Source organism: Protomyctophum bolini (assembly GCF_963924005.1).
Source record: "Protomyctophum bolini genome assembly, chromosome: 12".
NCBI classification, from domain to species: Eukaryota; Metazoa; Chordata; class Actinopteri; order Myctophiformes; family Myctophidae; genus Protomyctophum; species Protomyctophum bolini.
In genome coordinates, this window is record NC_137873.1 from 20962149 (window position 1) to 21106327 (window position 144179).

Sequence of the window (144179 nt, forward strand, 5' to 3'; positions counted from 1 at the left end):
CCCACCTGATTAGCCAGACACACAAGCAACAGCACCAATCATTGTTGGTTGACTGCTGTAGCATGTTAATGCTGTCGGACAGAAACCACTTATCCCCATATTCTTTCTTTTTGTTTTGTCGTACATTAATGCCCTACTTGATCAGCATAACACAAAAGCATTCACACTACGTTTTGAGCTTGTAGATCTGCTACTTATGCTATTCTTTTATTTAAATCCTGAAAAGTAACTGTTTTGTACATATGAGGTTTCCTACCGACAGATGGTGTGTTACATGCAACGTTTTTCTGCATCTTTCTTTTTCTTTTTTGTCAAATCATAATTTTTTTATTGGGAAATCACAGACAGAAAAGACTTACAAACTCCTCCACCAGTACAATTAATAATCAGAAAAGTGCCTTCTGTCATTAATTATTACATGCTGGCACACTTGTAACAGGAAAAAAAATTGAAATACAACTTACAACTAGCTTATTCTTATGAAGTATACGTTGGACATTTGTGGCATCCACCGTCCGCTAACACACAAGGCCATTTGTTTTCGGGCAGAGATCTTGTCAAAAAAACTCTCCGTGCCCGCGCCCCTATCAATTTAGTTTTGGGGGGGCAGCGGTGTTTGAGAACCACTGTTCTCTCATTCCAGCTTCTTTAACTGTACTGTACTCCTCTAATCCTCCGTTGACCAAATCCTGTATTTCGGTTTTCATACAGGACGTTGAACTTGGTGAGCATCTGGTTGGCGCTGTTGCAGGTCTTGGTGACATAGCCTAAATAGGCCATGAGCCCTACGTCGTTGCACTGATCATAGAAATCGGTCTTGAAGTTCTGAGTGCTGAGGACGGGCAGCCTGTGGCACAGGGCATTGGCCTCTCGCATGATCTCGTGATTGAACGGCACCTCTTCCGCTTGCACCGCCTTGACGTATTCCAGGATGATCTGCACGCGGCTGTGGAGCATCTTGATGGCGCTGTGCTGGGCCAGGAGGTGTTCGGCCACCGTAGAGTTTTCCGCCGTACCGGGGGCCGTGCGAGCCACGTGGTCGACGCCGATCCTCTCGGCCTCCTCCGTGGCGAGTGTGTAGGTGAGCTCGGCAAACAGCATTGTGGCCTCGCCGTTGATGATATCAATCACGGACTCGTATATGCTGACGGGGAGATCTGACTGCTTGATTGTCGGGTTGAGCTTGAGGAGGAGAGGGCTCTCGATGATCTCGGACACCTGCTTGTGAACGTGGATGTCCGCCTGTCCGGGTGGGCCCCCGGTGGTGTACCAGCCCAGGAACTCCATTTCTTTGAAAACCTGCTTGAACTGTTCCTCCTTGGTGAAGTAGTACGCCTTGTCAATGGTCAGCCGGTCGTCCTCAGCCTGGGCGAGCAGCTCGAAGGAGTTCATCACCTCGATGCTTCTGCCCTCCTGCTTCCCGATGAGCGCTCCGATCACCTGCACGGGACGCCCTCCCTCTTGTGAGCGGACACGTATCCAGTGGTCCGATATGTTGAGGATGACGAGGGGGTGCAGGGCCACGGACACGCTCCCAGCGACCCCCGAAGCCATGACGCTTGCTACTCCGTCGACCTGCATCTCTTCGGCATGGTACATCGCCATCTTGACGGGTCTATCGGAAAATCTGAGGAATGCTATTCGGTATTATGGATATTTATATATATATATTTACATAAGCCAGTTCTACGCTATGATGCGATACTGTGACATCAATCATCTCCGTATCACAGACAAATATGGAGCAATGTAGAACTCCATAGTTAGGCAAGACGGATGTCATATTTAATAACGCGGTGCTATGACATCAGGTATTTCCATATTTAGGCATATCGAGAGATATGCCCAGAGGGCATATTTGAAACTACAGAATAAATGGTTTAAATAATAGAAGTATTCATACCCACTATAAGATTACTTTGTGCAGCTATCAGAGTCACTGCTACTAGTCATGTATGAAGTCGGTACAATTTATAATTTAGGCATAATAATGACGTCACGTCAGTATCGCTCGGGTCACGCTGCAAGTGACGTTTTGGACAGTTTGATATGTGACTTGGGTCACTTCATCTGGTTGTTGCATTCAGACTGAGACGGATCTCCTCAAATCAGATTGGAATCCGAAACCACCTCTGAATTTGAAAGAATCTGATTCCATGTGACCTGTCTGCATTTAGACTTATTTAAGCAAATCAGATTTCTATCTTGAAGTGACACAATTCTCATTCAGGCTAAATTCAGGATAGATTTGGCTGTCAGTGTAAATGGGACTTGGAGACCTGAAGGCGTGGGCAATGCTGTTTTGTTATTATGCTTGGCCTAAAAACATGGCCACGCCTCCAGGTCTAATTTAAGACATACAGTAAGACCCAGTTATTAAGACGTGCAAAATAGGGCCCTATAGTGTCAGGGCCTTTGTCAGAGTCTAGTCAGAGTATACTCTGACACGATTGTAGTTGTACACGTCTGTTTGTGTCCAGATCTCTGTATCTGTCTGTCTACCTGCAGTCACTTTTATTCTCATAATGGAGATCCTTGATGTCATGAGTATAATGGCATGCCCATATATCAGCATATCGGTCGGCTTGGCGGTTCTGGACATCTTATTTCTGAACGACTCGTTGGCAAGCACCGCACTCCCTCGAGTCCTTTCCGATGTGCGCACCGAGTTTGAAGTCAGTCAGTACATGCGGATGACCATACTGTACTGTATATGGGCATCGTTTGTGACGGCCACTGTCCGCTGACCCACAAGGGGATTCTAATAGGACAGTTGGACTAGTACGCGCGATGCCCGTTCCGAAAAGCATGCCTCTTCAGTTATGCAATACACATTGTACCCGTTGTCAGTGTACTTGGTGCAATACCCATTGTACCCGTTGTCAGTGTACTTGGTGCAATACCCATTGTACCAGTTGTCCGAGTACTTGGCCAGGGGGAGGCAGTTTAGAGACCAGGATTACTGCAGGTTTTTTGTGAGGGTACCTGCCCTCACAAAAAATGTCAATGTATTAATGTCAACAATGCCTTGTTCTCAATCATGCTACCAGCATCATCTGTTTCAGAAGTTGTGGGGGTATAATGTAAGTAAAAATGTAGGTTACCCAGTGCATTAAGAATTGACACCATGGGTTCTAGCGCCTGCATGTGATAAATTGGGATTGAGACTGGCCCTCATTTATCAAACTTACATCTTAGACCAAAGAATGGGCGTATCTCAATGCAACTGTCGGCATTCATCAACCTGTCATCAATTTGACACTCAAATATCACGCCAGCTAGCTTGTAGGTCTCAAGCTCATGCACACCATTTTTATTTTTATCATCAGCATAGTCTAACAATCTGACAGGCATCTAAATGTAACGCGGCAGCCATATAATTCAATTAAAATGATTTAACCATAGCATCTAATATCTAACCAGGCGTAACCCTAACATAAATAGGTAGTTGCAATTACAGAGTTAACGGGTGACATATTTACAAGCATTTAAGATTGAGGTATTAAAAACAATATATCCTAAAGATTAGATGCTTAATCATTCACCCAGAACAAGAGCTTAGAGGATGGGTGGGGTAACTTGACACATCGACAGGCGTTTTTAAATGACAATTGCTCTCATCCTTCACAGTTTATCAACATGGACCATTCTTATGCTGTGATAGGCAGGATACGACCACTTGATAAATCGCACGTGAGCTGCGTCGTGATTTGATTTTGGATCCCCATTAGATGGTGCGATATAACCAGCTAGTCTTCCTGGGGTCCGCATACAAAACATACCGTAGAAAGACAAAAACACAGTGTCAAATGCAATTGTATATTCATTATAAAAGTACATTTACTGTACATGCAGCAGGGGTTTCGATGCAGGTTATTCCAAAGATGATCAATGATCTCTAATTAAAAGATCTCTTCAAAACAATTGTCTTTTGGACTAGGTAATACAAGCTGCCCATTACTGTAACCTCTGAGATGATTCCTGTGCTGGCAATAATTATATGGAAATATTTATAATAAAGTTTATAATAAAGTACAGATCATTTTATATAAAAGCTATGTAGTACAAAAAAAAGTTACGCTTACTGCCAGGACTGTCAGGGCTTAGGTTATGAATAACGTGATCTGTGTTTCAATGTGTCCTTGCACAATTAGACCCTAGTCTTCCCGAACAGAACTGGTATACCAAGCCATGCATGCAGTCCTCTGATATCTAATAAAACATGCATACTATAAAGTGTATGTCTGGTAAAACGGGACAGACATAAAACATCTAACGACATGGATTCGGGAGAGGCTTATAAATCAGTGGTGAGTCACTCTTCCACTTGCAGGGCTGCAGGAAATGAATTCTCAAGCATTACAGCTTAATTTGAAACCCAACCAAAGATGGACAGTTTTTTTTCAATCGACAGATTTACAAGCAAAATTTGTTTTACAATCTAGTTTACAACACCATATGAGGGGAGCACTGGGAGAATCATCCGTCTAAATGGCAATTCCCTCTATTAGTGGCTATAGGCTTGCTTGGATCAGAGGTAGTAGGACAGAGGCTCTGAGAAAACTATACTACCATTGCTGGACTTTCCAAAGTTGGGCTCTTGTAAACAAACAGGCAAATGGATTGTGTAAGCCTGGCCCGTTTAAATGTCCACAGCAAGAATTATAACTCTTACAAGCCACTTAGTTTACCCATTTATGTCCATTGATTTGGCAATATGTTCCATTCTCTGGGCAATCTCGCTCATTAAAAACAAAATGGGGGGGGATTGGAGAGGGAGAAATGTGATGAAGTGATTCCGCACAGGGGAGGATGGAGGAATGCTGAAAGAATGTTTGGATATTGTAGAGTGGCGATGGCAAAATAATTAAGAGTGCTTCGTAGGGGGCTGAGAAGCACACAGAGATTTACGCCCCCCCACTGTGTCCACAGCCCACAGGGTAGGGAGATGCTGCCAATCTGAACGATGTGGCTTTCAAAAGCCTTGACTTCAGACCTCCATCAGAGCCAGTGAGACAGACAGGGCTTTATAGGGCCATGCGGGGCATCTGAACGTATGAGAAATATCCGGGACTCTGATTTTTCAGAGTGACCTGTTAACGAGACAAGACATAAGCTCTTCTCAGTTCAGCCGTCAGCACAAACGCATTCGCCGAGTTGGCACCTCTTGCACCACCGCACGGGAAATATATGCAGCATGTATTATTTTCTTTTCCCTTCATGAATGAGCAGGTTACAGTGCATCTAATGGGCTGACATCATGTTGTCCTTGAAGCCGTTCCAACATCTACTGTCACATTACAAAGCCATTAGGTACATGGGTGGTGGCTACTGGAGGTTGTGCGCAGCCCCTCCCTCCCCAAACCCTTCCCTGGGAGTTTATGAGTTCTCACGGCAAGCGGCAGATGAGGAGACTGGTTAATTTATCCCCGCAGACAGATGACAAATAGAGGGGCTGAAATATTTATATGGGAACAGCATGAGGGCAAATGAACAAAGTAATTGGATGAAGGTGGTGCAGGGGAATTGAGGTATATCCGGCGCCAGATGGGATGGGTTTTGTATTGATGCTACCCGTTGCATGTGAGAAGCATGGGTGAGCCAGAGAGGCGGGGGGGGGGGGGGGGGGGGGGCTGTGGGTTGGACAGCATCGACCTATCACTATCAGTCTCCTTATTCTCCACTTAATGACGGATGCTGTGTTTTCCATCTTGCTGCAGAGTCCTGACATAAGACACTTGATGTGCACGGATATTAAAATGTTGTGTTTAAATGCCATTAATCACAGTCGAGTCACTCTGAGTGGCGTTTCAATTACGTTTCATGCTATATAGGATTTATCTCGCGCTGCAGCCACTGTATCAACGAGCCGCCCGCCGCATAAGGCCGATACAATCATTGATTTGATTGTATTTTTCCTTTTTTATGTTAATAATATGGCCGTGCTTGTACTGGGAGAACATTGGAATGTGCCCGGAGTAGTAATTACCAAGCGTGGACATTGTGCCAAGGTACCCGCAGGGGCAGAAAAGGCAAAAACACAGCAACCTCCGGGGGGCATTTCTCATTCACGACAATGGCTGCCTACTAAGACAAACCAAAGAGTTCTGGGAAAGGAGCGCTTTGGCCACTGCAGGGTTACTTTGTGTTGAGTTCTTTAAAGTCCATTGATTTCCCATAGAGGCCTATTTGGGACCCTTTCCTTTTTATTTTGCATCCAAGCACCTCGCTCCCTCTGATTTAACTATGTCTGCCTGCTTCTGGTTCAGCTGTTCCTCTCTTGCCATCTTTCTTCTGTTACTCGAGTCACGCCGCACCCTCCTTTTGTTTGCTATAATCTTGCTATTTCATCCATCTCCATTTCTACTAATATCCTCTCGCTCCATGACTCTCATTTGTCTCCACGTCCCTCTGTTTTGCCCTTTGTGCTCACCATCAAAATGTATCCCTCTCCTGAGTCTCCTCCCTCATCTGTCCCGGTGTGTGTGACTGTATGGTCTCTCTCTCCCTCTCTCTCTCTCTCTCTGCCTGTCTCTGCCTGTGTGTGGAGATATGCAGATGTGCTGTTTGTGGAGGCTGTTTGCACAGGCCGACACTGGGTAAATGTAATCAAGGAATGATGTAGTGCTACGACATCGCAGAGAGACAAAGGCAGCAGGCGGAGGGGAGAAAAGAGACAAAGGTGCAAACACCGCCAACAATGAAGGGGTCTGCTACTATATGTTCACAATGTGTTCTCATGAGAAAAATTGCGCGTGTGTGTGTGTGTGCGTGCGTGCGTGCGCAGAAATAAAATCAAGTGAATAAAAGACAGACAGTGAGAGGAAGGGGGAGCGTTAGATAAAACCCAGGGTGAGTAATGTGTGCACACTCTGCCTCACTTGTGAATGTGCTGAACTCAGGCTAATGGTGGACATAAAACCCCTCAGAAAGGGGAGAATCGATGCTATCAGCTGGAGGCCGTTTTTGGATTGAGGATACGATGATCTCCTCCTCTCCAAGGCTGAATCTGTTGAAGCAGCACACGGATGTTTACACAACCTTACTGAGTTTCTGTGAGCTTTTCAGAGCCATGCCGCTATACCCTCCCTGCATCACTCTGACATTAACTGGAACAACAACACGTACCAACTTCAATGTGCGTGTATGCATCTGTGTGACTAGTATCTCTTACAGTTGGTGTGTGTGTGTGTGTGTGTGTGTGTGTGTGTGTGTGTGTGTGAGAGAGAGAGAGAGACTGTGTGTGTGGGTAATGCAGTAAAAATTTTTTCAATAATTATTACATTTTATTGTATTTTGGAGAAAAGTAGGCCTAGTAATTTGGTATTTGTGTGATATGGCTATGGAGTGGAGGAGGTTTGTGTTTAAATTCTGCCCTTTGACATATCCATAGAATCTTTCAAGAAACACATATGAAACAGAGTCCCTGGATGAGTTGCCACTTGCCACAGTTGCCAGGCAGCCAGAGCAAAATAAAGTGGTATTTCCACGGTGGCATCCCTGAAGAATATGTACAGCCTGCAGGGCAAGGTTGGAGCCAGAAAGTTACATGAGACTCTGTCCTCTATAGCCAAGAAGAGACAGACATGGACCACTACAGGCCCGTGGCATGGAGCACTAGTTGAGAAACGTGGTTACCTAAGATGATGCATTCATGTAGTCTGTTACTGGGGGAAGTTCAAGGTCAAGAAAGTCCACAGAAAAGGGAGTTTTTCAAGGAGGAGAAGTGTACCGGATTGCCTGGTTGAGTCATCATTATTAGGAAACCAATCTGGGAAACCATTCGGGAAGAAAAGGGAAAACTTCTTTTTTTTCTCTACAACTTTTTGAATCTGGGGTCACCACCTTTTTGTGTAGAAACAGGCACTCAGTTTGGCGCCTCCCCTTTCTTAGTCCACTTCCTTCCAGGTGCTCCTATGTTTATTCCTACTAAAAACAAGATTTACATTTACAATCTGTCTTGAGGAATTATTGGGAAACTAGTCCATGATACCCGGTGATGTACTGTATGTACCCAAAGTATATGCTTTTGGGTTACAGTAGGTGCTTGGTATGCATAGTTTAACCTTTGTAAAGGAGCACTGCTCAATTCATCCCATGGTCATTTAATGTCATGTGTCTGCTCATTAAATATCATGTGTAATGCTCATCAGTATAGCCTATATGAGTTAACACGAGTTAGCTGTACTAATAAACTACAGTATAGAGTAAACAAAGTTACTTTTTTTTAGGCTTTCGCCTTTATTTTTATATTTTTTACAGAGGAACAGACAGTAGGCTGAAAGGAAATGGGGAGAGAGATGGGGGGGTGACATGCAGTAAAGGCCGTCGGGATCGGGAGTCGAACCTGCGGCACACTGCCAGACTGGATTGCCAGCCAGGATGCCTGGACCGCTGAGCCACAGCCCAGGCCTAGACAAATTGACTTGATGTTGCGTTGAACAGTGTAAATATTGAGGTGTGCCTCCTGGTGGAGATTTTCTCTCCACTGCACACCCTGTGTTGTGTGTGTTAAACTGGAAACTACTCCAGAGAAAAGATAAGCCTACAGCAAGTAGTGCAATCGGCAGAGTGCATAATAGGAGGCGAGCTCCCCTTGTTCCAGGAACTGTACAAAAAGCGATGTGTAGTCAAAGCCCAGTGCACCATCAGGGACAAGCACCACCCAAGTCATAAACTGTTCAATCCCCTACAACGACCACGGCCGGGCCAAGGGGGCCCTGCCGCCCTACCACAATATCAAGAGCAGCACCACAGGATTCATGAACAGCTTTCACCCGTCAGACTGCATGCTGAACATGCGGCAGCCTGATGACAGGCTGTGTCGTCAGTCTCAGACCTTTGCTAGTTTGCTCTTTGTTGGACCTAATGGTGGATTATACCAGGGACAAATGACTTGACTTGTTTTCTTTGCTCTCCCTCATGGACCTACAGTACTTGCAAATTTGACCAGTGTCGGTCTACCTTATGTAGATTATGCAGCCGACACGCACTGACATTTTGCGCCCTAATCTCATGTACAATGCACTGACCTTTGTTTTTCTTTGGGTGTTTTTCTATCACGTCCATAAGTATCATGCACAGTATGATACTTATGCTGCTGCTATGTCTTATCTCAGGTCTAAATGTGTAAATATGTAGATAGTTTGTTTTCTTGATCTCCTCTGCCCCTTGCCCCCCTTCTTCTTCTTCTTCTTCTGTGTGCGCGTGTGCGCGTGCGCGTGCGCGTGCGTGCGCGTATATATGTGTTCGTGCGAGCAGTGAGCATATGAATATATCACTGCCACTGTGCAAATTACAGTATGTCTTTGAGGTTCTTAAAATTTTCACAGCAACTCTTCCACACCTGCTGCTAAATTACCTGCGACATCAACAAAGTGGTAAGACACCAGTGCGCGTCATTAGCTGGTGGAATAATGCATCAACCACATAATCACAACCTTTCCGGTTCATTTCCGGCTGTAGACCCGTGTTTGGCTGTTTGCACATCTTTCTCCCTTTCCATACTGTTTTTTTCCCATCTAAGGCAACCCCCTTCCTTCAACAATAGTGGAAGAGTGTCTTTCCTTACTCCTCTCAAGTTCCAGTGAGAGTGTTTGTGTTTGACAAGGTGTGGCCTCTCACAGATGCAGTATGGTAAAAGGGGGGAAAAAAAGGAAAGGTATAATTCCCTCTCAACGCCCAGAAAATGCATTGCCATCTAATTACACTTGTAGAGTGTGGTGATCTCTCTCTCTCTCTCTACCCCAAACTTCTGTCAAATTACTTTCCTCTCACTTTTGCTACCATTCAGCCTCCCTGCTACCTCTCTCTTCTCCTTCCTCCCTACAACACCCCCCTCCCTCGCATTCTGGTCCTCATTAGAAAAGGCCTTTCATGGTCAGAGCCAATAAAACTTCAATGGGAAGCAGCCTGAAGAAAACATGGCTATGCTGTGGCTTTACTGAGCGTTAATTACATGATCTTCATACCAGACAGCAGAGGGCCAATCAAGAAGCTCCATGGACCTGTGGCCACATGCGGGACCCTTGCAGGCACATGTATGCCGAAGCACATGTCCCCACTGTAGGTGAAGGCACACGCCACATCACACCAAGCACACACACACACACACACACACATGCACAGCACACGCACACGCACGCACGCACGCACACACTGACGCACACTCACATTTTTAATAACAGTGTAATTTATCCTTATAACTTCCTGAGGGTCCTCTTCATATCATGATCTTGCCTTTGTGTTTATACCTGAGACCTACTACTTGTTCTAGTATAGCCACTCACGTTGCTCTCCCCAGGTTGGCGGAGGGTGTGTAGAGCCCAGGATCACATTAGATGATTGACACAGGGGTGAAAAATGGGTTACAAAAATCGTGGGATAAAAAATATATATATAAAAAAAAAAAAAAGTATAGCCACTCACTGACAAATTCACCTTAATAAGGGGACTTTCCATGTCGAGACTAATGACCTAGTTTGCTACTTTAACGTCTTGTTGTGTGTCTTCTTCTTTTAAAAACAAACTAACTACTTTCATCTTTTTATCAGAAAGTGAAATAACTTACTGCCGGGTTGCGGCTACAATAAGAAAAATGCCTCGTTTGTTTAGCTGGCACAATCAATAGATTGGTGAACCCTACCCCTCCTACTGTATCAGTATTTTCAAACAAAGTCTGTGAAATCTTGTGTGGCTAAGGTCAGTAATATAAAGTCTAAGATATTGCCTGCATGTATCCCTAGGGTTGACTGTAGCCTGTTTCTCTACTCCAGTTTAGCCCAATTTCTTTGAAAGAACTCACATCACCATCGTATCTTATTTTTTTGATGTTTTTGGCTCCTTAATTTGGTCCCAACATATTCTCCATTGGGAATATAGCTTCCTTAGCTCTGGCTGTGTGCCTGATTACTTTAAACATGCTGTTATTGAGTCACTCTTTAAATAAAGCTTAGCCTTTCTTGACCCACTACTTCCCAGATAGACCTATATCAAAACATATTTTGAAATCAGCAATGATATATTTTGAGGCACAGTACTGAAACTCATGTATAGAGTGACTGTGCAATAACCCTCTTATTAGTAACTTTGCACTATCCACTGTAATTGATATTTCTGGCCCTTATATTGTTTGAGTGTTTTGTAGGTCATTTTACCATGTTTTCATTGTATTGGAGCTTCCAAGCTTAGGTTTTCTTTTTGCGTTGTACCTAACCAGTGAGAATAAAGTGAAATCTCATCTGGCAGTTTCAAATTATATCCTTATTACTGCTGACGCTGGCGAGTGTTTGGTTCTGTTGCTGCTTGACCTACATAAGTGCAGCTTTTGACATGATGATCAACCACTACACTCTCCTTAGAAGGCTTCAGCAATGGGTGAGTTTAAATGGGACTGCTCTTGACCTATTATGAGGTTTCTGTGGCTATTGATGATTATTTCTCATCATCTGCTCTGTTGACTTGTGGTGTGCCACAAGGTCCACTTCTTGATCCTATTCTTTCCACCCTGTACAAAATCCAGCCTGGTGTCTTAATTGGTCATCAAGTCCCAAAAACTAGGCTAAAAACTGGGTGACTGGGCCTTTGCTGGTTTAGCTCCTATACTCTCTGGAACATCACCATCTTCCCATAGCTACAAAAAATGCAGTCAGTGGAATGTGTTAAGAAGAATCTTGTTTCCTATAAGCAGTGTTTTTTTTGCCTTTGTGGCGTTTTTATGTCTTTATATCATCAATAGCAATTCCATTTCCTTTTTTACTGATAACGTACCTTGTACCTTATTTCAAAATCTGCTTTGTAAATAAAATACTTACATTATTATATACGTATACATATATGCACAGATATTAGTGCACGCAGACACATGCATAATCTCATACAAACACTCATGCCTATAAACATGCACGCACGCACGTGCACACACACACACACACACACACACACACACACACACACACACATTGGGGCCACTTAGCCTCGTTAGCTAACCTCTGGCCACATGTGCTGGGCTCTGGTAGACACCCCCCATGGCAATAGAACAGTGAAGAGCATGATGGGAACCAAAATGAGGCTGTGGTCTGCATCTGGTGTGTGGCACAGTTAGTCACATCTCACCCGTATAGGCAGAGTTTCTACGTGGACCCAGTGCAAGGTTTGCTCAAGCAATCTTTTACAACAAACAAGGAATGTGTGCGTGCGGCATTCTGATGGGAATAAGTTGCAATTAACATTAATGTTCGCTCAGTGCCCCGTTTCACGACTGAAATTGTACAGCAATTTGACAGTTGTGATACGTGTGCGAGCGAGGCTGTGTTTGTACTGATCCAGCCATGCGGACTGGACTAATCATAGGGTGGCTGATGTGTTCATAAACAATATCTGCCTCCTTATATAAAATGATGAGGAGACAGGAAATGAATCTAAATCCATGCCATGTGGCTTTTCTCATACTTTTCTCTCTCCCATGCTGCTTGTCTGATGAAGGCCGGTTATTACAGGCACCGCATGCAGGGTCCATGTGTCACAGGGCTGATGTATCATGGCACCTTTGTCCTGGAGCATGCCACCAAGTCTCCCACAGCATTGGCAGCATCACACAGTTCCCGCTGCTTGCTCCATCGCCCACATCAGCTGTTGCATGATGAAAGTGATATATGCTTTGTGCAAGAGTCCATTCCACAATCATACTGCATAGCACTTTATACAGTGGCAGCTCACATCAGCTCAATAATTTGATGAGATATAGAGGCCATGAAAATGTTGTACTTGTTTTTGTCGTGTCTTTCTGTGTGTCCCGACACAGAGGGGACCACTGTCAGGCTGCGCTTTGACCTTGGTTTCAACAAGTGGAGTAGTGTAATAATCGCAATAATCCAAGGAATTCAAGGGGGAAATAATTTTGTATGACCTTTGTATGAATCTTCCTGTTATAGCTCCACCATGAGGCCGACTTGAAAAATGTATGGAGGAATTTCTTCCTTCCCTGGCCTAGTGGGAATGTGTATGCAAAGTTTCACAGCAATTGGACAAAAACATTGTTTTGCAAAAATCGGCCTCCTGGTGGCACTATAACAGGACAATGTTTGGTGTTGAGGTTCATTTGCCTACTGGGAGTGTGCATTTAAAGTTTCTCACTGATGGCCCCATCCGCGAATTTTGAAAGCCAATCGTAGTCAATCAGAATGGAATTTAAAAAATCTGATTATACATCATGATCATGACAAACAGAGTTACAATTTGGGTGAGGTTTGGACAAAATCGTGAAACTACGCCCATGGGAAAGCTGCCAGGACCTTTGGGGAAAAGTGGCATAGTCTGTAGTTTTGCGGTTACGTTTTTATTTATTTTGGCCAGTTTATTTTATGGAAGTATTATTTTTGCCAGGGCCTGCCCTGTGAATTTGTGTTTGGTGATGTGTGGAGGAAAATAAAACGCTAAAGAAATTGCATTCTTGGGCTTTGCCGTCACCCAATTTTACAGTGGCAGTCTTTCCCACATTTTGAGGGACGGCGGAGAAACGGTAACGGTCACAAGGACTGGACAGATAGACACAAGGACACATTGCTCTTCTGGACGTTTGACCCCTCAGTGCCACGACCTAAAAACTAGTCCAGGTATGAAATTGTAAAGTCTTCTAAAGTTGAAGTCTTGTAGGCTCTCTTTTTTGTAGGCTCTCTTTTTTTAAAAGAGAACTCATTTCCTTTACATCACTTTCCCTTCCCTCACTTCTGGAGATATACGAGGGTTGCATTCAACAACACCACGGATAGCAACACCCTGGCCTTAAACTGACAGGAGATAGAGATCATACAGTACATTTTACGATCTTATTACCGGAGTTGTGGGGCAGAGATTCTTTACAACATGCAGAGGTGAGAAAATATTTACAGTAGTCTGCTAAGAATTAAGAACAGCTCCTCGGAGGTGACATTGAGTAGGCCTACTTGAGCATTGAGACTGGGGGGTGCATACGTTGGTTAGACATACTAACAGTCAGTCCGACAGGCATTAGTCCGACAACAGTGTTGCTCCCAACATGCCTGGCTGGTTACAACTAACCCTTCGCCGGTTAAAACTCAGCCATTGCTCCCGGCATGCGTGGCAGGTTAAAACTAAGCTGTGGCTTCCTGTGAGGTTAGGTTTGAGTTTTGGGTAAGGTGTCGGACTAATGCCTGTCGGACTGTTGAACCAAACAAATGCACCCTGAGTCTTATACATAACCACAGTCATTCTGCCCAGAAGTTATAGAAAGAAAATAATTCAATGCCATGTCTGTGTTTATCAAGCTGAAAGGTGATAATAAAGACAACACCATACCATAGGACACCACACACACACACACACACACACACACACAATGAAGATATTCACGGACAGGTAAACTGTAAACTGCACTGCACTGGGCGAGCAGCAGCTTGTCGGCTGGCTTAATTGCATGTCGAGGAGTGATGGCCCATGTACACGTACAATGGCTGGCTGCTGATTGGATGTGAAGTGCCCAACAGTGGGCCGTGATTGGTGGGCATGCAAGAACCTGATGTCGGAGAAACGCCCCTGTCCACCTGTGACATCTGGCCTGTACTAGTCATCAAGATGTCAGGTCACATAGTGCACATTCTTTCACCCAGAGTCAGACCCAGCTCACAGACTGGGTGACAATATTGTCTATTTTACATTCAAATTCAAAAGACAGAACATCTTATCATCATCATCACATTCCGGCCAATCATTTTTGGCATCCTCACTTAATTTTCTGGCATCCTCACTTAATTTTTTAAGTGTGGGTATACACACAAAGCTGGCCAAAATAGAGACTTATTTTAAAACAATGTGAAGAAAAAATATATAGCCTATAATTTGGCTATATATTTTTTCTTCACATTGTTTTAAAATATTTTTTATGCTATTTTAATTTATTATATTATAATAAATTAAAATAGCATAAAAAAGAAAAGAAAAAGCATAAAAGAAAATGCCATGAGAAGTCTGGGGAAAACTTCCATGTGGAAACTGAGCTTTCCTGCAGTAGCTCCCTGATCCCTATACCTCTCTCCCTCTCCCTCCCTCCCTCCATCTCTCTCTCTCTCTCTCGTCCTCCTCCTCATTCCACCGAATGGCAGAGCAGGGACAGCATCGTCCCGTCGTGCGGTAGACCTGAACGAACCTGGAGGGTTTCGCTGTTCTAAAGACCAGTGCGCCCCCGATCCCGATCCCGGGAGCTGTCATTGCCGGTAGGCATGCGACACAGAACCATAGACGCAATCCAGACAGCACGGCGTCAGCTCCAATGCTATTTTTGCACTGAGTTGAATTATTTTTGGTCAATGTGTGTTTGTAACCCATATCTTCTTTTCTCTGTTGCTTTCCCCGTATAGGTAAAGCCATTCAATTAAACCCTCAACGGTGGAAACTGGAAGTGACGGGACCACCACCTTTTATTAGACCCCGGCGCGCAGAGAGAGGCCACAGCTATTTGGGAAACAATTCAACGCTCGGAATAAACGGGAGCAGTGATCTGTGACTGTGTGTGTGGCTGACACTCCGTGCGCGGACCCCAGACCGATCGAAGGGAACCAGGAGAGAACTGTCCGACAAGGATAGTTAACATTGCAACAACAACAACAGTGCTACGGGCTACTGGAGAGACAGCGCAGCAGGGGGTGGAAGCCGTTCAGGACTCACTTCACCGTGCGGGATCTGCAGTTAGTTTGGCTGATTTGAAAGTAGCTTCACACAGCTGTTCTGGGATGGATGCCTTGCTCGTAGCGGCTCTGCTACTGTGCGCACTGGCGGCGCCGGCTAACGGGGACAAAGGGACGAGCAAAGCCCGGAGTTGTTCGGATATCAGACAGTTTTATAGCGGCAAAGGATTTCCACTGGAAGGTGTCCCTCAGACTGAGATATCAGGTAAGATAAAGCTGAATGTTGTTGGAGTTTTTTACGGTGCGCGTGGCGTGTTGTTGCTGTGCGCACTCGCTCCCTGCTGGACCGAATCGGCGTTCGTGTTGCACCTGCAGTGTGGCATCTTTGATTGGAGCCCAGATAGAACTGATAATGGGTGGATTTCTTGTACACTAAATTAACGGGGAAATGCCCTTTCCACCTGTCACCAGTTTAGTTTTCAGTAAACATTTAATGTATGTGAGCTTGAGTGGTGAGTAGTAGGCTACTAGGCTATATGAACTTTCCAGACAAGAGCTCATGTAGAGCGACTGATACTATCTTTTTTAGACCCCTTTGGAAATCTATGACGAGATGACATAGATAGCCTATCACAGCTTTTCTCTTATCAAACGGTGTTCATTTCTCGGATATTTACTCGCTTTTTTCCAGCTGGATACTGTATGTCCTATATCAGCTGTTGCCTTCCTTTCCCGTTTTGTTGAGTTTTTTCCTTATTATAATGTTTTCTCTAAATGTCTGTTATTTCCAAGGTCTCCCTTGTAAATGAACAGGCGGTCACTTGACCACGCGGCATAACCGTGCAAATATGATGTTGCATACTGTGTGCCATGGTCTGATGTCAGAGGGGGCTTTTCATAGACGCAGTCACAAGCCAGTCTGCAGTTCAGATGATTACATAGGCTATGTGCCTTCCCTGGAATTCCGTGCACAGCTCTCTCACACACACACACACACACACACACACACACACACACACACACACACACACACACACACACACACACACACACACACACACTTGCAGGTCTACAGTTACAGTATAGTACATACGTTAACAAGGAGTGAGACCATGACCGTGCATATTTACAGAACCATTCGCCTAGACACAGCTGAAAGGGAAATAACGGTCCATTTTAAGACTGCACATAATCAATGTTATTCCTAGAGGCCTATATGTATGCCAGTGTATAGAGAGAACGTTGGCATTCTTCAAAAATGAGTCATTGTGGAAAAAAAACTCATTAATAGAAAGAATGTATGTACGTGCGTATAGGCCTATATGTGAAATTTAGTTTTCAAATTTAAATGACAACTATCAATTGCAATTCAGGAACCATGTCCTAGAATATATTCCAGACCAGTCGCCATATGTTTCCATAATTTTCCAGTTACAAGGAATATAGTGTTTGCCAAGGCGAAAGGGCAGGTATGTACGTACACTCCTATTCCCAGGCCGTTGGAGATATTATAATTAGTTTGATGATTTTAAAGGCCAGAATTAGGTGGTATTCACCTGAAAAATGTCTGTGGTTCCCAGCATTCTTACAACTTTACCCATGCATGTGTAACCACTTGGATTCAAACCAGGGCCTCCTGCAGTGGAAACTAAACATCTATCGCTTAACCCAAAGGGGAATCCCCCTCAGAGTGATTTCCAGTGCAAAGACACATCGCTTCCAGCGATTACACTGATAGGAAATGAGCGAGCTTATATGATTTGAGGGTGGGACAGTAATGTGATGAAACTGTTAGCTAGTGTCACTATGCCATACATCATAAGCTAGAGAGGGCCTTGAAGTAATGGGACACTCCTAATCAAGTTGATTAACCATACAGTATAAATCAATTGACAGAATTAGCGCCAGTGCTGGTTCCCTTCGACAACCCTCTTTCTTCCAAACGTCTGCAATCCATAAAGCGTTGAGGAACAGATCTGTCTCTGTCGTGACACCAGCTATTCCTCCCGTTTCAATCAATGGCATGCAGTGCACTCATGTCTCAGGTCAATGCTTGCCAATGCCTGTTAGAAAAAGAAAAAGCCATGGAGACAGACAAGACAGGGAGACAGATGAGAAATGAAAGAAAATCAAGAGAGAGATGAGCGACACAGGTAGAGTGATGACGGAGAGTCAGGGAGGGTCAAAAGGAGATACGAGAGACAGAAAGAATGTGGAAGGGGAAAAAAAAGGTTCAAGAACTCAGAACTACTTTATTGCCTGTAAGTAGAAAAACACACAGGAATTTGTTTTGGTCAGCGTGCAAGAACATGAAACATAGGACCAAAACAACTTACAAGACAATGAACAATGTGCATGACATGCCGGACTGGCAATCAATGACAGCCAGAAAGTACAAGTAATGTAATACAAGATTAATGGGCTAAAAGCCACTGACATCGTCATTCTTACAATGTCTGTATGACAGGACTGAAAACTAAATTAGAAAATGAGAGGAGCGGAGGTCATATATTATAGAGGAAGGGTCATGGGGTTACCAATATCAGTAGAGCTCTTGCCTTTGGACCACAAGGTCATGGTTTCGACACCGGGCACCAGCAACTCAGCACGGCTTGGCTTGGGTGCGGCAAGTACGGGACTGGGAGCTGATGATAGGTATGGAGCTCTATCTCCCAGGGATCTAGTGCATTGTTAAGTAACGGGGATAGACTCCCGCATACTCAGCCGATATCCCACAATAAGCCCCTCTGACATACTTACTTTCCCACTACAGGCCAGCCACTGGATGGGGTCATCCAAATGTGTATGGTTCATCCTCTAGTCTAGGGAGCATGAAATCACTCGCCAAGTTACATGGCAATTAAACCATTATATTTTGAGATAGCTTGTGTGCAAGTGAACATTTTGGCCTATGGGTGGCACTAGAGGAAAAGACACAGTGGTTACCAAAATCTGTATTATAGTGTTCATCCTCCAGGGAACTTGAACATGCACAGCATAATATTCCACGGCAATCTAGTCTTTTTTAGTTTGGGACCAAAGTGGTGCACAGATGGATAGAAAGGCCAACGGACAGACAACACGGACATTGCAGTCCTTAGAGGCCCCACAACTTCAGTGCAGGGAACTGTCCATCTGGCGCATAACCGAGAGAGAGGGGAGGGAGGGGACCATGGCTATGTACTGTATTGGCCATTTCTTTTTCCATGGCTCTTGGACATAAATAACCGCTCGTACGCTGCAGTCTGGCATGTTAAACACCTCAGTAAAATATGAAAGCATAATTTATTGGTCCAAATTATGAGCCACCTGAACGGTGAGGATGATTCTTGACATTTGTGTGGAGCCTGGAGGGGAACATTTCCCGCTGTGAGACGCCAGCACTTGATCAGCCTAATGTACGGGCGGCTGGGTCCAACTCAAGGTCATACACTGACCCCATCCACATGGATGCTGTGTGTGGGCGGGAAGGGAAGGCAGGGCAGTGGCTGCATCCACATTCTAGAACGGGTTCAAGAGAACCCTTGTTTTTAACCACTTAAAGATGGAGTGCTGTGGTTTTTGTACGTTTTCTATGTGAGTTAACATTACCCTCTAATAGACCCCCAGGTGTCCTACCTGTGCTTATAATATGTCTTTCCTGTGTATTTTTGGTTTCCTCCTGAAAGCTGAAAGCCTTTGAGTCAGGCCCAATCGCAAATACACCACTTTAGGGTGTGTGGTGCTAAGGTGAAAACCTTTGCACCACTTTTTTTTAACACTTTCTGTACACTTTTTCTTTTGAAAAAAAATCTTCATGCTAGTATCTAGGATGAAGTATTTATAGTGCATGATGATCATGTTTCACGGCACTCTAAACTTGTTCCACTCCTTGGTCCCCTAGTCTACACCAAGTCTCCGTCAAAGATCGCAGATCTAAATGCTCATAACACGGCGTTATGCGACGCAGCTTGTAGATGTACTATTTTTGCTGAACTTTCGACTATTATGACATGCCCAGAATATGGATGATATAGGGTTCACGCGGTAATGACACAGCTACAGTTCATTGCACATTGAACGCACTTGATGTACTTTTGTCATGTTTTCCCATTGGGGGGGGAATGGAGAACAAGACTGGGTCAAAGCCAGAGAATTTGGCTGGGTGGATTTGCGGGAAATTTGGTCATGGGATAATAATTGACAGTGTCTCTAACGTGAATTCCTGGACAGTGGCGTGTCCAGACATTTTGGACCCGGCTGGACCAAGTGCGGCACATGCAGGGGGAGATTAAGTATGAGTGCGCGCCCACACACAGACTCATGTACGCATTAATGTACGAGCATATGCATCGAATGGCATTAATTACCATTTTTGGATTCTCTACCCATAGGCTCTGCTTTAATTATTAACACTAGTCTACCCGTTTGGGGATATGACATTATTCATTTTTTCTTTCTTTTGCTGAATGCGGCGAATTTGGTTGTGTGCATTGTGAGTACATTTCACCCAGGTGAAGGAGGGTCCGTGCTCTGTCATCTTTCCTCTGTTAGTAAAACCTACTTGAGTAGGTTAATAGATACATTAACCTACTTTTTTGGCGCAAATTCCGTCCTTACATTTTGAGCATTGAATATCTGCCACTTATATGTCACACCCACATAGCGGGTGTGCCACACCCGCTATACGATGCTCACCCAATCAGAGCGCAGAATGGTACACCTTCCAGCCAATCACAACGGCCAATCACAGCGCCAATTTCGGCACCATACATGGACATTTTTTGTTTTTCATTGCTGTATTTAAAATGTAAAGGTGAATAAGCCTAAAAATGGTAACACAAGAATAGAGTGGCACCATACACTCTATATGGTGTTGCCGCCATATCAATTAATTACAATTTTATTAGTAGTTCATTTATTAGTCATTTAAAAATTTTGTCTTTTGAAATGCATTACATGAATGCTAATTTATCCCCATGTGTAAACATGATTATATTGTGTTACAGGCATATGCGTGTTGAATTATATATACCAAAATATACCAAAGAAACCACAACCATCGCAATTTGCAATGATGGACTTGTTTAGATGCTCGGAAACCAGGCTTTCAGTTTTCAGAGTGGTCGGTCAAAGTGGTCAGTCTGCTTTATGTAATGGGGTTGGCACCTGGGGTGACCATGTGATTCAGAGTGGTCAGTCTGCTTTATGTAATGGGGTTGGCACCTGGGGTGGCACCTGGGGTGGCCATGTGATTCAGAGTGGTCAGTCTGCTTTATGTAATGGGGCTGGCACCTGGGGTGGCACCTGGGGTGGCCATGTGATTCAGAGTGGTCAGTCTGCTTTATGTAATGGGGTTGGCACCTGGGGTGGCACCTGGGGTGGCCATGTGATTCAGAGTGGTCAGTCTGCTTTATGTAATGGGGTTGGCACCTGGGGTGGCACCTGGGGTGGCCATGTGATTCAGAGTGGTCAGTCTGCTTTATGTAATGGGGTTGGCACCTGGGGTGGCACCTGGGGTGGCCATGTGATTCAGAGTGGTCAGTCTGCTTTATGTAATGGGGTTGGCACCTGGGGTTGGCACCTGGGGTGGCACCTGGGGTGGCCATGTGATTCAACCCCAGGCCACCACCTGGACATGACACGCTACTGTTCGTGTTCCTCCACACACACACACACACACACACACACACACACACACACACACACACACACACACACACACACACACGCACTGCATTTGTGGACATTTGTCTCTGTTTCTGTTTAGTGGTGATTATTTCTTACCGTGGCTTTGATCAGGTGTAATTCACAATGTGTGATATCTACTTTTTGTAGTGGAGCAATTGCTTCGATTGCTTCATTGGACACGTGCCAGTGACACTCTCTCTCTCTCTCTCTCTCTCTCTCTCTCTCTCTCTCTTCCCCCTGCCATAGCTGGTAAAGTCCATCACAATGTCGGACTAAAACCGCTTAGTAAAATATATTCCGTGTTCTGAGAACCGTTGTCATAATTCACCTTGCCTTGGCTTTATTTGACAATTCTGATTGAGAGATGAAACAATCGCAGCTGCACTGCTTGCATCTGGACCTGTCCTCTTTCACTGGATCATTTACCCAGGAGGAAAGGCTACAAGGGAGGGACTGAAGACGAAGAGTCTGTTGTCACAGTGTTGATACCCGTGTTTACCCGAACATGGGAACCTCTATCAATATAACAGAAATAACGAGTGGCGTGTCAGTAATCAAGTAATCACAAGTTGATTGATTGCTCTCGGAAAGAGTGTAATGGCCCTTGCTTTTGCCCGGCAAGATGTGATCATTTTTTTGGCTACAGATGTTTTTTTTGTCTGTGTTTACCGCGATGCCGTGATTGATTTCCGCGCGCCTCATCCGTCTCCTCCCCACGCTGCCCCCTCCCTGTCCCACCCCGTCATTACAGCCATATGATGACTTAACGATCTGTTTGTCGTTGAGGGGGATGACATTCTTCATTTATCTCTCTGATGATCATCTCTGAAACATACTGTAGAGAGAGAGAGAGAGATTAGAGAAGGGATCCTATAGCCCGTGTTTGATAGAGTAACTATCTGAATGAGTTTTGTATGCGCAGTGTGAAGTTACTGTGCAACCACAAGACAAGCTCATACCCCGGACCTCTCTGTACCGCGCCTGGTAACACTTTGGTAAATCACATTGCCTTTCCCATGCGGTATCAGTGTTGTTGTTGATTACTGGTTGCTATACTGTAGGCAAGGACCATGAGTGCCCCCCCCCCCTTCTCTCTCTCCCCCTCTCTCTCTCTCTCTTGCACTGAAGTGTCATCTCTAACCAGTGTTTGGCTAATGATACAGTGGGTTTGCCGCTACGGCTTTTAGGCCTGCTAGGAACTGTTGTCAGCTAAAGACTGCCCTGTGGCTGGAAACATGGGTTGATCGGTCCCACACTGAAAACGATGGGAACATTCTGAGTGCAGCAGCATGAATGAGAGTACGGGTTATTATGTGCATGTTCTGATTTGTGCTAATGGTAGCGTTGCATGGCTTTAACATTTCGTGTGGGCATGGCTGCGGGTGTGCATTCTGCGCAAGTGTGTGCGCGCTTGCGCGTGTGTGTTTGGTGATGGCTTGCGTTTGTTAAACATTTTTTTGCATGTACTGTATGTATATGTAGCCTACTGTACGTAAATACTGAAGTCTGACCATTGACAAGCACATGTACGTATCGTATGTATGCATGCATGCACGGAGGGACACACATGCACACATATTGACAACCCACCTATACTCGCCCGTGCAGCACTAGACACATGCGCCGTAGATAATCTCTCTCGGTGGCTCAAAGTCACCCCTCTGACTGAGGCTAATGGTATGATAATGGCTGCTCGTGTGTCTGCGACCCCCTGCGCCTCTCTCTCCAGACAGAGGTTAAACACAGATAGTAAGAGCCCACAGCTGCCAGCGCATTTCCCCCCGGTGGCCACCTGAGCCTTAACCTACCACAACACGGGCAGAAATATACCCCCCCCCCCCAAAAGAAATACACCAGGGGTCAATAATAAATAAGCCTCTGTCTGTCTTTAGGCCGGATGGGATCCCGTTGCACACAAATGGACGGTCCCTCCTGGCTGTGTCTATCGCTTCTGTTGGGTGGAAACCTCATGTCTAAAAAAAACTAAACTAAAATCACACTTGTGTGAAGTGAAGGGGGCTCTATCATCATACATCTTCATACGTCAGCCAATGAAATCATAACATGCCAAACATATTCCGTGCTCAAACACACCTACTCGTACTCATACTGCACTTGTACTGTACTCGTACTGGTACTGTACTGGTACTGTACTCATACTGTAGGCCTACTCATCCTGGACTGGTACTGTACTGTAATGCACTCGTACTGTACTACATGCACACACGCACGCCAGGCATACACACATAGTCACACATAGTGGCTAGCACCACTCAAAAACTGTTGGATTTGGAGATGAGAGGTAATTACCATGTGTTTTGAGCTAAGGCCTGGCGTTGTTGTTGTTGTTGCTGCTGACTGTGTGGTCACTACTATTCTGGGCAGTCATCATCGCTGTAGACCGTTATATCCACAGCTTATGTCCTGTGCAGAGGCAGAGCTGCCAAACTGATATGTCTGTCGGTTTGGCCGATCTGTCAGCCGTTGTTTGACTTTTTTGGACGACGACAGTACAGGCTAATTTTGCAACCCGTGTGTCCTGACCTTCAACCATGTTCTAACTGCCTATTTTGGGCATGTCATGCTTTATAGGAGAACGTTTTCAAAGGTTTTCAAACTTTTTTCTACTAGAACAGATAGGTTGTGATTTTTCATTGTAGTTTGGTTATTTTTGGGTAGTGGGAGGACCGGCCAGCTGACAGGCCGGCGGACCACATCCTCACGCTCCTGTCACTATAGTCTCAGCCATAACCATATAAGGAGTTCTCAATTCAGCGATGCTGTGTTGGCTAACCTTAACAACAGGGGGCATGCCCATATATGGGCATACACTGATGACATCAGGGATCACCATATATGGGCATAAAAGGTAGATACAGAGACGTCCATATGTGGGTAGATATCGGTGCAACGTAGGTGTGTGGCCCGAACTCTAGTAATTGCGAACGCAGTGATTGCGAACGCAGTGAGCACTTACTATGAGACCTAGCAGATCATGTCTGTCTGTCTGTCCGTGTGTCCGTGTGTCCCCCCTTTGTGCCCATATATGGAACTGAGTGATTTGTTTGTGATTGATGCAACACACTCCATATTTGGACGTATAGCTGCTTTGGGGACTCCTTATATGGTTAAAAACTTAACTTAAAAATAAATCTTAAAAAAACCCAAATATGTATGAGCTGCGTTCACTTCCCGCGTTTGCGCGTCTTACTGGTATATATGTTCTCAAACTTTGATAAAATTGTTTAGGACAAAATATTGGTCAAGATATTGGTAAACGGCGGTCTCTCCAAAATAGGGATCGGCATTGGACACAAACGTGTTAAATGGGTATGGCTCTAGTCTGACTCCTGTGCCCAGCTCTGCATACAACGCGGTAACAGTAGTCTAGCTCTCTTGAGGAGCAATAGAAAAAAGGCTCGCACTGCTGGTGAGAGTGAATGGCTCTCATTACCTGACTCAGAGATAAGAGGAGCCCGGGCTCATTTGAAGGTTAATGTCAGCATATGGGCCCACGAGTGACGGACGGCCCCATTCATCTGGTGCTGCCCCCGCACACACACACACGGATAAAAGCAACAGTTATTTCTGTCTCGCTGTCTACCGGGCTTATAAATCCATGACAGTTAAAAGCCACCATATAGCTGTCTCGACGGTCCGTTTCTTGTGTCGCGCACATGTGCGCTCGCCGTATTCTATGTACACGTGCGGATGTGAGTGCGTCTGTGTACTCGTGTTTTGCCTACCAACTGAACGTGCTGGACTTGTTAAAGTGCTGAAGTCAGTATAAGAAGCCTCTTGAAGCATTAAGCCGTAATGGGCTGCAGAGAGCATGAAACAGACCACACTGACTTTGATGTTCACCAGAGAGAGAGAGAGAGAGAGAGAGGAAGGAAGGAGTCTAAAGAGATGATTGAGAGTACCGAGTACTGCTGACTGGTCGTTGGACCCTGCCAGACCCCGAGAATGGTCGAAATGCTCGGAAGGGCAAGACAGAAGAACATTACAATGAAGGGGAGCACAGAGAATAAATTAGATCCATTTCAACCTTTTCTCGTTTGGCATGCCCAGTTCTTTAGGAGTTAGTACACCCCGCAATCGTTAGCAAAGTGGAAATTCAGACGGGCGAATCTGTCCAGACATGTTCAGTTAGTCGCTAGCTCTGGAGCGCTGTGTGAACAAGCGCATATGGGAGACAAAAGCCTTCGATAAATGGGATGCACTCACCGCCTGTTGATGGTCCAAAGCACAAGACTTGAAAGCAATCAAGCAATTTCGCAGGCTTTGTGTCTGGCAAGAGGCATCGACGGTCTGATAAACATTTCCTGATTTTGTTCTCGCTGTTTCCAGTTCTACAGTTTAGGAAAAAAACCATTTTCTAATCCACAGTCTGCAACACTGGACTGCGAGCATGATTTAGGATTGATGTAAATGCCATCTTGTATCTCTCTTTTTATGGTGTGATAGGCAGGTTTAAGCACATGCAATATTATATTGCTAGCTGCAAATTACCCCTGCATGATCCAATTTTCGTATAATATGAAAATCACCAGTAATGATTTTGCATCAAAACTATTCATATACACAACGGTAGTTTGATGTCTCATTCATACAGGTTGATGCCTTTCCTCACTGTGAAAAATCGACCTTGTTCAAAATTGCTTTGCGTTATCACAATTATTGATACAATTATAACGAACACACCTGTGTTGGTGGTGGTGGTAGTAGTGTGTGTGCGTGCGTGAGTGTGCGTGCGCTCACCATCCTTGTCTGGGGCACAGTCTGGCTCTCTGCAGCTCTTCTTTTGTCTCGAGAAATAGGTTCTGTCAAACCTAGAATTATTCCACCATCACAGCAAGACTCCTCTCAGATCTACTTTTGTGCGTGCGTGTGTGTGTGCGTGCGTGCGTGCGTGCGTGCGTGTGTGTGTCACAGATGTGACTTCTAAAGCAGTAGCAGGGATGACATAAACCATCTTCATCTCGCCCTGCTGTCACTGTGTGTGATGTGTGGCAGGCATGTGTGTGCGTGCGGCCGTGCGCGCATGTGTGTGTGGGTGGCTGTGCATGTGTGTGCACAAGGTACTGCAGGCAGTCCCAGCTGTTGTGGATCATGTCACCTCTAGCTGTGGCGTCTGTAGACAAGGTGAGTATTTGAAGTGACAGGGACTCAGTATTAGCTCCCTGTGTGGCTGTCCTCTTGACAGGGACTCAGTATTAGCTCCCTGTGTGGCTGTCCTCTTGCATTATACAGCAGTGCTCACCCCCCACCCCCCACCCCCCACTGCCTGGCAGATGGCACAGGTCCACACACCAACATGCCCACCACCATGACCAAGTGCAGGACCCTGCTAAGAATTTTACACTGTGACAGGCTATGCCCTACCATGCGTGGCACACCGAAGCGTGATGGATACACGATGACACACTTGCTGCCTGCACTTGTGGATATGTGATGCCTGGTTTATACTTGGGTCTCGCGCAGGTGTCGCACGCCAAACATAGTGCTTTTGCTATTTTCGGTGTGCAATACCCACCTGCAAGTAAGTATATAACGCTAGGGATGCCGTTTGCTAGCTGGATACAATAAATCCCCTACAGGACATCTTGAGGCTATATGGCAATACACCCTGCAAGCCCACACACACACACAAACCCTCACTGTCGCACAGGGACTGTAACTTTATCATTGGTCTTACATTGAAAAGAAATAAACACACACAACCTAGAAGGATATCCTTTGAGTCAGCTCCTGCTGGGATCCCAAAAGAGTAAAAACAGGAGGCGAGCTGATGGAGAGATAGGTACGGTATAATCCCCAAGGCTTCCTCACTGTCACTGTCGAGTCCCCCAAAATGTGTCTCCTGGCTGCCACAACACATATATACAATACAGTGTACACATTCAGCTGGCAGGTCACTCACCACTACACAGTACACACTGTTCAATAAACAATCATTTCTGTTCTCTGCTCACCAGGGGCCCATATTTTGGCACCAACTTCTTATTAACAGAGCTCAATTGCCGACGTCCTCAGAGAGGGCAGATGTATCCAGATGTCTGTGTGTGTGTAATTGAGGCCAATATTGCTGGCATTCCGAGTGGTTTGAAACCCCCCAGTCTCCGGCGAATCTTACCTCCCATGTCTCCAGCGACTCGTGAAGTATTCCTCCTGAGGCGTTCACATTATCCTGCCGTAATCTTTCCGAACTGGAACTACGCTTCTGCAATTAAGTCAAGGGAACTGCTGTCTCCCTCGACCTGAGACATCATTTGACAATGACAAACTGGCACATCTTTGACTTTTTAATTTGCAGTGATTTTGCCATACTGTAGCTCATGAATATTTGTCGTAATTCTTCTTATTAACTCTGCATTCACAAGTCCCTATGGACCCTATCAAGACACGATCTCACATGAATTCACATTATCTTTCGCCCTCTCTCTCTTTCCTTCCCTCTCTCTGTCTCTTTCTGCCTGTCGCTTTCCCCCCACATTAACCACCTCTTTCTGCTTATCTGTATACCTACACTAGAAATAATAAAATAATATCTCAAGGAATAAGAAAAGGGAGCATCATTCAGTTCAAATATTTGCAGTTGTAGTTTTGTTTTACTTTAGTAGAACCATCCTATTAATGTGCCAAATGTAATCTTTGTTTTGAGTTATGATTCCAAGTAACGATAATAATAGTAACTACGCAAGTTACAGTTACTATACGGACAATTCATTTTTTGTTGTGTTGTGTTTCTCTCCCCTAATGGGATTAATAATGGTGGTTGAACTGAATCAGTCTTTCCCAGTTCATTCTGAATGGAGTATCAGCACATTCTGCTCCTGTATGATGATGACAGTCTGAACTTCAAAGTCACTAGGTATCACCTGATTTGACCCACTGATGCAACTAAGATTGAAATGTCAAGTTTGAGTGTGTGTGTGTGTGTGTGTGTGTGTGTGTGTGTGTGTGTGGGGGGGGATCTGGCACTGATCTCGCAAACCGTCTGGACGGATCTGTGTAAAGTTCTTGTGTACATTGCCAGTAGGCCACAGAAGTACGGCCAAATTATTTTTAGTTTGATGTTTTTTACGTATACGTAAATATTGAATTAATTTCATAATGTAAATCAATGGGGCTGTGATCACGCTGAAACACTGCCCTCATTTGGATTCATACAGACCAACCAGTCATTCTCAACCGGTGGGCGGTGAGGGTATTGCAAGTGTGCCCCCAAATAATTGCCAAAACACATTGTAATGATAATTTCACATTCATAAAAAAAATATCTTATGTATTTATTTATTTGTGATACCAATACAAAATAACTTAAAGTTATTTATCCATCCGGAACAGCATTATATCATTGAAATAAACATGATCTGAAAATACACGCGGCACCCTCGTCTGACCGCTTAACATGGCAGCTGAAAGGAGACGCTCAAACTGTAGATGGCTGATGTTACAGGCTGGTCACACATTGGAGCCATGCCATTTCTATGTGGATCCCAAGATCCACATAAACTGCACCAATACCGTGCACTGCGTGCAGATCACATTTAAAGACCTAGTGCAATGAGAAATACGTTTTTTACACTTTTAGACCATATCTGGAGTGATCATATATGGGTATACCTAACAATGAATGCCAAAACAACGGCAATAAAAATCCAAATCTTATTACTTCCTTTGAACGAAAACATGATGTGTGATGACGTGTCGAGGTCCAGCATGAATAAAAATGAATCTTGATTTCATTCACCTGTTTTATTGCTGCACGTCCTCCAAACACAGCTGCTTCTGATTACAGAACTACTCAGTTTTTAATCTCATTCAGGATGACATCCAGACAGTGTATTACTCGATTTAAACTTCATCAGCACGCTAAAATGTATCTGAAAACATTATACAGTAGGTTAGAAATAACCCATGAGCTTTGCTCCCCGTCTCTCTGTGGCTTTGTAAAAAGGCTGCACGTGCGTGCACGCGTCGCACATCGGACATCCCATACCCCGGAGGGACGCGACGTTCTGATTGGTTAAAAAAACACAGATTTCTGTTTCAGGGTGAAACTACAAAATAAAATTCCCGTATTTTTCATTTCACTAGGTCTTTAAAGCCAACCTCATATAATATAATATTATGCACGATTTATACGTTCTGTATGAAACACACAGGGGGCATCATTTCCAGCTTATAATTAACTGCCAGAATAGTTTGTCTGTATAGAGTGTCGCAGTCCCGCCCCCTTTCAAGACGACGCCAGGCCCAGGAAATGAATCCCAATGCATTTTTCAAAAAGTATTTATTTAAAGACCTTTTAAGCGTCGTACGAAGCCAACTCGAGTCGTGACAAATCATGACAACAAACACAATATTTTGGACCAAACAAATAATTACAAAGAAAAAAACAACAAAAAAAGTGTTTTTTTCTACTTTCTAATTCTTTGTTTGGCCCAAAACATTGTGTTTATTGTCATGATTTGTCACGACAAGAGTTGGCTTTGTTCGCAACGTCTTTAAATAAAAAGTTTTACAGCGTTCATTCTGTGTTCCTACCCGTGCTACCCTCTGCTCGGGCTCCGCCGAGGGGGGGTTTGGGGAGGGAGTCATTATTAAACAGACATAAAGAACAGAGAACACACTGCTACGGTGCAGCGAGCGAAATTAATCCTCCGGCTTTGCAATATAGGTAATTTTTTTGGTATCTCGCTCCACTTTAACACCACCCCGCTATTCCTCAGCAACCCTGTGGTGAAGTTTTTATAAATGCTGAAGCAGCATTCTCGGCATTGGTTTCATACCTGGGCCAATCGCTTCCATTGGAAATGTACACATTCTCAGACACACAGTGCTGTCACATTTTAGTTTTAGTTGATGGTTAATAGTCGTACACATTCATGATTGTGATTTTATTGTGTTTTTAATTGCGTTAAGACAAATAACGTAAACATACTAAATGACTGGCAAATGTAATAACGTCATACTTTTCAGCTCACACAACACGTCACATCGTGATTTGTGAGCTTGTAGGTTGTCTATATTCCACAATTTTCTGAAAATCTTTGAACATGTTTCAACATGGAAACCATAAACCATAAACCATTGTGAACCAAGTCTGCAAAATAATTGTGATTATCTCAGATATTTACTTTATGTAATACCGGTAATTCTGGTCTGGTCAAGTCACATTCAGGCATGTTTCACGCCATGCTGTGTCTTTTAAAAGTCATTTGTTGCTCAGGAAATTCCTTGCAGGTCATGATGGCATGGTGGCTTTGGCTTGACCAGATGGTGGGCAGTTCAGATCTCAAGGCTGAGTGGGGTGACTGGAAATGACTGACCAGAAGATGACTAAGGCCTTGTGACAGGAGGGGCAACATGGAAAAATACAATTACACAGAGGAAAATATGTATGTAATTAGCATTTGAAATTATGTGTGTTGCCATGGGACTGACTTTACAACTATCCTAAAATATGTTCCCCCCACTTTCTTTTCCCCTATTTCTTGCTCGCTCTCTCTCACTCACTCACTCACTCACTCACTCACTCACTCGCACACACAACAAACAATTGATTTCCTCTTTCCTCAAAAAGGCTCTTTATCGCGCTCCGTTTTTACAACCTGAGGTCTGTGGATGTGTGAAAGAGAGACAGACAGAGAGAGAAGTGGGGGAACTGTAAGTATATGGACGGCGAGAGGGAGGGAGGGCTTGTTCTCCTGCCCTCAGTGGTGCTAAAAGGGGGCACCGGCCTCCCTCGCGTCTCTCCCAGGAGTGCTGCAGCGAGCTAATGAACTTGAAATGACAATGTCTTATTCAGCCAGCATTACTTCCTTTCGCCTGGCTGTCGAATGTGGCTGTTTTTCAGCCGGCCCCCCTCTCTCCTCTGCTTGCATCTCCTCTCGTCGGTCCCTCCGTCATTTTGTTGCTCTCTCTCTCTCTCTCTCTCTCTCTCTCTCTCTCTCTCTTACTCTCTCTCTCTCTCTCTCTCTCTCTCTCTCTCTCTCTCTCTATTTTCATCTCTTCTCTCTCCCCAAGCAGAGTCTTCTGTCATACATATTTCACATCTCTCAAATTAACTCTGTCAACCCGAGGCTGCTTCAGAGCTCGCTGCCTGGTGCGTTCTTCAAAGGTGTTCCAGTGGCTTTACGTGCGTGCGTGTGTGTGTATGTGTGACTGTGTGTGTGCGTGAGCATGTGAGAGAGAAGCACAAGCTATGCTTTGTGCTGTGTCTGTTTTTCCCAAGTGTATGTTGCGTGCATCCACGTACTATCGGGACTCATGGACAGTTGTTCCATGATGTTGAACGCAGCGTTCCTTTGCGTGTCTGTCCACGTCGTACAGTGCTGTGTGAGTGAAAGGCACTTTTTTTCTTATTCATCGTTTCTTTTTATTTATTTAAACCGTATTGCCACAGACAGGGTTGACTACGAACATATTCTTAGTTTCAGAAACAGCCTGGGGCAGAGATGTAGCTGAGAGTCAGAATATTAGATGTAAAAACACACAATAAACACAGTCTTCATACCTACAAGTGTACCAGTCTGTACCTGTGTACCAGTTTCATAATTATGTATACCTCTATACCAGTCTGTGTACCTTTTTATAGCAATAATACCAGTCTATACCAATATGTATACCAGTGTGTGTGTGTGTGTGTGTGTGTGTGTGTGACTGTGTGTGTGTGTACCAGTCTGTGTGCCAGGGTGTATGATTTTATATGATATAGTACTTCATTGTCAGCTCACACGGTATACAAGCTTGCAGCTCATATACCAGTCTGTATAGCTGTCTGTGTATCTGTTGCATGCTAGAGACAACCTCACCTAAGGGGCACCTAATGCCTGATTTATAAGACTACTTGGTTGCACGTGGGTAAAATAGCATACAAAAAAAACATTTGTGTAAAAAGAGGAAACCCGAAAGGCCACTTTCGAGTGGTATAGGCTAATTACATTTATACAAAATATATGGTTCAAAATGTATTCACTTTCTAATTGCATTGTATGTGCTTGAAGTAAGTTGAAATTGAGAAATATATTGTGCAGAAAAGGCTGGTTTTTGGTCACAAGTTGTCTGCCGTATTGCTGAAGCCATTTGCTATATCCCGAGGACTGTGGGTGTTCTTTTTTCGTCTTAACCACTTAAACCCCATATAGTTGAACAGAGTCCCTCAGGGCTCCGTCCTAGTGTATTTTCTGTTTTCTATTATGTGGATAGCTTCAGCTGAAAATAGCCAATCCGTTGTGAGCTTGTCGAAGCTTCCCCCGCAATACGGATGTTAGGGGTTTAAGTGGTTAATACACTGTATAGCATGCATGGGAATGTAATATGCATCTTCACATGGCATGTGCTCTGAAATGTGTATTTTGGCCGGTACTCTGTCTGTTAAGTACAGGAAGGGTGTATCATTATGTCACTGGTGTTTTCCAGCTGAAATCCCTGAGATGACAGTGTGAGATTAGGAGGCGTTGGGGGGCCTGTCACTGTGGACTGCTGTGGACTCATTACTGTCTGTCTATGATTGTGTCTTTTGTTTTCCCCCCCCCCTCTCTGCCGTTCCTGCTGAGAGACTTTATTTTAGGTGGAGGCAGCCAGCAGTTTGTCAGGGCCATTGTGTGTCAGGGCCACTCGTAGCAGTCTCTCATTTCCCTGTGCTGTCCTCAAACGGCAATAATACTGGCTCATATAGTCCTGACTATAGGGTTGAGGTACCTGAGCAATCAGGAGGAACCGGATCCAACATTGAGGAACCAGAATCGGTTCCATCACTTTTGGAACCATTTCCGAAACCGGGTTATCACACTGTCAGACTCAGAGACCCATGGCGCCTTCATCAGGGCAGGCTCAGTGACCATCTCTTCATCAGGGCAGGCTCAGTGACCATCTCTTCGTCAGGGCAGGCTCAGTGACCATCTCTTCGTCAGGGCAGGCTCAGTGACCATCTCTTCGTCAGGGCAGGCTCAGTGACCATCTCTTCGTCAGGGCAGGCTCAGTGACCATCTCTTCATCAGGGCAAGCTCAGTGACCATCTCTTCGTCAGGGCAAGCTCAGTGACCATCTCTTCCAGGTTGTGTCATTTTCCGGTGAAACCACGGCACTATTCACAAAGACGGTTATGGAATATGCGCGTTCCTGTCCCATGAAACAGCCGAATCGAAAACGTTAGTGAGGACACCATGGAAGATCTCCACAAGTTTAATCAACTGTTCCAAAGTTTGAACCAGACACATGGACGACAGCACTGAATATTATTATTTCACCACGAGTAGCCTATAGTTATGATTTATTGCCGGCCAGTTTAGCTACAGTAATCAGGATTATTCTGAAGTGCCTATTATAGAAAAATGTGTTCTAATTATTAGACCAGTCATGATGATACAGTAATTGGAGCCTGACCGATGGCAGATGTTTGGGTTCGATGCTGAGCCCAATTTCGAGTGTCCTACAGTACACCACTGATTACCAACGTTTTCACAGCAGGGTACGTGCATCGCTGTGGAGTCGATTGAGTGCGGTGCCCGGCGGGCAGAGTTGGGTGTAACGAGTAACGGAAAATATCGTTACTGTAACGACACTACTTTGGTCGGTAGCGAGTAATATAACGACACTACTCCTCCAAAATTGATAATCACACTACAGTTACTGGTCGCTTTAGCGCTGCCGTTACTCGCTACTTGCGTCATGTGGCTGCTTTCAGCAGTGTTGCTTTAGAGAATAATGCACACAACGGAGATGAGTTGAACATGAACACTAATGGTGCGCTGGCAACGCAGTACGCAGTACGGACTAGAACATGTCAAACCGGTGTCAGATCATCAGCAGCACAGCATTTTTCGTTACTGTCGTGGACTCGTAAGGTGGCCAGACGTCCGGTTTTAGACCCACCTTTCCTCCTCCCAACTCAACCTCTGGCCGGACACATCATTGTCCGTTTTTTTGTGATATAGCCTACAGTGCTTGTGTCATAACTGTCATTTAAGTCGTCTCTGTATTAAAATCTCCGTAGCACTTTTCCGCTGCACAGAAAGCTCCCAGTCTCCCCACTGTCACAGTCTCACAGAGCAGGCGTTGGGGTGTTGCCATGTCCGGTTATTACAAGCGACTTTGGGCTTGTTTTATGATAGCCCAGTCAGGCTTCTTTTGGGCTGTTTTCATAGACATGGCTGCTTGTTTCTCTTCTAAAACCTGGCAACACTGCCAATGGGAGGGTGTGTTTGTTTGTTGTAGAACGTGTGCTCTCACAATCACTAGTTAGTTAATGTAGAGATAAATAAACCAAATATGCCGAAATGAAAAACTACATTTAATGAGCAATGGAGCAGGGGACTCCACATCATAAAGAAAGGGATCCTAAAGCACTGTGAACATAATTATAGTCTACTGATTTATCTCAGTCTCATTATTTTATTTGAATATATATTGTTGGGAAAGTTAATATTTGCCTAGAACCACGTGGTACAGTGGTTTTCAACCATTTTCATATCAAGGTCCAGTATGTATTCTGCATTTTAGCCATGGACCACCATTTGATGAGATTTGGCCTCACAGACCCCAAACTAAATATTATATTGTTGTGTGGCAGTTCAGTGCAAATTATTTGACAATGCATCTCAGGCGATTTTATGGAGTAACGCAAAAGTAATGTAACGAGTAATGTAACTAGTTACTTTCTCCAGGGAGTAATAAAGTAATGTAAGGCATTACTTTTTTCAAAGGTAATATGTAATATGTAGTGCCTTACTTTTATGAGTAACGGACCCCAACTCTGCCGGCGGGTTGGTCGGATTTACTCTTGACCTGGACCTACTGGTCTAATATCCATTATACCATTACCATTACCGATTACATCAGGGGTCTTTACAGGGGATTAAACTGAATTTAAATGTCACCAGACATATCGTAGGTGGACATCTCCAATAGCCTGATTGTAATGGTACACCTCACTTATATTATCATAGAACCGGTGTTACGGAAGTAAGCGTTACTTTCTCATCTCCCTTCTGTGATTTTTTTTTTGTGTGTGTGTGTGTGTGTGTGTGTGTGTGTGTGTGTGTGTGTGTGTGTGTGTGTGTGTGTGTGTGTACGTCTGAATGGGGTGGGGGGGGGGGGGAGGGTACAGGAACATGCCTTTGCTAAAAGCATGTATCTGTAAATCTTTCATACGCTTTCCGGCTTCCTCCTGAGATACAGAGTGAGATGGCTCGAGCTTTATACAAGCAAAGATGCTCTCTCTCTCTCTTTCTCTTTCTGACCCCACCCTTCTCATTCTTTCTACTGTTCTCCCCTCAATTTGCAGTACAACTCCAGCACTGTCTCGGTCCAACATAGCACAGGTTATTTTTTTAATTAATTAGAAACGAATGGTTGGGATGTTCGCTCGAAAATTCCTGCCGAAGTTCGAGTCCTAAAAACAGGGCTATAGGGTACAGCCTTAATACATTATATACATTCTATACGCTGCAGGATTTACAAGGTGGCCGTGCCGCCCAGCTCCATCTTCACCGCCCAGTCCCCCCCTACGTCTCGCGGCGACGAGGCCCTGGCCTGGACTCGGCGACCTGACGTCCCTCACGTCCACCAGTGGCGGTGGTGGCGGCGTCAGCCACCAGCCCTGGGGTCTTGGGCATCACTCAGCTAAATTGAATCACAAATCCAGTGTGTGGCGGAGGAGGCAGCGGGGAGTCAGGATGAATTGCCTGTCCTGTGACGAATGGCCAGGGGTCTGGAGGCCAGCGGCTGCTGTTTCTGCAGCCACTGTGGGCTGGAGCAGACGGGTGGGGCTGAGGTTGGATGTACAGCTGTGGTTCTTAAACTTTTTTTTAGGACACCCCATAATCTCACAACTCTGAGGGTACATTTGGTTCCATATACAGTTACAAACCGGCCAGGATTCATTTGGAACCCCCACAAGGAACCCTGATGGCCCCTGGATTTAGCGGGTTAGATCAGTAAACCAGTGGTCCACGGACCACTAGTGGTGGTCCATGGGAAAATGTTTTCATATGTTTATTTAAACATATATATTTGTACCTTTTTAGTGTATCAAAAATATGTCTAAATAAGTAAATAAGACTTTAGTCTAAATTTAAGAATATAACTAATACTGTAGGTATAGTGTGGAAAATACACTGAACATATCTAACAATACTATCTCACAAATTTGCGTCAAGCTCTGACAGGGCTTGTAGATCGGCTATTTTTGGTACATCATTCATTTTAATATAAATTAAATAATAATAATAAATGTAAGTGCATTACTTCAACAATAACCTCATAGGCCTATGCCATGCAGGTTTGGGCGATGAACACCAGTGAACTTGAGTTTTGAGTTTAAATTAAATTACTTCATGGCCCATGAAATGAAAGTCACAGTACAGGTTTATTACATTGTGATATGTGCCTGGATCTGATCTGGGACAATTTAAAATTGCTTGTAAACAGCTGTGAGTATGAGGCCTTCGGGAGCCGAAACATTTTTATATCCAACTGCACCAGACAATTGCACAATATTACAGACGGTTCCATTTTGTGTGTTTTTTTGGCTATTTAATTTAATAGCCGCACTGCCGCACATTGTTTTCATGTTGTTTGTCGGAAACTTTTACGTTCGGTCTTGTTACCGCCACTCCTTGGCCCAGTCAAATCTGTACCTGGTTAAATGAAAGACTAAATTAAATGAAATAAACACGTTTCAACAAGACCGTCTTTTTAGCAGGAACAAAAAGAAAAGTGGTTTACGGTCTGCAAAGCAGATTTCTGTACATGCAGGGCTTTGAAACTCACATGAAAGCCTTGGGCTTGGCTTCTGTTTGTGTGTATGAATGGAAGCAATGGGAGAAAACGGTACTGTTGTTCAACAAAAGTAGGTTGGCTGGAGACACAATGAAGTGCTTTTCCTTTCTAGACTGTGGAAAAACCTACAGTAGCTGGTCCATGGAAGTGCAGTGATGATGCAAAGAGAGCAGTGTTGCCTGATTTAGTGAGAGAAATAAGCAACCGGGTCCATGAAAACGAGCACATGAGCACTTCAAACCTGTACATCGGCTATGTGAAAATAGCCAATCTACAAGCTCACAACACATTGCCACGTGATGTGCCTCGTTGTGAGCTTGTAGATCCCTAAAATGTGTAATCTTTCTTGAAACATTTTAACAACGCAAATTTGGTACATTGAGTCCCTGACACAAATTATTAGTTCAGATGGGGCTCCATGGACAAGTACACATTAATTAGAACCACTGGTTTAAACAATATTCAAAACATTTGGAAGCAAGCCCAAATACACTTTCAACTACACTTTCACTAGGAAACACCAAGCATTACACTAACATAGGTTTAGGTATGGTTGTTTATTGAATAAATATGGAGTATGGTTGTTTATGGGCACGTTGCATGCATAGCATGGGCCGTGCGGCATCACTACACGCAAGCGTGGAGCGTGCGAGGGCCAAGACACGTAATGACGTTTGGGGAGCCAGCATGGTCATCTAAGGTCATCACTGCACGCAAGAGTGTACTGTGCGGCTTAGATGGCCAAGAGCAGGGGATGCCATTAGAGGTGCCGGCATCATCATCTAAGGTCATCACTACATGCTTGGCTTAGATGGCCAGGGGCACGAATGACATTAGGGGTGCTGACGTAATCATCTAAGGTCATCACTACAAGCAAGCGTGTAGTGTGTGTGTGTGGCTTAGATGGTCAAGATCACAGGACATGGATGGAAGAAGTGATTAAAGAGGGTTCCGGGGGTCGTGGGCCCAGATACTTTGGCTTAGGGGTCAAGGCGTGAGCCTGTGTGGAGATATGTACAGTAGAAGACCCCGTCTGGTACCTGGAGAGAAGATAGAGATAGAAGAGAAGAGGGAGGGAGGGTTACTGGAAACTATGCATACAGCCATTATTAATTTGCGTTTAAATACCCCAGTGATTGGCATGGGAGGAGTGGTCAGCCTGATTGAAGGGTTGGTGAGTGGTTGGCAGGGTGCGTAAGCGTTAGTCTGACGTCAAATATTCATAGACACCCATAAAATCGACGGTAATCTCATACCCTAACGCTAAACATAACCGCACGCGGAAGCCACGGGTGAGTCTTAACCGGCCACGAAGTCAGACTGACGGGATGTCGGACTAATGCACGTCAGACTAACGTGTGCCCCTCGGAGTGGCCAGTGGCTGGTTGGAGTTGTTTGGTTGTCTTCTGCTTGGTCCAACCTCCCGCACCTCAGTTGTTCCAACTCCATTTAGAAGCAAGCCCCCCCCAAAATGCAATCCGCAACTACCAATATTTACAAGCAACTTTCCAGAAAACAAGGCCGAGGGAGGGAGAGAGGGAGAGGGAGCGGGAGAGGGAGAGGGAGAGAGGGAGAGAGAGAGAGAGGGAGGGGGAGAGAGAGAGAGAGAGAGAGAGAATTTATTGCATTATTATACACCTAGAGATGCCCCATATTGTACTCATGACTACAGGGGAGCTGTACTGTGAAACATTGCTTAGTTTACTCAACTCAGCTCAAAGTTTATTTATAAAGCACATTTAAAATGAACAAGGTCAACCAAAGTGCTATACAGATCAAAACAACGAGACGGCAGAATAAAAAATACAACATGGAATACAAAGGAAAAGAGGCAGAGAAACATTTACAACAACATATAGGGCAAGGTCATAGGGCGCCAGGCTGAACTGTAATCAAAGGGAATTACAATATGACGAGATGAGGAAGGCGAGGATAACCCTCTGTAGGTTGAGATGGGGCTTGATCTTAAATCTGATTCTTACCGTAGCTGAACCCTCTGTTGGCTGAGATAGGGCTTGATCTTAACTCAAATTCTTACAGTAACTGAAAAAAGCTGGGCGTTATATTGTCAAGAATTGTCTGAATTTTATGTATATAATAATTTTTATTGCAAAAAAAGCCAATTTACAAGCTTACGTGTTAAACTTTGGCCTTTTCATGTTTGACACAACATGCCCCAGTGTTTTCTCAGAACCCTTCCTTTTGGTATTCTCCCCTCTCTCTCTCTCAGCCACCACCTCTGCCCAGTTTATACTTCAAAATAACATATATTCAACCGAAAAATCACGTATTCGGTTGATCTAATCCGCCGGAGACGTATTAGCCGTAAATCTCCTTCTTTGCTAGTCTGTTTGGCTTAGTTCCTTTGATTAAGCACAGCTGTCAGTGCAGGTCTCTCTCTCTCTCTCTCTCTCTCTCTCTCTCTCTCTCTCTCTCTCTCTCTGTCTCTCTCAGGTCGTTGCCCTGTTGTTGTTTTTTTTGGGTGACGTCATCAGCCACTGTTGTTGTTGACGCCTCAGACACAGGACTCATTCCGCTTATTCCACTGGCTGCTGGCGCTCCACTGGGGCGTGCATCTGTATCTGTGCACCTGTGGGTGGGTTTCTTTGCATGGGTGTGTGTGTGTGTGTGTGCACTGTGCAGTTTAAACCAGTGGTCCTCAAAAATTTTCAGGCCAAGGACCCCCAAATTGATATGTATTTGGTAGTGGAAGAGTTTGTGCCAGGGACCCCCATACGAGAAGATGTCACAATTATTTTTTCAAAAGTAGCAGATCTACAAGTTCATAACGCAACACGTCACATTGTAATGGGTTGTGAGCTGCATGGTAGATTGGCTATTTTTGAATAGCCTTTTATTTTAGGAGCGTTTAAACTGTTTAAACAACTCCCATCCTTTGGATTGGGAGTTGGGAGTCGGGACCCACTGGAAGCCCCTCAAGGACCCCTGGGGGTCCCCCGATCCCACTTTGAGAACCGGTGCTTTAAGCACAATGAGATTGATGGTATAGTTTAAACTACAGATCAATCTCAGAGACGTGCTTCTACCAAACACAGTGGTAGAGGCAGTGAGGCACATACCGTTCATGTTTTGGCAGGCCAATAATAATACAAAATCTGACAATTATTAAAGGTTGATGGTGGGAGGAGAAGGAGACAATTACATTATGGCTGTCGCCGGCAGTGATCTTTAAAAAAACATCTCTCCTCTGAATGGGATCCAGCCAAGCAGAGAGGTGTGCCCGCGGGGCATCGTGGCAGTGTGCGTGTGCCACGGCGGGCTCTGGCCGGCTGAGACATTGAGGTGATCTGCCATTGTCTCCTGTATTTATCAGGCTCTGGCTGAGGCTGGTGTGTGTGTGGCTGGAGGGGACGATGACCTCTGGAGAGAGGGACAGTGTGCTCTATCTAGCACGTCGCACACACACGCATGCATGCACGTACACACACACACACACACACACACACACACACACACACACACACACTAGACTCTCAGGCTCTTTTCCCTCATTGTAGACACTGTTAATAGACCATATGCTTTAACCGCTCCATGCCTCATGGAGTCGTAAAATTGCTTTCCAAAAAACATGCTTATGAAGACGACATTTTATGTGTGGTTGACTGTAGGTTTTTCCCCCTGTTTCTGCATCCGCGTTATGGCTGTCTGGTGGAGCTATTAAGGGTGTCTGTACAACACAGTGCATGATGGACCTGGCATTCTGCTACACATCTCTAGGATTTACAAACTAGTGTATTTGTGAAATCGGTTGTGATAACACGTACCGACTGCGGGTTGTTGCAAATGGCAACGCCAAAATGATCAGCATTGTTTGCGCTGTCATTTGGTCCATTTTCAAGCTTCTGGAATCAATTCATTGTGAACTAGGCTTGCAGTGCTGACTTTGCTGTACTGTAAATACGGGGAGGGCAAAACTATTATTCTATTTCATTCTTCATTTATTATGTGAAAGAACTTACGATAAACAACTCAAACGTTTTCAGCAATGCCAAATAACATTAGTGGTGGTGTGTGTGTGTGTGTGTGTGTGTGTGTGTGTGTGCGTGTGCGTGTGCGAGTTCAGCCTCTTGCTGTTGTTCCAGTTCATAGCCATGCAGCACCACACCAATATACTAAGGCTGTATTTCCATCTTCCTCTGTGCTTCACATTTCACCCTGGCCAGGCTGCTCCAAGATGTGGCAACAGCTATTCAGTTAATCGGCATAGGCTCGCTCCATCCATTATCATGTCTCTCTCAAATAGTGTGATCATTTATGTAGGCGGCCTGGCCTTCTTCATGACAGTTCACACTTTCAGTTTTGATATTCAGACTATTGACACTCACACAACGTGCTGACATGTGAATGGACCATACAACGCCCTGGAGAGAGGAGAGCTTATTTGAACGTTTTCCCACTGACAAATTGTTATGTCATGCACGACGGAGGACTCTATTTAATTGCATACTGTGTACTAATAAATAACACACTGTGTAGTTGCTTGAGATACGATGGCATGGTGACGATTTCCAAATATCTTTTAAGATGATTGAATCCTACACTGCATTACTGTTGTGCTTATAACAAACTCAAATTAATCATGAGAGCCTCTCTTTATCACCATGGTAAAGCTGGCATAGTAAAGGTTTAATTGCTGTCCCAAATGTCTGTCCCATTCCTCATAACGTCTCTGTCAGGTGGAAACATCATACTGTCCACACTTTTCAGGATACAAATTCAATAATCAAGCTCAAAATGAGAGCCTTTAGAGCTGATAAGAGGTTTCTGTCCGACAGCAACAGTACTGTTTTTTCTCTAGATTTAGAGCCAGAGTCTTGTACTACTTATGATGAACAAGCAGATGTTAATTAAAATCTGCGAGGGTTCAATGCTCAGTGCATAATGTCGACAGAATTGGGCCTAGATGTGCTTTGGTGTGAAGGAACATATTTAAATTTTAAGTTATTGTCATTTCCAAATACTGTAGTTTCAGGAAAGTGTTATTTCTTGTAGGCCAATTAGTATAGCTGATATGCTAGGCCTTAGAAGACAGGCATTAGCGTGCATGCTGTAACATGTTTTTGACAGACACTTCAGAGATGTCATTTCCAAGTCCAACAAAGCAAAGTTTCATCGGAAACCTGCTGTCATTTCTGTCACCTCATTTCAACAACCAAATTGTCATTTCCCACCCGTGGTGTTTGATAAATGAATTAAATTATTAAACTGAAAAAGTTGTGATGAAAGGAAAGAGCTGAATAAATTGACATGTCCACTGTCGATGCAGGATACCTGCAACCCCCCCCCCCCCCCCCCCTGCTTCTCATTCTTTTTCTCTCTGCTTTCACCATATTCATGTCTTTTCTAAAAGCACACTCTCCTCTTAAGCCTCTCAATTTTCCAGCTCTAACAGACATGTGGAGTTATTCTTTTGACGGCACTCGCAGCTCTTATCTTGCTAACGACACGCCTTGGCTGTTAGCAGCGGACGCATTGAATGTCTGAGTCGTGCCATGGCCCCCTGTTCTTTGAGAAGCGCTCTCTTGGGAAAACACACGCCTAATGCACTGCTATATATTGCTATTAATACCCACCCACCCACACACACGTGGTTCCATTACTCCATTACTGTTTTATTTAAAAAAATGACTGAATAGTTTCTGGACGCTTTACCGTATGTCTATGATCTATAGAAATGAAGGGAGAAACAACAAGGAGAATTAGGTGCTGTCTGGTCTGCAAGTAGACCGACTACTTCCTAATCCCTTATGCCTGATTAGCACTAAAACTAAGAGTAGCCTACAATCACATAACACTGTGTGCTGTTCACTTAGCATGAAGCAGGCCAAAGCACCACCTTAACTGTTTTAATAAAAGTACTAAAACTATCAATATTGCGTAGAAATAATCTGTTACAAGTTAAAGTCCAGAATTCAAAATGTACTTGAGTAACAGTACAACAAATTGGTATCATTAAAGTACCAAAAATAGAAAGTACTCATTATGCAGAATGTCCCATTTTTCCATGTAGTGGAGTTGAAGTAGTGAAAATTGGAAATACAAAAAAAAAAAAGTACTTAGTTACTTTCCACCAGTGCCCCCAGCTAGAGGTATTGAGTATTGTAATGTGTGGGCAGCAGCATGCATACAGTAGCGCTATCCATGCTCCAGCACTGCTGCTGAACATAAAGGCCAGGGCCTCGGTCGTCTCACAGACTCTAGTCAGGAAGTGGAGGATCCTCCGGCTTAAACGTTTTCCTGTCCTCTGTGGGTTTCGGGGCTGGTAAAACAAAGAACAATGAATAAAACAAATCAAAAGAAAAAAGAACGCAGAGCCATAGAAAAAAATGTCCTCCTCAGTCCATTCTACTGTTGACTCGCGGATTAGACTCTTCTCTCTGGCCCTTATTAAGTTTCCTGGGGAATGTCACGCTCATATAATCTGTCCCCAAACACAACTACGGCCTCTCAGAGACCTGGAGTCCCCATGACCTCCTGGCTGGAGCTCATCTGCTCGCCTCCCAGAAGAAGAAGCGCATGAGAAGCGGTCCAGGCTCAGCTGGTCTAAAGTGTTCCCCTTGATTGGTATTACAGTAAGTCTGACCAATGCGATGTTGTGTTTTCACTCCATAATGAGGTTTTAATGAGTAAATCCCTTCTGGAACCGGGGAGACAGGAAATGGATGTGACTCGAGGCTGCGCGATGAGACCTCTCTGCTCCTTTCAGTTTTTACAAGGCACGTCGGAAGTGCCTTGTCTCCGTGTTGTTTAGCGGCATTGTTTTTCATTTCATTTTACTCTCTTGGCAATGTGTGTGCGTCTTTGTGTGTCCCGGCCGCCAGACAGATAGACAGACAGACAGACGGAGAGAGAGAGAGATAGCGGCAGACCGAAAGAGAGAGTATGCCCTGTTTATGAGCCAGTTTGTCCTTGCAGTTAGAATAGCCTGTAGCAGCCGTAAATGCCCGGGTCCTGCAGTGCAGCGCTATTGGATGATATAGACATCTGCCCCAGCAGTTGGCTGGCGACTACCCTGCAGTTATTACTGTCTGTAAAAGAGGCCAATCGTGCCCTGTCTGGAGATGGAAGCCATAACCACTGTAGCCCCGTATACTTTGTGGTTCAAAGACTAGCAAAAATAGCCACTCTAAAAGCTCATAAGGTAGATATCTGCTAGTTTCTGTGTTTTTGAAAACACAACTTGTCTGTATGTCGTCGCCTCTTTGATGTTCTGTCCTCCTCGGCTCTACACGGCTTCAGTCATATAATGAACGTTACGGTATGTGTTATTCAGTAACTCCAGTTCTATGATAACAGGCCTCTCCCTCTATACCTGGGATATATATAGCCCCTCTCCCCTTCTCCCTCTATACCTGGGCTATAATGAACGTTATGTGTTATACAGTAACTCCAGTTCTATGATAACAGGCCCTCTATACCTGGGCTCTGGCTTTTAGTCACACATGCACAAATGCAGTGGTGGAAAAAAGTACTCACAATGTTTACTTAAGTAAAAGTATCAATACTGCAATATAGAAATACTCTTTTCTCTACTGTTACAAGTACAAGTCTGGAATTAAAAATGTACTTGACAAAAGTATTGGTATCAAAAGTAGAAAGTAATTATTATGCAGAATGTCCCATTTCAAGTTTAATATTCATAAAAATATTTGAAAATAGCTGATCTACAAGCTCACATTGCCTCACAATGTGTCGCAACGCATTGTGAGCTTGTACAGTAGATCGGCTATTTTTCAAATGGCTGAAGTGTATATACAAGGGCTGAAGTGGTTAATGTATTTCAGCCATGCTTCATCAGAAACCCAGTCATATTTGAACTCGCTCCAGTGATTGGCTATGCCATCTGGCTGCTTTCAGTATTGGTGCACCCAATTCTTGGAATATTTCAACTCAAAGTGAACAACCTAGCATCATTTAGCCATTTTGGGAACATACTAAAATTGTTTGTTCTTAATTTGTTTTTTGTTCTCTTTGATCTAGTATTGTTGCATCATTGTTGTTTGTGTAATCTCGGCATCATTGTAAATGAGGGTCTCCCTAAATTTATTCTCAGAAAATTTAAATAAAGGTTGAATGAATGTTTTGTAATAATAATCAAAAAAGTAACTAGTAACTAAAGTTTTTTCAAATAATTGTAGTGGAGTAAAACTAAAAAGTATTTTTTTTCCCTGTGGTAATGTAGTGGAATCGAAATACAGAAAATTGGAAATACAATACCTCAAAATGACCTCACACATGCGCAAGTGACTGTATGTGTGGCTAAAGCCCATAGCCTGTGAGAAACAGCACGCCTCTGCCCTTCCCTCTCTGTTTCTGTGTTGTTCTGCTGCTGCAGGTGGGAACAAACCTGTTCTTCATACCCCAGTGTTCTTGTCACAACAGTGCCGCTGTGTCCATACAGCTGTTAGGCAGGCCGAAGACTTCAGTAAAAAAGCAAAAAGAGGGTGTTCTCCTGATCTCCTCTCACCCTCATTATCCGAGGGCAGCTTTGAGACTCCCACTCCGCTTATGATGAACGCATGCAAAGCGAGGCAGACCGTGTAATTGAAAGAAAAGGTCACGTCCCATCTCCATGTCATCCTCACCTCGAGTTAACGCTGGGTGATGGAAATGATGTTGGACATTTTTTGGCCTCGGCTGTGGAGCTGGAGACTTTTGCGGTCTTCACTTTCAGGCGTGTCCGGTGAACAAAAGTGACACTCCACCTCTTGGGAAGACATTATGCTAACTCTAGCGGTGTCAAAGAGAGTTTTAGTAAAGTTTCCTACTTCTCAGAATCCTTTTTGTCACTGCAGTTGGGGACTGGAGATCACATAACTGATGTTGCTGTGGTGTTCTGGATGTGCTTCTTTCTACTTCTTTTGGCCATATTTGTCTGCAAACGGCCTCCTCAGATGTTGTTTCTGAGTATGATTCAATTAAACTGAGACGCAGAGCTGACCGTGATGATGAGTCATGTCCAGGAACGGTTCATGTAAATATTTAGTCCATTCTCTTGTGTGCATATTACGTACAGAGAGTATAATTGTTTGAGTTATGCCTATCCAGTCAGGACTTGTAAGTTAGCAGTCTATTGTACACAGCAACATGCATGACACACACACACACACACACACACACACGCACACGCACACGCACACACACACACTGTGGCTGTGTGGACGTGAACAGTACAGTACAGTACAGTACAGTATGTGTGATGTGATGTGCTTATGTGTGTTTAGGTCAACATCACAGTTGTACAACGATGCAAAGGTGGACAAGTAGCAGCTAGGGAACTCCATGCCCTACTTGCTGTCATATGACCGCCGTGCTGCACTGGATGTGCGTGAAAATTCCTCAGTCTTTTTTTCTTTTTTTAATCTCACCGCTTGTCCTTCCACTCTCCTATCAGGAGGAGAAAGAAGAAGGAGGAGGGGGGAAGGCATGGGGGGGATCCTCTTAAAGATCAAATGGGGCATGATCTGACATGTTCTCTCTGGCATGGCACAGTGGTGGCTGACAGATCTGAAGTTAATTAAAAGTGCTCTTTTGTCCATTGACTGATACGTGTGTGCGTGTGTGTGTGTGTGTGTGTGTGTGTGTGTGTGTGTGTGTGTGTGTGTGTATGTGTGTGTGTGTGTGCGCGCGTGTGTGTGTGTGTGTGTGTGTGTGTGTGTGTGTGTGTGTGTGTGTGCGCGTGTGGTTGTGCGTGTGTGTGTGTGTGTGTGTGCCTACGTGTTACTGGTGTGGGTGGGGGTGATGAGGGCAGGAGCAGCCAGACAAACACAATGGACGTCTTTGTAGGTGGCTGTGTATCGGGAGGGAGCGGGGGGGGGTGTGATGTCAGAGGAGCGCTGGCCTCGGTCCACACAGGGTTCAAGTCCCATGGCCCTGCTCCGTGGCGTTCATGGCCCTTTAAAGCGGCCTCTCAGCAGCAGCTGGACCAAAGAGGTGTGAGAGAGGCAGAATTTATCGGCGGGGAGGAGGAAACATAGTCCTGGAACACTGAGTCAGGACCCATTTGTGGCGTCGCAAACACATTTTGATGTGTCACTAGTACCGGTAAATTATGTCCGTTTTTTGTTTAGTTTTTTTGGGGGGTTTAACAGTGGTGTAGCATGATGGGCCGCAGTGGGATGGCATGTTGTCCAGCTGCACTCAACCCACAGTGGGTCCATTCATTACCGCACGGCTGTGATTACACGCCATGTTGACGTTGTTGCTGACTAAGATGATGGCAAAGATGACGAAGGTCTGTGCTCCGGACTATATATGATTTCCCAAATGTCGACCAGTTGCAGAGCAGAGTATTGTAACAGAACGCGGAAATTCCCCCTAATGATCTGCAAGAGAACCAAAAAGTACAAGTGAGTCATGGCTATGTCTGATGATGATGATGATGAGGGCGGCGGTGACGATGGCCCTGCATGTGAGTTGAGTGGCCCGTGTGTCCCTTCCCTTGGACGCTTGGGTCGCTAACATAGTTGAGCAGTGATGCTGCTGACTCCAGCAGGCTGCCATTCTGTGGGCTGCTCCTGACTGGCGTCAGGACTGCAGATAACACTGAGTCATAGAGAGATAAACACACAGAGGCCCTTCAGTCTCTTCTCTTCTCCCTCTTCTCTCTCTCTCTCTCTCTCTCTCTCTCTCTCTCTGTAGCCCTCCCCCTTTCTTTCCCTCTGATTCTCTCGTTCTGCCTCTCTTCTCATCCTCTCCTCCTCCTCCCTCATCGGTCGGAGGGATAACCATCTACCCTTTCAGCAAAAGGCGGTGCTCTATCTGTCCGTCCCCCCCTCCTCTCTCTCTCTCTCTCTCTCTCTCTCTCTCTCTCTCTCTCTCTCTCTCTCTCTCTCTCTCTCTCTCTCTCTTCCTCCCTCCCATTCTTTGTGCCTCCATCTCGCTTGCTCGGTCGGGATAACCATCTAGCCTTTCAGCGCACACAGCCTCTTTCTAATGAGTGTTTTCAGTGAAGGAGGACAGTGTAGAATACTACCTTTGTGCCCCACCCGCCAACCCCCCTGCCCCGCTCTCTGTCAGTCGCACGCACACACACACACACACACACTCACACACACTCACACTCACACTCACACACACGCACACGCTCCCGACAAATTTGACCATCTCAGCACAGGGGGAGGTCCTCCACTGATTAATATTTGGACATGGCCAAAGATAAGGCTGTCTAATTGAACATGTTGGCAAGCGATGGCTTGTTTATTGGCTAAGAGATGGTCCTCCTCGCCCCTCCAAGTCGTAGTCTTGGCCGACGTTCGACAGCATAGTTCACACACACAGATGCCGGAGAGAGGCTGAACAACGTTGTGTGGAAGACATTCTGTGGTCTGTTCGCAAATCAATTCACCATTGACTGTGTGAGCCTATCACCACGTCTGCATTCTACTGTAGGTTGGGTAATAATAGCAGCGGAAGCGTGCAGTCTCTGCCAGGTTTGTAGAGACATTTGGACCTGAAGGCGTAGGAGGATCGTTGGTGTGCTCTTGTCGCACGATAAAGTATAAATTAGCTCTTAACAGTGAGTTAACAGTGAGTTTTAGCACTGCTGAAGCAGCCTGTACTATTAAGTTAACATGCACAGATTCATCAGTTACCAGGTTGTCACACTGCAGAGAGAGAGAGAGAGAGAGAGAGAGAGAGAGAGAGAGAGAGAGAGAGAGAGAGAGAGAGAGAGAGAGAGAGAGAGAGAGAGAGAGAGAGGTGGAGTGTATATGGATTTGACAGTTAGGGTTTTTCTTTTTTGTGTCAACGGTGAAGCTATGAAAAGCATCTATTCAAGCCGGAGTTGAGGAAGGGATTAGAGAGAAGACAAAAACATTCCTCTGCACACCTTGTGCATTTACCTGTCAAGAGTGCTGCAATAACGTTGCTCGCACATCGGCGACAAGCCAAGGTTTTGAATTCTAAAGACCTAAAAGGCATGCTGTCCATGGATGTCTTTTACAGTACGATGAGAACCATTTCCCATTATTTACTCTACATCTCAAAGTGAATTTTGTTTATTTGTTTTACAAAAAAAACAAAACAATCATAAACTTTTTTAAATTTGTATTAATCTGTCCTGATTAATTTGTTTGTTTCTTTCACTTTGTGTGAGCGTGCAATTCTGATTCGGGACGCCATTCTCCCTGTGGCTATGCTGAAGAATAATTTGCTGCGGTTCAAGCTGATCTGTGTGTGAAGAATGCTAGGATTGTGCTGTGCAGAACATCAATTCTCAAACTGCACATAAACTGTCCACTGTCCCCGCCAGCAACCAGCCAACTAATGATACTTTACAATCATTAAGATGCTTCCAGTTCTCATGGGGTTATTGTACTTCCAGTCAATCTTATTGCGCTGTGAGGTGCTAACCCATGACATAATTTTAGTTTGAGGCTATATCTTTTGCTTCTGTGGAATGTGTGAAAATCTTTTAGCCAAATTGTCTCTGTTGATTTGGGTCTGGTCAAGTCTAACAGAATTGAAACGGTGTGGCGTTTGAGCCAGTCCAAATGCATGGACGTGCTTCCTGGAAAGTCTTCTATACTTGGTTCCAGTCAAATGTAATTACACCACCACAGAAACATGTGGAGACAGGCTGTCAAGGCCATCCAACATAGCTATTGTGTACACTTGGACAAACAGCTACTGTGCAAACACTGGTGAAGTCCAAGTTTTCACATAATGCATCATCGCACTCTTAGGTAAAGTAAAGTTAAACTTCAACTCAGAATAATTTTTGGGAGGTTTCTGTTCTTTTCTTTTACATGTAATGGTCTTGTTTCGAGCCTTAGAGCCTCCGTCCTATACTCCTCAGATACCCGTAGTCCCAGCCCGTAGTAGTACAGTACATGCATGTACGAGTACAGTACGTGTATTGACAAATACACTCCACAGTGGTGGGCAGGTACTTTACCACTACGCCACCTGGTGGGCAGGTACTTTACCACTGCGCCACCTGAGCTGTGTGTTAGAACCCCCTAACTCCACAGTGGTGGGCAGGTACTTTACCACTACGCCACCTGTTTGTTTTGGTCATGATTGAAAATAGGTCACATTTTCTACATTTAACGTTCTGTACAACTACCTCAAAGGAGATTTGAGAATTTTCAACTCTGAAAGTTTTAGGTGAGTCTAAAATCACAATACAGTACGTTACTATTGCACTTCTAACTGATTATTAGGATTATTTTACTTTGCTCAACCCACAATTCCATGAAAAGTAAGGGGACTCGGTTCCCCACAGCACCATGGGAAAGGTAGCTGGGGATTGTGGTTCCTCAGACATGTCTCATTAAAGGTCTGCGCGGCGTCTCTGCAGTGGACAGGATAAGTGCATGACCTCAGAGCTGGTGGCCTACATTGAACAATGGTTGAAGATGGCCTGGATTCTCAAACGAGCTACTGTGGCGAACGGCGCTGTGTGCTGTTCTGGGGTCTGTCATTGCGGTTTGGTGAGAGAGAATGGGCTGGTCGGCAGGAAAAGAGAAGAACCACAAGACTTAATAGCTGTGACACATGCTCTCCAACAAGCATCTTCATCTCGCCCCTCCCTATCGGCTCTTGTCTACAGGCCTGCATTACATATCTTCTCTCCTTGCAATTACCTTCTCCTGCCCACAAACGTGTTCCCTTTTTTTTGTTATACCCTGTGCGCGTGCGTGTGTGCGTGTATGTTGGTGATGGTGACATAAGAGCTGTATCAATATGGGCCATTATCATCGCCTGTGAGACAGGTCTCCTTTGGGTTATCTGTCTCTGTCATCTGTTAAGACATTTCTGTGACTCACGGTGACTAAGTTAAGGGAAGGTCTGAAATGCTGCAGCCTGTCCAGACCCGACTTGTAAACACACAACGCAGAACAAGACTTGCAATGTTAACCAGTTCCCAAGCTGGGCTATTATTCAGAACAGGCCCCAGTTGTAGGACCCAGTTGTAGATGTAGAATCTCCAGTGATTGAAAACAATCAATGAGGCCCTCGCCCTTTTTTAGTGTGTTTTTTAATTGTTTACCAGACTGTGTCTGGATTGCACATATCTCTGTCTTTTGTTTGATTAGTGGCTCTGTTGTTTCTTTGTTTTGTGTATCTGTCAGAACTACACCAGATTTTGGGTGCCTGGAGGCTCAGACGGCTAGTGCACAGACGTGCTCCTTATGAGCTGCGAGGACCTGTTGTGGAATCCAACTGGTGGTCCATGTCTCTCATCTCTCTCTGCCCTTGGTTTCCTATGTACATTTTACAAATTGGGTTTTTCACGGACACTCTTATCCAGAGTGATTACAATAAGCAAGGCCAACGCATACATCAAATAGCGGCAGTAGTGCCTCATTAAGAGGGTAAGATGGAGCACTCTGGTGGACGCCCTATGCCCCTCGACGGGGTAAAGAGGAATAAGTCAAGTAAGTCAGTGAAACTCGGTAAACTAAATACTACACAGTAATCAAAATAATAATCTGTACATTGAAACTATAGGATACCAGGAAAACGATGAACCTAACATCTGTCTAAAAACTCTAAATAACATGCTATCTAAATTACATTTTAACGTTTGCGTAAGTCTGCATGGACTGCATCTGTATGGACACTCCTATCTAAGAAATAAAGCATACAAATATCTATCTTACACTACACCAGATTTTATTTGTTTGACAAAAATGTTTTCCAGACGGTCTGCCGAGGAGCAACCTCTCCCGGAGTTCCCGCAAATCGATTTAACATGTGATTAAGTCGTGCAATTTAATTCTCATCAAACAGATAATGCCCCGCAAATGACAGGCGGCGATGCAATTCATCATGATTCATATCAAGCGCAGACAAAATGACATGAAGAAAAGTAGTGATAAGAGGCAGCTTCCCCGCAGGTAAATGAATGTAGTCGGGGCTGCTCCATAAATAAAACATGGCAGCGTGCATGGATCTGGGCAAGTGAGGATCCGCTCAGTGGAAGCCCATAACCCTTGGCCAGATTCCCAGCCGGAGGCGTTGGGAGGGAGCGGGGCGGGGGCGGGGTGGCGCTGGATGAAGTGCAGTAAGGGGTTTGGAGGGAGACAGTTGGGATGTGCTTTGATCTGATGCCTTGTCTCTCGGAGAGAGTCAGAGAGGGGAGCATGGCTCTGCACGCTGCCTCCGAGCGCCGATCTGCAGTCGGATTCAGCCAACCTTTAATACCTATCTGGCTAATTATCAGAGGATTAAATAAAATCTGACTGTGGATCAGCTGCTCGGTGGCCTTTCTGTCTGCTCGGAAAAGGGCGTGTGTGTTTGCCCGTCTCCGTTAAGCCCGTGAGTCAGCGGCTGATGATTGATGACTGCGCGCTGCAAAGGTTTTTGTACCATGGCAGGTGAAAGAAAAGACCAGGATTTCAGAGTAGCGCTGGCTTTTGTCCTTTATGTTGGCTCCAAAATAAATTTCCATCTCACCGTGATTTTTTTTTAATGCAAAGGCCTATGGCATTAGAAAGGAGCGTTGGAGAGTTGGAGAGCAGCGTGTTCATTAGACATACATAGTTGTCAGCGTCAGGTACTACAGTATGTGTGCAGGTACTATGGTCAGGTACTACTGTATGTGTGCAGGTACTATGGTCAGGTACTACAGTATGTATGTGTGCAGGTACTATGGTCAGGTACTACAGTATGTATGTGTGCAGGTACTATGGTCAGGTACTACAGTATGTGTGCAGGTACTATGGTCAGGTACTACTGTATGTGTGCAGGTACTATGGTCAGGTACTACTGTATGTGTGCAGGTACTATGGTCAGGTACTACTGTATGTATGTGTGCAGGTACTATGGTCAGGTACTACAGTATGTATGTGTGCAGGTACTATGGTCAGGTACTACTGTATGTGTGCAGGTACTATGGTCAGGTACTACTGTATGTGTGCAGGTACTATGGTCAGGTACTACTGTATGTGTGCAGGTACTATGGTCAGGTACTACTGTATGTGTGCAGGTACTATGGTCAGGTACTACTGTATGTATGTGTGCAGGTACTATGGTCAGGTACTACTGTATGTGTGCAGGTACTATGGTCAGGTACTACTGTATGTGTGCAGGTACTATGGTCAGGTACTACTGTATGTGTGCAGGTACTATGGTCAGGTACTACAGTATGTATGTGTGCAGGTACTATGGTCAGGTACTACAGTATGTGTGCAGGTACTATGGTCAGGTACTACTGTATGTATGTGTGCAGGTACTATGGTCAGGTACTACAGTATGTGTGCAGGTACTATGGTCAGGTACTACTGTATGTATGTGTGCAGGTACTATGGTCAGGTACTACTGTATGTATGTGTGCAGGTACTATGGTCAGGTACTACTGTATGTATGTGTGCAGGTACTATGGTCAGGTACTACTGTATGTGTGCAGGTACTATGGTCAGGTACTACAGTATGTGTGCAGGTACTATGGTCAGGTACTACTGTATGTGTGTGTACAGGTACTATGGTCAGGTACTACAGTATGTATGTGTACAGGTACTATGGTCAGGTACTACAGTATGTATGTGTACAGGTACTATGGTCAGGTACTACTGTATGTGTACAGGTACTATGGTCAGGTACTACTGTATGTGTACAGGTACTATGGTCAGGTACTACAGTATGTATGTGTACAGGTACTATGGTCAGGTACTACTGTATGTGTACAGGTACTATGGTCAGGTACTACAGTATGTATGTGTACAGGTACTATGGTCAGGTACTACTGTATGTATGTGTGCAGGTACTATGGTCAGGTACTACAGTATGTATGTGTGCAGGTACTATGGTCAGGTACTACTGTATGTATGTGTGCAGGTACTATGGTCAGGTACTACTGTATGTGTGCAGGTACTATGGTCAGGTACTACTGTATGTCTGCAGGTACTATGGTCAGGTACTACAGTATGTATGTGTGCAGGTACTATGGTCAGGTACTACTGTATGTGTGCAGGTACTATGGTCAGGTACTACTGTATGTGTGCAGGTACTATGGTCAGGTACTACAGTATGTATGTGTGCAGGTACTATGGTCAGGTACTACTGTATGTGTGCAGGTACTATGGTCAGGTACTACAGTATGTGTGCAGGTACTATGGTCAGGTACTACAGTATGTGTGCAGGTACTATGGTCAGGTACTACTGTATGTGTGCAGGTACTATGGTCAGGTACTACTGTATGTATGTGTGCAGGTACTATGGTCAGGTACTACTGTATGTGTGTGTACAGGTACTATGGTCAGGTACTACAGTATGTATGTGTGCAGGTACTATGGTCAGGTACTACAGTATGTGTGCAGGTACTATGGTCAGGTACTACTGTATGTGTGCAGGTACTATGGTCAGGTACTACAGTATGTATGTGTGCAGGTACTATGGTCAGGTACTACTGTATGTGTGTGTACAGGTACTATGGTCAGGTACTACTGTATGTGTGCAGGTACTATGGTCAGGTACTACTGTATGTCTGCAGGTACTATGGTCAGGTACTACAGTATGTGTGCAGGTACTATGGTCAGGTACTACAGTATGTGTGCAGGTACTATGGTCAGGTACTACTGTATGTCTGCAGGTACTATGGTCAGGTACTACTGTATGTGTGCAGGTACTATGGTCAGGTACTACAGTATGTATGTGTGCAGGTACTATGGTCAGGTACTACTGTATGTGTGTGTACAGGTACTATGGTCAGGTACTACTGTATGTGTGCAGGTACTATGGTCAGGTACTACTGTATGTCTGCAGGTACTATGGTCAGGTACTACAGTATGTGTGCAGGTACTATGGTCAGGTACTACTGTATGTCTGCAGGTACTATGGTCAGGTACTACTGTATGTGTGCAGGTACTATGGTCAGGTACTACAGTATGTATGTGTGCAGGTACTATGGTCAGGTACTACTGTATGTGTGTGTACAGGTACTATGGTCAGGTACTACTGTATGTGTGCAGGTACTATGGTCAGGTACTACTGTATGTCTGCAGGTACTATGGTCAGGTACTACTGTATGTCTGCAGGTACTATGGTCAGGTACTACTGTATGTGTACAGGTACTATGGTCAGGTACTACAGTATGTGTGCAGGTACTATGGTCAGGTACTACAGTATGTGTGCAGGTACTATGGTCAGGTACTACTGTATGTGTGCAGGTACTATGGTCAGGTACTACTGTATGTATGTGTGCAGGTACTATGGTCAGGTACTACTGTATGTGTGTGTACAGGTACTATGGTCAGGTACTACAGTATGTATGTGTGCAGGTACTATGGTCAGGTACTACAGTATGTGTGCAGGTACTATGGTCAGGTACTACTGTATGTGTGCAGGTACTATGGTCAGGTACTACAGTATGTATGTGTGCAGGTACTATGGTCAGGTACTACTGTATGTGTGTGTACAGGTACTATGGTCAGGTACTACTGTATGTGTGCAGGTACTATGGTCAGGTACTACTGTATGTCTGCAGGTACTATGGTCAGGTACTACAGTATGTGTGCAGGTACTATGGTCAGGTACTACAGTATGTGTGCAGGTACTATGGTCAGGTACTACTGTATGTCTGCAGGTACTATGGTCAGGTACTACTGTATGTGTGCAGGTACTATGGTCAGGTACTACAGTATGTATGTGTGCAGGTACTATGGTCAGGTACTACTGTATGTGTGTGTACAGGTACTATGGTCAGGTACTACTGTATGTGTGCAGGTACTATGGTCAGGTACTACTGTATGTCTGCAGGTACTATGGTCAGGTACTACAGTATGTGTGCAGGTACTATGGTCAGGTACTACTGTATGTCTGCAGGTACTATGGTCAGGTACTACTGTATGTGTGCAGGTACTATGGTCAGGTACTACAGTATGTATGTGTGCAGGTACTATGGTCAGGTACTACTGTATGTGTGTGTACAGGTACTATGGTCAGGTACTACTGTATGTGTGCAGGTACTATGGTCAGGTACTACTGTATGTCTGCAGGTACTATGGTCAGGTACTACAGTATGTGTGCAGGTACTATGGTCAGGTACTACTGTATGTGTGCAGGTACTATGGTCAGGTACTACTGTATGTGTGCAGGTACTATGGTCAGGTACTACTGTATGTGTGCAGGTACTATGGTCAGGTACTACAGTATGTATGTGTGCAGGTACTATGGTCAGGTACTACTGTATGTGTGCAGGTACTATGGTCAGGTACTACTGTATGTGTGCAGGTACTATGGTCAGGTACTACTGTATGTGTGCAGGTACTATGGTCAGGTACTACTGTATGTGTGCAGGTACTATGGTCAGGTACTACTGTATGTGTGCAGGTACTATGGTCAGGTACTACTGTATGTGTGCAGGTACTATGGTCAGGTACTACAGTATGTATGTGTGCAGGTACTATGGTCAGGTACTACAGTATGTGTGCAGGTACTATGGTCAGGTACTACAGTATGTATGTGTGCAGGTACTATGGTCAGGTACTACTGTATGTGTGCAGGTACTATGGTCAGGTACTACTGTATGTGTGCAGGTACTATGGTCAGGTACTACTGTATGTGTGCAGGTACTATGGTCAGGTACTACTGTATGTGTGCAGGTACTATGGTCAGGTACTACAGTATGTATGTGTGCAGGTACTATGGTCAGGTACTACAGTATGTGTGCAGGTACTATGGTCAGGTACTACAGTATGTATGTGTGCAGGTACTATGGTCAGGTACTACAGTATGTATGTGTGCAGGTACTATGGTCAGGTACTACAGTATGTGTGCAGGTACTATGGTCAGGTACTACAGTATGTGTGCAGGTACTATGGTCAGGTACTACTGTATGTGTGCAGGTACTATGGTCAGGTACTACTGTATGTGTGCAGGTACTATGGTCAGGTACTACTGTATGTCTGCAGGTACTATGGTCAGGTACTACAGTATGTGTGCAGGTACTATGGTCAGGTACTACAGTATGTATGTGTGCAGGTACTATGGTCAGGTACTACTGTATGTGTGCAGGTACTATGGTCAGGTACTACAGTATGTATGTGTGCAGGTACTATGGTCAGGTACTACAGTATGTGTGCAGGTACTATGGTCAGGTACTACAGTATGTATGTGTGCAGGTACTATGGTCAGGTACTACAGTATGTATGTGTGCAGGTACTATGGTCAGGTACTACAGTATGTATGTGTGCAGGTACTATGGTCAGGTACTACAGTATGTATGTGTGCAGGTACTATGGTCAGGTACTACAGTATGTGTGCAGGTACTATGGTCAGGTACTACAGTATGTATGTGTGCAGGTACTATGGTCAGGTACTACAGTATGTATGTGTGCAGGTACTATGGTCAGGTACTACAGTATGTATGTGTGCAGGTACTATGGTCAGGTACTACTGTATGTATGTGTGCAGGTACTATGGTCAGGTACTACAGTATGTATGTGTGCAGGTACTATGGTCAGGTACTACAGTATGTATGCAGGTACTATGGTCAGGTACTACAGTATGTATGTGTGCAGGTACTATGGTCAGGTACTACTGTATGTCTGCAGGTACTATGGTCAGGTACTACTGTATGTGTGCAGGTACTATGGTCAGGTACTACAGTATGTGTGCAGGTACTATGGTCAGGTACTACTGTATGTGTGCAGGTACTATGGTCAGGTACTACAGTATGTATGTGTGCAGGTACTATGGTCAGGTACTACTGTATGTGTGTGTACAGGTACTATGGTCAGGTACTACTGTATGTGTGCAGGTACTATGGTCAGGTACTACAGTATGTGTGCAGGTACTATGGTCAGGTACTACTGTATGTGTGCAGGTACTATGGTCAGGTACTACAGTATGTATGTCTGCAGGTACTATGGTCAGGTACTACTGTATGTGTGCAGGTACTATGGTCAGGTACTACAGTATGTGTGCAGGTACTATGGTCAGGTACTACAGTATGTGTGCAGGTACTATGGTCAGGTACTACTGTATGTGTGCAGGTACTATGGTCAGGTACTACTGTATGTGTGCAGGTACTATGGTCAGGTACTACAGTATGTATGTGTGCAGGTACTATGGTCAGGTACTACTGTATGTGTGCAGGTACTATGGTCAGGTACTACTGTATGTGTGCAGGTACTATGGTCAGGTACTACTGTATGTGTGCAGGTACTATGGTCAGGTACTACAGTATGTATGTGTGCAGGTACTATGGTCAGGTACTACAGTATGTGTGCAGGTACTATGGTCAGGTACTACAGTATGTATGTGTGCAGGTACTATGGTCAGGTACTACAGTATGTGTGCAGGTACTATGGTCAGGTACTACAGTATGTATGTGTGCAGGTACTATGGTCAGGTACTACTGTATGTCTGCAGGTACTATGGTCAGGTACTACTGTATGTGTGCAGGTGAACGAAGCATTTCCCTTTCGTTCAAACGAAAGGGAATGTGTTGTTCCCTCACGACACTCTCCTTCTCCAAGAGTTCACTTCACAAGAATGAGGGATCGAAGAAAGAGTGGAGCAAAGTATGATGGAGTCAAAAGGTCATGTCAGGTAACAGCTGTGCCAACACCCCCCCCCCCCCCCCCCCCCCACACACACACACACACACACAACCACCACCCCTCCATCCACCAACCGCCTTCCCTGCAACAATCACCGCTTGCTGCCTCATTCCTCTTCTCTCCCTTCAGTTCTACTTGTTCCCCCTTTCCCCCCTAACTGGTTCATCCTGGCTTTTGTAGTGCCCTTTCAAAAACGTTCCACTTTTATTCCACCTCTGTTGTGTCCCCAAAGGCCCACTTCTCTCCTGAGTGGGTACCATGTTATGTTGGCCTCGCATAGTTTGATGGACCCTGACGACAGCAGTCCCCTGCCTGGCGCCATCCTTAACTGTTGACTACGGACAGATTCACTTCAAGGAGGGGAGGGGAGGGGAGAGGAGAGGAGTGGAAACCACACAAAAACACCAATGTTTTAACAGGCTTTTAGCAGAGCCGTCACCCCTTTACATCTTATGTTAGGGACTCGAGACGTAAATATGGGAATGTGGAAGTTATCGGGGACGGTGTCGAATGACGGGAAGGGTACCCCCGTCACGTAAAACATTTGATGTTTCTGCACATCTGGTCCCATGAAGTCACTGTGGTACTTGAGAGTGAGAATGTACAATGATTTACGATTCACTGCCTATCGTAAGCATCTTAAACGGTGCAGAGTCGGAAAACAAGCAGACTTCGCACAGCTCGACGGGGACAATCGCTTGCCTAACGGCTCACTCGGGCGTGCCTCTGACTTGTTAGACGCATTACCGGTTGCGAGTGAGAACAGCACTTCCGCATTCCAATGTGGGCAGGACTGGCAAAAAATGATGCGGCACAGCATGGTCGGATTCACTTTAGTACAACTTGAGAGTCAATATTGAAAATCTCTCTGTCTCTAGTGTTGTATTGTCACATGCGCACACAATACAGCTGGTATAGCAACATTGCAGGAAGTGAAACTATCCATGACTCCACTTCCTATACCTGTCCCTTTGTGTCCACCGAGCTCATGTCTTTCTCTACATGTGTTTCTATTTGTGTACAGTATGTGTGATTGCCACTGGTGGGAACACGGCAGCCCACTGTTCCTGCTGTGCTCATAGCAGGATATTTGTGTCAACCTGTGACACACGTCCCTGTCAAAGACCACTGTAAGACGTCCAGCCAATGACACACACGCACGCACGCACGCACGCACACACACACACACACACACACACACACACACACACACACACACACACACTAGTAGACATTCGGAGCTGTCCAGAGAAATGAGGTCAGCTCCCTGCAGCTTTGTATTGTCCCGTCTTGGAGACACAGTTCAGACACGGTTCAGAGATACTTCAGAAGAAACTCTTTTTTTTTCCTCTCAAAAGTGTGCGCGCGCACACACACACACACACACAACACATGCATACAGAGGCACACGTGTTAACACACACAGAGGCACACGTGCAAACACACACACACACACACACACACACACAGTCAGGAGCACGCGCACACACACACACACACACAGCCTTAAGACGTTAAGCGATCTCAGACATGCGTTACGGCATGTCTTTAACACGGGGGAGTGGGGTCTAACTGGGACAGCCAATAAACTGTGTGTGAATTGTGTGTTGCGTTACTGCCTCAGACGCATCTTGGGAAATCTATGCTCTCTCCCGCATTCCAGGTCAATTCGATTCCACTTCAGTCACTGCGGGGAGCGGGAAGACTGTGGGACTAGAAGTGAATGGAGACGTGGGAGTGAAACAAAGTGAGGCGATGCTGGAGTTGGTAGGACTCGGCAGGACAGGGTGTTCCGTTGCCTGACTAGCTGGGTGACGGGGTAGCTGGGTGGATTAAACTTCTCAGTCGCCACAACTGATTTCAGTCATTTGGATTCTATAGCGACGCATTGAGAGTGTCTAGATAGACTGTTATTATGTTAAGATGAGAGCATTTGAATTGGTCAAACTAACTAACTAACTAACTAACTAACTAACTTCTGGTTACTTTCAAAATGAGCCTGAAAGTCCATCTATCATGAGACCACAAGGGGAGGTAAATGCAATTTCCCGTAGAAATTCCCTTTTCTACTTTGTACATACTGTATAGTGTTTAGTATTTTTTGATGTCATGTGTATACATAATTGAAGCTCATACACACTGATTCACAAATCGCACATTAGAACTTGATCATACAAACATTTTCAGTCGTGAGATGTTATGTTTGCTTTAATCCTGCCCCAATCCCCCGCCGTCGGGGGCAGCGGCTGTCCACCTCATGAACAGCTCTCAGCGGGTAAATGGGGCTGGTCAAGGTCTCGGGTTCCAACTCCCTCCTGGACCCCCCTGGGGTCTAAGAGGTTAATCCATGTTCTTTGGCTGGCTGGGTGGAAGCGAGATAGAATAGCAGTTGCTCCTACAGTATCTGACAGCAGTGTGTGTGTACCTATAGGGACCACCTTGCACCTACAGTATCTGACAGCAGTGTGTGTGTACCTATAGGGACCACCTTGCACCTACAGTATCTGACAGCAGAGTGTGTGTACCTGCTTATGGACCAGGGCAGCCTGCTGCCACCATTCACAGCAGCTGCCAGCCTCTCACACGCATGTGTTATTCATTTGGTGACAATGCCGCTGGGATCTGTGCAATAAGTGTTTGAGAGTGGCAGGGAGGAGACAGACAGACAGACAGCACGTGTGCGTACGTGCGTGCGTGCGTGTCACTAAATGGCCTGGCCATCCATGGAGGGCAGCCATGCATGTTTCTGAGGACTACAGCAACTTAATTACAAAACCTGTTGTAATCCATCACGGTGCTGATAATTCACAGCTCCTGTGAATCACACTGTGTGGGGCTCAATATTATTACTAAGTCATTCTGATTGTGTGTGTGTGTGTGTGTGTGTGTGTGTGTGCGTGGGGCCTCATGTGGGCTACATTATTTTCAGTTCATGTAAGATCGTTTTTTGCTCACGTGTGTAATTCTGTCGTATTGTATTAAGTTGTATTCTAGTCAAGTCTATTCTATTCTGTGCTGCTCTTTGCGTTCTTATTCCATGTTTTATTCCAGGCTTGTTTGTTAACACCAGCTGGCTTATGATGGGCTTGACGTGAGCCAGAGCTATCTGCCTCTTTGCTCCCCACTGGCCCACACCAGTCCTTTATCACATTATCCTTTATCTCATTAACTCATTCCTCTTGATATAGCCAATATGTAGCCAGGACAGGCCTGCCAACTAGGCCAGTTCATTGCAATCCGAGTTACTTCAGTGCTCAGTTACTGTTGGGATCCTTACATAAGATGTTAACATTTACTGTCTGAAACAAAGGTCTGTGGCCTCATCTCCGTACGGTAAATCCATATGGAAAATCACACGGGAACAACACATCCATAAACAGGATTTGTTGTGGATCGGTAAATCCATGTTTTGGACTGTATTTCTGTGCGATTAGGTCAGTGGACAGAAGGATTAACGCTTGTTCAACAATGTGACAAGATGGTGTTTATGGTGTTTACTCGCTATAAAACCCAAATGGAAACAAGCTTAGGCTTTTTTGTGACTTTTGTGATCCACGTTGTCTCATTCGAGGGGCATGTTGATGATGATGTTTGCTTTTAAATTGATACCATTAAAATTCTCTACTGGTCTTTTGTAGTTGGACACACAGCGACACTGTGGTGAGAACGTTCCTCCTGTCCGGAACTCCAACTAAACGTGTAGCTACAGCACAAGCACAGTTACCAGTGGCGGAAAAAGTACTGATATTTTTTTACTTATGTAAAAGTATCAACACTACAGTATAGAAATACTCTGTTATAAAGTAAAAGTGACTAAAAGTACAAAGATATTGGTATCAAAATGTACACCAAAAGTATAGAAAGTACTCAAAATATATACTGTAGGGCTGTTTTGTGATAATAATCACAATCTAAAAAGTAACTAAAGTTTTAAAATAAATAGTAGTGCTGTAAAAGTACAATATTTGCCTCTGAGATGTAGTGCAGTAGAAGTAAAAGTACTGGAAATTGGAAATACTCAAGTAAAGTACAAATACACCACTGCCAGTTCCAGTAAATCTGACACGTCGGGCCACTTGAACGCAGTCCAGTCAACTCAATATATTTGGGTCAGTGTTGACGCGGTGTCACTTAGTTACAGTAGCCGGTCAGCCAGTGCACGGGGAGATAGATGGGTGCCTGGCAGGCCTCAGGGCTCGCTACTAATGTGTTATTAATGTGTTATGAGGCCGCCGTCCCGTCTGCCGGGAGGAGGCTATTTATGTGACCCCTCTGCCTGGCTCACGTTACCCTGTAGCCTGCTGAAGAAGAGGCTCTGGTGGGGGGAGGTTATGGCCTGGGTGGGTACATGCATGGGCACATGTACTATAGCCTGCTGAAGAAGAGGCTCTGGTGGGGGGAGGTTATGGCCTGGGTGGGTACATGCATGGGCACATGTACTATAGCCTGCTGAAGAAGAGGCTCTGGTGGGTACATGCATGGGCACATGTACTATAGCCTGCTGAAGAAGAGGCTCTGGTGGGGGGGAGGTTATGGCCTGGGTGGGTACATGCATGGGCACATGTACTATAGCCTGCTGAAGAAGAGGCTCTGGTGGGGGGGAGGTTATGGCCTGGGTGGGTACATGCATGGGCACATGTACTATAGCCTGCTGAAGAAGAGGCTCTGGTGGGGGGAGGTTATGGCCTGGGTGGGTACATGCATGGGCACATGTACTATAGCCTGCTGAAGAAGAGGCTCTGCAGTGGGTACATGGGCACATGCATGGCACTATGTAGAGACACTGTTTGGACAGTACGGCGGTTCCCAAACCTTTTAGCTCGAGACCCTGAGGAGAAATGTGATGTCTCCTGGGAGTGGGACCCACCTATAGTTAAAATAACAGATCTACAAGCTCACAGCGTGCCTCGCGACGAAATGTTTTTTCATGGAATTTCTTCATTTTCGTTACATTTATTTATGAAATTATTTTTAAAAATGTAATTTTATTATTATTTTTTTTAGATCTTTTGAAATAATAATCAAAAAGAAAACGTAAAGAGATATTTACTCGGGACTTATGGAAATGGGTCCCGTCCCAGTGTTTGGCAAACACTGCTGTATAAAGAAATGGTAGCGGATTCAAATTAAAATCAACCGATAATCACCATAGATTACTTATCAAGACGATCTTATTGACCTACTGGGAGCCTACTTGGCTGCCATTTGGAAACGTGGAGACATCCGACGTGGTGTTGGTCGCGTTGTCTTGACTAAATCTAACTCTATCCCAAACCTCAGTCTTAACCAGCCACATAAGTCCCCTAACCTCATATCAGCCATAACTGGCCATGTAAGTCAGTTGCACTGCCGTGTTTCCTAATCCTAATGGCGTGTGCACTGTACGCATGGGGTGATCAGCTGCCTGCCTCCTGTGAATAGTTTTTTTTTTTTCATATTTTTTTATTTTGTTACATGCAGAAGTCGATAAGACCGTCTTGATAAGTAACCTACTTGTGATTATCGGTTGATATCATTCCAAGCGGGTGGAAATGGGCAGGGAGTGAGTGTCCAAAAGATGGATAGATGAAGAAGGAAGACATGATGGCAGGAAGGAATATGTTACACATTCAGGGAGGAAGGCAAGATAAATGATAGAGAGATGTCGGTGCAAATGTTCAGAGCACTTGTCCGGTCAGACGGGAACGTCCACTAGCTGGGTCACACAGGTCAACCTATGCTGTCAGTGGACTTCTCACCTGTTTATTTCCAACTCAGCTGTGTCAGAGTGTGTGTGTGTGTGTGTGTGTGTGTGTGTGTGTGTGTGCGACCGTGCGCGTTCGCACATTTTCCATGCATGGTCAGTCGGTGTTGTTCTTGGCGCAAGACGTCAATCGACCCAGCTGTGGGTGCACACACTCTCTAACAGATGACTGGATTAGAGGCACTAATCCCATGGCCCTCCATAGCATGTGCATACACACACACAGACCCACAAACACACACAGTCATAATACAGTAGAGAGAGCCATTTAAAGTCGTAATGTATTCTCGATTATGCAAGCGAAGATTTAGCCCGAAGCCGTGTGTCAGCATGCCAGCATGGTGCATGTCACGAGGACATGTTGACAGGTGCATTGTAGTACATTGAGTGTGCACATTTTGCCAACTGAACAGAGGTAATCCATTGTAAAACCCCTATCAACCCCCACAGGCCCAGACAGAGTGAGCGCTGAACCAGGCTAGAGTTGCTTGTGCTGGGTTTGAGACTAGGAAATTACTATGGGCCTGTGACGGTAAGGCAGTAAAACTTATCCCAACGGTTATTCAGTTAGAAAAGTATGTTTGTGGATGCATTGTTGAATATATTTATAGCTAGATAGGTACTGTGAGCAATACCACACCCATTGGAAAAGAACATTATGCCATTATGAGAATTCAGCGTTTGAACTATACGATAATAATTATGTGCTTGGAACTAGTCCAAAGGCAGGTGTTACTTCCACATTCTTCTTGTTCTTTTTATCTCTGAGCACACCAGAACAATTTCAAAATCAACTGTAAGTTGGTTTTGTTGAATGTTGAATATTATATAAATATTCTCAGTTTATAGCAGAGGTGTCTCTCAACAGCTCTAGGCATTACCACATAGAGAAGTGTGTTCGCTACAACATGTCCAATCTCACTCACAAACTGTTCACTTTATACTTCTGTCTTTATGCTTCCGTCTTTGTGTGTGTGTGTGTGTGTGTGTGCGTGTGCGTGTGTGCGAATGTTATCTGTACATATCAAAATACTCAATCCCAGTGGCGGCTGGCACATTTTTCTCAGAGACAGCTCTACCAGAAATCAAACAAACTATCACACTAAGCTATCATCCCACTGAATGTATGAATAGGTTTTTATTGTATTTTCTGAGAGTTATTTCAACAGCTGTACTTGGAAATGTGCATGTGACCTTTGATTCATTATTATTATTCATTATTCATCATCATTATTATTATTCAGACCTTTTTGTCCCCTTTTTTGTTGTTAGCCTATCTCAGCTTAAATGTTCAGTATTTGAGCTATGTTCAGCCACATTGGGATACTTTGGGCGGGATTCTGTTTTTAGTTTTGGTTAAAAGTCTAAGAACCAGAAGAGAGATACAGAACTGTTATTTTGTGTGGCTACATCATGCTTACACTGTGGTATACTGTAGGCTCTTCTTTAAAAATGTGTCCACGACCCACAAAAGGGTCCCGACCCACGGTTTGGGAGACAGTGCTGTAATCTACACTAACACACCACTGTCACTCTAGTAACAGAAAGCACATTCTAGAAGCATGAGGTGGCTTGAGCAGCGTGGCCTCTTTGACACATGGTTCCAAATAGCTTCATGATACATTTTGCCCATTGATGATTTGGTGCAATGGGAACAACATGAGACATGCCATCGAATCACTGCAAAGGATCCTCAAGCCCCCTTTCCACTTCTCCTTCTCTGTCGCTCTCACTCTCAGCCTCCCTCCTCCCCCTTTATGCTTCTTTTATCGTTCCATTGACCTCCATCACTGCTCCCCGCAAAAAATAATGGACAAAGCTTTGAGTCAAGGCTTTGAGTCATTCTTTTAACTTCAACGTTGCCCTGTTCTGACTCGGTCTCCGTTTCCCACAGCCGTCTGCCTCTCTAAAAAAGCCTCCCTCCTCGTCTGTCAACCTCTCCCAGGGTTTATCACAGTTTGCGCGACCTTATTCTGCGGCTGCAGATTGCTGTTTAATAGCAGCCTTCCTCCCTGGTGAACGGTGATAACTTAATGGTCGGGGAATTGCTCCCCGTCTAACAGCTCTGTCTGTCAGAACGGAGGGGAAGGAAGGAAGCTGTACACACGCCATGAAATAAGTTGCGCACACATACGCATGACACAGCAAGTGCATGTGTGTGAGCACTTGCTGCGCGCACACACACACACACACACACACACACACACACACACACACACAGCCACACACACAGTCACATGCATGCACTAATAGGCACAAATTCTCCCCATGAGTTTAAAAGCAGAGATCCAAGGACAAATTTGAGCCCACCCTGAGGGGGTGTTAAAGATCTCACTCGAAGTGTGTGTGTGTGTGTGTGTGTGTGTGTGTGTGTGTGTGTGTGTGTGTGTGTGTGTGTGTGTGTGTGTGTGTGTGTGTGTGTGCGTGTGCGTGCGTGCGTGCGCGCACAATGATTGTCTGCTGCCTTGATTGGACCTACTGTACAGTAGAAGGTGGTAATTCAAAGCAGGTTGTTATTTTAAATATTGTCCGTGTCTCGAGGAAGTCTTGTATGTGCAAAATACCTTTACTTTTCATGAAATGAAACAAAAATGGACAATGTGGACAATATCACTATACTTTTGCTTCACACATGTATGACGAAATTAAAAGGGCATTACAAAGTGTTATCAGCTTTAGTCTAATGTTATAGGATTTATAAGTTATTCTCTGCTTTCTATTCCCAGTTTTTGGTGAAAACAAGCTATATTCAACTGCTAATAACTAAAGAATGGAACATCATACTGACACACCTTTGTTCCCCGATGAAAGTCGAGTCTTTCTTTTGAGATATTTGGTGTTTACATAGTTAACAAAATATTCTGTTGGTCTTGAAGGATTAGTAAAAAATGCTCAAAAGCGCTGGCAGTGGCTGAAGACTGTTCTAGAGATGTATGTGTTACAGTAAGTGACAAAAGAAAAACATGTGCCCGACAATATGCAAGATGGACAGTTGACCATTCAAATGCAGTATAGTCGTTGTTGACGGCTATTATGTACCCATTATGATATAATGTATATCAGGTGTGTGATATAAGAGAAAAATGGCCACCGTGTGAATATGGTAAACTGACTTCATCAGGTCCAGGTTAGAGTCGTGCGCATTCCCTTCCTCGGCACCTCAACGAACAGTAAGCAGCGTAGACACCATTATCGCATGCCCAAACGAGCTATATACAGACTCAATCTTCTCTCAACATAATATTTCTTAGCACTCTGAACCGCATTTCTTTATCGCCTTTACATGTGCGTCGCCACAGAGAACTTCAGATAAAGGAACAGGGGGAGACAGTGGCATTCTGGGAAATTGGCTCGAGTCGAAGCGAGGCGGAGACTTTGACCTGTGAGAGAAAGTTGCAACATTAAAGGCACGTGGGGGCTTTATAGCTGCTCCAGTATCTCCAAGCACAGAAAAGCAGCTATCTCTGTAGCCTCCCTAAGCTTAGAGAGCGTGCCGTTTTCTGAACGCTCTGAGCGTGATCGGGACGCCTCCTGCATTATAAGTGTGAAGACGTCTTAAGAATGAACGTTTGAGGGAAAGTAACGAAGTATATTACTTACAGTAGTACTTACATTACTTACTGTAATATTACTTAGTATTGTACTCAAGTACAATTTTGAGGTACAATTTTCAATACTTTTACTTCTGCTCCACTACCTGTACATCTCAGAGACAATCTTTTCACTTTTACTCCACTATTTGAAAATGGTTACTAGTACTATATTTTCTTTGGAGTTTGAACAATGTGACGCAGAGTGCAGCTTGCCTGCTTATTTGTGAAATGGGACATTCTGGATAAGTACTTTTATTGTTAGTACTTTTACCTTTTGCCCGCCTGTGAAGAGGATGGCTGGCTGTGTGCTCTGAGGCTGCCCAGCCCTCCTGCTAGCACTGTTCGCCTCCAGATTGAGCTGTCCTTCGCTACTGATTACTCCTGTGTCCTCTGGCAACGAGATTGAAGTGGAGTGTGTGTGTGTGTGTGTGTGTGTGTGTGTGTGTGTGTGTGTGTGTGTGTGTGTGTGTGTGCGTGTGTGCGTGTGTGCGTGTGTGAGCTGTCTGTCAAACGATACCTTTCCATACTCTTTGATTGAAAGTAGCCGATTGTCACCCAGCATACGTACTACGTAGGCTTCTGAGCATGCACGTACGCGCACGTGCACACACACATGCGCAAGCGTGCACACACACACACACACACACACACACACACACACACACACACACACACACACACACACATATTACATTGGCCACGAGGCCTTCTCTGCCTCAGCGGGCCTTACTGGAGATTAACCAACTGGAAAAATAAGGCTATGTTACGGATGAGCAGTTTTACTGTGGTACTGAGATAAGGTGTGTGCGTGTGTGTGTGTGTGTGTGCGTGCGTGCGTGCGTGAGTGAGTGCACGTGTGTGTGTGTGTGTGTGTGTGTGTGTGTGTGTACCCGCCGTGCATCTGTTGTGTTTGCACTGTAAGTCAACATCCACATGTATTAATGCTAATATATTATAATGCTGATATTTTAATAATAATCGAGTGGGCCGTGTTACAGAGGCACCCGATGGAGTGTTGCATCTTACTGGCAGAGAGAGAGGCGTTGCTACAATGGATGTCCTTCAAATATAAGGCACAGAGAGCAGGTTGGGCAGGAAGACATGGCTGCAAGCCCAACACACACACACACACACACACACACACACACACACACACACACACACACACACAGGGATATGGCTACTGGCCCAGACATTTAAACAAGCGTCCCAGTGGCTGACAGATTGCAGCTGACCCCTGGTGGTACTATATATCATATCTCTCTCTCTCTCTCTCTCTCTCTCTCTCTCTCTCTGTGTCTGTCTGTCTCTCTTTGCTCTGTCATCAATCTTTCTTTGACTCTCACACACCCCTCAGTTCACTCTCTCTTCCTCTCTCTGTTATCCTCTCTTCCCTTCTCTTTCCTTCTCCCTCCATCCCGCTTCTCTCTTTCTCACTCTCACGCTGACCCACTCGCTCACACACACAACAAACCAAGCACAAAGTCCCACCTGTGTGTGTGTGTGGTGTGTGTGTGTGTGTGTGTGTGTGTGTGTGTGTGTGTGTGTGTGTGTGTGTGTGCGCACGGATGGGTGCGCACGCACCCACACACAGACAAAAGGATGCTCAATGTGACCTTCCGTGATGTAGCCTGTCAGACTGTCCAAGTGCTAGAATAGGAAAATGACTGTGAATTGCCCTCCTCCTCCAGAGAGCTCAGCCTGGGCCAGACACTTAACCCATTCTGACCTGAGATCAGATTCATACGAGGTTTCCACATGGACACACACTGGTTAACCCATTCTTTCTGACCTGAGATCAGATTCTAAAAAATGTCAGTCGTTCTTCGATTTCTCAAAAATAGCAGACCTACAAGCTCGTATCGCGCCACTCGGTGGCGCGATATGAGCTTGTAGATCTGCTATTTTTCAATAGGTAAAGCATAACATGATGCTAACACCAAAATGGGTGCCCGGTCAGAATGGGTTAAGGACAATAACACATCCTCAGAGAGACGGATGCTCAGGCACTTAGCGTAATACCCACGCCGTCGGGGACCAAACCTTGTAAATCCAAAACCATAACCGTTCAAGGGAATGGAACGACATTTTTCAGAAGTACTGACAATGTCAGACGCACAAACTCACATGGGTTGTGGGTCGGATATTTTCGCTACTTTGGCGTCACACTCTTGTATGATGAAGTGGTGGCATCCATTTACGGGGGACAAAACATTTTGTAAAAGAAGAAAAAATATGGAGATACGAGGTTTCTGCAGGACTGCGACGATATATGCACGGGCATTGCAATGTTTATGTTTATTTGGATAACACAGTTCAACAACAAGCCATTTTCACAAAGTGCTTTACAAAAAATGCATTAGGACGACAGCGCATAAACACATTATGAAAGGACATCTGAATACATACATATAGTTGGAGCTAAGAGAAGAGAACATATGTGACCAGGGACAGTGGTTTGATATACAAGGGGGACATGGTCATTTTTCAGTTCTTTACATATTATGAAACTGCACACTGTAACCTTTCATATGATCTATTGCTCATTGAAATTGGGGGGAAAATGAAGAAGATATGACCATTTGAAACTTGTTGAACTGGAAACCCCAAAGTACAGAATTTGCAATTTTAAGATTTCATATTATTTAGCATCTCTGAGCCCAGGAATGGGTGTGATGACAATAGATACTTGTCTCCACCCCTAGATACTTGCATAAACACTCCCCCCATGTTATGTTCAAATTTAAATTAAATGTAGCGTTAATCAAAAATGTCAGACAAAAAGGCAGCTGCAAACAGAAAGGTCTTCAACTTCCAGCATAGATATTGTGGATGCTTTAATGCAGAGCAGAAACATAGAATACGCTACTATGAATGAGAAGCAGACAGCATGCGTTTCAGCGCACACCGTGCCATGCATGGAAATCAATGGCTTTGATGAGAGAAATGAATTCGGTACGGTTGTGATCAATAGTCTCCAGGCTGAAAACCTGGGAAACCTCTAAAAAAACTGAAAAATATGGATATAAGAGGTTTCTGCCCAACAGGAACAATATCGTTAATGTAGAGCAGAAACATAAAATACACATAGTATAAAGCCCTGAGGGACTCCTGTCAACCATACAGGGTTTAAAGTGGTTTGAAAGAGCTGAGAGTTGATGTGCAGATGTGCACTTTTTCTGGGAATTTGTTCCAAATATGTGGTGCGTAATAAATTGAACACTGCTCCAGTTCTGATTCCGGTGACGAAAGCAGACCTGTCCCAGATGACCCGAGAGGCACGCGCACACACACATGCTATGTATGCATGCATGCACACACATGCGTGTGCGCACGCACATTTTAATTTCTTTATTTGGATTATCAATTAAAGACATAAATCATCATGTCAAAATCCAAATATTGTCAGGGTCAAAATGCCCTGCAAAGACCGTGATCACATGATTATCATCCGCAATCTACAAGGTGACAGTGTCTTTTCCATATGAAGTGACTGCCAATAATGGCAAACACAGAACACACGCACACGAGTGCACACGTGTGCGTGCGATATGGAAAAGGCAGCTCACACAGTCCAATAAAGATCAGCAGCCTTCATTAACATCGGGTCACAGTCGGCTACTATGAATGAGAAGCAGACGGCGTGCGTTTCAGCGCACACCGTGCCATGCATGGAAATCAATGGCTTTGATGAGTGAAATGAAGTCGGTATACGGTTGTGATCAATAGTCTCCAGGCTGAAGCTTCACTATAATGACAGAGCAGTGCTCTCAAAAACACTCAATTCCGCAGTAATTTACATTTTATCGTAGTACATATCATCGCTGTCGGGTGGAAACCTCTTATGTCCAAAACCGTTCCCTTTTACATTATTATTCTTCATGTTTTTAAATTCTTTATTCTTTGTTCGGGTCCCCATTAGCTTCCACAAAGTGGTCGCTAGTCTTCCCTGGGGTCCACACGAAAATGTATACAATAAAAACAGAAAATTTAATTTGAAAACAGACAAAATTAATGTTAGTTATCAGCTAAAACATTGAAGTCGCTCTGCATTTAACAGAGACAACAATGACCAATAGTAACAAATCCAATTACATTTCCTGCCAGAATGGTTCCAGTCTGTAGTCCCTTGATCCTGTCATGGCCTTGCAGCACCAAGCTTTATTTTGAAGATCCCAAAATTCACCCCCAAAATGAACCGGAAGCAAAATCGGCTAAGCTAATGTTGGCTATGGTGTTTCTCTAAGTCATCCGAAGCGTTAATATTGTAACCACGAGGTAGCGATGAGTTAGTAATGAGCTGCTAACAAGGCCTGAGCTCATGCAGCTTCCTCATGCATGCCAAGGACTGTCTAAAGACCGTATTGGCGACGCCATGTTGTTTCATGGTGCTCCATGGAAGAAAAGAAACATGCGCAGTTGAGACCAGGAAGTTGGACATGAAAAATCCATAGATATGGCACCATGGCACAAATGGCCCAGCAGATGGCGTGATGCCAATGAAAGGAGAGATGCTTGTACATATGTCACGTCCGACCAACATTACTGACTCTGTGATGATCCATGCTGGGACTTACTTATCCATTTGCTGTTAAAACGTTAATATACAGTAAAAGGTAAAATGCAATGATATCCTCTTTAGACAGTCCTTGATGCATGCATGAGGAGTGAGCAGGCCGCTTCCTATCACCTGACCTGGCCTGAGACTTGTCTAAATGTCTCAATAGAAAAGCAGGGAGACAAAACCCAATTGTTTTGTTGACATACTCTGACATACAGAAAAAAAGTTGTGATAATGGTCATACAAGGTTTCTGCCCGATTGCAACGACATGTAGTGTACAGCCCCCCCACTACAGACAAAATCAGTTTTTAAGGCCAGGAAAGCCATGTTTTGTCTGGTAGCTTTTGCCAATAAGACAGATAAATTGGACAGGGTAGTCCCGAGACAGCGGTAATCTAAAGATCTACAGTTGCGGAGCCATGTATCATTCCAAAATATGCCTTCTGGAGGCTGAAAACAAGAGTCTTTGTCCACACAAAAAAAACAGACATTCTGTAACGGTATTACGTGATTTATTGTGGCATGCAGCACATGCCGTAACAAGTAGCAAGTATAAAGTGAGATTAATGTGAGAGTTTTGCTGTTAAGTGTCACAGACTGCAGACCCCAGTGTCACACATTATGCCATGGATTTGCTCCCATGCTGTGTGAGGGGGTCTGCCTTTCAACTGTGTCGCTGATAAGCAAGCGAGGTTTACCGCTGCAAATTAAAAAATCTAATTAAATTTATTCATGAAGCGCAAGTTTGCCTCCACGTGCCTTACATGGAAAACAGAGGACCACCTATGGCTCAGACCAGAGGCAAAAAGAAGACGAAATGGGCAGAAACCTTGTATCTTCATTTGTTTTGTAATCGGTTTTTTGGTCAATAAATGCCTTACTTGATCATACAAGAGTGTCACACAGAAGCAGCAAAATAGCCGATCTACAAGCTCACATCTCAGCTATTTTTATTATAATAGCGGTGGTTCTTCCAGAACTTTTTCATGTCAAGGACCCCCAAATTGAAATGTAATTGGCTGCGGACTGCAGATCTGAACAGGTTTTGTGACGGGCACCCCCAGAACAATAATATGTCAAACAAAAAATATAATAATACAAGTGATTCATTAAAAAAATCATAATAAATAAATAAAATAGCAGATGTACAAGCTCGTAGCATTACACAAAGTGACGCACTGTGAGCTTGTACATCTGACATTTTTGAATAGCCAACATATAAATGGATAAAGTGGTTAAAATGGTTGTGATGCTGTATTAACTACTTTTGCTGTGGTTCAATCTGTCCAATAGAGTTAAGAGGTTTTTCTACTTTTCATTGGTTCAATATTGCTTTAACCAACACAACAATCAATAGCACTGATTTATGAAAAGAATCTAAATCAAAAACCTAAAAAAGTGAGTTAGGTGGTTTCTTCCCGACAGCAACGATATTATAGGGGAAGAGTGTGAGGGTGAGAGAGCGCATCTACACACACACACACAAACACACACACACACACACACACACACACACACACACACACACACACACACACACACACACACACGTGTTTACATATTGTAGCATCATCATCACCTTTATTTATACTCGGAAATACAGTTGAGGGCAAGCCCTCATTTTCAATGTAGCCGAGGTATGAGAGAGGCCTGAGGTAACTCCGGCGCAGAAGAACTCTGTGGGCCCTGGAGCCAGGGAGGGACGGACGGAACATCTCTGTGGGCCCTGGAGCCAGGGAGGGACGGACGGAACATCTCTGTGGGCCCTGGAGCCAGGGAGGGACGGACGGAACATCTCTGTGGGCCCTGGAGCCAGGGAGGGACGGACGGAACATCTCTGTGGGCCCTGGAGCCAGGGAGGGACGGACGGAACATCTCTGTGGGCCCTGGAGCCAGGGATGGACGGACGGAACATCTCTGTGGGCCCTGGAGCCAGGGAGGGACGGACGGAACATCTCTGTGGGCCCTGGAGCCAGGGAGGGACGGACGGAACAGAAAGCCATGCTGGGGAGAATACACACATCGTTGCTTTTGGGCAGAAACACCAAAAGAATATTATAAAAAAATGATAAAACAGTGAAAATCGCAGTTAGGCCCAAACCGCACCAATTCAGCAAATAAATGTATGTTCTAAGGACATGTCACACCAATGCAACTCCTTGCAACTGACATTGGGGACTCCAACTGTTTGGTTGCAAGGAGTTGCATGGTGAATTATTGGTGTGGTTTGGGTCTATAAGAACTAGCTCGTAGATCTGTAGTTTGGGTCTATAAGAACTAGCTCGTAGATCTGTAGTTTGGGTCTATAGGAACTAGCTCGTAGATCTGTAGTTTGGGTCTATAAGAACTAGCTCGTAGATCTGTAGTTTGGGTCTATAAGAACTAGCTCGTAGATCTGCCATATTTTCACTACTTTTGTGTCACTCTTGTATCAGTTGTATAGTGATGTAGGGCGAAGATGAAACAGGGGAGATACAAGGTTTCGTGCCCGGCGGCAGCGCGACGGGATACATTCCAAACAGGGGAGATACAAGGTTTCGTGCCGGCGGCAGCGCGACGGGATACATTCCAAAAGCCGCTAGAATGAGTCACGGAGCTCTCGTCACTGCTGGGCGTGTGGATGAGATGGCAGTATCAATGAGACGGAGTTAGGTCTCTGGCAGGCAGGGTGTGATACCATCTGATGCCCAATGGAACTTTTCAATCTACACACTGGTTTAGTACAAGACAGGCCACTGGCACAACACCAAGTGTGTGTGTGTGTGTGTGTGTGTGTGTGTGTGTGACAGACAGACAGACAGACAGACAGACAGAGATAGGAGCCTTAGAGGCAGCGTATTAAGTCCAGTCTCACAATCTAAAATCATCTTCTGAAATGCTGTGAAGTCGTAAAAGGCATGAAAGGCTTTTGGTCCACTGTACTTTGCAGAATTTCTGATGTTTCTGTCTGTGTGAGGGGGGGCAGGGGGGGCTTATGCATATGGGGATGTGTGGGAGGACATCAAAAATGTTCAGATGAATGCTTAAAAGGGTGAAATATCTATTCCGTTGATTCTGAATTCATAAAGAATATGATTGACACATGATATTCGCTCTCTTGGCCCTTTAGATGAATGTCACTTTGAGAAAATATACCCTCAATTTCGTAGCCGCTTGGATGTATAATTTTCTTCCATTTTCAATTTGAACCATTTTTACATTTCTTCATACAGAAGACGCATACAGTGCGTGCGTGCGTGCGTGCACGTTTGAAAATTAAAATTATATGAAAGAACAGTTCCTCTGGCGCTCTCATAAATGTTTCAGTTGGGACACTCTCATCTCAGTTCATGGCAATGTTATGCATTGAAACGGGCTGTGTGGCTCACCACCCGTGTAGATCCATCCATGAGCTCGCCCATCGCTGCACATTTGGGTCTCGGTCACATAGCGTTACCATCCAGGATTTGAGGTGCTGGGGGAATAGGGTAACGGGAAAACCAAGGCACTCTTCTTATTATGCACAGGCTGTAGAAATACCAGATTTTTAACAGCGGAATGTTGTTTTAACACCCCGTTTTTAATATAGGGGGTAAGCGCATACATAACGTGAGTGGAAAATCGAGTGACAATGAGTGTCCAAGTCAGTTTAACATTGTTTAACATCGTTTAATGCAATCAGATTTTTTAGCCACTCTATAGGCGTTCCCACATAACTTCCGGGTATATGATGTCACGCGCATACCCTCTATTGACATCCATAATGACCATGTGAATACTTTCATGTTTTCGATAAAGTGTTGGAAAATATTATTACCCATCCTGTTGAACCTGTTAACACTACTGAACGAGTCCAGGAACTACCACAAGGCATGGTTACAGTCAAGACTTGACCCCTCATAGAGCCGAAACTAAAGATGTCCAGATATTAAAGAAGATGAAAGTGGGACGGTTGATGGCTGATTTAAGCAGTCTCAGAACTAGGTGTGACTTCGGTGCTGCGTCTGTTGTGCATTGAGCTAATTGAAGCACTGCGAAGTAATGTTCAGACAGAACATTACAGTGTGTTCTCCCTTGTTCTCCGCAGCTATACGTTGTCTTCCAAACGCGACCACAGCAGGGCAAGCAGCACTGCATGTCTTTCTGTATATCTCAGGGATATACAGAACCTTGTGATTTCAAAACCTTGGCTGCCGTCTGTCCTACAATTGAGCCTGTCCTGCAATTGAGCCTGTTACAATGATAATAATTCACACATGAACCCACATAGAGTGTCGACATGGTGAATGCTATGCAGTAGGAGGCTGGCACTTTAGTCACTGATGAGCTGTCATTTGTGGTAACGGCGAGAGATGTCGAACATGAAGATAAGAATGAGCGTGGGTTTGCTTATAAATACGCTGTGTAGGATTGTGGGCGTCTGTGATTGAAGGGTGTGTGAGCATATGTTCCATTTCCAGCACCTTTGTTGCTGCTGATGTTTCTAGTGAAAGAAATTTGAAATACAATTTTCAGAGGGTGAAATTGATGATGGTTCAATCATCAATTTCACCCTCTGAAAAATTTATTTCAAATTTATTTTCAGATAGCTGTCGGCCGTGGTTGCTATTGGCCCCCGTTAGGCACTTCTTCAGGCTGCTGTTAGGCACTACTTCAGGCTGCTGTTAGGCACTACTTCAGGCTGCTGTTAGGCACTACTTCAGGCTGCTGTTAGGCACTACTTCAGGCTGCTGTTAGGCACTACTTCAGGCTGCTGTTAGGCACTACTTCAGGCTGCTGTTAGGCACTACTTCAGGCTGCTGTTAGGCACTACTTCAGGCTGCTTTGCACAGAGCTATTCCCAGCCAACTCAATCAGGCTCCATGCAGGGACAATTGTATCATCCATATACATTCAATTTAACATTTAACTACAAAAGGCTAGCCTGCCGGGGCGTCTGATGGAGGGGAAAGGAACTGGTCAGGGAAAGGAACCCCTGTCAGGTGAAAAGAAGCAGCTTGGACTCCTCATGCATAGGAGGAAGCATCAGGTCAGTCCGCTGCCCCCCCAGGTTGGCAGAGGAAGTGTAGCACCCAGGATTACATTAGATAATTGACACTGGGTGAAAAAAATGGGTTACAAAATCGTGGGATAAAAAAAAAGAATACAAAAAACATATAAAAGGCTTGAGAGAATTGTAAATATAGCCGTTTGGAACAATTACACGTTAACAGTGTACATTCATAGGCCAATATTATTCCAAGCACAGTAGGTACAGTGCTGTATGTATAGAACTAGCAACTTCCTCAACTTGATGTGAATCATGTTTATTCAATTAATTGAATAAACATTCCGCTAACCGGACAGCCACCATTTCACTGAACTCCTTTCCATATAATTATATTTTAAAAAGCATCTGGTATTTTTTGCTAGATATGGACTATAGTTTATATACATCTGAAGGTGTCCATTATCTTTTTGCCCTCCCTTTGAAGTTTGCAAGGAAAGGACACATTCCACCTTCCTGGTTTTCGGTGTGTGTGTGTGTGTGTGTGTGTGTGTGTGTGTGTGTGTGTGTGTGTGTGTGTGTGTGTGTGTGTGTGTGTGTGTGTGTGTGTGTGTGTGTGTGTGTGTGTGTGTGTGTGTGTGTGTGTGTGTGTGTGTGTGTGTGTGTGTGTGTGTGTGTGTGTGTGTGTGTGTGTGTGTGCGTGTGTGCGCACATAAACTCAGTCAGAGGCGCTTATTAAGGCTGTAGGAGAGTCGATGCCCCCTCTCGCTCTACTGCTCTCAGGGCCACGGAGTTTTCCACATCCTGCCATGCAGGCAGGCAGGCAGGCAGGCAGACAGACAGACAGACAGACAGGCAGGCAGGCAGGCAGGCAGGCAGGCAGGCAGGCTTCTGGGTTCAAGGCTGTAAAATCCGGCTGCCTCCTCCATCATCCTCAGTCCATGTGTTCTATTCAAGCGGTTCTCAACCTGTGGGCCGTGAGGATCTCAGAAGTAGGCCCCCGTATAATTGGCAAAACACCACGATTTAATGATAATATAATGTAACGTTTTTTCATTCACAATCTCACCGACTGATCATGAATACTTTTGAGATGTTCAAAAGTGGGTCCTCCTGGTGCAGAAAATGTTGATAGGCAGTACTGTTCTGTTCAACATGGTCCTCCTGGTGCAGCAGTAATGTTCTGTTCAACATGGTCCTCCTGGTGCAGAAAAGGTTGAGAAGCAGTACTGTTCTGTTCAACATGGTCCTCCTGGTGCAGAAAAGGTTGAGAAGCAGTACTGTTCTGTTCAACATGGTCCTCCTGGTGCAGAAAAGGTTGAGAAGCAGTACTGTTCTGTTCAACATGGTCCTCCTGGTGCAGAAAAGGTTGAGAAGCAGTACTGTTCTGTTCAACATGGTCCTCCTGGTGCAGAAAAGGTTGAGAAGCAGTACTGTTCTGTTCAACATGGGGCCTTAGACAGACATATGTCGTATGTTCACGATGTTAAATGCCAAAAACACAATAAAATCATTGATGGCAATGATGTGTATGACAATGAATCGTCAAGTAAAAGGTCCTGATCTTTCTCATCTCTTCTCCAGGGGAGCACCTGCGTGTCTGTCCCCAAGGGTACACATGTTGTACCAGCGGCATGGAGGACAGCCTGGCCAGTCTGAGTCGCCGGGAGATGGAAGGGCTGCTCAAAGAAGCCGGCCGTGCCCTGCAGACCTCACTCACCGGACAGTACAAGGCCTTCGATGGTGAGTGAGCGTGTGTGTGTGTGTGCGTGTGTGCGTGAGTGTGTGTGCGTTTGGAGTTTAAAAATAAGCAGCCAGTTAGGAATGCATTAGGCCTTAATATAACTATAATGATTAGGGTTATGGTGATGTGGAATTATGTGTTCACTTATTCACAGGGGGACATTAAAATCTAACTTTATTAATATATATTCATACATTTAAAAATGAGTTGAACAAAGTGCTGCACAGGTTAAACACAATCCCACAATACAATACAATCAATTGAAATGCAAACAAACAAGCAAATTCAAAACAAGATGTGGTCAAATTAAAATTAAGCTGTGATTAAAAATACATATACAGTACATAACCTAAAACTAGCTTACTTAATCTTGCTCATCTTGTACGACCATTGAATATTAAAGAAGGTGTGAAAAAAGAGAGAAACAAATAAATAACACACACACACACACACACACACACACACACACACACACACACACACACACACACACACACACACGTGCAAACTTTGGATGCTCGGGCTGTCCACTCCCTAGAAGAACATTTCTACGGCAAATACAGGGAGTAACATCACAGATGAAAGTGCATGGGCAAATAGACATCATTGATTATCGTTACAACAAAGTATAACCATAGAGACTCAACAACCCTGACCTAGAAAACGACTTGGGCTTCAGCATCCAGCATGTCAGATGTCGGGTTGAGAACCCCTGTTTTAGAAGATGATCACCCCAGCTCAATGACCCACGAGGCGACAGACCAGCCTTGATTCTTTCAAACTCAAAGTTGAGATGTTTAAATGCTATACTGTAGATCTATCAAATTGAAATACTATGTTTTGTATTGCCAATCTAATGAAGTCTTAACAATCACTGAGATGTGGGAAGAACAGAACGTGATATAATTTCAAAACACGGATGCATAAAAATGAAAAGCTAATCTATAAAAGTGAGTTTTATGCAAGGATCTAAATCAAGGGACCAATTCAGTGAGCCTGGTCTCCAGGGGCAGGGCATTCAAAGTGTAGAAGCTCTGATGACAAAAGCCTAATCTTCTTTAATCTTTAACCTGCATTTTGGAATACTTAAAAGTGCTTTGCCAGCATACGTATACTTGTATATCCTCCATTATTCTTTGTTAGAGGGTTGTATAAATCGGGCAGGATATCCTACTGTGTTCCTAAAATTAGCAAATTCATTTCTCAGCCTCCAGGTAGACTCTGTAAATTGTTTGTTCTCTCCAGTAATAAACAGAAAATACATTTTCAGGTGCTTTCACCAACAATCCAGTCATTTTATCAGTTTACATTTTTAGTGTTCCAGTTCCAATTTTGTCTGCTCACTTCTTTGTTTCATCAACTTCCAATTTCACTTGTTTTATCCTGAGTTCTGTATGAGTTCTCTCTTCTGCTATCCCGACCTGAAATGTATTTGCTTAAGTGCTAGAGAGACCTCCGTTTTTAAAAACTCTAGCGATGTTTGCTATGGCAGTATAGAGCTATTTAACATTTATTTTGAACAAATAAATATCCCTTACACCATTTAAAGTAACAGAAAATGACATATCACAGGCCATAGCATGATCGATAGAAGAGATGGCCAGCTGTGACCCACCTTGGCAGATGGTGGGTTTTCTTGTACTCGCCCACACAGGCACGCGCTCACACGCACACACACACACACACACACACACACACACACACACACACACACACACACACACACACACACACACACACATACACACACACACACACACACACACACATACACACACACACACACACACACACACACACACACACACACACACACACACACACACACACACACACACATACACATACACATACACATACACATACACATACACATACACATACACATACACGCACACGCACACACACAGAATACCATGAGGGATTTACCATAAGTCAAAGTCTTATGTAATCTCTCTCTGGACTAATGAGGAATCTGAACTGCTATATGTCATAAATCAGCGCTGGTGAGCCATGATGACGCAAGTTAAAGCCTTGCTACAGTATAAGGCACACAGTGTACTCAAAGGCAGGTTGATGCGAAGGAGATTGGAAGGGTTAGGAGAGAAAGTGTTACGGAGTGTGACGTTTAACCCAGAGATTGGAAGGGTTAGGAGAGAAAGTGTTACGGAGTGTGACGTTAGACCCAGAGATTGGAAAGGTTAGGACAGAAAGTGTCACGGAGTGTGACGTTAGACCCAGAGATTGTATTCATCATGGCAGTGGCGCTCTTTGGCAGACGTTGATCCCGTTTCAATTCAGCCAACGGAATCGAATTTGGGGGGGTTTATGTTTTTCTTTAACTTTTTTGAAAATGAATCTGACACCAACGTGTAACTCAACCTCCCATGTACCATACAGCCTCGACCCAAGTCTAATCGCAATTCCAAAATCTTGTTGAACTGAAACGCCCCCCCCCCCCCCCCCCCCCCGCTTGGTTTGTTGAACACGGATGGCATTTTAATTGGCTGGCAAATTGGTCTGCGCTGCGCCGGCCCGTAACGCACATCCCGTGTAAATTTAGCAAAGCGACTGTTTGTGTATCGCACCACAGACGCACATCAGAGCCATCACTGTGAAACACCAAAGGGCTATTGCATCACAGGACGAAGGTCAACTCGCCTCTTGATTGCGATGTTTACAGTGGGAGACACAGAGAGGGAGACTGAGAGCTGGGAGAGGGAGAGATAGAGAAAAACAGAAGGCGGGGGAAACGAGATAGAGTGAGTTAGTCACTGGACCATCAGAACACTGAGGCGATTATTTGTGTTTAATGACCTGTTCCGGTTAATAGGAGAGGGTCTAAGCATCTGTCTCTCTGCTGCACTCGTTCGCCTTGGCCAGAGTGTGACAATGGATCTGTCAGCTGGGGATCGGCTAGTTAGACCTTGACCTTTTTCCAAATCATTGTGATACCGTAAGTGGCTGAGTGACGTTTGCTCTCTCTCTCTCTCTCTCTCTCTCTCTCTCTCGCATGGTCCCTTTCCACTCAGTCATGTCCATGCCAAAGGGATACTTTGGCTCATTTCTGCCAAAACACACAGAAAGACACGTTCACAAATAAATGTGGCAGGCAGACACACACACACACACACACACACACACACACACACACACACACACACACACACACACACACACACACACACAAAATAACCTGTCCAAGGCATACACATTCCGTCCAAGTTCGTTTATGTCATCTTAAGGTCCTGGAACGTTGGCGTTCTTCGGGGGAAACACCTCATTTAGCACAGCGGAGACGGTAAACAACGCAGAACGCAGTCAAACAGCACTCAGCTATCTAAACAATCTAACGATGTGCATCCAGTACGCCCACACACACACGTCATGGAAGCAGCGGCTCTCTAACTCACGGACTCAGAGGAAACGGGTCATCCTGAGGCTGTCGCTCGTTAACCTGTCCACATACCATACGCTGTCTTCTGCCATGGGTTGTGACAGAAAGTTCAGCTCTATTTGACTAGACCTTTCAGACCAAACCAGGCAGCAAGTTTCCGTCGCTGCATTATGAAGTCAATGCGGAAGTAATGGCAACGCTGCAATGGCGAAGGTGTCGCCATTAAACTCAATAGATATTTGATTTGAATTACCATGGAAAACATTGTTGTTAGTTTAAAGTCTTCTGCGTTTTTTAAATTATGGTCCCATTCATTTTAAAATTGATAATACAGTAGTGTATGCTTCGAGAGTTTCTACTGTTTCTACTGAGCGAAACCTCGCTGCTCTTCCAGCCAATAGCATTGCTTTCCGTTTGCTTTGTAGAGCCAGATATTCCAAGATGGTGGATTTGGAATTAGCTGAAATAGTGGCTTCAAAACATCTCTATGGAAACCAATGGTTGACAGCATGGCTCCCTTCTTCATCCATATTTCATAACAGAATGCATATCCATGTGTATCCATATTTTATCCTCAGTGTTAATTTATTCTCGATTGAAAATTCACAAAGAATGGATTGTGGGCACTGATAGCACCATGATAGTGATAGTAAGTCACTTGCACTCGCTATCTGCCTCATCTTCAGGCCTGATACACAGAATATATGATTATGCTAAACATATGCCAGCGCAAACCCTCCCATAAGGTTCCACAGCTGAGTGCAATTTGCCCTCGTTGGCAATTATACAAAGTATAGCCTATATGGTGGCTTTGTGGCACACTATTTATTTGTGTACGAATGCATCTTTGACTGTTACTGAGTTGTTTGTGAAGCTGGTGTGGAGGTGTTAAGCCTGAAAACAGAGAATACCATTGTAATAATCAAAGTGATTACTTTTATTAAAGCCAATGGACATTGGCAAAAAAGTCCTTATGCAGGGTGCCGATGGCCTATACTGGTTAAGGCGCATACTATAGGCTCTAATGCAGCCTAACACAGAGTCGCAGGTTCGATTCCTGAACCTGTATACTGTATATCTCCCTGTTTCTACTGTAAAATCCAACTATATATCAGCCAACGCATGAAAGGACAAAACAATTATCTAGTTCAATACAGAAAAATGCAACATTTTGGTCTGCATTGACCTTCATCACGGATACCTGAAATGTTATATTTTCTGTTCCTGTACGTGAAGACAGTGTGTTGGGGAAATAAATATTTCACCTGGACTACTCTGCCTCCAATTAATAGCTTTTTTATTATGTTTATAGACCATCAGGCTTCTGATTAACCTTATTAACAAGATCATGCACACACTCTTTATTCACGCTGAAAGGCCATTGGTTGCTTGGATAAGGCAGGCTAGAGTCACCTGTACACACGACAAAGTATGAAAAAACAGTACAGTATACAACTTCCTGTAACCCGGAATTCTGTGCGTGTTGTGAACAAATTAGTTAGTTGAGAGTGAGAGCATTCATGCCCGGCATGCGAACACAGACAAAAAAAGAGTCAAATGAGTTTTACACCCTTGTGCTAGAAATATCTGCATGATGATGTCTTGGCCTGGCTACATTCCCTGCTGCCATGATCGCTATAATGTCTGGGCGTGACACCCATCATAAATGTGCCTCTCTGAAGATGCTAACTACCTTCACTCTTAACTGCGTGCGGCTGTTAGCGCTGGTGTTAATGAATTGGACTTTTACAATTTAAATGAGGCTTATTTGCATAGAAAGGGCCGATTTGGAACTAAGTGTTCGCATAATCACCCACAATGTGTTTGTGAGTGCTTTGAGAAGTATACTGTTTATTTTTGTTGTATTTGTGCAGGTTTTGGGACCACGAATGCCAGACAATCCTTTGTGAATTTACCCCTGAGAGTGTACTATCAGAGTTAAATTAAGAGATCTAAAGATTTTAGTGTGCAGTTGTAAAGTACAGGTGCATCTCTCCTCTCAGAGGTTATGTGACATGACGATTGTTTAATGGTTGGCCCCTCTTGAACTTGCACAGAAAGTTACCCTCACTCATCCCACAAACCTCGCCCCTACCCCGTCAGATTGACGGCAGAGTTGGCAGAGAGAATATGAAAGAAGGGTGCAGAGGAGATGTCTCACATCAGAGGAGGCAAAGCGATAAGGCAGATGGTAAAACTGGAGCATACATGGGCTCTACAGATCTGCACATGTCTCTGGCCTACTAAGTACATGTTGCTTTTAGCCATCACTGCTGTGAGAAATAATACGACGGCAGGAACCGTGATGTTTGTATTCCAGTGGGACGTGACCTCACGCCTGCCTCAGCCCTTGATAAACAGCCACTGCTGAAATAAACCAAAACCTAAAACCACCTCCTGTTCCCTCGTGGTGTCAGAAAAGGGCTTACAGTTAGCACCATCCCAGGCACTGGTATACAACTTAAACCCTATATATTTTGTTGTTCATAAAATAGCGAAAAGAACCAATCTATAAGCTCAGATGTGTTGCATTATGAGGTGTTGTGAGCTTGTAGATCTGCTTAATATATTTGCCAAATCTTCTCCCGACTTCAAAGACTTTTCGCCTACTTTTTGCAGAATGTGCGCCTATTACGACATGACCATAAGAGCAGCATTAGGATTCATGTGGTTAATTTATTTGGCTCGAGGGTGAACATTATGGTTGTTTCAGGCTTGAGGATAAGTGGAAGTAGCAGTAAAGTATATTTTCTAGCATAGTGAGCGAGGGGATCTTATAACAAAGCGTGTGCCCTGCTGCAGTCAGTCAGTCAGTCAGTCAGCCAGTTGGTCTGTCCCTCCACATCTGGCTGTGTTTAGCAGGGTGTGGGCTATCTAGCGCCATGCAGCTAAGTGTAGGGTGTTACTGTTCCAGCCCAGCCAGGCAAGGCCTTTTTAGGCCCAGGGATTCTGGAAGAACCCACCAAGCAAGCCACAGATTAGAGGATGCTGCATGCTTGCACACAGCTGGCTTCTGGCCTGTATGTACGTGCGTGCATGTGCGTGTGTTAGAGAGAGAGTGCGGGAGGGGGGGGGGGGGGGTGTTTATAAATGGTCATACAGCAAATATTCCTTTTCTTTGCCTGAACCATTAAATGGTACAGGCAGTCTTGTGGACGTTATATTCTGAGAGTAATCGTTGTTATAGACTAGAGCAGAGGTTCTCTAACTTTAACTATTTCTATTAAAACAAAATCATCAAAATCATTCAAACTCATTTCATCATAAACAGAAACCACAACTACAATATGTATCATGTCATTTTATTCAAATTGATTGTGTGCAAAACCAATTAGAACATAATTGTAATGAATTATTTCGTGGACCCCCTGGCTATGCTCCGCGGACCCCAGTGTGTGTTCAGTAACATAATGGGCCTCCCAGTCTCTCTCCAGCTCCTTTAGGAAAAACAGAAAATACATGTTCAGGTGTGAAGACCAATTTCAGTAGTATTATGTAAGCAAACACTCAATTCCCCAGAGCATAAGTTGAGTAACTGCTGACATGTGCAACGAGTGGGTACACGGCGGTCACCTTGACGCCACCTGTTCAACCCCTTCGATCATGACCATAAGATATGTGAATCTAATTACACACACCTGTTCAACCCCTTCAATCATGACCATAAGATAATGTGAATCTAATTACACACACCTGTTCAACCCCTTCGATCATGACCATAAGATAATGTGAATCTAATTACACACACCTGTTCAACCCCTTCAATCATGACCATAAGATAATGTGAATCTAATTACACAAAGCTAAATTACTTTTCCCATTAAGCAGGGGTCATCGCCATGTTGGCTTGTGGTGGACATTTTTGTCACAGACACACAAAATGAGTGGACAATAATATTAAACATGAAATACAGTAGATAGCCCTGAATAACAGGTCTGTAACTCTGAGAGTGTTCAAATGGAAGAAAACGGCTCGATTTCTCTCTTAACATTTGAGAACCACCAGTACTATAGTACTATAGTATATATATATATCCTACAGTATATGCCATAGTAGTGTCATAATAAATACCACAATAAATACCAAACCTGGAGACTTGACATTCAGTAAGTGGGTGTTATGATCAAAATAATAACATTATAATGGTGTGTAAAACAGAAAATCTAAAGAATTTCCACGGACTTGACCAAGTCTTTGCCACGGACACATGTGTCCATGTACGGACGTGTTGGTGACCCCCCTGCCATTAAGACCCATTCAACAAATGCCTTCTAAATCAGTAGTTCTCACACTTTCAAGATTTTTGTTGAAACATAAAGAAATAGATGTACATGCTCACTGTGAACTTGTACATCTGCTATTTTTGAATAGCCAACGCCAAAATCACATGGGACACATGCTTTTCCGGTTTTAACAGGTTAATAATAAACTGAACTATATGTCTCGGTCAGTTACAGTACAATTAAATTAAATGACAAAGACAATAAATATTGTTTCTGCATGGTGTGCACGTTACAGAAACATACACATACATTTGTACCGAAGGCAGACAGTGATTTATCTTTGGCCATGACTGTGTTTTTCCATGCTGGGCAGGTTGTTGTTCTGTGTTTCTTTGTGAATATTGTGTGTCTGCTGTCCGTGTATATTGTTTTAAGGGTGGGATGATACGTTATTATGGATCCCACCGCAGTTCTAGGAAAGCCTAGTCACAGACCCACAGAACTGGGTTGAAGTCAGGGACGTGTCACGGCCACAACGCACAGGCGTTAGTGGCACAATACGTATACTCTGCATACGTCACGGTCTATGACTGTGCACAAAGTTGTGCAATTGTATTCTAGGATAAAAGGCTTTATGTTATAATATATATTTATTTATTGTTCAGTGAAGTAATGACAATAGTCAGTCATGTCATCATTGTCACCAACCCCGGGGCAAGGACAGCCATTTTCCAGTATAAGGTTGTTGCGACTGTGGATAATATTAGCACAGAAATGAAACTGACAGTAAGGCACACAGGCAAGAACACCTGAATGACTGAGTGTACCGTGCTGAGGGAATAAGGGAATCAAATTAATAGCTGGAGACATTTAAATCTACGGAAATGGGAATACAATTGACCCATGCATAGGAGAGTAAACAATACAAGATGAGAGAGTGGAGAGCAAGAGAGAGGGACAGAACGACATTGAATGAGCGAGGGAGGGAGATTAACTGGCAACATTATGTTGTGTTCACACAGCAGACACAAAGCTACAGGCCACCGTTCATTTTCAATGGACGCCAGCGGCATGAAGATACAATGCGATGCCTGACATATGTTTATAGCTGCTACAAATTCTGCCAAGTTGAGCTATCTGGCTTCAACTGCAGCTACAAAGCTACAAAACGAGTGGTTTCTCTTCTTTTTCTCTCTCTTCACACAATTTACAATTTTACGAGCTTGTAGGTCTGCTATTTTTGAAAAATCGAAGAACGACTGACAGGAACATTTTTAGAATCTGATCTCAGGTCAAAATGGGTTAATCCAGAGAGATACATAGAAATAGTCATCATAAGGATCATCATAAGCAAGCTCTATATAGAGTGCAATGTCTAATATGCTATCTAAGTTACAAGGTTAGTCGTTGCATACGCCTGTAAGGTCACATTGAGGCTAGTGCAAGTGCTATGGCTAAGATGGAGTCTGAAGAGGTAGAGTTTTCAGATCTTTTGTACAGCTGCCAGTTTGAACGCAGCATTAGCCAGCAGGGCATTAGAGGAAGTGTGAAACGAGCAAACAGAGACATGAGATATGGAGGAGGAGGGCATACCGAATGAGAGAGAGAAAGGTCATCCAGGACGGGCAGAGTGGTGGCACCATGGGGAGCGCTGTGTTAGATGGCAGCCAGGTGTACCAGACAGACGGAAGCGTTAAACCTGGCAGGTGGTTCTCTGCCTAATGGTGCCACGGCTGGCATCTGGATGCGCTGGCACTCTGTGTGTGTGTGTGTGTGTGTGTGTGTGTGTGTGTGTGTGTGTGTGTGTGTGAACATCCTCATTCATTGCATATGACATAATTAATGTTACTAGATGTTAGATGTACTTGAAATGTGCTTGCCTGTGTAATAGTGTGTGAAGATAGACAGACAGAAAGACTGACTGACTTGAGATTTTAATCTCATACACTTGATTCTGCAGAGTCAACTGGTCCTTCTGGCTATGGCTGACTGGTCAAATGGCAACTGGGCAGACTCATTTCTAGATGACCAGACAATTATACTCTCTTATTATTGCGGGCTCGAGTAGCGAGGCCACTATTGTTATCGCACATCTCTATTCCCGGCCCGTTTTCCTGCTGGGCTCTGACGTCATGTGGGTCAACCAATAGGAAGACAGAAGGAGGAGGGTTACGGCTCATCCGCCAGAATGCACTTATCAACTCGAGCCCACACAGTGTTTTCTATATTATTGTTATTCAGTTGTCATTATTCAGACTAATGCACAGCTACAGTATACCCTCTGTCTTTTATTGTCACTGCGTGTCCTCAGAGAGGCAGTTTAAATATAGAATCATAGGGGGCTGGGGGTTGAGACTGGTACACGCACGCCGGTGACAAGCTTCAGCTCGTACCCAAACCTTGCCTGGTTTTAATGCCACATCTCCTCCTTGCATATGCCTGTCCTGATTTCCTCTCTGCACCTAATGAAACACCGCGGCAGTCGGCTATCTGGGTGTGCTTTCCTAATTACACTCGGCCGACACATCGTGTTTCTGTGGTGAAATATTCCTCCAATTAGACGACAGATTTCAATTCGTCCACCGGCGCCATTCCCACCGCTCTCAGGGTCACCTCTGACAAGGACATCTGCTGCCTCGGTGCCACCGCGATTGGCCAATCTTATCGGCATGCAAATCACACGCATTTTGGGTGATACGCCGGCCTAATTATGCCAAGCACATTACTCACAGGGGTGTGGGTGAGGGAAAGGGGGTGGCAGCGGGTACTTTTGGAAAGAACGAACAATCGAGACGGAAGGAGGAGAGAGTGCCAGGGAACGAGAGGGAGAAAGGGAAGAGTTATGGCAAGACTAGCTGTTTAGATCCCTGTGACACACAAAGGGGACAGAAGATAGTGATTCAGAAAAGTGAGCTGAGGAGGGTATAGGGGGAGAAAACAAAATGATAGCCGGAAAACATCACGCAGTGACGGGCACACAGAAGGAGAGAGGGAGAGGAAACGAGCGAGGCAAACGAGTGCTGTAAAAGAGAAACAGATGGATACAGGGGAAGAGCAGACAAGGGTAAATAGTACACAGCGCCAGACAGCCGAATGCCGGAGGGGTGCGACAGAGTGTAAGGGAGAGCCGGAATAAGGACTTTCACAGAAGGTCCGTTGAAGAATGGAGTGCGTTATGTGTTGTGTCGGCTTGTTTAATAAGATGACGGTTTTAATGGTGTCTAAATGCTTGCTAACGGGGCTCTGGCACTGTTGGGGCACTGTACGCATGTGAGAAATGCTCGTATTGATGGAGAGGTAGTCTGACACGTAAATGCTCTAATGGCTCCCAGATCCTCTTATAGTTTGTGCGTTTGTGCAATCCCCCTCAGGCCTCAGCCACACACACACACACACACACACACACACACACACACACACACACACACACACACACACACAGATATATAAGGTACACACCTTATATAGGCACACACTCAAAGCACAATAATGTACACACAGGCACTTCCCACCCAGGACAGCAGTGAATTTGTCACCATCAAGGTTATTTGCAGTGTTGGGGAAGTTACTTTGAAAGCGTAGCTTGTAAAGCTACAAGTAGCTCACCATGGCAGTAGCTTGATCAAGCTACATAGCTACCCCTGGAGAAATGTAGCTTGTAAAGCTACAGCTACATGGAAAAAGTAGCTCAGCTACTTTTTATTTTTCAGTGTTAAATTGAGAATGTACATGCGGTGCATATGAAACAAAATATAATAACCTACAAAAAAGTCACATGCCACGATGCCAGCTGAAATATGCCTCTCAACGGTTTTGTTTAAAAAAATAAAAATAAATAAAAAAGACTTAGAGACTTACACAAATAAAAGAGGATCTGTTGAGGATACTGTGTGTTATACATGGCATTTGATCGTCAATGTTAACACATCTTAACTGTAAAAAAAAGAGACCCTTGTATAATGAGATAACTACACCTACATTATAACTAAACAACTGTTACATGATGACATTTGATCGTCAACATTTGAAGACCCCTGTTCTAGACAGATTTTCCCCCATTAAAGAAAGGATAAAACAATTAGAGGCAGCTGTTGGCTTGTCAGGAGCTGACATGCCCTCAAAGCAATCAGAAAAAGGAACAGTCCTTGATTTTTCAAAGGGGGTTCTAGTTCAAGAATTAACACAGCAACCAATGGTCAAAATGAATATATTTATTTCATGTTATTGCCCAAAATTGTAGCTTGTAACTTGAGTAGCTAAGCTACCAAAAATGACCCAAAAAGTAGCTGAGCTACTTGACGAGGTACACCAATATGAATGTAGCTAAGCTACCACAAGCTACAGCAAAATGTAGCTAAGCTACGTAGCTCAGCTACATGTAGCTTAATACTCCCCAACACTGGTTATTTGCCATCCTACACACACACACACACACACACACACACACACACACACACACACACACACACACACACACTAACATGTGTCCCTCCTAGCATAGATACTGTAGTAAAACTCTAAAGGCCAGTCCACACCGATGCAATTCCTTGCAACTGCCATTTGCGGATAATGGTTGCAATAGAGTTATAAATAATAGAGACGGCACCGGCATACTCCCTTTTCACCCCTTCCGGAAGGAACGAGCACCGCAAGTCGTTCGTTCGTGTGTGCGAGTCATGAACGAGCCCCGCCGCTGTCGAGTATGCCAGGGACACCCCCTGCATAAGAGAAGATTTGTACGGCTATAGCAGTGATTCTCTGACATGCATTAAGCTACGGATACCCGTTTAATGGCATTTTTATGGGAGCCCCAATTTATATTGTAAAATCACTGTTAATTTACTCAGAGTGTACAAATGGAACCCTAATGGGTTGTTCCATGTTGCAGGGAGTTTGGTGTGGACTGGCCTTTTAGACTTAGAGTGAGGAGAACGGTCAGATGTTTCTTGGGACAGGGAAGGGAACCATGCAGGGGGGCGTGGCCTGCAAGGGAGGAAAAAGCCCCATAGCTGAACAGAGCACACCTGATGACCCACAGCCAATAGATCGTAACCACTGCTCCACCATCACCACATCCATCACCTTCTTAGTTCCTCCTTTCCTACAGTATGCCTTGCTTTCTCTACCTCTTTGTCTGTCTCTCTCTCTCACTCACTCTCTCTCACTCTCTCTCTCTCGCTCTCTCTCTCTCTCTCGCTCGCTCACTCACTCACTCACTCACACTCTCTCTCTCTCTCTCTCTCTCTCTCTCTCTCTCTCTCTCTCTCTCTCTCGCTCTTGCTTACCATATCCTTTGCCAAGGAAATGACCAAAATGTCCGGCTAATAGGATCATTCAGCACTTGTCAGAGCAGACAAATCGAGTTAAGGATATCGGATACATCCTTCTCCCCTTCTGTCTCTATCTCTCACTACACCTACACCTCTCTACACCTTCTTTATAATCCTCCTTTGCCTCCTTTCTCTCCCACTTTTTTCCACCACTCTCGTCCTTTTTTCGACCCCATTTCGTCTTTCTTTCTGCCTTCTTTCTATGCCTCTCACCTTCTTTCTCTCCCTCTCGTCGCTTACATTCTTGCACTCTTCTTTCTCTCCCTCTTGCCACTCCTTAGAATCCTTCTTTTGTGCACTCTGGTGCACTTGCACAACAAAATGGTTTATCGCGTCTCACAGCTTGTGTGCTCTGTGTTCACGGTCATGAGCCGACTCTACTGCACCTATACTATCTATAAGCATCCACATCTAGGTATGGTTATTGGTTATATGTGTGTGTCTGTCTTGCTTGAGGAAGTTTGCATACTGTATGTAGCCATTCAAAATGCATGTCAAAGGGGCACGGCAGGGTGCGATACACTACAGTGTACTGTGACTGCAAGTGCAACATGCAAAATGTATCCTCACGACAGCAATCGCTAAAGGTGCTCCTGTTACACACTAGCTTTAACCATTATTCTGCCTCTATATTCTCCAGTAATCCAGCATTATAATATTATTATTTTTATCCCACGATTGTGTAACCCTTTTTTCACCCATAGTGTCAATTGTCTAATGTAATACTGGGCACTACACTCCCTCTGCCAACCTGGGGAGAGCAACGGACTGACCTCATGCTTCCTTCTATGCATGAGGAGCCCAAGCCGCTTATTTTCACCTGACAGGACAGCGGGGAGTTTCACGTGGCGCCGTGGAAGGATTGACACATTATTCCAACCAGTTTTTTTCTTTCCCCTCCATGTTGGCTGTTTCTTCGCTGATTGCATTTTGTCGGCTTTCCTCAGTGTTTCACAGTATATTTCATATCTTAATGACCATCAATGGTTTGGCTCTGTTCCAGGGCCGTGACAGATCCTCTTTGATGTGATAGATAGTGTTAGACGCCTGTCACAGAAAATCAACATGTACAGCCCAGTAGTACGGGTACGTAATGAGTTAATCAGTGATTTCCTGTCAGCCTGTGATGACTTAATGACCACTTGGAATCAGGATTTTCCTCCCGACACGAGGAAGCTGGCATGCACTGGCATGAGAGAGTAGGGGATTGGGGCGGGGTTCTTTCCGGTATTTAACCCATTAAGACCTGAGGCCTTCTACATCAGAAGTTCTCAAACTTTTGGGGGGGTCAAGGACCCCCAAAATGAAATGTATTTGCCTGTGGACAAATGAAAATGTGCCAGGGACCGCCAGAGTAGAATAGTTGTGTCAAAATTACTCAAAACAAATATTCAAGAATTGCAGATGTACAAGCTTACGCTGTATATCTGCAATTTGAGAACCACTGTTCTAAAAAGAGTTTTCTGAAAAACATATGTTGTGTATATAAGTGTATAGCTCAAATCTAAAATGAACGACACAGATGCTTTCCCGGTTAATACATGAGAAACAAAGGTGTCCATGCAGCCAAGCGAAGTCTCGCCCTGCACCCCAGTGTCAGTGTCAGTGATTTGGGATCAGTTATTGAGCACAAGCCATGGTCAGTTAATCCCTTTGTGTGGACGAACAGACTGCATGGGGATCAGCCGGAGCACACTTTGAGACGTAACTGGCAGCTGAAGGATGATCAATGGCACCTCACATACAGAGAATCCCTCGTCGATCACACACTGTGTGTGTGTGTGTGTGTGTGTGTGTGTGTGTGTGTGTGTGTGTGTGTGTGTGTGTGTGTGTGTGTGTGTGTGAGGAAGAAAAGTATACTTAGAATCAATTAAACTGAAGCCAGTGGATAAGCTTCACACTTATGCACTTGTGTGTGCGGACACTGTGCGCACATGTGTTTTAGCAGTACCAAGAGCCAAGGGAATAAGTACAAAGTTACAGTATGGAGGGGGAAAAATATGCCCACAACCTGTCAAGGTGGCCTGGATGTGAAACTCCTTGCGATTACAAATGAAATCATTAATTCCCTTCTCACCACAGGAAGAAAGTCATTAGGACACACGCTCGGCGTATCTTGTTCTCGCTTTGTATGCGTGTGTGGGCAAGCATGCGTGTGAGCGCGAGTGCATGTTTGCTTGTGTGTGTGTGTGTGTGTGTGTGTGTGTGTGTGTGTGTGTGTGCGTGCGCATGCATGTGTGTACACGAGTGAAAAAGGGTTCAAAGATTGAAAATGCAAGGAAGAAAGATAGACACCAAAATAGAGACAGAGAAGAAGGATATTGTACCATTTAACATCATTACAAACCATCTGCTGTTTGTGTCATCCTTGCTGAGGATGGTGCAAACGTCCTAGCCTCATCATGTCTAGGCCTGTCACAATCACAGCATAATGCTCTACCCGCAATTATTTGTGATAATTGCAACATTGTTTGCATAATCGGCTCAATCAAAGCTCAAGACGTGTCACGTTGTGATGCATTTTGAGCTTGTCGAAAATCACGCCAGCGTGTGAACCGAGCAGTGCAACAGTGCCACTTTAGGTCACCCAGCGGTATTGCAGCTGTACGTACTCGAATAGACATACGGACACATCTGTACTCTAATAGACATACGGACAGACACACATCCATACTTAACCCATTTTGGGCGGGAACCCCTTTTGGTGTTAGCATTATGTTATATTATGTTTTTTTTAATCGAAGAATGACTGACATAGAAACATAGCTTTTTCAGAAAACTGTCAGGATGTAGAAGACATTTTTAGAATCTGATCTCAGGTCAAAATGAACACATAGCTGTTCGTGACAGCCCTATAATCATGTCCTGGGATACAACTTAGAGTATATATAAATAGAGACGGCACCCAGAGGAAACCCTGAGGCGAAATGGACATAGTGGCCGAATTTGGTATTGCAGCGTGGACCCAAACACATGAACGCGCTGGTCCGTTGACTATCATTGTGCACGCTCACGACGGCAGCACGTTCGTGCGCGTTCGTGCGTGTTCGTACACGTTCAACGGCAGCGCGTTCATGTGTTTGGGGCAAATCCATCCCAGAATGCACTCTGTTCCTACACGGAAGGAGGAGTGAAATCGCCTCATGCGCTTTGGAGCAACCTAATGCAAGTGGATGGAAGGAGAACTCGGATGCCATCTCTATTCATATATACTCTAAGGGATACAAGCTTCTCTGGAGGTCATCGTGGTGGATGAAGATAGCAGGCCCATGATGACGAGGGGGTCATATCAGGCCTGGATGAGGACTCATGAGAGTGGATGGAGGTGTATGAGAGAGAGCAAAGCATGACTGGATGAGCCAGCAGAGGCAGCGGTCCCACTGGGAACCCTGCGCCGTGCACGGAGACAAGACAAAGGTCATCTTTATACAAAGTGCAGACACTACACACACACACACACATATACACAGACACACACCTGCAAGTGCCCACATACAGTACTGTGTGTGTGTGTGTGTGTGTGTGTGTGTGTGTGTGTGTGTGTGTGTGTGTGTGTGTGCACATATGAGCGTGCTCGCTTCGTACTAATGACGGTCATTAGTCACTGAGGCGGAAGGGCACAGGAGAGAGCAGACACCGTGAGATGCAGGACAATTACGCAACAAGAAGCGAGCATTAAGAATATCTGTGTGCTGTTCCAGTCAAAACAACACAACATGGGACTGTGTGGCAATGTCCACCGCTGGCTTTTCTATGGGAACACAGCCTAAAGCAGTGGTTCTAAAGCAGCGTGGTCCGGGGACCCCCCAGGAGTCCTCGAGTGGGTTCCAGGGGGTTCACAGTATACAGTTAGGGACAGTTTAATCACTTAAGCTCTCTTCAAAAAATAGTGAACACATATTTTTCTCTGCTTTTGTTTTTTTGCCTATAACATGCCCAAAACTGGGATGCCAGGTTGATAAAACAGGTATAGTTTCACTATAATTTCACCAGCCAGAAGGTATAGTCCCATTATAGATGCTGTATCTGTGACTATTCACATCAGTTCTCTATTCCAGTAAATGTGGGTCCACAGCCTAATACGTATCAATTTAGTGGTCCTTGACATGAAAATGTTTGAGAAATACTGGCCTAAAGATATTTCAAAACCCCGGTACATTTCAAACAACCTGCTGTGCTGTGTGGTCTTTGGCTTGCCTATTCCCAGTTTTACCCTGAATAGCCCTGAAATGTGCTCCGTGCATTTCGTGGAGGAACAATCTCCCTTCCACACCTGGGCCAACACTCCCCATCCGACAGGCTTTTCCATTAAACAGAATTGTGGCATTTCCACCATATTGCTGACACTACACAGCAGGAATGAATTCTAATGGAGATTAAAAATCAAAGCTGCTTGTGTCACATCTGGTGTGTGTGTGTGTGTGTGTGTGTGTGTGTGTGTGTGTGTGTGTGTGTGTGTGTGTGCGCGTGTGCGTGTGGGGGAATAAGCGAGCCCAGATTGGGCAGGGAACTGGAGGCAGGCGAAGCATCCATTCCTCTCCATCTCCTCTGCATCTGGGGCTGCATGGCGGCAGGCTGAGATAAGATGCCTTCAGAGCGAAAACCGCTGCACATTATCGCTCCCCGTCTGTCAGACATCCATTCACACGTTCATATTATGGCCGACATGCAGTCGCACGCCGACGGGCATATAAATACTAGATGCTAGACAAATGCGGGCGCGGAGGGTAGTCCCGAGTTGTTGGTGGCTAGACCGCACTCGCGCATCGCATCGTATAAATACGGTATTCTCGTAATGCAGACAGTACATAAAGACACAATACGCACCCACAGAAATGCACACATGCACGCACTCACTCACTCGCGCACGCAGACACATGCCGAAACAAACACACTGACCAGATTTAATATTTCGCACATTGTGTACTAGTGCACAGTAAATATGGGGCTGAATGGCTGGATGGATGGGGCCACGCTGTGTGATTGTCTGCCTCCTCCTTGTTCGCCATCACCCTGCAAGGCAGAACGGAGGGTTGCATTGTTGTCCTCTGGGACCTGGCTGCCACTTTCTTCTGCCCCTGTGTTCTTTTGTTTGCCTTCCCCTCTCATGGAAGGCTCCAGCGTTCCTCCACGTTTTACCCGGCAACGCCACCCTGCATATCTCACTGTGTCTTCTCTGAACGTCTATAGTTCCCGGCGGCATATTCTCCGATACCGCAAGCCACTGTAAATCTGCAGATATGCCCCCAGAGGGGCCCATTAGCGTCCCTCTATTTTGGGTTCATACGCGGTACGAGGTAGCTTTGGTATGCAGATGAAAGGATATGTCTCTCTTAGAAATGCTTTAGCATAGTCTTCGAAGCACAGGCTACAGTAATGGCCTACAGGGAAATGCATGTGACTATTGTCACAAAGTAACAATAGCCTTTGAGGCCGCGGGACACTTTCTTTGGACGTGATGGTGGTCGAAGGGGGATTGGGGGTGGGTGTTGCTACCGCAGATGCAAGGCTCGTGTGTAGTTTGACTTTGGGTACATTATTTACTTCGCAGTCCAGCATTTATCAAGCTGACTGGCACGCACACTATTGTGACTGGGACAGAAATAGATACAAATAAAAGAAGATTAAACAAAAGTGGGACAGCAAAACAAAGCGAGACCACACGCAGTACTGTTTCTGCCCTGCCTCCATGACTCATAGAGGAGCTAGAAGATCACATGCAAGTACAACTATATCTCCACCGATTTTATAAACTAGCTGGTTGATTCAGGACTTAACCAGCACTCTCTGCTTTATGTCCGGGTAGCTCACTCGGTATAGAGCTCTCGCCGTTAGACCACAAGTTCATGTGTTCGATCCCGGGCACCACCAACTCGGCATAATGAGTAGCACGGCTGGGGTGCAGCACGTCGTGCGGGAACTACTGGGAGCTGATGGTAGTGTGTGGCGCTCCACCTCAGCAATCCATCTCCCAGGGGGTCTAGCACATTGTAACGGGGACAGACCGCGTGTTCTTACTTCTTTTGCCCTTCCTTGTTACTGTCAGACTCTAACTTCCGCTGTGTGTGTGTGTGTGTGTTTTTTCCAGGGTACTTCCTGGAGCTGCTGAACCGTTCAGAGGTGGCCCTGCAGGAGACCTTCTCCTCGGCGTGGGGTCCTCTGTACTCCCAGAACGCCCAGGTCTTCTCTGACCTGTTCATGGAGCTGAGGCGCTACTGCCGCGGCTCCAACGTCAACCTGGAGGAGGCGCTCAACGACTTCTGGGCCAGACTGCTGGAGAAGCTGTTCAACCAGGCAAACAGGCAGTTCCTGGCGCCGGGTATCATAGGTACGCACACACACTGCAACACCAGCCTGGGTAGCATAGGTACGCACACACTGCAACACCAGCCTGGGTATCATAGGTACACACACACACACCGTAACACCAGCCTGGGTATCATAGGTACACACACACACACCGTAACACCAGCCTGGGTAGCATAGGTACGCACACACTGCAACACCAGCCTGGGTATCATAGGTACACACACACACACACCGCAACACCAGCCTGGGTATCATAGGTACACACACACACACACACACACACACACACACACACACCGTAACACCAGCCTGGGTATCATAGGTACGCACACACACACACACCGCAACACCAGCCTGGGTATCATAGGTACACACACACACACACACACACACACACACACACACACACACACCGTAACACCAGCCTGGGTATCATAGGTACACACACACGCACACACCGTAACACCAGCCTGGGCTCCAGCCTGATTCCATGCATTCCGTGGATTTGTTTTGTCACTCGCTACTCAGTCTGGAAAGGGTCCTATATCTCCAAGGTAGGTGGGACAAAGGGTGAAATCCAACCATGGCTTCTGATTGGTGCGAGTTGGGGGGAAAAAAAGACCAGTTTGACGTCGTATCAATGCGCACCGCGCAGCTACTGCTGCTGCCCTGCTGCAACATCCTTATTCACTATAAACTCACCCCACACAGCCGTCATTTGTTTTTGTAAATTAATGTTTACTTTTTACCGTAGGTTTTTACTCTCGAGTCTCGAACTGGCGCTATTCTTTTTTTTTTCAACAGTCTGGATAGAGTGGCGCTGGCTGATGACGTATCAGCAACAACGTGGCTACGTAACATGGCATGACGTTATGAAATACAAGAGTCTGCTGCCTGCTGCAGGCCACCATAGCCACCATAGCCCCTGTTCAACATCCACCCACCATACAGTATATGGACACCATAGCCCCTGTCCAACATCCACCCACCATACAGTATATGGACACCATAGCCCCTGTCCAACATCCACCCACCATACAGTATATGGTCACCATAGCCCCTGCATGTCCAACATCCACCCACCATACAGTATATGGGCACCATAGCCCCTGTCCAACATCCACCCACCGGGCAATGTTAATAGATTATAAACCATGCAGAACAACAAAGAAAATGGTAATTTGTTCATTCTTCTTTTTGTGGTAGTGTTTTATCACTTTGAAAGAGGAATACATTGACGTGACCCTCTCTGCGGCAGCCATGACACTACATAGCGTGGATGTTATATCTGCCTCTGCAGTTTGCGTCCCCCATTGTGAGAGGCTCGTTCTAATCTGAATTTCAATCCATGAAGCTGCGAGCTTTTCTGGGTTTATTTAAAGTTCCACTATATATTTAAATCAGCATCTCTGCTTGTCGTACAGGGGAGGACTACTTGGAGTGCGTGTCGAAGCAGACGGAGACGCTGCGGCCGTTCGGCGACACGCCCCGCGACCTCAAGCTGAAGGTCACGCGCACGTTTGTGGCCGTGCGCTCCTTCCTCCAGGGACTGGTGATGAGCGGAGAGGTGGTACGCAAGGTGTCCCAGGTAAGACATCTGAAGGTCTCTCTTGTTCAGAGGCCTATTGTGCCATGCTGTCCTTTTTGCTTTCTCTTTACTTCGCAAGTACTGCGATCGGCTGGGTATGTTGGTGTTGTCCACCGGCTGTATGTATGTATGTATGTATGTATGTAGGTGTACGGGTGAATAATGTTCCCTGTCATGCACTGGGCATGCGGAGCATTGAGAGATGTATGGCCTACTTGCGCAAGTTGGCACCTCGACAAAGTGCATTTCTAGTTCAGATTTGTCCTGCCTATCAGAACATGACCCAGTAAGAGTGTGTTCCATTAGGGTATCCGATATTCCAACCCTAATTTCTGATACTGATACCAATATATGGGTGCTTCTTTACCAAAAGTGGTTAAACAAAGAGGTAACATCACATGATGTTGGCCTATTTGACAGTGCAGAAGCAGAATTGCTTTGATGCCTATAACATTAACGAACGTCAACAAGAGTCAGCTACACAGAAGGTGACTGGCGTCTGTCTCCAAAAGCACTTGAATATGACGGAATATGTTATACTGGGAGGCCGTTAATATTGGACATCCATATTTTCCATCATCTCTGTTATCTTCCACTTCGAACTGTACAGTATATACTGGATATAATTCCCTCCTTACTAACCAGGCCCACATGTTTAGCTACAATAGCTCTCCTCTCCTCTCCTCTCCTCTCCTCTCCTCTCCTCTCCTCTCCTCTCCTCTCCTCTCCTCTCCTCTCCTCTCCTGTACTATTTAGTCATTGGTATCCATATTTTCAGCCGCCTACATTCCTCTATGTCCTCTGGTGCACATACACACACACACACACACACACACACACACACACACACACACACACACACACACACGCACACACACATTTCTATAAACGCATGCATTACACACTTTTTCCTATCCATCTATGGGTGCAGTAAAAGGCAATAGCAGATCGATGCTGGTGGAAGCGAGAGGCTCCATAAAGCACGGCCCGGGGCTCAGGCAATCAGCTCCTGCAACAGCAGTTAATGTCAGCGCTGCGCTGAAAAATGTCCCCCAAGGCTGTGGGGAGGGTTAATGTCAGCGCACCCCATGAGAGATGTGCCCCGCTCTACGTATAAGAAAAGAATAAAAAGCCGAAGATCAGAGAGTGTGAGTGTGTGCGTGTGTGCGAGTGTGTGCGTGTGTGTGCGTGTGTGTGTGTGTGTGTGTGTGTGTGTGTGTGTGTGTGTGTGTGTGTGTGTGTGTGTGTGTGTGTGTGTGTGTGTGTGTGTGTGTGTGTGTGTGTGTGTGTGTGTGTGTGTGTGTGTGTGTGTGTGTGTGTGTGTGTGTGTGTGTGTGTGTGTGTCAGTATTGGTGCACGGGTGAATAATGTTCCCCGTCATGCACTGGGCATGGGGAGCATTGAGAGCAGTGCACCCATGAGAAATACACCCATCCTTTGAGCGGACAAATGGTTTATAATGCTGCACCTGAGAAGAATATTCTGCGTCTTTCGCGGATGAAATATGGGGGAGCCAGGGCGTATGTAAGCAAGAAAGAGAAGGGAACAGAGAGAAAGCCTGGAAGTTCTAACACGTTGGGAGGGGCGTATGTTCTCTGTTAAAAGATTAAGCTACCGTCAGTGTTTGACAGCAGGGGGCCACGTCAACTGGATGTGTGTCAGATCCTCGATGTGTGTCGCATCCTTTTTCTGTATCTGTGCGGTAGTGTTGTTAGCTCTGCCAGTAGAGCGTTGAGCCTTAGAGGAAAGCGGCCTTGTCTGTTGTCGCTCTCTCAGGCTGTCGTCGTCCCAAAAGATAGGTGGCTGGGCTCACTTCCTACGCACAGGGACCCCGGGACGTCTCAATTAAGCACACACTGCAGAGCCTAGCGAAGCCACAGAGGAATAAAACCAGGAATAAAAAAAGTGCAGCTAGTCCAAGCGGGTACAGGCTTTAGTTTCCGACATACTGTTGGTCTGTCGGTCATTAGACCGACACCCTGCCCAAAACCCTAACCTAACGCATGTCGGAGCAACGCATTGTCGGGAGCGACGGGTGATTTCCGCATGCCGGACCTTCGGTTCAGCTCTCCCCTGCACTGGATCTCTGCTTCAATTGCTTCACACTCTGTTGCTGTTGCCACCACCACAGCCTCCACCTTATGATTCAGACTTCAGAGTCTTGAAATACTCAATGTTTAAACTGAATGTGCGACTGAAATTCTCGTGTGCATGACTAAAGCAAACTGGAATTCAATGTTGCATAGCTCTAAACTGATATTCAATGATCTATGGCTTTAATGTTAATATGCATTCAAGTTTGCATGATTCAAGTTTGCATGACTTAAGTTAATCTGTTTAAATGTCTTGCTATAGGCCTGCTCTTGTATACCCAAGGGGGGATTTTGCATGGCGTTCTCTGATTTTGCTCAACCCTGCTGCAATTTTAACTGTATTCCATTTGTTTTCTACTTTGACGTGAGTGTTCCTGACTGAATAAATAAAGACGGCATGAGAGCCGAGGGGGGAACCCTGAAATAGTATTAGTATCAGTGGCGGCTAGCATAACCCGGGACCTTACAGTGAGGGAATATGAAGGCTGCGCTGCACTGCTTAGCCGCGGGGCTAGCGCTAACAGGGGAGTGAGGAGCTGCATTAGCATGGGCAGACGCGCTAAGCTGGCATTTCTATTCATGATTTGTGCCCTGTGGGCGTGCCCTCCAGACCTGCTGGAGTGGCTTACAGCCCCCGCAGCGCTCTGCAAGCCCACAAGGTGTTGAGCTGATAAGCAGTCACTTTCACTCTCTCTCCCTCTCTCTCTTTCTCTCTGTGTCTCTCTCTCGCACACGCACGCACGCACGCACACGCACACACACACACACACACACACACACACACACACACACACACACACACACACACATGTACCTACAACATGCACACAGGCATGCAGGCACATAATAGGTACAGGTGTGCACATGGCGCACACCTAGTTTTTCCATCGGTCCTGTGCAACACAGTGTCACCTCAGAGGGGCTTGATCTTATTACATATTTCCCGGCTGATGCCATTTTGTTGGTTTCCGGAGGACACTGAGCGATGTGTTCATTAAATGAGGTCAGCTGGGGGGAAAATGTATAAGTAATTAGTCCAGCTTTTACAAAATTACAAAATGTCATCTAATGCCCTCTCAATGAGGTCAGGGACTGCCTTCCACACACACACACACACACACACGCTCGCGCACGCGCACGTCTCTGGAGGCAGCACGAGTGCAGAATAAATTGAACGATAAAGTACTCCTCACACTCACTGAGCCAGGTTCTGTAAAAAAAAAAAAGGAAAAAAAAGAAAAAAGTCTTTCGGAGACACACCAGGTATTCCGTAGCGCCAGAAAACTGAATTTTCTCATTTCTGTATACCGTGGATTCATCCCAGACGATGTCTGTATGGCACTGATTGATTGATACAGATGCACCGCCTCAGTCCTCTGTTCAAGGTCACATGGCCCTACTCCCACATCACCCACCAAAGTAACTACATACATTTACTTGGTTTTTATACTTTGCTTGAGTATTTCCAATTCTCCACCACATCTCGGAGACAGATATTGTACTTTTACTCCACTACATTTATTTAAAAACCTTAGTTACTAATAGTTACTTTGTAGATTTTGATTATTATTACAAAACAGACATTTACTGCACTTCAGTCCTATATACTGTACATGTCGGCCATTTGAAAATGGACAACCTATTTTCATTAACGATTTGTATGCATATACACATTCTGCGTACTTCCTAATTTGGTACATTTTGATACCAATACATTTGTACTTTTACTCAAGTACATTTTGAATTTCAGACTTTTAGTTGTAACAGAGTAGTTCTACATTGCAGTATTGCAACTTTTACTTACTGTAAGTAAGTGTGAATACTTTTTCCACCACTGGGCTGCCGGTGCTTGCCCACACAGAGGTAGACAGGGACCACAGGCACACGGAGAGAGAGATACAGAGGAAATGGAAAATGACAATGAAAAGACTTGTTTTCCCCTCCCGGCAAGCTAGTATTATTATTATTCAAGACTGTTCAACCAGCTTCACACTGGGTTCTTGACCACAGGGCTGCAGCACATAATACAGACAACCCAGCACGCTTTTCTGTTCTTCTACACTGTCTTTTCTACTCTCCTCTTCACTTTATATTATGTCACGTCCAGTCTCAGCCCTGCCGACAAATCCATCATTTCTGTCAACATTGTTGAGAACTGCATGCATTCTCTCTCTCTCTCTCTCTCTCTCTCTCTCTCTCTCTCTCTCTCTCTCTCTCTCCCTCAGAGTATAGCCTGCCCTGGTGTACTAATTAGGATCTTTAGCTTCCCCCTCCGTCTCCCCGTTGTAACCCAATCTTCAATTGATTGTGTCCTAATGAGACAAGCGCTCCTATTTATATCTCTTCATAGCCAGCTAATGGGTCATGAGACTGGAGATGTTTACCACAGCCTAGCGTCAGACAGTAGCAGCCATCAGCCCACAGATGACCTGGGTATACTGTATGTTTAGGGATGATAGAGGGACCATGTGAAAATTTCGTGTCACAATTATTGTAGCCGAAATTATTGTGATTAATGATATCATATATTTTCACTATAATGAAAATTAAACTCTTGGCAATGGCGCTTTTGTTAACCCATTGCATGATTGCACCCCAGCATCCATGCCTTGCCGTGAGTGCTAAGCATAAGCTCTGTTTATTAATGGAACTGTATAGGACCACAATGGACACAACTCCCCAGGATTTAAGATTAATCTTTTAGCTTGTTTTACTGTACATCCATGCTATTATTTATTTTTTTATTTTTTTAATCAACCAAACAATGGACAAAGGGCAATATCACGATATTTTTTTATATCTTTGATATGATTATTGTGAATGTTTTAATCACGATGAACGATAATAACAATTATCGTCCCGCAATATGCCTTCCATGAACAAGGAGGAGATGACATGACCTTCAGGTCTTTATTAGAAAGGGGATCGGATGTTACAGTATTTAAATCAGGAGCTGTCTGTGGCAGTGGGTCAGCGGCATCGGAAGGCAACACAGAATGACTTCAGGACCGGAGCCTGTAGTAAAACACAGACACGCCGAGGTGTGTGTGTGTGTGTGTGTGTGTGTGTGTGTGTGTGTGTGTGTGTGTGTGTGTGTGTGTGTGTGTGTGTGTGTGTGTGTGTGTGTGTGTGTGTGTGTGTGTGTGTGTGTGTGTGTGTGTGTGTGTGTGTGTGTGTGTGTGTGTGTGTGTGTGTGTGTGTGTGTGTGTGTGTGTGTGTGTGTGTGTGTGTGTGTGTGTGTGTGTGTGTGTGTTTGTGCGCACGGAAGGGCACATTGTAAATAAATCAAACAAGCAGAGCGACGAATCAAATTGGCAGAAAAGTGAAGGTTACGATTACATAAATATTAATATGCTACACGATCTTTCCCCTTCAGTGTTCTCTCCTCTATTTTGCTTCAGGCTGCACCAAGTTGCTGTGCCCTTCCTTAACTTTATTAATTTATATATTTTTATTCCATTCCCCCCTGGGTTTGTGTGTATGAAATAAGTGGGTCATACTGGTGCAGATCTGCGGTCCTACCGGTTTGCGGGCAGGGTTAATATCAGGGTTCGATTTGTAACATGTAGACTTATGCCCTGTATACTCCTTTGAGCGTAAACTAGCAAAAATAGCTCACAGCGTACGTGTTTTTTTTAAAGAAATCCATTATCATCAGGTGGAAAACCTTTTGTGTGACGCTGTAGTATGGCCAAGTATAGGGGCATTCAGGAGTCTTCCCAAGCTGAGCCACCGCCGCTCTGCGTGTGTCATTCATACTATCTGTGAGTCGCGGGTCACCCACGAAACGTAACCAAGGAAGTGCATGTCCGTGTCTCAGCCGTCTCTGTGGTAACTGCAGCTTACTTCGTCTTCCCAACCAATCAGAGAGTAGTCAACCATCCGTTTAACCCCAGAGGTATGCGACGCCGTCAGCGGAGTCTCCCGCCACACATTTGTTGTCACTTTCATTGTCGCTCCAAGCATAAATTGCCTGTGGTTAACATACTGCACATTACATAAAATTGTTATTAAAATGAATTGTTAAATTTAATTGTGTTATTATCAAACATATCAGACAGTCTATATTTGTGATACGTTTGATAATAAAACAATTTAACAATTATAATAATATTTAATAATTTCCCTGTTATCCATGCTTCTAGATAAAAACTATCCCTGTTGATAGGGGGGAAGGGGGTATCACAGCAGTGGCAAGGATCAGAGAAAATCTAACCCTGATTGCCTCCACACTGTACTGTAGGTACAGTAATGTGCTGTTGAAGATCCTCCTGACCTCTTGCGCATGGGGGGATGGATGATGATGAGTAAGGGAGACTATAGTTCGAAGGAGGAGTGTGAATGTAATGACCCACATTATAAACAATGGAATGTCAAACGTGTACAAAATTATGTCAATTATGTCACCGTTCTCTCGCCCCGAGCAGCTTTAGATAAGCCCATTCAGGGTTCTTAGCTCTCGTTTAGCATAATAACAATGTTGCTAAGCTCGGGAGGGTCTCTTTTTACATGTGCAAATATAGTCTTCTTGATATTCCTCTTATTATATGGGCCAGAGTGGGGATGGTTAAATCAAGGTCAGCCTGACTTGACAGTTAAAGTGCACTGTACGTATTTTGTGTGCGTGTATGTGTGCATGTTCTCGTGCAGTGGTGGAAAAAGTATTTTTTACTTAAGTAAAAGTATCAATACTGCAATATAGAAATACTATATTTCATATATATACAGGTATATCTTTTTGTTTGTTATACTATATATAATGTTGAAATACATGTTCTCTCACTACCATTCATGTCGGCGGTCCTAATTAAGGCGTCCCTCGTCCCTCACAGTCCTTGGTGGTCCTCCAAGGCCCTGCAAGGACGTGAAGGAAGCTGCTGCCAACATAAGCCTGCAGACTTACTTATACTGCCACCGCATAATAAACACCTGTTGCCTTTGGCCCGAGACAGCCGTGTGTTAAAAACTGCGGATGATGCAACAGGAACTACCTTATTATCCACCGCACACCGCTGGTACTGACGGCTCTCTCTCTCTCTCTCTCCCCACCGTCCTGCCCCTCATCAACCTCCCTGTCAACCTTTTTCGTTGTTTGTGTGTGTGTGTGTGTGTGTGTGTGTGTGTGTGTGTGTGTGTGTGCGTGCGTGCGCGTGCGCGTGCGTGTGCGTGTGCTGGGATAGGCAGGGGTCATCAGTATCCGATCACCTATCCCTCCCTCTTGCCCCCTACCTGTTTCTCGCTTGACACTCTCTCACCGGGGAAGCGCTTGTCTGACTCATCCCGGACTAACAGAGTGCAGGTTGCTCGTGGTGGTGCCGGAGGAGAAGAGATAGAGGGGGTGTTCGGGGGGGAGGAGGGCGAGGAGGAGAGGGAGGGGAGGGAGGGGAGCGGGGGGGCCCTCACGACGTGTGACTCATCATGCATATTATCACTCCAAACTCCCGAGCCTGGGAATGTGGTTATTTGTGTTTGTTAACTTAAGACCCCCGCCCCCATCCCTCTCTCAGTTCTTCCCCATTTTCTCCCAACTGGCATTAATTACCAGATTGCACTGATCTGTTCTCACACCACCGGAGACTCGGATCGCTTTAAGTTTTTTTTCTCCCCTGTCTTGTGCTGTCGCCATAGTTCCAGTCAGATGGCGCTAGCGAGTGGCACAAACACAGTGTAAACAGTGAGCCGCGCGGAGGGAGCCCGGGCCTTTTGTTCACTGTTCTGTTGTTATTAGAGGAAGGGGCATGTGTGCCGCTGTCCGTGGTACTGAAAATGTAATCGCAGCCTGGAAACAACGAGGCCTTCTGTCTTTCTCTCATTCAACTCTGCCAGGCAGGGAGACAAAATGGACGTATAAGCGCGGAGCTCTGAAGGGTCCGGAGTGAGTCCGGACCCTGTGTGAGTTGTTTTCACTGCCGATCCCCATTGTTGTTCTATCTCCCCTCTGTAAAGTCTGTGTATTTGTTGAAAGCAGGTTTTAACTGCGACTTGGGGAGAGGAGGAGTTTCCAGGAAAAGCATCGGGCTGGCCCAGATGTCAGCTTAGAAGAGTTCTACAGAATCTCTCTCACACACACACACACACACACACACGCCCCCGCATGCACACATGCACACACACAGATCCTGGGGTTTTGTATGCATAGCTGTGCTCTCTTGTGAACAGAGCTTACTGGTATTAACCCAGTTTCAGTTTGTACGCATGGAGGCCCTTTCCTACGGGAACGACCACATGGGACATGGCGATGGAGGACGGGGTGAGCTCAGAATGTGGCTGTGAATGTCAGCGCAAGTCAAAACGCAAAGTCTCCCAGACAAGTGGTTTCCATGGAAACCTTGCTGCAGGGGGAAAAATGTCCCCACGGGAGGTGACCTCCAAATCTATTGTGGCTGTCATTGTTGGGCCAAGGAAACGAACATCTCTGCATCCTTTAACCATCGAAGCTCTATATACTTTGTGGTGTTTTTTGACAATATTCCAGGTTGAAAGTATTTCAATGTTTATGTGGCACAAGGAAATCGGTTTCCCACTGCCAGAACTCTGCCTTTGATATATTGCCGCTAATGCCGCTGGCATCCGTCAGGCTCCTAGCTCATTGATGCGTGCTAAATAAAACACTTAAACCAGTCTAGACTTATTAAACTAGACCTGAGTTGTCTCTGTGCTCGGCCCGCGTTTTTCTGTCTACACCAAATCTTGATACCAAAACTAACCAATCTACAAGCACAGCAGGACAACGTGTCGTGCCTTGCGTTGCGTTGTGTGATTGTAGATCACACCCTGAATATCATCTCTGACGGGTGTCCAAAACTCCTACTTTTCAGATTTCAAATTCTAAAACGGCAAAAGTAGCAGATCCACAAGCTCAAATCTTGTGGATCTGCTACTTTTGCTGCTTTTGTGTGACGCTGTAGGATGAGCAAGTAGGGCGATAATTCATGAAAAATGGGGTTTCTGCCCGACCTCAGCGATATAGATGCTGCGGTTCAAGTGAATATAGAACAGGTGGTTGCAGGCAGGGTACAGTACGTATGTTTACTTGGGTGTCATCTTTCTGGCTCCAGGTGCAGCTGAGCCAGGAATGCATGCGTGCCATCATGAGGATGACGTACTGTCCTCACTGCCGTGGCATGGCCTCCGCCAGGCCATGCAACAACTACTGCAGCAACGTGATGAAGGGCTGCCTGGCCAACCAGGCCGACCTCAACACCGAATGGAGGCACCTTGCAGGTGGCATACACAGACACACACGCACACACACACACACACACACACACGCACACGCACACGCACACCAAGTGTGCACCAAGATTATTATGCTTTTACATTTTTCATTAGTTTTTATATCATTTTGCCTTTTTTAATTTCAGTTTAGTTTTGATTAGTTTTTAAAGCTGGTCTGCTATATTAATTATGTTTCTTGGTTTTAGTTGAGCTTTTATTGGTTTTGGCACGCGCACGCACGCACGCACACACACACACACACACACACACACACACACACACACACACACACACGCACACTACACTCTCAACTATACTTCTACATGACTAGATTCATGTCACAGCTCATTTCTCATGTAATTCCTCACCGAAACTCCATTCTGCCTGCAATATGTGACACTCAACTGTCCCCTGCCTCCTCCATGCTGACTGTGTGTGTGTGTGTGTGTGTGTGTGTGTGTGTGTGTGTGTGTGTGTGTGTGTGTGTGTGTGTGTGTGCGCGCGCGCAGATACCATGGTGCAGGTGGCTACCCGCTTCGACGGCCCAGCAGGTGTGGATATGGTGGTTCTCTCGCTTCCCAACCGCATATCAGAAGCCATCTCTACCATGATGGAGAACATCGACTCGGTCAACACCAAGGTGAGAACACAGAACACACCCGTTTGCTGAAAATTGATTGATTGATTACTTTATCCGTCAGAAATGTAAACTGCACAAGACATTAAAGCTAAAGCGATAACACAAAAACGCCCTGTGTACATTTGCGTTTTGCAACGTTTTTTAGTGCATCACAATTGTATAGTAATGGGTGAGAGACATTTGTAAAATAAATGTTGGCCACATTTCAGGCCATTCAGTTCCCTCACACTCATTGATACAGATGCAGTCAGTGTTGTACGCTGTTGCAACTTGCAACGCTCCACATAACAGCCCATTAAGACCTGCAGGAGGCCGCCTCTACAAATGCCTTCTAATGCTAACGCTGCTATTTTTGAGAACCACTGTCATGACCAAAAGACTAAGAATCAGTTTTCTCAAGCGGGTGTCCAGCTTCTCCCTAAAGGGATAGGGAGAGTACATACATGAGGGACTCGGAGTAGAACGGCTGCTCCTTGACTAGGAAAGGAGCCAGTTTAGGTGGTTCGGGCATCCTTGCTGCAGGTCCCACTGCATGGGAAGAGACCCTGTACCAGACCAAGGACCAAATGGGGGGATTATATCTCCACACTGGCCTGGGAACGCCTCTGGATCCCCCAAGCGGAAGTTGCTCTGGAAAGGGAAGACTGAAAATCTCTGTTGGAACTGTTACCCGCTCAACCAGATTCTGGATAAGCAGTTGAAGATGGCTGGATGGATGAATCTAAACCACTGTTCTAAAACCTAAGAGTTTTCAGAAAAAAACGTATGTTGCTGTATACATCTAAAATGACACAGATGCTTTCCTGGTTTTAATAATGGGTTAAAACAGAGAGGTGCTGTTTGAGACATCCATCAGACACCGCCAAGCTATTCCTGCCTCTATTTAATGGCGTTTGTCTGGCGTTTTAATGTGAGTCTTAAAAAGCACAGTAGCAACCATGATAAATCTGGCTCCATTGTTTGGTGAAAGGTGGAAGTAAGTTCATGGCAGTGCAGAACAGAGTCCATCGTCACGCATTGTGAGCTTGTACTACTATTTATACTTAAAGTATGTACTCAAGTCAAATTGTAATATAGGACTTTTGTGGTATTGCTACTTTACTTAACCATTTAGACCTGTTATGGTCATTTTAATTCACTTCACTTCACTAACTGATGTTAGGATTCAGAAGCCTTTTTTGAATCAACCTCAGTTCTAAACAGAAGTGAAAGAATCATAATTATAATCTGAGAACCACTTCTTCAAACACTGGTGAGTCTTTAAAACACACAAGGCAGCCATGATAAATCTCAATCTGGCTCTATTGTTTTGGTGATGGTTGAAGATGAGTGCAGTGCAGAGAGTGAGAGGCAAGACAAAGGCTCCCTCTGGATAAGTGCTCCTATTATGTGGAGAGGAAAAAAAGAAACAAGTGCCTGGCAGAAGCATCTCCTCCCCAGGCCTGTATTGGTTCAGCAGAAAGAATAGTTTTTTTCCTGCAGCTGCCCACTTATAATCTTCACCACTTGAGGAGCGGGTCCCCACAGCGGTCAATTGGTGTCCATGTTCCAGTAGCATTATGGCATGTACACCAAGTATCGCATGGATTATCCCCTACTTACATAATCTGCTGACGTCCAGATCCTAAACCCGCATGTTCCAATCACTCGCAGTACGTGCCCTATTAAGACTATCAGGATCACATAAGATACGGGACGGGTCTGTGTGATTGCCTCAGCAACTTAATATGGGTGTATATGGAATGCATTCAAAATGCATGTGCAAATTGCGCTTGAGTGCCGCGTGGCATAAATCCTACACTGTGACATAGGTGGAGTCCATGTCATATCTCTTACACCTATTATTCTGTGTGCTATAAAAACACATAGCACTGGCGACCTAAGATGCATGACCGGAGGCTCAGCATAGATTCATGTTTTAACGATGCATCTTGAGGTAAAGGGAAGCCTTGCAGCTATCCCAAACAGGCCAGACCGGATGAGACTGTCGCTTAAGACTGATTTATGCCTTGTCGTACGATGGTGTCATGTGCCAAAAATAGCATCTCTTCAAGCTCAAGTTGTCCCTCATTTGACAAGTGCAATATAAGCCCCCCAGAGAGAAATACAGTCAGCTGAGCTGTACTATCCAACACCCCCCCCTCTCTCTGTACAGGGATATGGTGATTTCAGTCCTGTGGTAATGTAAACTACAAGTGGCCTTCACCATTCTTGGTCTAGAGGGCTGAGGAGGCGTATGCAATAAGTCACACAAAGGCCCTTTGTGCCCTTATGGATAAAGTTGCGTAGAAAACGTCTTCGAAAAGGGAGTATAACATCTTGTCCATAGCAGCATTAAGTATTGGCTTATAGCACTCTATTCAAAGCCTTAGTTTCAGGCCTATTGGATTCCAGTCACGTTGACACCGTAGAAATAAAGATACCGAACCGAGGCTGATTTACATACTGCATGGTTGCAGGCAAAATGTTCTAGTTTTAAATCTGAGTTTCATCCAGTCCGTTCGAAGGAGGAAGATGGAACTGATGATAAAGCACAGCGCACTTTTCTTTGTTTGTTTTTGAAGAAAACTTCAATAAGCTTCTGTCAGAGCCTTGTCCAATCTGATCAGCACTGTTCATCCTGTTTCTCTCCCTTCTATCATCCAATCTCCTCCTGTGTCATTTGGACTATTCTTAATCTCCTAGACTCTTTAATCTTCTTGCTGCAGCTGTAGTGTCGTAGTAATAGCCGTTTTATTTTGGTCATTAATTAAAAGACCAAAAAAGTGTTTTGGACTAACAAAAAAACAGCTAAACAAATAAATAAACTAAATGTTTGACTGTACTCTGTTGCTGTTTTATACATTTCTGTCTAATAAACTATTCAATAAATCAATCAAAAAAGGCAAATTTTATTGTATTTATTTTATTCATTTATTATTTATATCCTTTACTACCTGTTTATTATATTGTTGCTTTTTGTTGTTGTTGTCTTCCTTTGTGATGGAACCGGGGAGGGTGGGGTATATGTGGGGTTGTTTGTCTACAAAAATTGAAAATCCTATAAATAAAGTTATAAAACAAAACAAAAAAACAATTAAAACCTTTATTTAATAACACACTGTATGGTTCCGTGACTCTATCCTCGTCCTCCAGTTGTTCCAGGCGTGCGGGACGCCTAGAGGAGGAACCAACACCTCACAGGACGATGTGACGAGGACGGGGAAAGTGACCGTGGAGGACAGGATGGGACCCAGCACGGGTAAACTGGAGAAACTGGTACGTTACTGTAACTACCCCCTACCCCCCCCCCCCCCCAACTCCATACATCTCGTTTAAAACCCTCTGATGGCCTGTTCTGTCTCATCGGGGGTTTATGATGCAGGAGCTATTTCGCCACCGGCACGGTCAATTAAAGCTAAGTCGTACAGTTCATAATGGAGCGATAGATGGAGGAATTAATCAGATGACAAACAAATGGATGACCCCAGCTAGCGCTTGAATTAATTGTGTGGTGTTTGTGCATCCCCGTTGGAGCGTTACTGCGTTATGCTATTAGAGCAGCAGGTGATAATGAACGGTGGGTCTGTGTGGGTCTCCGCAGGTGTTCGACGTCACCAGGAGGCTGAAGGACATGCAGCCGTACTGGGTGTCACTTCCCAGCGTCCTCTGCAGCGACCGGGTGGCCACCGGAGCGGGAGCCGAGGATAAATGCTGGAACGGCATGAACCGCGCACGGTGGGGGTCCCTTAAAACACACCACACCACACTGATTAAAACTAATGTTTTAAAGGTTAAAGTGTTCATGTTTTAATGAGAAAATACAAATATTACATTAATTCTTGTTTGAAGCATGGAGATTGTTTCGTTTTTGTCGCATTCCTCCTAAGTAAATAATTTTATGACTGGCAGAGTACCGATTACCTAATTAGGTACTTATACTACTACTACTACTACATTGAAGAGTCTCCTGCTAACCCATGACCTGGTCATCAAATTATTGGCGTAGGAATGTGACAAAAATGAAACGATCTCCACGAATTCAAGGCTTCAAACAAGAATTAATGTAATTGTTGTATTTTGTCTTTAAAACATAAAGAAAACCAAGTTATTATTAAACGAAACATGCTCTAAAGATGCACACCCAGCTGACCACTTTCAAGATTTTCAAGTGGGCCCTGATCCTGAAAGGTTTGAGAACCACGTTGCCATGGTATTGTGAAGAATGACGATGATGATGATAGTGAAGTACGACATCATTATGATCCTCTCCAGGTATCTGCCTGAGGTGATGGGCGACGGCCTAGCGAGTCAGATCAACAACCCTGAGGTGGAGATCGACATCACCAAGCCAGACATGACTATACGCCAGCAGATCATGCAGCTGAAGATCATGACCCACCGCCTCAAGAACGCCCTCAATGGCAACGATGTGGACTTCCAGGACACCAGTGAGTGCATTTTTTTCTTCTTTTTTTTCTCCCAATGTTAAAACTACTTTAATGACCTGCAGCCTTCCAGATTTGACTTGATTGATTGATTGATTGAATACTTTATTAACAGGATTGTTAACAGTACATGTACAGTCAAAAGTTATGCAAAAGGCTAACACAAAACCGACCATTGTTCTCTATCAATAAGAAATACAATACATTACATAACGATTGACAGAGAAAGTAGGGGAGGGGCAAGTTTGTGGGGGTAGGTCAGAAATCTAAGTATGTGTTTCAAAATGTACAAAAAATGGCAAATAATAAATAAATGTATGTATTTTAGATTTATCTTGGCCACTCAAGACACATTTTCAGATGATGTTCCCTTGTACAGATTTCTATGCAAATGCTGCTCGCAAATGGTATTAAACAAATTACTGATAATAATAACGGAGGGCTTAGCTCTGTTAAACACCCAGTCACTATTGAAACGGCAGCGCTATTTTAGGACAAAGCCGAAGGTGTGCTGGCCTCAATCATGCTGCCACTTTGGATAATTGAGGTCGGATTTTATACCACATTATTCTCACTCATCAACGCTTATCAAGTTTCATTGTGTGAAGAGTTACTGGCACAGAAAAAGGAATTCGCTTTTCCAGATCTGGAACCCGGGCAGCAAACCTATTACGCTCTTACTGTAGTTATGAAGGTTGCGGTAGAGCAATCAGGATTAAGAGGCCCTGTGGGCCTTGGTTGCATATAGCTCACATTTGGTCTCTTGTACCTGAAACATTGCAGTTGCATTAGTATAAGTCAGTTCTGTGGTAAAAGCCCCAGGTGGCTTACTTTAGAGAACATCTGCCTACTTCAAGCAGCAGCTACGCTGTACGCGTGTGGATTACAATTAGAAAGACACGAACCAAATTATAGTCGACAATCCACGAGAGAATTTGGGAATGTCCAAACGGGTTTATGAAAATAATTGAATCCATAAAGTACTGCAGTCAGAAAGGAATGGAAAAGGGCAAACGGTTCACCTATAGGCTACAGTGTGTCGAGAATAAAACGGTTATTACAATATTTTATTTCTATTATTTTTGTGCTTTGTGCTCAGGCGACGACGTGAGCGGCTCGGGAAGTGGAATATGCGGAGATGACATTTGTCCCCGGGGGGGTCCGCGCCTCATGACCCCGAGCACGCCCAAAGTGTACGCGAACCCCCCGGAGAACAAGAAGGTGGTGAAAGCTTCAGGAGCCAACCAGAACCTGCCGCGCGTCGCCATCTACCTACTCTCGCCGGTCATCTTACTGCTCCGGCGATAATCTACAGGGGAAAACTCCACCGATTGGGACTGAGTTTGGGACACGGGGGTGGGTGGCCGTGGGCCGGCTGAGGGAGAAAGATGTCGGGGGTTAGTTACTTTGCCAAAACAAATATAGGGAAACCACACACAAAAAAGAAAACACACACACACAAAATGTACATGGATGGACTTCCGTTTGGTCTCGGAACAAGGGCAAAATGGAACAACAAAAAAAGTATTCATAGATCTTTTACATTCTGCTCTTGTACTTTTTATTTCTTGCTATTATTATGACACCGTTAGAGCTGGTCTTTTCTGCATTTTTCATAATGTTTTTCTTTCTTTCTTTTTTTTGTGTTTTGGGTTCTCTGAAATAATATCTGTACTTGTGTAGAAGCTATGGAGCTAACAGTATGGTGGGTGTTGACACCGTATGGAGGGCAGGGGGGATCTGGGGGAGGTGGGTGCGCGTCACAGTTGCGCAGAGCCAAATCATTTGTTATTCCGCTCCTTTTCAAATAGTGTTCAGTTCCGATTATTTATTTGTGAGTAACTGAGGAAAAATATACTCCCCGAACAGTTGGCTTCGCCACTCCCCGATATAAATAGGAAAAAGTACACAAACCGCAAACTCAAATGAAATAAACTATTGATGAGTTTAAAGGATAATCTGGAACTGCAGGGCTTTCGGGTAAGACCCTCTTAAACACGTTAAACCCACAACATTATTACACACACACACACACACACACACACACACACACACACACACACACACAGTACACACACCCGCAGAGCGAGGGTGAGAGCGCTCCCGCGTCAGCACTTTTCCGCCCCGTTTCATCATGTAAGCTGTAATAATAGCCGCGATCACATTCACACAGACATGATCCTCCACGGTGGGAGTAATTTGACCCCTCTCCAAGCGCTCCATCCCTTCGCCCTCGTCCCTCCCTCCCTCCCTCCATAGAGCTGATCTGTTTGCTCCGGGCCGTGCTGGCTGTGTGGGATCAGGTGGAGGGAGTCTGGTGTGAACGGAACGCATGCTGGGCCATGACACCACCATCCCCACTATAGAAGAGCACAGTATGGGACGACGCAAAGGGGGGAGTGGGTGACCCATTAGACATTGTCCATGCGGTGGTGGGGGGCGGGGGGGAAGGGGGGGGGACATGAAAATGTTGCCGTTTCCATCCCCGACAGAAGCAGAAGCGAGAACTGCTGCCATATTGTCCTCCTTTTGCCTATCCACTCTGCTCACGCGGCGGTGCGGAACGAATGTATGTGTGCGTCGTCGGCGTGGCATTTCACGAGCTCCCAGCCCGCCCTCCCCCCGCCCGCCCCCCTCCGCTGAGGTTCACTGGCTCCTAAAATTAGCATCGAGATCACGGCCGGAGAGTGGGTGATATTTTTGTCTTTTGCAGTAACATGTTATATATATATATATATATATATATATATATATATATATATATATATATATATATATATATATAAAGCCACCACCACCACAGGGGAGAGCACTGCACTTATAACCACTTGTTTAACGCAGGCTGTATTACCGCTTCTGACGGCTTCTCCCATGTTTTACAGAAGAAACAAATACCAACCTTTTAGACATCTTGTCTTCACCTGCCACACACGCTGTATGCTATATTGTCTTGTGGCTTTTTCCTTTTTTTCCTCTCTCTCTCTCTCTCTCTCTTTTTTTTCCTGATCTGGAAACACATATCCATCTCCCGCTTCCATCCCCCCCCCCCTCCTCTGTCTCAGTGCCTCAGTGTCTGTCCGCCCCCCCCCCCACCCCCACCCGCCCGCCCACCCTTCCTGCCTCCATCAGCTGTAATGACCTTCAAAAAAAAGCGATGGCTTTTTTACATGACAGCAAAGGCAAAGTGACAATGACACAGTGCTTCATTATGGATCGACCTTACTGTATGTTGTGGCACACTGCGGCGCTGACTGAGAGAACCTCGCTGGGAGGAAAACCTGCTGCATCTCAGCCCCGTTTAGTTCAAAGAAATGTCAAGGTTCTCGTGTTTTGAGAAGGCCTTTTGTGTAGGAGGGTGGGATGGTGATTATGAGCTGCACGTGTGCATGTGTGAAAGTGTGGTGCGTGCGCGAATGCACCACATGCGCCTGTGTGTGTGCGTGAGAGAACAACAAGAGGAGAGAGGCCTATAAATCTTGATTGATTGGGTGGTGAAGACAGTATTGAAATGTGTTGCATTGAACTGACTGCCCATTATATGAATGAAATGCTATTCAGCTCACTACAATGGCGGGGTTATTAAAAAGTTATAGCCTTTTGCTAAATGGAAATTTCAATACGCTAAAGTCCCCCCAGAGCATCTGTGTTTATATAAATCGGTGCTTGTCGATGCCGCACTTGACATTGAAAAGCTAGAAATGACGATGTGAGGGAATTGGGAGCTCTGTTCCGTCTTAATGTTCCTAACATAGGGCTTGGCTGTGCACTGGGACGTCCCGCCATTACGTACAGTGATGTCAATAATACATCTGATCGGAATTTAATGACTTTAATGATTATTATCGTAGAGCCACTTACGATCTTTAGGAAACAATAAATCTCTTGTTGGTGACAGTTGTGGAAATTGTTCAGAAAGTTGAACGTCGTTTATCGTCACAACGTGCTGCCAGGTTATTTTGATTACGATTATTTCTTTATAGTGCTTTAATGATGGATGATTGCGCGTGTGCGTGCGTGTGTGTGCGTGTTGGTTCCGGTTTTAGAGATTTGCCTGTGACTGCCTTTGACACCTTGTTTAGGGTCGGGGGTGACGATTAAAAACGAAACAAAAGTAAGTTCACACTCCCATGAAGCATCTTTTTTTTTTCTTTTTTATAGAAATAATGAAATAACCGAAATGTGATTGTGAATTCTGATGCTGATTCTGAATGTGAAAAAGATAAATCGCGCTCTATTAGAGAAATATAACCCCGACCCCCCCCCAACGGTGACATTCCAATTCAAAGACGACTTAGCAACTTTCAACTCACGACTTTCACTTTCAATGGCTGTCCTCCTTCGGCTGAAATTTGCACAAGCCCCTCCCCCTCAAACCACTTCTGCCCCCATTTTCTCTAGACGCCAGTGGTTCTCAAAGTGGGGTGCAGCCGGGAGGGGTCCCCCACGGTCCTTGAGGATGGGGAGGGGGGGTTCAGCAGGGTCCCCCAGCTAAATTATAGCCCCTTAGGAACCAAATGGACCCTTGCAAGTCTGTAACTCAGAGTGTACACATGGAGTTGGTTCCGTGTGTACTTGCAGAGTTATGGGGGGTCCGTGTGGCCTAATGCATATCAAACTGGGAGATCCGTGAAATAAATAAATAAGTAGGAGAACCACAGCACTATATACGCCTCCACCTTTTACTCTCATTTAGTTTGTTGTTCAAAGTATCCCCCTCCCCTCTCCCCCCTTACTTTGTGTTTTTTTAAAACGCTGCACTTTTATGAGGCCAATAAATGGCATTGTCTGCACAAAGACATCGCAAAGATGGTCGATCGATGGGTGAGTCAACACCTTCCAGAGACCACTATTGATTGGTCGATGTGTGTATGCAGATAAGATATGGACCAGTGGGATGCCTCCTGTTTAACTATGGTGAAAACAAGCATTACGTTCACTCACACACGCGCGCACACACACACACACACACACACACACACACACACACACACACACACACACACACACTGTACTTGTGAGGACGTTCATGTTCTATGACAGCGATTTTGTGAATGTCATTTTTTACAGTTTTTGCCATTTTAAAGGGATAGTTCAGATTTTTTTTTTACTTAAGCTGTATGAAATACTAAATAGTTCTGGTTTGATGAAATATTAAGTAGTTCCGGTCATTTTGTGCAGGGGCACAGGGGGCCACGCATTAAAAGTAAATTAATCCACAAAACTAATTTGTATTATATCTATTTCTAAAAGATTAGTGCAACTTTAGTTCATTTTTTACCCCTCTATCACACGGAACTATGTTTTTTATGTCCATATCACTACGCCCCAAAAAATAGTTCCATGTGATAGAGGGGTCAAAGTTGAACGAAAGTTGCTCTAATATTTTAGAAATAGGTCAACAATAAAAATGTTTTTGCAAAATTTACTTTTACTGCGTGGCATCAGTGCCCCCCACAAAATGACCGGAACTACTTAATATTGACCAATTGAGCAGAACTTCCACCACGAGACTCGGGCAATCAATTAATACAGTTGCAACCACTATATTAATGGCAAGTATTGCATACAGCTTAATCTGAACTATCCCTTTAACTAAGTGTAAATCAGGCATAACTGCAACGCTAAATCCAACCTCTAACTGTATAATCATAAATCTTTTCCAAATTGTAAGCCTAGCTCACCATATATAGTTTGTATTATAATTTTTTTGTTTTGTTTTACAAAAAAGTAACCATCTCAAGAAAATGGTCCTCACAATAATTATTTCTAATATTATACTAGAGCGGTGCCAATTGGGCACTGGCCTACTTGGAACGATACTTGTTGCAAGTTGGAAATGCTTGCCCCCCCAGTTATTACGTCTGTCCCTTTTATGCCCATATATGGAGTTCTTTGTCAGGCATGCCCAAATATGGAGTCTATGCAGATGTCACACCAGTGTGATGTCGGAACAGGCCAGCTCCATATATGGACATATAGGGGTGATCAGGTCCAGAGCCCGGGCAGAGGCGAACGCGTGTGTCGAATTTTAAGTCGGTGGAGCGAACGGTTCTCGAGTTACGTGGATTACAGATGTACACACGTACGTATACATACGTACACACACACACACACACACACACACACACACACACACACACACACACAGAGACTTGGTGCATTTATTGATAGATACTTGTGGGGACATTTGGCCCTAACATGTATAGTAATACAAACACACACACACACACAGGCCCCTGAGTACCACTATATAGCCCCCTCCAACAAGGCACTGGTCAGTGCCTGCTCCCTCATCCCTCCTGTCACTCAGTAGGTTTGGGGGCGGGGGCGGGGAAACACCAAACTGATCGCAGATCAGCATTTACAGATTATTTTACACTGAGTTGAATGTGGCTGGCATTTATGAAAGGTGCCGATATGAAAGAAAAAGAAAAAAAGTCTTTCTTTGATTTGTCTTTTTTGTCTATGTTTTATTTTTGTTATCAGAAACCGGGGAGTTTGTGTTTATGTCAACGATAAACACCAGGAAGAGGTTGAAAAATACAGTATGTGTCATTTGCTGTTGTTTGTTCCTGGAATCTTGTGTCAATTATATACATTGTAAGATTTTCAAGATGTCAGTGTCCACTTTATTTGTGTGTGTGTGTGTGTGTGTGTGTGTGTGTGTGTGTGTGTGTGTGTGTGTGTGTGTGTGTGTGTGTGTGTGTGTGTGCGTGTGCGCGCGTGATACAGATCCACAAGTGAAGCTGACCTGACTATTAGAACCACTATCAGGAGGTGCTTTGAGGAGGACTTTTTTTGAAGAAGTATTTTTTTATAAAGATATGTTTATGGCTTTTTCTGCCTTTATTGATATGTATGAGACCGGCTGTATGAGACCTGCTGTATGAGACCTGCTGTATGAGACCGGCTGTATGAGACCGGCTGTATGAGACCTGCTGCTGTATGAGACCTGCTGCTGTATGAGACCGGCTGCTGTATGAGACCTGCTGTATGAGACCGGCTGCTGTATGAGACCTGCTGTATGAGACCTGCTGTATGAGACCTGCTGCTGTATGAGACCTGCTGTATGAGACCTGCTGCTGTATGAGACCTGCTGTATGAGACCGGCTGTATGAGACCTGCTGTATGAGACCGGCTGTATGAGACCGGCTGTATGAGACCTGCTGTATGAGACCGGCTGTATGAGACCGGCTGCTGTATGAGATGATGATGTATGTCCTCACCAGGCCATCTCTGAAGCCTGCGTTATGCTTTGGCCAAAAAGTATCACGCAACATATTGTCAAATACATCATTGTTGTCAAGCAACGTCCCATGTCCCATGATGCATGCACTGTTCCAACGTCCCATGTCCCATGATGCACTGTTCCGCTGAAGCATCTGCATTATCATTAGGCCTAAGTTAAATGTATTTTTGCTAAGTACATTTACAAGTACCCAGAATTTGTTATCTGACCCATCAAAACCCTTTTTATATCCAGCTTTTAGTGTATGCATTGTTCGCAAACTTTGTCCTACACAAACATTACATTCCCATTGACAATGAATGGTGAATTTTATGTCATAGTGTCTGAGCAAATAGTCATAGTGTTTATTTTACGTCATGATGATGTATACGATGATAAGAGCGCCCCTCACTTCACACTTTTATTTTGTACTCTATTTGCAAGGCTGCCACTGTGTTCTGGCTGACCAGAACTTAGAAACTGTCTACCTTTAAAAGAAAGAGGGTGACACTAAACTTTCTCAAGTCCCATCCATTCTTTATCAATGTATTCAGTGTGACAGTAACAAAAGGGGACTTGACCATGAAGAATTACAGGAGAGAAAGTAGAAGTCACACTATAGTGACTACACATACTGCAGTAGTGCAGTGTACAGTACAGTATTGTACAGTCACACAATGAGTCGCAATATTGGGTGAGATACAGCTAAGTGGTTTTGGGATTGGACAGAAATGCAGTGCCATATCTCAGCGATTCCATAATGAGGTTACAAACACAGAAAGCTAAGTAGTTGCTGCCACAGGGAAAGGCAACTCACAGTCACGCAAGGGCGAATAAATTGAACCGGTATCATGATTAGAATGTCACAACGTATTTCAGCATAGGAAATGTCACACCCCATTTCTTTCTCTCTCTCTCTCTCCCTCCTCCCGTCTACAGCAAGACACACACTGACTATTCTGCCTGTCTTCCCTTTAGTTCGACCTTGCTCACAGCAAAGACATTGTTTGGTGCCACAACACTGGAGGGATCTTAAAGACTCTAATGCTTGATTTATGCCACAATATGAATCGGGTTTAACATACCTGGTAGTGTCTCATAGTGTGGTGTAAATATATCAAGCTTTTCATCTTGACAGATTTGCGTAGCTCCATATCTCAGTTCACTCTTGTTGTGTACTCTCAACATTCCCATTTGGCACCGTGTCAAAGTCAGAGAAATGCAGCATAGTTTTCTCATTACATGCTTTTTAAACACATTAGAAATGAACTGAGATCACCTTGCCAGTCAGTGCCCAGAGCTACTTTGGAGAAAAGGAAAATCAATGTTCCTTTCTCTTACTTATACTTCAGAACAACCATTTTCAACATGGTCATATCTTGTTGCTCAGTGGAGGGCTCAATTTTTTCTCTCCATTGCTGACAGTAGTAGGCAGAATGTAACCTCTCTTTATGTCTTTCTTATTCATTTGAAATGTAATTGTAGGGATTTTAATTTATCTCCAATTATAAGTCACACACACACACACACACACACACACACACACACACACACACACACACACACACACACACACACACACACACACACACACACACACACACACATTGTGGTATTGTAAATATCAGATCAATAGTGCAAAGCATTCACCAATAAAAAACCTTGACTGGCTCAATAAATGCTGAAATGCCTTTCACTCAAAGCAGACTCAGACAGAATCACTGCTTTCAGGCATGCACTGATTTATGCAAGACAAAGAGGAAGGACGTTAGCCTCAGAAATCCAATGTGAAGAGGCTAGTTTGAAATATAACCCTTATTTAACCAGTAGGCCTACAAATACATTTGGGACAAAAGTATCTTTTATTTGCCAAGAGGCTGGAATGTTACACAAGATCCATGCTTAAAATTGACAAAACAAGAGAACTCAACAGACAGACTAAAATGTCTGGCTAAAAACACGTAAATGGTGCATTTACAGTATATAGCGCCTTTATCCAAGGGGCTTTACATAGATTGTGCATCAATTCACCCATTCACATGCACACATTCATACACCGATGGCAGCAGAAACCATGCAAGGCACCAACCAGCACATCAGGAGCAATTAGGGGTTCAGAGTCATGCTCAAGGACACTTCGACACTAACTCTGGGGGAGCCCAGATTCGAACTGGCAACCTTGCGGTTACCATCCGGCCATTCTACCACTGAGCTACCACAGCACCATATAACTGTATACAACCAAATACACACAACACAACAAAACCAAATAAATAGGCCTACAATAAAATATTGGTATTAAAGCATCTCCTTTGTGTGAGTGAAATCAAGGGCAGTTTGAGTTTTGATTGAAGGACAAATAAACAGTGGTTCTCAAAGTGGGGTGCGGTACCCTCAGGTGTCCTTGGGAGGGTTCCAGTGGGGTCCCCAGCAAAAGTAGTAGGCCTAGACCTAATACAGCATCATTCAGCATCATTCTAACCACTAAATGTACGTTGGCTGTTCAGAAATAGCAAGCTCACCGCACAGCAAATCTTGAATGTGTTGAATAGTTTTTCATTTTTTTTAACACAAATCTTCTCTTCTGGGGGTCTGGCACAAAACCTTTTCAGAGGGGGAACTACTGGCATACACAGCAACAGGTGTCACAGTAAAACTACCAAATCTTTAAATGTGAACTTTGTGAATGCTGGAAAATGATGATAAGGCCTGCAGAGTAATTGGAGGTAGTTATGGGTTTAGCTTATTGCTTTAACTGCACATCCACTTTGAACAGGGATTACATTAAAAACCCATGATGGCTTTGCATCAAAAAATACCAGCAATTCATAGCTAAGCAAAAAAAATCCCCTTTAACTTTCATCTTCAGAGTGATGTCTGGAAGCAGAGTCAGAGAGACACGAAGCAGCAGTATTTCCCTTCAGCATCTAAATCTCCCTACATGGCGATGAACACATTCTGGCACAAGTCCTATTATCTATGGTTGTATCCTTGGGTACACACTGCCATCCAGTGGAAGAATTGATAAATTACACTGTCAAAACACAGTGCCAGTGTTGCCTATGGTTGCCACCCATGATGTCTGGTGTCTGCTTATTATTATAAGCGACTTTCGGCCTTTTTTCTGTAAAGTGTCTTGCAAATATTGGTAGCTGTGCATTGCGGGGTTTTTTTTTTTCTGATGTAAAGTTGTCAAACTTTGCCTATAGTTGCTTCTTTTGGGCTTGTTTTCGTAGACCTGGCTGCTTCTTTCTCTCGCCAAATCTGGCAACACTGCTGAGTGTCCAATCTAAGAATGGGCAGTAGTGTGGTATGGACAGTGTGGTAAAGGGGTGAAAGGATTAGTCTTTTCTTCAAAGCCAGGTCGCAGGGCAGCAGTTCTAGCAGAGAGCTCCAGACTTCGCCAAAGAGAACAGATGCGTTTTGATTCTGCTTTTAAAAATATCCAAGGAAGGTGCATGCAGACCTAATACTGTAGGTAGAGGATCCACAATTTTGGAACAGCGACCGAAAAGGCACGGTCACCTTTTAACTTCAAGCGGTCGCATGAGGAGCTTCTGATGCTGATCTAAGTGACCTAGTGCCCCGGGAGGAAGCAACTCAGATGGTACCAGCCCATGGTGGGCTTTAAAACAAAAATGTAGGCCTACATGTTTTAAATCAAGTCTGTATTTGACAGGAAGCCAGTGAAGAGAAGTCAAGATGCAGGGAGTGATGTGATCCCACTTTCTGGTGCCAGGTCTAGCAGCGTTCTGAACGAGCTGCAGTCTACAGAGAGACCATGGCCTACGATCCGGTCCGGGCCTTCTGTTATACAGCCCCATGTCTGTGGAATCAGAGCCATTGAAGGAGAGTTACGACATCTCCGATAACTTCATGGGGCCAGTCCAATGGCAGTCCAGTCCATCTCTGATAACTTCATGGGGCCAGTCCAATGGCAGTCCAGTCCATCTCCGTTAACTTCATGGGACCAGTCCAATGGCAGTCCACTCCGTCTCCGTTAACGTCATGGGGCCAGTCCAATGGCAGTCCAGTCCATCTCCGACGTTCTCCGTTAACTTCATGGGGCCAGTCCACAGTCTCCGTGGGTAAAGGGCGCTCGTCGAGTCTCCTGCTCCTTTGAACAGCATTAATTTGTTTGTCAAATTTAAAGGCAGAGTCTAGGAGCACACCCAAATTTGTGCGGTTTGCATGTCAGCAGTGTTGTTTTCGTCGACTAATACTATGACGAAAAATGTTCGTCGACTACCTTTTTTCACTGACAAAGACAACATCAAAACTAAATGAAAACTAAGCCATGATGACTACAACTATGACTAAATATACTGTCGATTTCGTCTACAAATAAAAACTAGACTAAAATGTCAGGAAGGGACTAGTGGACAAGAGATCCTTTTACATCTTGGTTGCATGCTCAAAAAAGCTTGTAGATCTGCTATTTTCAGCAAGTGTAAAATCTGTCATTACGACGGCATCAAGGCCCGCCAAAATACTATTTAGTCGACTTAATCAACAGTAGATGTAGTCGACTAAAATCTTATGACATTTAGTCGACTAAAACAAGACTAACACTAAAGCATTCCAGGTGACTAAAATGTGAATGAAACTAAATGTAAGCTATTCAAGAGACTGCCAAAAACAACACTGCATGTCAGCAGGCCAAGGGAGGTGGTGATATAATTTATTTATTGTGTGTGGGGAGCCAAAGAGTAGTTTTATTGTTGTTGAGCAGTATATTTTGTCTGAGGTCCAGGTTTTTGGTCAGTGAGACAATCTAACAAACAACCTGGCATCTTCTATATTTTTTACATTTTAAAGCCTTGTGAATGAAAAAAAGGGACATTTGTTTTGCTTTTGTTTTGTAGGGTATTTTTTTTGTTATTGTAATTTTCCTCTCCCCCTTGTGAAGATTTTGAGCAATGTATGTGAGAATTTTGTAACATTGTGTATAATAAAACAAAATATATATAGGTGTGTATATCCCCTGATTGCTGATGGGGGAGAAAAAAATAACAAAAAAATTGTAATATAGGTGCCTGTTGCTTGGGTAGTAGGATCCTTTGTATGCAGGTACTGTGTGACACAGGAACCTATTAATGGTTGCACCTCTACCTACATTTGAGCTGGAGAGCATTTCAAACTTATATTTCCCGGTTGAATTAATGGGGAAAGGGAAGGCACTTTATCCCAAATTTAGGTAAGACATACATTATTTATTGTTGCTGCTGCTTCTGCCGCCGTGCAGAAATTGGGTGTGCATAATACACAGGCTCTTTAATTTGATAATTTCCAATACAAGTAACTGTAAAATCCAACACAGACTGTTGGTGAAATAGAACACTGTCTTTGGCCTGGGCAACATGGCTGGTAATCCAGTCTGGCAGTGTGCCGTGGGTTCGACTTTTCAAAGTATCTTCATATAATTGGTCCTAACTAATCCTTAAAAATAAAATAGCAAAAGAAACAAATTCGACTCTGTCTGTGTGAGGGCTGTGGGCAGTTCCAGTGACATCATCATTAGGCAGATTTCTTTTTAAACAAGATTAAAAAAAAATATATATATCAAGCAAGATTTTTATTAGCGTGAAAACGATGGCTTCAATTATCCCATTGCAACTTTTCAGGAATAGAAAGCCTGCAGTTTCTATTGGCTTGGATTCCCCATCGATGATGTCACTGGGAGACTTGTTTCTGAACTGCCCACAGCCCTCCTATGAGACACATTGTGGTATTAGAGAGAGAGAGAGAGAGAGAGAGAGAGAGAGGGAGGATGACATGACAGCCAGGTTTATGAATGATTGACACTAAAGGCGTGTTGGGAGACAGGCCTGCCGTCTGCCTGTCTGCCTGCTAGACACTGTATGAATGTGGACACTCTTAGACACACACACACACACACACACACACACACACACACACACACACACACACACACACACACACACACACACGCACGTAGCAACCCCACCCCCCAACAGATACAGCTACACACTATATTCTTTAAACACTTCCCACTCATAGAGGCACCTGACACTTGATATACACTACTAAGATCTGTCTGTCTGTCTGTCTGTCTGTCTGTCCTTTTTAAGTAGGCCTCTAGGACCCATGCACATGTCACCTTCAAAGTTCAAAGCACCAAAAAGTGTGCTATGATTGATGTACATACTCGCTATTTCTTTTGTTATTGTTGCTATGATGTTAAGGAGCCAAAGCCAAAGAATGTGACTCTTGTGTGTTCATACTTGAGTTGTGTAACAAATACAATCTTGAATGCTACAGGCTTGGCTCCCCTGAGGGATGCCGATGATAAGAATTCAGACTAGGGTTGGTCATTTCGGTGATATGTCTGGAAAATCATGATAATCAATCAATGTATATAACAAAAGAAAATCTATATTCTATGGCTTGTGTATTTAAAACCACACTGTAAACCACCAAACTGAATAAATGTCATACTCATGATGGGGACAGAGTGGCATTCCGACCACTTGGCCTCCGCGTGCGGTTATGGGTCGGGATAAGGTTAGAATGACGGTGTGTCGGAATAGTTTTGTCAAACTAATTTCTTCTTGAGGCATGTCAAACGTTATACCTCATTGTCATATAGAGTTATAACAATCCATTTGGAAATCAAAATATTGTCCAGCGATATCAGCCTATATGCTTGTAATACAATTCAAAAATTCATAATTCAGACCCATTACAAATGCTTACAGAATCAAAGTGTGCAATACATGGTACCAGAACAAATCAGAACATTGATGCAGGGGTCATCAATATGTCCATTTGAATTCGTCATAGGCCTACCTCATTATACCCATTTGTAGTGTACAAAATGAGTACAAAAGAATAACGTTTCACTCTGTGATGTAGTGGAGAGTAGAAGTGTAAAGTATTGAAAAGGTGCCTTACAGTACTCAACATTTACTCCACTACATTAGTTACTACTAGCTACTGTGCAGATTTGGATGATTATAATTAAACCCTATTGGATACTTAGCCGCAATTTGCAACTCTAGATTTTTTTACAGTTGCAAATTGTGGCTATTGAATACTTAGTCTATTGTAAAATAATCGATCTAAAAGCTCACAGTGAAAATAATCGATCTAAAAGCTCACAGTGAAAATAATCGATCTAAAAGCTCACAGTGCATGCGATGCGTTGAAGATATAAAATAATCGATCTAAAAGCTCACAGTGCATGCGATGCGTTGAAGATATAAAATAATCGATCTAAAAGCTCACAGTGCATGCGATGCGTTATAAAAAAACATTAAAATGTTCAAAAACGTTTGAAAAAACGTGAAATGGGACATTCTGTGAAATGCATACGTTTATTTTGAACAATTTACATATAAGATGCCAATACTTTTGTACAATTTTGAATACAGTACTTTTACTTGTAACAGAATACGTTGTGGTATTGGTACTTTTACTTATAAGTAAACATTTGCAGTCAAGTACGTCTTCCACCACTGTTTATCTCTGTCCTGGGGAACAAGAGGGTGTGTTCCGTGCCAAGGCCCCATGTTGAACAGACATGTAGTAATTAACCAGGGCTCTGTTGCCATGCAGGTTAAATTCAGTGGTTGAACTCTTTAGTAGTTGAGTTGAGTACACCATGTGAGACTGCAGGAGAAATGATCGAGAGAGAGAGAGAGAGAGAGAGAGAGAGACCCAGACGGAGAGAGAGAGAAAGTCCTTGATCTATATAATCACTCATGTGTACTAATGTAATGGCTCATTAAAAAGCCTTGAACTCAAACCATCCGTGTGTGTGTGTGTGTGTGTGTGTCTGTGTGTGTGTGTGTGTGTGTGTGTGTGTGTGTGTGTGTGTCTGTGTGTGTGTGTGTGTGTGTCTGTATGTGTCTGTGTGTGTCTGTGTCTGTGTCTGTGTCTGTGTGTGTGCGCGTGTGTGCGTGTGCGCGTGTGCGTGTGCGTGCGTGAAATGTCTGACATCTATCTTTGCCATGGATGAGAGCCTTCACAAAGAGATGTCCAGAGCGCTTTCAGTTAGGGTCGTCATTTGTGCATTTGTGTGTGTGTGTGTGTGTGTGTGTGTGTGTGTGTGTGTGTGTGGGAATCATAATCACCATCACCATCATCATTCTCACCACAAATATAAGTAACGAGTGGAGTGCCATCACCACAGGACACATGCAACACCAGACTAAATGCATACAGTATACAGACAGTGATTTTTCAACAGGGTTGAGTCAATAAAAAAGCTGGAAACCTGAGCTTCTGCATGACAATAAAGAAAGAAGTGATCCACATGAAGTCATTTCTTATTACCCATAGACCTTGTATATTTCTAGCTGTGGCCACAAGGGGTCAGTGTTGGCTTCTCTAACAGAGGTAGAGCATACATTACATTACATACATACATACATATGTATGAATATGATTCATATTTATGGAGCACCAATAAACCATTTGAAAATAGAATATTTAAATTTCAAATACTGTCTCAGCAGAAATTTGTAAATGGCTACACAATGGCACAACCCTTGGTTTTATGCAGGCCAAGTGATGATGAACAATGAAACATGAGTGAATAACTAATACTTCAAAAAAATATTTATTTTCAAAATCTTAATTGTTTTTTTTAAATAGCCAAAGGGGGGGGGGGGGGGGGGGGGAATAAATGAAAACCATGACATTTCACCTCTGTCTTGTTTTCACTTGCTGCTTCCTGAATATCAGGGACCAGTTTCTGAGAAGTTATTTTCATAACATCATTAAATAATAATGTATAATCTGCAGTGGTGGGATATATGATCATTTCTGTGTCAGAGCTCTGTTATCTGAACGGTCCCTCGGTTAGAGGAGCACAGCTGACGGCAATCAGATTAGGAAGGGAAGCTCTTAACTTTAAAAAGAATAATAACTTTTGACAGGAATGTGCTAGAGACTTTTTTGGACAGACTCGTACATTTATTCTCTACAAGTGGGGGGCCGAATTAAATCATCTCGCGCGCCGTATGTTTGACATGGCTGAAGTAGACGCTCCATTGAATTGATAGACACTCCCTAACCAGGCTTCAAGCGCGCTCTTTAAAACCCTCCGGTAGCCACGCCCCCTTCCCCCTCCACACACACACACACACACACACACTCACACCGGCTGCAAACTTATGTTTGTTATAGTAAGTAAACAGAGTGAAAAATATAAACAACTTATAATGTAACTTTGCACTCCATGAAGTGGAGTAGTCTGGCGTGTTAGGATGTGAAAACTGCTCAGTCACAAGTGTGTGACAGTTTGAAAGAGAAGTTATCTTCATAACAACAAACTGGTGGATTTGTTTTCATTCTGCAGGTGAGTTAGCTACCTATGCTAAGTGAGCATTAACGTGCATGGGTGCGTGCGTGCGTTCGTGTGTGTGTGTGTGTGTGTGTGTGTGTGTGTGTGTGTGTGTGTGTGTGTGTGTGTGTGTGAGAGAGAGAGAGAGAAAGAGAGATAGATAGATAGGGGTGAAATAAACAAACAAAGGTGCTTGAAGTGCTGTGTGCACAAAGTGTTACCTGAATTGCACACAAAACCTGAGTTAGCTACCTACCTATGCGTGCGTGTGTGTGTGTGTGTGTGTGTGTGTGTGTGTGTGTGTGTGTGTGTGTGTGCGCTGTGCGAGAGGGGGGGACTGGAGGTTGAAATGAAAAAACAAAACAAAAACAAACGGATGCATTAAGTGCTGTATGTGTGCATATACATAAATAGAATAAATAAATACAGACACAATGTTTTGTTTGGGGTGTCACAGCACCAAATCATTCTTCTTAACGGTTTACCAATGATGGTTTAAAGGAGAATTCCATGCTAGAAGGCTTTCTTACTTTTCTTTGTAGTTGTTACGTCCCCACCAAAGAGGTCCAGGTGTTATTTTCTGCAAAAGCGCATTATTGGCTATTTCCCCTACCATAAACCCCCAATGAATTGAATTGAATTGAATAGGGCATTGGGGTGTTGTGCTAATTTAATTTGCTTTTTTCCATTGCTCAAAAAATCATAATGTAAATTGTATCCCAAGCGGCACACTTTACTACTTATTTCGATGGAAATGAGCGAATTAGCAAACCCCCATTGTGGGCTTATATATGGGAAAATAGCCAATACTTATACTCAAAGCTTATATGGTCTTTCTCTCAACCTGCTCCACAGGTACACGGGCCAGGGTGACGACCCCAGATCCCCAAGATCAGCTTCTTCTCAGCCCTGACATGCTGTTAATGCTGGACCCTATAGAGCCCTGACATGCTGTGAATGCTGGGCCCTATAGAGCCCTGAAATGCTGTGAATGCTGGACCCTATAGAGCCCTGACATGCTGTGAATGCTGGACCCTATAGAGCCCTGACATGCTGTGAATGCTGGACCCTATAGAGCCCTGAAATGCTGTGAATGCTGGACCCTATAGAGCCCTGACATGCTGTGAATGCTGGGCCCTATAGAGCCCTGAAATGCTGTTAATGCTGGACCCTATAGAGCCCTGACATGCTGTGAATGCTGGACCCTCACCCTATAGAGCCCTGACATGCTGTGAATGCTGGACCCTATAGAGCCCTGAAATGCTGTGAATGCTGGACTCTATAGAGCCTATATGCCCTAAACCCCTGACCACGACATGCTGTGAATGCTGGACCCTATAGAGCCTATGCCCTAAATCCCTGACCACGACATGCTGTGAATGCTGGACCCTATGGAGCCTATGCCCTAAACCCCTGAATGCTGGACCCTATAGAGCCTATGCCCTAAATCCCAGGCCACGGCATGCTGTGAATGCCGGACCCTATGGAGCCTATGCCCTAAACCCCTGAATGCTGGACCCTATAGAGCCTATGCTCTAAATCCCTGACCACGACACTACAGCAGAATGCTTGTACAGTACAAAACATCCAGACCAAGGCTGAGTGAGAAGATCAGGCAGCCAGGATAATGAGGCTGGTTTGGGGCCATTGATACTGGGAGGAGAGTACTGCATGGCCAGCTAGCCAGCCAGATGTATGGAGGATGGAGATGACTGGACTCTGGAGAAGCTGCTGGAGGTCTCATCATGAACTGGAGAGAGAGCCACAGTTTTCCCCTGGCATCACTACAACTAACTTATGAAGTCAAGTGGAAGAGTCGACGGCTCCAGGACCAGGTATGAACTTAGTTTTTAGCTGCTTGTGTTTTTAATGCGTGTGTGATTAAAGCTGGTGTGCTAGTGCTGTCATTGTGGGACCCGTTGACCGGGTGGTGTAGTACTATTGCTGTCATTTTGGGACCCGTTGACCGGGTGGCAATGACACTGTTTCTGGCTCTGGAGTTGAATGCTAGTCATCATGTGAATCTAGAGTGTGTCTGTTGTGTTGTATCTGCCGTATGGGAACAGGGAACAGTATAAATGTGTATGTGGCTCTTGATCACTTAAATAATCCCATGAGTGAATTTGCTATTTCCATTTGGTTGGAGATAGAGCTTTTGGGCTTTGACATAACAGCCATCAATTCCAATGGTTCATTTTCAATAGAAGACTGATTGACATTAGTTTATGTACGTTGTTTCGTGGTAGCTGAGGTTTGTTGTGAGTCGTTGTGACAGGGTGGCTGTATTGGCATGGTGGCAAAGAATGTCCCTATGTAGGTCCTTTCTTTCTTTCTTTCTTTCTTTCTAGTCCATGGACTTTATTGTTTGTTTAGGGCACTACATGGCAACGTAAGACATCATGTTGTAAATAGTTGTATTTGCTACTCTTGTTTCTCTGCCTGTCCTGAACCCATGCAGGCAGAGGCCTTTTTGGGGCAGTTCTGGTGGTGGGGTGGAACGCGTGTGTCGAATTTGAAGTCGGTGGGGTGAACAGTTGTCGAGCTGAGCTGACCGCACACCGGACCCACAGAAAGGTATTGTGTTCTGCTTCATTCATCTCACAAAGTTAAGAAACATAATCGCTGGTTTAGTCACGTTGAAAGTGGCTCGAGCTCTCATTGAGTTGGGAAGAGAGAGAGAGAGGCTGTGTTTGTGTGCGTGTGTTAGTGTTGTTTCGGTGCTGTGTGCGTGCGCGCGCGTGCATGTGTGTGTGCCTTGCAAGTTGCTTTGATCTTTATTCCATTTTGGTCGGCGCGCACGCGCGTGTGTGTGTGTGTGTGAATGTGGAAGATAATTTACATTTACAATTTATGTTTATAGTTTTAAATTTGTGTACACTGTCTTTCTACAAAAAGTGGCAATATATTGCCCTCATTGGTTTGGTTTGTGTGGTGGGAGGGGCCACATGGGGTATATTGGGTGAGCTGTAGTTTTTGTGACAGTCTAGTCTGCTGCTATCTACTGGGCTGCCCAGGAGCTGTTGCATATCTCCAAGGAGGTGAAGCTTTTCTTTTGATTTGTTTTTCGGTTTTTCCTGCCAGAAAGATCTGTATTGTCGAATAAAGCCCCCCTCATTACAATTCTGTTTTCGGAATCAGTGGGTTCAAATAGTGCTGGCATCATGTCTTTGGGGCTGTTTGAAGTTGGCGTGAAGGGGTGAGGTGGGGCCAGTTCCTGGCATGTGCTATCATATCACTGAATAAGGCCCTTCTATCATATCACTGAATAAGGCCCTTCTCCTGTTTTCAGAATCAGTGCAGGTTCAAATAGTGCTGGCATCATGTCTTTGGGGCTGTTTGGAGTTGGTGCAGCCAATTTCATGTATGGAACATTCACCTGGTCTGAGGAGGGGGGGGATCTTTAAAGGGAAATCTCTATTGCCGAATAAAGCTCTCCCTATTATAGTTATTAAAGTAGGTAATTTCATGCATGCGACGTTCACCTGGTCTGAGTGAGAAAGTGGGGAAATGGGCATTTCCTGGCACATACATTCATATTGCCGAATAAAGCCTGCCTCCTATAAACAGTACGGTTCCTGTAGAACTCATTGCAATGTGTATGCGCACTCTCAAATAACAGAAATGTCTTTCTGTCCGTGTGATGTTTTTTTGCTTTGTTTTGTTTATTTATTGGCTTTTCCATGTCCTTAGCTGCAGGAAAGAAGCTCATCCTAGACCTTGAGTCCCGGGCTGTGAGCCTATGAGACACCTCAAGTGCTTGTCAGTCTGACTCTGCATTGTCACAAACAATCCGTTACTGGGGTGATGTTTGTCCTTCAAGAATCGCTTATGGCCAATTTATGCTTTGAGCGACTATAGTCTCGGATCGATGCCAAATGCAGGACCTAGACATGGAATCTATATTGGATTTGGTTGTTATAGGACAGGATAATTACAGTTGCCTACTGTTAATTTATTCATGTTTTCCCCCTTCTTATTTTTCTTTTTGTTTCTTGCATGTCAGTCTAGCATCCTCCAGAAGGAGAAGGCCCTTTTTAAATTGAAAGGAGTGAAGCATACTGTAAGGCTGCCAATGCTGCACCCGAGTACATAACTTTTCCTGTGACAATGACAGCTCAGACTGTGATCCATAAGGACGCTACATTAAAGATTCAGCTCAGCTGACATTTGAGCTACCACTGGGACTTATTCCATCTTCTCTGGCCCTAACCAATCCATAATAACCTCTGGCCTTCTCAGCTGCCATGTTGCTCCAGGGACTGATACGGGAAAGGCTGGTGCTTTGGAGGGCGGCCAGTCTGGTGAACTTGTCCTTCTGTCCATCTGGATGGAAGCTAAATAAAACAAACCACTTAGCACACTGGACTACTCAGCACCATTTCCCACATTGCGAAGGTAGACTGAAGCACTGGAATTGTATTATTTGTTTTTGTTTTGTCTTTTCGTTGTTGTGGGTCAATATCCTAGATGAGCATGCAGCTGTTGAAAGATGTAGTAGCTCAGGTCAAAGTGCAGTATGTTCACACAATGTAACATGATCAAATCCCAGAGTGTAAAAAATGTCATCCTTCAACACAGGTGCTCGGACACAGGTCATATAATAGAGTCAATACAAATCCAGTGAGCATAGAGCCTTTGCTAGTAATAAAACATTTGGATGGACCATTGTGAACTTGTGTGTCTACCACAGTGTTGCCATGTCTGCTTATTATAAGCGACTTTGGGCTTGTTTTTCTGTGAAGTCGCTTATTGGTACTGTAGTTGCTTAGCATTCATTATTGTTTAAACCAATGGTTCTCAAACATTTTCATGTCAAGGATGCCAAATTAATATGCATTTGTACCCCATCTGAAATTATTTTGTCCCATGGACCCCATATTCCACATTTTCCCTTTTCCCCCTCAAGATCTTTTAGAAAATAGCTGATCTACAAGCTCACAGCGCGTCGTGATTTGTGATATTTAAAAAAGGTTGATGTAATGGGTTTAAAGTGCCTATAGTTGCTTATTTCTCTGGCAGAATCTAGCAGCACTGGTCTACCGGTGTATGCAGGTCAATGGCTGAATCAGTATTTGGGGTGGATAAGCTATCCTTGGCTTCTACTCAGTGAATCCATGGCATGTTGATGAGCTGTTGTGATGATGAATCATTAGGGATGAGAGAAGAGCTTTGATCCACTACCTTAATTTATCCTTAGAACATTGTTGAAGAGAGCACCAAAAACATGTTATGGTAGCAAATATACACCCTAAGAGACATAATTTAGAAGGATACACCAGTGAGGAACATTCCTTACTACCTGTTCTAACCTCTTTTCAATATCCGTGCCCCAGATGTTAGAAATCTATTTAATACACAGTTGACCAAAGCCCCCCCCCCCCTCTACAACAAAGCTATAGCCTACAATAGTGATATGAATCCAAAGGACAGTCTGATTAAATATATATATCGGATATCCTTTTTAGAAGGAGAGTGTGCAATTGTTCAATAGAACAGGCTCTTTATATGTATATGTATATGTATATAATTGCCAAGTAGGCCTAGGCTATAGCCTTTGAACTTAAATCAATGAGGGAAGGAGTTGGTTATGAGAGTAGCATATACTTTATAAAGTTCAGTCCGTTGACATTGCTGTCAAAATGAACTGCTCTACAAGCTCATCGCGGAGCACCGTGTTCACTGTTGTGTATAACGTAAAGCTTGGGGATCCCGGATCTGTGCATTTTGCAGGCTATGATGATGTATTTCATCCGAGGAAAGATATTTCCTGTTGCCTGGCTTATATGGCATGGAATGGGTGTGGATGTTCAATTATACCAGGCGACACCAGGCGAAACGCCTGGGAAAGAGGCGAAATTAAATACACAGGCGAACCGCACATATGCAGTCATTACACCACCTTTGCTGCATGACACGGAAGCTTGTCGCAATAAATACGCGATCATTACGCATTTCATTTACACCTGGTCGTATTTCTCCGTTGTGAATGAGGACCTATATCTTTAAATATCCTCTGCCTAATGCAACTTGACGACTTTCCATTCGAAAAGGTGCAATTGTTTGGGATACAGACAGTAGCTGTAAAATAACCGCAGGAGTCTCATTCTTTTCCTCTGTTATGTGATGCGGTTCTCTGCTACTAGAGGTCCGATATCTCAAACCCTCACCCTAACCTCCCACAGGGCAGCACACCTAAACCTAACCTTAAAGGAGAATTCCATACTAAAAGGCTTTCTTACCTTTCTTTGTAGTTGTTACGTCCCCATCAAAGAGGTCCAGGTGTTATTTTGTGCAAAAGCTCCTTATTGGCTATTTCCCTACCATAAGCCCTAAATGAATTGCATTGAATTGAATGGGGCTATGGGGTGTTGGGGTGTTCCATTGCTCAAAATTATAATTTCTTTGTATATATCCTCTCTTCATAATGTAAATAATATCCCAAGCGGCACACTTTACTACTTCTTTCGATGGAAATAAGCGAATTAACATAACACCCCATAGCCCCATTCAATTCCCATTCAATGCAATGCAATTCATTGAGGGCTTATGGTAGGGAAAATAGCCAATAAGGAGTTTTTGCACAAAAAAAACACCTGGACCTCTTTGGTGGGGACGTAACAACTACAAAGAAAGGTAAGAAAGATAAGAAAGCTTCTAGCATGTAATTCTCCTTTAACGGTGCTGTAGGAGATTAGCTGGTAATTGGTAACGGATGGACAGACGGACGCACATGCACACGGACGGAGTGCAAAACATACTCTCTCCCCATTTGAATCATTATCTTTGCAGTATCGCTGTCCTAGACTTAATGCCTGGATTTTTTTAATTCAACTTAAATGTATAGCTCTGCATTCTGGGGAACCAGGCATTGTTGATGTGTCATACTGTCATTGGATAGTTATCTGTCTGGGAGGAAGCAAAAAGTATTTGTCTATCTGAGAGTAAGGATGTACTATATGAAGTATATCACTTACTACCTGTGAGTGGGGAGTGTTGGCTGATGAATGAATATCAAATTATGACAGGCAATTCCTGCTGTCAAAATATGTTAACACTTTGTTTGAAATAGACACTCATGCTTTCCAAGGTGTGATTTGGGCTGGGAGGAGGAGTAGGACTAAAGGCTCATACATAGTCTGGATTTTCGGTGGTTAGGTGACCGCCGAACTACAACATGACGTCACAAGCCGCGGTGAAGAGCAAACCACCGCCACCGCTCCAGCCCTTCTCTCTGTTTTTACTCACCACGCTCAACGTTATTTCGTGGTGGTCAGCGGTGGTCGCGGTGGTCAGCAAGTAAATAAATTAATAAAAAAAAATAAAAAAAATCGGCCCCGCAAAACTGTTCCCCCCAAATCTGAATCCCCCGTACATAAACAGCAGATCCAAAGCTGGGGTGGTGGCGGGTGAGCAGCAGTGTTTGATCAAAACTGCAGTGGTGAGTGCAGAAGCAGCAGCAAAGCAAGTAGGAATAAGCAGTAGGCCTACAAACTAACAGATTTGATAGTGGTCTGAGAATGAAATTCTGGATGAGTGGATGTGGACGTGGAGTTGAGGCGGCTCAATGGACAGCCGTCTGTGTCTCTGTGACAGGCGCGACGCTCATTTGTTCTACTACTCCTCACGCAAATCATGCAAAAAGTCACGCAAATCGGTGCACATTATCTTGATCAAGATGTAACTGACGACGAGTGAGTTTTGTTTTGCACTAAAATGTCACAAATCATGTATAGTGTCAGATTTTCAGATTCAATTCCGATTGTTGATGTGACTGACTTTCACATTTTAAGCAACTTGTGCACACTGTTCTAGTATTCTCTTAATTCTGTATTCGCATATATCAGACTCTATACTAAGTAACGTGACCAAATGTTACTTTTCTGAACACATTTAATACACATTTAATCTGAAGCAGCCAGCATTTGAATATTAACACTCAGGAATTTCCAAAGCACACATTTGCCAAGTTCAATAGTTGTTTGGAATAATAATTTGGCTGCATGCCTTTTGTTGTTGGCAACAACAGCTGTAAGAAAGAAAAGGAAAATCAATCTCTACTGAAAACTATAATTTATCATCCGTTTCTGGCTAGTTCTACTGTCTTGAACTTGAAATATGGCCAGTGCATCATGTCTCTCAGCATCTGCTCATATAAATATCAACTATTAATACAACATCTGCATTATGTTGGGCTACAATATTGACCCTTCTTGTTCCTGATATCGTCCCAGGTACATTGATTAGAACAGCTCCCTGCGAAAAAAAAGAAGAGGACACTATAGTAACACACTGTATATTACACACAGCAGATCTACAACGCGTCACATCGAGCTTGTAGATTTGCTATTGTTACTACTTGTGAGTTGAGCTTGATACAATTGTATGATGAGTAGGCATTAAGTGATGAAAAAACATAACATGCAGATACAAGGTGCCTGGCCAACAATTTTGCTTAAACGCACGCACGCACCACACACACACACACACACACACACACACACACACACACACACACACACACACACACACACACACACACACACACACACACACACACACACACACACACTCGACAGGTCATCCATCAAGCCCTCAACGAGTGGGGGATCTGGGGAATGTGGTCTAAATGAGAAATCATTGACTAGGAAACTGTGTGGTAATGGGGTCTCTCACTGATTGGATAAGGAGATTGAACAGAGAACAGAAAGAGGGTGGAGGTGGCTGAGGGGGAGATTGTGGGTGTTGGCCCGAATCGGATGAGCCACCTTCAAGCCATTTGTCCTTTGACATTTTTTGTGTGTGGGTGTGGGTGTGGGTGTGTGTGTGTGTGTGTGTGTGTGTGTGTGTGTGTGTGTGTGTGTGTGTGTGTGTGTGTGTGTGTGTGTGTGTGTGTGTGTGTGTGTGTGTGTGTGTGTGTGTGTGTGTGTGTGTGTGTGTGTGTGTGTGTGTGTGTGTGTGTGTGTGTGTGTGTGTGTGTGTGTGTGTGTGTGTGTGTGTGTGTGTGTGTGTGTGTGTGTGTGTTTGTGTGTGTGTGTGTGTGCCAGTATCTGCCCGACTGTTGTTCATTCTGAAGCCGTTCTGTGAGTTTCTCCGTAGAGGGTCTAAGACGGTTGAGGATCATCATGTTAGCGGTCTTGGTGACTTGTGAGCTCAGGCTGATGCCACGGTAGTTGTCCGTCTTGGTGAGGTCATCTGACTTTGGTACTAGAACGATGTTCATTGTGCACCATAGCTCCGGCTGCTTTGTTGATGACATCTAGCACCGCCTCGTCTATGGGCAGGTATTTCAGAACCTCTGGTGTCAATCCATCCTCCCCACAGCTCTTGCCGCACTTGATCGTAGCCTTGGCCTCATCCATGACTTTTAAGCACTTCTTAAGTTTTTCAGTTTTAAGCACTTTCCTCACATTTGATTTAAAATCAGAATATGGCATTGGATTTCCCATAGACTATATGTACAAGCAAAATTCAGTTTAAGTTTAATCTAAAATATAATAGGAAATCGGTATAGAGACAATTCTGATGTAAATGATTGTTATAGTATGAGAATTACTGCAGACTGTTTGTATTGCGCATGGTTTTGACATTTAGTGTGTGTGTGTGTGTGTGTGTGTGTGTGTGTGTGGGGGTGTGTGTGGGGGTGTGTGTGTGTGTGTGTGTGTGTGTGCGTGTGTGTGTGTGTGCTGTCACAGGGCCTGCAACAGGCCGATAATAGCCTGAGCCTTGCCCGACGGCGATGGTTATTGATGTGATGATGCATGCTGGGAGCGACTATCGCTTTCAAAGGTCGGTGTTAATATCAGAAGGTCAATGTGTTAACTCAGTGCATTTGTGTGTGCTTGTGCACGCTGACGTTTACCTGGGTTTGTGTTTCCACATGTGCATTTGTGTGGATGTACTGTGTGTACTATGTGAGTGTGGGTGTGTTTTAAACTTCATGTTGGACCCATTACAATACACAGAATGGGAGACCTTCATTTTTCAATTAGTTATTCCATGTCATGTTAATATGTTCTATAATGTAATGTTGAGTCAAGGAGTCCTGTAAGTCCATGCATGAAATAACTAATGGAAAGATGAAGGTCTCCCCATTCATTAGAAGGACAATATCAATCACCAGAACCAAGGGCGTGTAATTCAGTTAATTTATCATGAAGTTGAAAGTTCGATGGAATTATTAGGAGGGCGGGGGTGGGTATTTATAATATGATAAAATATCGTATATTGAATCAAGCAACTTAAAAACTGTATGGGGTGCAGACAAAGCCAGAGTAGATGTTAAAATTAAGTGTTTTAAAGTGAAATACCTCCATAAGTGGTTCATTATCTTTCCAATCTACATCTCTTTATTCAAAAGTTGCAGCCTTCAGCAGCGAGCTCTCAGCGAGCCCATCCTTTTTGTACTTGGGCAAGTCTGCAGTGCTGAGATGTTTGCATTCAAATCCAGGCCCGGGGATTCATTTGCTGGGTTCTGAGCCTATGACAAGGGATCAGTGTATAGCAGAGAGAGGGCAGATTGATTTGACCTCTGTTTCTCTCACTTTCTCTCCGCCTGCCACCAGACGTTTATCCCATTTAGTGTGAATGCGAGCTTGTGTGTGTGTGTGCTCTGTGTGTGTGTGTGTGTGTGTGTGTGTGTGTGTGTATGCACGTGCATGCGTGCGTGCTCGCTCGCTACATCCGTACTCTACTTCCACATAGCAGTGGCCTCGACCTCAGTCTCGGTTTGATAGATGAGACTGAACTTGTCTGTCACAGAGCGGAGAAGGGGAAAAAGACGGGTCGGAGGAGACAGGGCGGTGCATTTTGATGGTGTTCTGGAGGAAACAAACAAGTGAAAGGAAGCGAGCGATTAGCGAGCCGGATAAGCTGTCACTGGGAGACCGAGGTAAAGGGACGAGCTGTCATGGCAGTTTTGTTGTCTCCCATTAACGAATCAACCCATTAAATGTAGCTTTATAAATAAAAAAACATCAACAAAACACTCCTCTACAGGCATCACCAGCTTACTCGCCTTGCAATAATACATTCCAAGGTAAAAACAATTCACCATGTCAAATGCTGTTCTTGTCAAAGTGGCCCTTTGAATGAGGAGTTTGATGAATAGCCCTAAATTGAAAAGCGCAAATAATGGACTGCGGAGGCCCCACTGACTTACCACATTATTTAACAACACAACAAGACTCATTCGAGTAGCAAACAGCAGGTTGAGTGAAGGAAGACGGTTCAGATCAGAACAGAGCAGTGTTACGCACATCCCCCTCTATCTTGGTGCCGGTCCAAACAACCTGCAAAGCACAGATTTTCAGTTAAAATCAAGGCAACTCTTACAATTCTTGTTTGAATGCTATTAGCAGACATTATATTTCAAACAACCTTCCTTTCTGACTTATCTTCAGGAAAAAAAAGAGAATTAAGTGTAGCGCTAGGCTAAAACAAAGCTTCCTTTTTAAACGGAATGAGGAGGAACCCCATTAACCTTCTCTGTCATTAGACGTAGTTAATCATGAACAGACGAATGCGTCCTAATCACGCTCGTCAAAGAAATTAATCATTAATCAGCGCATCCTTATTAGCCTCTCTTGCTGTTTCTGTGTATTGTACTCGCTACTCCCCCCCCGCTGGTAGTAGATTGGTAGCATCGTGCCCACACTGGGAGATGGATTGGTAGTTTGCTGCCAATGTAACGTCTCCAACACAATCCCTATGGCAGGTGACAGGGTTCCGAGTGACTGAGGCAGGAAATGTGCCTATCTATTATCCGTCACTCTGTTGTCAAGCCAGCCATATCCAGCATACAAATGTGGCCACGTATGCACGTGCACACACTCAAGCAAGCTGAGAATGCATGCACGGCATTGCACGCACGTACACACACACACACACGCGCTCCACTAAAATAAAGTGACAGTATAATGATGCTGTTACTCATTCCAAACTGAGCAGAAGCTCCACTTTGTGGTGCAGTGATTTATTCCAAGTGATTTGGAATGAATGTGAGTTAATGACTTATTAATCAAACAGTGATACTTAAAACAAATAATGGCTACATAGTGTAGCATACAGGCTTAGTAGCGCTCTAAGCAATAGTGTATCTCTCTTTTTGTCTCTCACACACACACACACACACACACACACACACACACACACCCAACACCGCCCCCCCTTTTCCCCTTCACTGTATGTTTCTTTTCGCTTTTTGCTTCCTTTATGATGAATTCCTGTTCTGTTCTTTAACTATATAGAAGTGTCTATTTGTACGTCTCTAAATGTTTTGATGAATTGAACATGGTGGACCCTCTTGTAAACAAGTGTAATGCTTAATTGGGTCGTCCACTCACAGTTAACAGTCTTTGTATTGAGTTTGTGCTTGAAATGTACTGTAATTCTGCAAACTGTTAATACATATTTCAATCAATCACACACACTGTCAATCACACACACTGTTATACTCAGCCAGTCTTGTGTTTTTGTACTGTGTCGCTAGGTCTGTCAGTATGTCTGAAGTGTGATGGATGTTTGTTAGCTTGTTAGTTTGTTTGTGTGGGTGTGCACTGTGCATGCGTGCGTGCATGTGTGTGTGTACTTGTATTACTATATTTGTGAGGGCCAAATGTCTCACAAGTATATTATAGAATATTAGAATTTGAGACAGGGTGCCTGTACAGGGGGGAGGAGGGGGGGGGGGGGGGGGGGGGGGGTTCCTCCACATGCATTATGGAGACCCGAGGCTTTCTTCACCCTCCCAATAACTGATTGTTTACATACCCGCCGCCTATGATTGGATCTCCATCCCTGATGATGTCACGTGATGTCACGCGACCTGGGCACCATATAATGGGGGCTTTCCCATGTATGGGGATTTTGAGTGATACACTGACGGGAAATGCACAATTCCATAGTTAACAAATCAAAACAGTATCAATTCCATTTCCCCTTCCGAGTGTGTTTGTCTGAACAGTGCCGATATTCCAAAGCCCCTTCAGGTAAATTTTTGAGGGGCGCTACAGCCCCTCCTACATCCAGCTTTCAGTTACCGTGCTGTTGTTTGTGCAAGCTGTCCAATATACTTTCATAGCTGTGGTAATAATAAGATTTTTGAGGGGTGGTATGTTGCACTGATAAGAGCAATGGTCACCAAAGTATGGCCATTTGAAGTTCTAGCTGCTAT

General features: G+C 44.5%; 2 protein-coding genes across 2 annotated transcripts; one reads left to right on the forward strand and one right to left on the reverse strand.

Annotated features, from left to right (window-relative positions):
* Nucleotides 1-648: 648 nt before the first annotated feature.
* On the reverse strand, nt 649-1569 carry LOC308326138 (COP9 signalosome complex subunit 6-like; the record flags this gene model as incomplete). Its single annotated transcript, XM_080778945.1, has 1 exon — nt 649-1569. The coding sequence occupies exon 1, from the start codon at nt 1552-1554 to the stop codon at nt 649-651; it is 906 nt and encodes a 301-aa protein (XP_080635071.1). The 5' UTR covers nt 1555-1569.
* Nucleotides 1570-15093: 13524 nt separating this feature from the next.
* On the forward strand, nt 15094-121078 carry gpc1b (glypican 1b). The gene is made up of 11 exons (XM_080777967.1): nt 15094-15230; nt 15375-15906; nt 79085-79243; nt 98284-98523; nt 99929-100092; nt 109244-109409; nt 109913-110043; nt 113179-113301; nt 113627-113760; nt 114298-114473; nt 115570-121078. The coding sequence occupies exons 2-11, from the start codon at nt 15747-15749 to the stop codon at nt 115776-115778; spliced, it is 1662 nt and encodes a 553-aa protein (XP_080634093.1). The 5' UTR covers nt 15094-15230; nt 15375-15746; the 3' UTR covers nt 115779-121078.
* Nucleotides 121079-144179: the final 23101 nt, after the last annotated feature.

Bases quoted from the DNA above. Each gene is read 5' to 3' on its own strand.
- gpc1b (XM_080777967.1), top strand. From the start codon at position 15,747: ATGGATGCCTTGCTCGTAGCGGCTCTGCTACTGTGCGCACTGGCGGCG. The intron at 15,907-79,084 runs GTAAGATAAAGC...TCTCTTCTCCAG, and splicing joins CCCTCAGACTGAGATATCAG to GGGAGCACCTGCGTGTCTGT. The intron at 109,410-109,912 runs GTGGCATACACA...GCGCGCGCGCAG, and splicing joins CGAATGGAGGCACCTTGCAG to ATACCATGGTGCAGGTGGCT.